We start from the raw sequence: 144,179 nt of genomic DNA, 5'->3' as shown, positions 1-144,179 counted from the left end.
AGAAAAGACTCTTCTTCCTGGGAAGGCCCCTTTCCATAACATTCATTCCGCTCCTTGGCAGTAGATTGCTACTTCTGCTACTATTACCGTATTTTTTATTGTGGGGTGTTTTTTTCCTTTAAAACTTTATTTAACAGTACATTAAAAACTCTATTTTCCTTTCTCTTCTTTCTATCTAAGTATTTATACCATGCTCATCACCTTAGGATCTGGCTTTATTTAGGCAACTAAAGTGTTTTATCAGAACACTGACAGCATTGCAAAATGCTCTTCTACGTGGCCCTCATCTCAGACAAAAATAGAGTGCGTTTTCTGGGTGCTCCTTGCTTCTTGGTGTATGTCTCTGTATTTCCCATAATAAACACCTATTTCAGTTACACTATAGATGCCCATACTTGGCTGTAGCTGGGGACACAGGCTGGAGAAGTTTGCAGGTTAAGATAATATTTTTATTACGCCAACTGGTACAGTTGGGAAAATTAATCAAGCTTTTCAACATGAAGGCACATCTTGGGGTCACTTGGTGTCTGAACTGTTAAAAATGTTAATAGATCTTAGTGTCTAAATGGCCCTTGAAGGTAGAGAAATACTATCCTCCTCTTAAATTTAGTGTTTAAGCAACTTGACTGAGTCACGAGGAAGCCTCTGTAGTAGATTCAGAACCAGAATCAAGTGATCTGTGCCTAAAATATGTGCTATTCTTGATGACACTATTAATGATATCTGTAAAGAACAAAATGGAGAAGAAACATGACCTGCTACAGAAAATGCGCTAAAGAGTATGAACGGTTACTATAAGAAAACACTCTAGAATATCTACCCACTGCTATATAGTCATCCATTACTTTAAGAAAAAATATGCAAAAAAGGGATAATGTAATCCAAAGAGCTTCCAGAACAAAAAAGAAAGAACAAAGGAACACAGATGCACACCCAGATGCCATCTCCAAACAAGACGTGTAACCACGCAGTTCCTTGTGGAAGCAGAATGGCAAACAAAGGACCCGATGAACAGCACGGGGGATACACAGGATAACAACAAGAGCAAGGCCCTGGCCTAAAGAGGTGACAGTTTAAATGTCCCTCCAGCTTTTCACATTTTGTCAAGAGGATGGTCAGTAGCTACTTTCCCACATGCAGTAAGCAGCATAGACTTTTGATCTAAGAATTAAATGACCTTGCAAGGTGATGGAAATGGGATGATGCCTCATAGCATTAAGTTCGAGATAGTGCATATAACTGATGTATATAATAGCTAATAACAAGAACTACAGTAATAACATGAACGTACAAGCTGGAAACAACTCAAAAGAAAGTCCAAGTTTATCAGAGAATGAGTAAGAAAGAGCTGACACTGTGGGAAAGGAAATGCAATCCTAGATAGACCAGGCGAATATCTCGGTAGGGACAAAGCAGCGTGAACTTCACTACCCAGAGCACTGGGAAGATCTCCCCAGCCTATCGTGTGCCCTTTCGGGGCTCTCAGGCAGGAGCAGGTGCAGATCATAAGCAGGGGACCAGAGAGTCAAGAGTTTGTCTGGTCAGCCTGAGAAAATAAAAGCTGAGAGAGGATATCATGCCTCTCCGTAAACACATCCCATAAATAAGCACCAGGGAAAGGAAGAGCTATTTAGTCTAAAAGCCAATACTGGCACAAGTACAAATTGACCCAAACTGACCATGAATACATTTACACTGGGAATTAGAAGGTTTCTAATCCCCAGGGCAGTGAGGTTCTGAAACAGCCACTCAGAAGGCTGTTGGGATGAAAACCTCCGAGTCTCTTCAAGCTGAGATTGGTCAGTTTATTAACAGTGATCTAACATCACTGTTCAAGAGAACAGAACTTGACTCAATGCCCCACAAGGTCTGTCCCAGTCCTATGTTCCTTCCAAAATAATAATACCTAGTAATTAAACAGCATTGTCTCTTCAAAAACTGACTGCTTAAGTAACCTGTCAACCAATGCTATGTTGTCTTCTTGGAAGAGGATATGCTGTGGTGGGGAGCTTGAGCAGCTCAGTCCTGTATCTTATCTCACAGAAAGCATTAAACATAAGGTGTTATGATGAAAAAAAATTGTAAGCAACATTGACTTATATTTAGAAGTATCTGTATAACAGCAAACACATGCTTGTTACCCCTTGCAACTATTCTAAGTAAAGATAAACTTAAGCATATGTTTACAAGGACTTCAGGGCGTAAACTCCTCAGGACAAAGAGTCTGCCTCTACACATTTTTTTTAAAGCAAAGTACACATCTATACACGTAACCACAATTTTAGATTACTACTGTTGGTGGCCAGTTGAGGTTACTTCATTAACCTCAGATGTGCAAGTGATTACTACCAGGTACTCAGACCTTTTTGAACAGTGAGACATCTGAAATACTGTGAACGGGTCTTATTTCTTACATCCACAGCAGGGGTGTAAATATTCACAGGCATTTGAGCATCACTTAAGCAACAGCAATAAAGACCCTGAGCATTTTGTGAGAATTAATGACTGCCTGAGAGTGTTAATAGCCTGAGGTGGAACTTTGGGCCATTAACCCCAACTGGTCATTAAACTTCAGGAGAGGTCCAAGGCTGAGGTCATTATGACAGATATGAATTCTAGGGGGGAAGGTATATTTATATATGTTGATTTAACACTATTTCATCTGTACTGTTGTAGATCAAAGCTACGATAGGCTTAAAGAAACTACAGATCTCTAGATGCTGATAACAACTGTCAACCCTTCTTCATCTCGATGGAAAAGACTGCAAATATCAACATGTCAGAAAATTCCCAGCCAGGTTGGAAACATTTTCAGCATTTGTAAAATATTCACAAAAGCAGGCAGGTAGTTCCAAAAATTTCATAAAATAAACCCCTGAGAATCAATCCAGACTGCTCCCTTAGGGCCACAGACGTATAAGCCCAGATACAGGGCAGGGGAAGGAAGGTGAGGTGGATCTAGACAGCAAAAGAGGTGAAATTCATCCAGATCCAGGGTCTGGCTCCTCTTGAAGTCCCAGATGAACCCTGGTGGTACTAAACGGTACTAATGGTACTAATGGGATTGAGAGCAGCCCTGTGGAGAAGGACGTGGGGGTACTGGTGGATGAAAAGCTGGACATGAGCCAGCAATGTGCACTCACAGCCCAGAAAGCCAATGGTATCCTGGGCTGCATAGAAAGAAGCGTGGCCAGCAGGTCGAGGGAGGCGATTCTGCCCCTTTACTCCGCTCTGGTGAGACCCCACCTGCAGTACTGTGTCCAGCTCTGGGGTTCTCAGCACAGGAAAGACATGGACCTGTTGGAGCGGGTCCAGAGGAGGGCCATGAAGATGATCAGAGGGCTGGAACACCTCTCCTATGAGGACAGGCTGAGAGAGCTGGGGTTGTTCAGCCTGGAGAAGAGAAGGCTCCAGGGAGACCTCATTGCGGCCTTTCAGTACTTAAAGGAGGCTTATAAGAAAGATGGGGACAGACTTTTTAGTAGGGCCAGTTGCGATAGGACAAGGGGTAATGGTTTTAAACTAAAAGAGGGTAGATTCAAGCTAGATATAAGGAAGAAATTTTTTACGATGAGGGTGGTGAAACACTGGAACAGGTTGCCCAGAGAGGCAGTAGATGCCCCATCCCTGGAAACATTAAAGGTCAGGCTGGATGGGGCTCTGAGCAATGTGATCTAGTTGAAGATGTCCCTGTTCATTGCAGGGGGGATGGACTAGAGGACTTTTAAATGTCCCTTCCAACCCAAACTGTTCTATGATTCTATGATAAATGCACAGGCCTCCTCTCAGTCTCTGCACAGATATCTAGTTTACACAGGCTGTGCATTTCTGGCGGTGTGCAGCTTTGCCACACAGGTCAGATAAAGGACAAGGACTTGGAGTGCTGCCAAGGGCAGTGGTGACTCCAGCTTGGGGGGTGCCCACCTCATGGGATGCCACAGATCAGAGGAGACCTGAGAGGAGCGGGGCACCCTGAACACAAAGCTCAGGGCTTGAGCACCCAGTGTGCAAAGGACACATAGCCAAGGGCATCCAGATACTCCTTACACAAATGAAGGAGTTAAGGGAGGTGAAGATGCCTTGACTTGTAGGAATCATATAATCATGTAGGTTGGAAAAGATCTTTAAGATTGTCAAGTCTAACCGCTAACCTAGCACTGCCAAGTCCACCACTAAACCACGTCCCTAAGAACCACATCTACACGTTTTTTAAATACCTCCAGGGATGGAGACTCAACCACTCCCCTGGGCAGCCTGTTCCAAAGCTTGACAACCCTTTCAGTGAAGAAGATTTTCCTAATATCCAACCTAAACCTGCCTTCGTGCAACTTGAGGCCATTTCCTCTTGTCCTGTCACTTGTTACTTGGGAGAAGAGGCTGACCTCCTCCTTGCTACAACTGCCTTTCAGGTAGTTGTAGAGAGTGATAAGGTCTCCCCTCAGCCTCCTCTTCTCCAGACTAAACAACCCCAGTTCCCTCAGCCGCTTCTCCTAAGACTTGTGCTCTAGACCCTTCACCAACTTCGTTGCCCTTCTTTGGACACGCTCCAGCACCTCAATGTCTTTCTTGTAGTGAGGGGCCCAAAACTGAACACAGTACTCGAGGTGCGGCCTCACCAATGCTGAGTACAGGGGGACAATCACTTCCTTAGTCCTGCTGGCCACCCTATTCCTGATGCAAGCCAGGATGCTACTGGCCTTCCTGGCCGCCTGGGCACACTGCCAGCTCATATTCAGATGGCTGTCGACCAACACCCCGAAGTCCTTTTCTGACATACAGCTTACCAGTCACTCTTCCCCAAGCCTGTAGCGTTGCCTGGGGTTGTTGTGATCCACGTGCAGGACGTGGCACTAAGCCTTGTTGAACCTCATACAGTTGGCCTCAGCCCATTTATCCAGTCTGTCCAGGTCCCTCTGTAGAACCTTCCTACCCTCCAGCAGATCAGCACTCCCAGCCAACTTGGTGTCGTCTGCAAACTTACTGAGGGTGCACTTGATCCAGATCATTAATAAAGATATTAAACAGAACTGGCCGCCCTAGGGGACACCACCTGTGACCGGTCACCAACTGGATTTAACTCCGTTCACCACCACTCTTTGGGCCTGGCCATCCAGCCAGTTTTTTACCCTACGAAGAGTATGCCCATCCAAGCCATGAGCAGCCAGTTTCTCTAGGAGAATACTGTGGGAAACGGTGTCAAAGGCCTCACTAAAGTCCAGGTAGACAATATCCACAGCCTTTCCCTCATCCACTAAGCGGGTCACCTTGTCATAGACGGAGATCAGGTTACTGAAGCAGGACCTGCCTTTCATAAACTGACTGGGCCTGATCCCCTGGTTGTCCTGTACGTGCCACATGATGGCACTGAAGAAGATCTGCTCCATAACCTATCCAAGGGTGCTGTTTCATGTAGTGATGGAGCTGCTGTAATGGCTAGATGCCTCTCAGGGAGCGTCCTGGCTCCCCACTTGCTTTTCCTCCACCTCCTGCCTTCGTGGCCCTGGCCCTTCTTCACACCGCAATAAGCCCATTCAGCTCACTAAACTAGCAGAAACCTGGAGGGCAGGGGGGGGTTGTCTCTTTTCTTGTCTGTTTATTTGGAAATGAGTGGGAGAGCACAGACTGCAACCAGAAAATGGGGATGAAGTGTCACCAGCCATTTAGACTGGCTCACCCTAAATGATGCACCATTTCCCACAGCCAGAAAGAAGTACTAAGCTACAATGATTTGAAAAGCTTATCAAACAGGGCAGAAAAATCCCACAGAGAAGTCTGGCCCTGTGAAAGACAATGGCAAAATTCCCACCGGTTTCACTGGAGGCAGGAGCTCACAGGCATTCTTTGTCACATCTTGCACAAGATTGCCTGTTAATTTCTAGTGGAGAACTGAAGAGTACTAAAAAGCTTTAGAAGACAAATTAAAAAAAAGAGCTAAGTAAACATATTACTTTCAGTTCTTTGGAACAATTAAAATGTAGAAACAAGTAGCATTTCAGATACACACATAGGTACTAAAAAGAAAAACTGCTCACAATATATCTAATTCCCCAACTGTTTGTGCCACAGCAGGATTAGATGCCAGGCATAAAGTAGTGTGCTGGCAAGGAGCCAGAGCATTCCTGGATCGCACATATGTTAGATGTGCCTGGCATCTATTACAATGGTGGAAGAGCACCTCTATAGTCAAGGGTCAGTGAGCATTTCCATTATAAACAAAGAAGTTAAGGCTCTAATAGCTTGCTTGTTTCAAAAGTCTCAGTAAGGAATTGCAAAAAAATGTAGAGAAAAGCCTGACAAAAAAAACTATCAGACAATTTTAGTTCAGAGATCTTCCAAACCCAATTTTTCCAGAGCCTGGAAAAAAAATAGCCTGTAATATTGTTTTTTAAAGCTTTTAGTTTGCCAGCAGTTCTGGAGGTAGTGCATGTTTTTTTCATCTGTGGATTTGACCCATGCACACTTGGGGCATCGTTACGATCTCTGCCCTTGGGGTTCTCTTCTTATACAGGAATCACAAAGCACAGCAGCACATTTAAAGCAGGAGGTTATGGCTCACACTTTCTGTAAAAGGACTGGCAAAGGTTAATGTACCTGCTAGACACATCCTGCTAGACAAACATTATTTTGCCTTCACAGGTCAGCAAGCTACCTCCCTATCAACTGCATTTTAAACTGAGATTGTACAACACCGTGGCAAGCCCACCCAGCCATGGGCAAATGAATATTAATGCCTTTGGCTGCTTCTAATAAAATCAACATGCCCTGCATGAGCCACCATGGCCTGAGGCCCACCTCAGCACATCAGACCATGCGCCGGGGTCAGCAACCCAACTGGAGCTCTGTATGGGAGTGTGGAGCAATGTTAGTTACTCGTTAGACGGCCTCTGGTGTGTACTGTGCCAACGGCTTGTTAGAAGCGGGACTTGCAAAGCACAACTATTTGTTCATGATGAAAGAATGATTTTTGGTGTGTGCTACTTGCACCAAAGGTAACAGGTACCTGAGATTATACCTGTGCCTTGCTTTCAGTGGGACTAATCTGTTATTTTCATCTAAAAACTGAACACAGAAGAGCCTCACAGCATACTTCAGCCAGACAGGACCATGGTCATGACTTTGAAAGTGCTGTGGCACCTGCCTGTTTGGAGGAACTAATCAGGATTTTATCATTTACCTTCCTAAAGTGTTGAATCAAGTTATTACTAGGAGTAGAAACAATACCATTGCTCTACTAATGGAATAGTGGTTTGTAAAGTAGGCTCTCTTGCCTTTGAAGTAAAACCAGATACACTGTTCTTGCAGATCCAGCATTGTGCCGCTCAAAAGCCATGTTTTCTGGGATATTTATGATCCCATCTAAAATACTGGCACATCCAATTAAACTATGGGAATCCATATTTTAAAGAATGAGCCAAATACTAAAGCATTCCCATTTTTCAAGAGGACAGGAGAAGGACAGTTAGTGTGCAGCCTCTTCTATCAGCAAGAGTATGCACCAGTTTCACTTGTGTTAAGGGGCGTTGCCTTCTGAAGGACAGGTTTTTAGAACATGTTAGTTAGGTGTAGTTAGCAAGAGCCATAGCGCACCTTTAAATCCTAGCTGAGACAGGGCAAGTGCGTGCTCCCTGAGGACTCGTCATGGACAGAAGAGAAGGAATAGGTTTGAAAGTCTCCATCTGCCCAGCAGAGTCTCATCATGAAGAAAAGCTATAGATAATGGCCTGTGGTTTGCAGTTATCTACTCCGAGTTCTTTACAATCAGGGGAATGCCACATATACCACAAGCTGAGTGCAAGATGAAGCAATTAAACCAGATCCTTAAAAGCAGTCTGAGTATACTTTGCTTGGAGCCATCCATTACAACAAGCAATATATCAGACACCCTTCATTATCAGGAATCTGTCCTGCAGGTACTGGAATTTCTCCCGCTTGCTTTATATTGGGCAAGAAGCTGAATTTTTCCCTATAGTCCCATACAAAGGATCTTACACCAGTTCCCACGGAGACTCATAAGCATACACCAAGAGACCAGAGTCTGAACTTTGAGTAAGATTTATTAATAGGTTCAGGCACTCTAGCTAAGTGTAACGGTGAGTGACCTCATGGGGATAACTAACTGCTGCTTACAGCTACTCTCCCATTTCTGTTAGCTAGTATCAACTTCTGGTTACCTTTTACCTTGGTTACCTTTTACCTGGACAATATTGTTAACAGCATATCTTTGGATTCACAGCAGTTTAAGAAGCCACCAGCGTGGTCAAAGTTATTTGTATCTTGTTTGCGTTACTTTGGTCTCCCGCCTTGCCTCCGATGCAGCACTCGCTCCCTCTTTCTGTGGGAGTCTCTGACCAAAATCAGGTGGCAGAGTCTGAGGCTGTGACAATCTCTCTGGAGAGTCAGTTTGATTTTCTTCTCTGTGACCTTTCTGTGTTGTAATAAATACAAAGATTCAGAATCTAAATCAGAGGAAATACTATTGTACCAGGACTAAAGCTGGGAAAGTTTAAGACATTGAGTGACTTGTAGTTTGGGGGCTTTTTCAGTAGATTCTTCAAGAAGAAAAACATCTATTTGCCATGAAAATACTACTCCTTACCTCAGCTTTTGTGTGCTTCGTGGCTGGGACTAAATTCTCTCTGATGAGATTTATATTCATGCACTAAGAAACATCTGTTCTCCTTAGCAACTGTAAATTTCATAATAACCTCCCTGCTACCAGCCAGAATTTAAAGATCCTGCTCAGTCCATTTGCTGTTGAACATGGCTTGGTGTATTGGGTTTGCATGGCAAGGTTTTGGTAGTGGGGGGGCTACAGGGGTGGCTTCTGTAAGAAGCTGCTAGAAGCTTCCCCTGTGGCTGACAGAGCCAATGCCAGCCGGCTCCAAGATGGACCTGGCACTGGCCAAGGCTGAGCCCATCAGCAACAGTGGTAGCACCTCTGTGATAACGTATTTAAGAAGGGGGCGGGGGGGGCCAGGGGGGGAACCTGTGCAACTGCAGTTGAAGAGAGGAGTGAAAATATGTGAGAGGAACAGCCCTGCAGACACCCAGGTCAGTGCAGAAGGAGGCAGAGGAGGTGCTCTGGGCACTGGAGCAGAGATTCCCCTGCAGCCCGTGGTGAAGACCATGGTGAGGCAGGCTGTCCCCTGCAGCCCATGGAGATTAATGGTGGAGCAGATATCCACCTGCAGCCTGTGGAGGACCCCACGCTGGAGCAGGTGGATGCCCAAAGGAGGCTGTGACCCCATGGGAAGCCCATGCTGGAGCAGGCTCCTGGCAGGACCTGTGGACCTGTGGAGAGAGGAGCCCACGCTGGAGCAGGTTTGCTGGCAGGACTCATGACCCCACAGGGGACCCATGCTGGAGCAGTCTGTTCCTGAAGGACTGCACCCCATGGAAGGGACCCACGCTGGAGCACTTCGTGAAGACCTGCAGCCTGTGGGAAGGACTCACGTTGGAGAAGTTTGTGGAGGACTGTCTGCCATGGGAAGGACCCCACACTGGAGCAGGGGAAGAGTGTGAGGAGTCCTCCTCCTGAGAAGGAAGGAGCAGCAGAGACAACGTGTGATGAACTCACCTCAACCCCCATTCCCCATCCACCTGTGCTGCTGGAGGGGGAGGAGGTGGAGAAAATTGGGAGCGAAGTTGAGCCCAGGAAGAAGGGAGGGGTGGGAGGAAGGTGTTTTTAAGATTATTTCTCATTATCCTACTCTGATTGGATTGGTAATAAATTAAATTAATTTCCCCAAGTCGAGTCTGTTTTGCCCATTGATGGTAATTGGTGAGTGATCTCTCCCTGTCCTTATCTCAACCCACGATCTTTTTGTTCTATTTTCTCTCCCCTGTCCAGCTGAGAAGAGGAGTGACAGAGCGGCTTTGGTGGGCACCTGGCATCCAGCCAGGGTCAACCCACCACACTTGGTGTCCCTTTCCTGTTTTAGCTGTGTGCTGCTGGAAGTACAGGAAGGTCTCATGCAAACTCCAAGCTGGTATATTTAGGAGGGCTTTGGATTGAAAGAAATGGAACAGCCTTTACTTTCCTCTCTTCTTTGGTTTTCATAATTATTCTTTCCATGACAGTTCCCATCCTCAGACCAGGATTATCTTGGTTCTTTGGATGTGACTCTAGTCCTTAATATTCCTTCCACATTGATGCATGGGTGGGAGCATGTGTGTGTGTGTGTGTCTAATTAAGGAAGGCTTCCTCATGAAAGCACCACCACAGAGCTGGAGTGCACACATGCACAAGTCTGAGTGTTGGCTCCCCACACTCCCCCACTTCAGGAGCGCATCCTTCAAGGAACAGCTTCAGCATTATGGAGTGAAAGTTGCTGTGCTTTGGAGATGAAAGTGAAAGTTTGTACCTGGTGCCCAGGCTGTGCACTGCTGATTGCTGCTTAGCAATGAAATGTGCAGCACATGATGATGGTGCAAAGAAACCAGAGCGTATTTTTTTAAAAGGAAAAAGAAAAAGGATAAGAAGGTCACACTAATAATCACTGGAGAAATGGGAACATTATCAGCTGCAATAGCTAGAGAGGTCATACTCCCCCAGCCTGTCTATGAAATCTTCTTTCCTCATTTACTTTCAACACAGAGGGACAAAAGAGAAGCCAAATTTGAAGTGTTTTGTCCCCACTCCTGCCTTACTCTTAGCAATCCCATTCCATTTTAGCACACTGTAATAGGATCTTCTTTTTTTTTCAAAGTAGGCTTGCTCCTGCTTTAAAGGGAAAAGGCAAAGAATCTGCCACATTACACCAAAATAATGGATTTAGAAAGAAAAACATGTATTAGTGCAGATGAAAACACAAATATTATTTTCAGGCTAGAGCGAGGCATCTCATTATTAATGATTTAGCAAGGATCCCAGAGGCAGCTAAATAAAACAGGAGGGCTAGGCTGAGCTAGGCAAGTGGCTTATGATTACAGTTACACTCCAGCCTCAGCGGAAAAAAAAATTAAAGAAAGAGAACTGACATCCTTCACAGAGCAGAGTACAGAAGAAATGTGACTTGTGGCCTTCTGTTAATACAGTATCAACTTTAATTGAACCTCCAGGTTTTGATTCAAGTCAATATATCTGGAGCTTCCTGGAACAATAAATCTTCACGTTAACCACAGTAGAGGTCAATCTCTGTCTAATATATGCTTTGTAATGCATTTAAAGTAGAGATATAGTATGTAGATGGTGAATTATTCATACACACAAACTATTAATGAATAAGTCAATATACGGATGAGATTTGGGACGCTTAATATTAGAAAGAGGAATTAGCTCTGCAGGAACACAGGTTCCCAATGACAGTCTAACACCATGCTCACTTGTGTACTCATTCTATTTATTTCGACCAACCTCATTTGAGCCCATTTCTAGGATGAAAATTTGCATTCAGAGACTTGGAGTTTGGGAATGTGCCTCTCCCATGTTGCACACAACCTCTGGGGATGGACCGAGATCTCTGCACGGTTTGGAGAAGCTTTGGTTCCCAGAGCTGCCCTGCCTGGGGGAACACTGCAACCCCCAGCGTGGCACCAGCTCGCCCAACCTCCCCACACCTCTCTCCCTTGTCTGTGTGGCAACGACAGCAAATGATGGCAGTCCTCGCATCTCCCCACCACCCCAAGCAGCAGACCTGAAACTGTGGATGCTTTCCTCCTGCCTGTGGGTGGGGAGAAGACAGACCCAAGGGCCACAGGCACTGTAGCTGCCAGAGGGAAGGCTCATTTCAGATCCTGCAACTTACCTGAGCCTAGTGGGCTCACAAATCATAGATACTCCACAAACCATGGTACCAATGGACATGGCCGTTTGGCTCTTCAGATCTGAGAGTGGGAGAGAGCTCACAGGCTGTCTCAGAGGAGACAGGGACAATGTGACGGTGGGCCTCCCATGAATGAGTTGTCATTTTATAATGTAGCCTGGTGCCGCAGCATAGCAAACCATTAGCAGCAAAATTAAAGTTAATATAAAAGAGCATGGCTACAATTAAACATTTTGAAAGCAAAGAAAGCCTTCCCATTTCCCCTCCAATTCCTCTGTGATGCATAGCCAATCCAGTCAGTCCCTGCTCATACGTATTGCTAGAGGACATTACACAGAAATTTCTGTCCTCCTCTCATGAAAGGAAATAGCACTGAAGCCAAATAAAAGTTGTAATGTTTAAACTATAGTGCAGGAAAAGACAAAGCAAGGAAAAACAGTAAGATACAACTTTAAGCAACATGTTACTTGAGAAACTCAGTCACAGTCGATGAGTACAGAAGACGTGGGCCAGCCTGTGGCTCTTGGCTACAAGAAGAAATATATTACAACATGTGCAACAAGAGATCTGCTTTAAATGAGATATGTCTCCTTTCATTCCTCAGTGAGCATGCATCTTTTCCAATAACATTCAAGGAAGTCAGTAAGCACATCAATAAGAGAATGTGGCAGCGTTTGCCGAGTGTCATTCAGACATGAGAGAGATTTAGCCATTTAGTACAGCTCCCCTGTCCCATTCAATCATTGGACTTGCTTGTTACAGCTGCCAGATCCTGAACAAATGTCTTGACAGAAGCATCTCCACTGGTACTGCTGTCCAGTCAATGAGAGTGCCTCATCAAAGCAGAAATAAAATTAGGAATGCAAACTTCATTTCTCAAATGACAAGAACTTGCCATGGTGAATAGCAGCTGCAAAACTCCACTTCTAGGGCCTGTGTTAGATTTAAACTATCTTTAATAATTTCACCTGAATACAAATCCTAACTATGGACTTAGGCAGCCTCGATTTTTGTAATGTAATCTGATTTTTCTGTTATGCAATCTGACCCACTACCTATGTGAAAACTCAGTGGTGGAGAAAAACTACAGAGATCATACAGAAGAGGTGTCTCTGCTTTGATTCCTTGGAAGAAGTATTTTGCCAAACCCTAGTGTTTCCCTGCTCTTTGGTGTGTTGGGCCACTGAACTGGCAGCAGAGGGCTGCTTACAGCTTCCTGCAAATGTCTGTCCATGTAATCCTTGGGTCATCCAAAGCAGCTTTCAAACAAAGGAGCTTTGCTCTTTGCCTCCTCTTCCCTCTCCAGAAAGTTTCTGTCAAAAGCTCCCACCACCTCCATCTTGAGGGAGAAAGGATTCATCTGGGTTCTGGGGCGCAGTGTGATGATCATGACAGCATCTTATTTGTTTCTGTGTGAAAACCACCTGGTCACAGTTGTCTAGAAGAGTAAAATGTATATAAAAAGTGTTGGAAAACATCAATAAGATAAAGGTCTGGGTCTGCTGTCTATTCTGCTCCCTTCAGCTGCATTTTAGGCACAGCTGTTATATTCTGAGCCTTTCTGGGTTAATTATTCTTCCTGAAATTGCCAGGGAGCAAGAACACTGCTGTGTATCAGCAACCAGACTTCTCTGGGTGTCAGCATAGATGTTCTCCGGTAACACATCTTCTTGATATATGTAGCCACAACAAAGAGAAACATAACCCTTCAAGCAATTCAACACATTCAATATTTGAACTTCTCATTTCAATAATTTGTTGTACTTATTTTTCTCTTAGAAAAAAGAACAAAGAAAGGATGAGGATCATGTAGCTATGAATTTTGACACAACACAGACCACCTTCCATCCTGATTACATGCCAGCTGCCCTACTCAGTATCCTTAAAACTAAACAATTGTCAGTGTCAGCTTCCCACTTCCTAAGTTTTCAGTATCATCTCTAACCATCCTGAAAGCTCTAAGGAGGAAAAAAACCCTCTTCCTTCACATGAGTGATTTTCTTATTCCTTAAAAATCCTTTTATCAATAATTCTTGACAAAGCAGTCATTATCAGCAGTCTAGTGTCTTTTCTCAAGGTATTTAGACCTAACAAGATTTGCCACAGCCTGTTAATGCTCTCGCTAGCCTGCCATTATCCAGACTAACCACCAGCTTCATGGTTAATATTGTTACTGAAATGTGGAACTTGAATTTTTTGCCATTTGACTTATGGGACCGGTGTGTTTGATAAACTCATAATTAATACGTTAAAATGAGAGGGACAGGAAGCACTTGCTGTTTCAGGCATGAAGCAGATGTTTAAAAGCATTGTGCATTTCTGGGAATATTGGAGCATAGGTCTGGAAGAGATCACACAGATAATTGAGTCAAGTTCCCAGCAATCAAAGACAATATGGAATAACTGTTTAGTCCATAAAAAATGTGTAGGACTATGGAAAGCTCGGGTCCTTCTAGGTCTGCTGTTCCTGGGACATCTGTCTTACAAAGCCCTGCTCACCAGTGACAACAAATTATTTCTCAGCACTCTGTATCAAATTAAAGACTAAAAGACCAGAGGTGTCTGAACACACCAAAGGTAAATATAAGGAAAGATCACTGATACAAGAAATATCCAAAGTCCCAGATGAAGGTTGCTAGTCATCCTGTGAAGTAAACTGCAGTTGATGAGTAGAAGAGTGTACAAAACATAAGCAAGACAAAATGCTTAGCTATCTCGACCAAGCTGGTAATTTTTTTCTGAATACTCTTAATGTAATGACAACTCCACCTCAAAATACTCTCTGAAAGGCTTTCAAGAGTCAAATATAAAAGGATTTTCCTTTGAAGATTAGCAACACTGTTAATCTTGAGGTATTTGGAAAGTCAATCCATATTAGAATTATGTGGAATTAGGTATCCTACCCTCTTGAAGGCTTTGAAAGGCCCACATTGAAAATCCTTAGCACCCAGTTTAATCAACGGAGAGAGGTAACTGCTATGCCCAAGCAAAGTATCTGCAGTCACAGCCTGACCTCTGTGTCTCTCCTTTGGTTGAGCTAGGGTCTGGCAGCCGCAGGCAGCAGGCTGCCTGAATTGCTCATTGCTCTTCCTAAGACACCATGCTAACTACCAAGGTCATCCTAGGTGCCACAGTCAGACATGTGAATACCACCTTTTTTCTTTTGATCCTGGCTCCAGGTTTCTCTTCAAAAATATTGTGGTTTGTCTATATTTTTTTCTGAACCCATCTTGCAGAAGAGGCAGATAGGACTCGGGCAGTAACTTTAAATGAATGTTTCTTGCCCGTCTTATACTACATCTTCTGACTGCAGTTTTTCAGAAATAACCCAGCATAATCATTCAGGCACTTTGGAAAATGCCACTGTTGTGGTTTAACCCCAGTTGGCAACTAAGTACCACACAGCTGCTTGCTCACCCTCCCCCCGACCCCCGGTGGGATGGGGGAGAGAATTGGGAAAAAAAAGTAAAACCCATGGGTTGAGATAAAGACAGTTTAATAGGTAAAGAAAAAGCCATGCACACAAGCAAAGCGAAACAAGGAATTCATTCACTATTTCCCATCGGCAGGCAGGTGTTCAGCCACCTCCAGGAAAGCAGGGCACCATCATGCGTAACAGTTACCTGGGGAGACAAACGCCATCATGCTGAACATCCCCTCCTTCCTTCTTCTTCCCCCAGTTTATATACTGAGCATGATGCCATACGGTATGGCATAGCCCTGTGGCCAGTCGGGGTCAGCTGTCCTGGCTGTGCCCCCTCCCAGCTTCTTGTGCACCGGGCACAGCATGGGAAGCTGGAAAGTCCTTGAGTAGTGTAAGCACTACTGAGCAACAACTAAACCATCAGTGTGTTCTCACCATTATTCTCATCCTAAATCCAAACCACAGCACCATACCAGCTCCTAGGAAGAAAATTAACTCTATCCCAGCTGAAACCAGGACAGTATCCACCCCTTAGGTGTAGCTGTTAGGTGCACATGCATCAAACCCATGATTTTCTAAACAATAATAATAAAAAAAGGAAAAAACATGCTTCATATTCTTTCTGCAGTTCTCCACATTTTACAGAATTTGGAGGATTTTTCATTTCCATTTCTACAATATTTCTAAACAAAAAGGGGTTTTTGGTTGGCGGAATAATCTTTTATTTGAACTCACCAAGTCCCAGAGGACAAATTTTTTTCTTTCAGTGCCAATAACAAACTCTGAGTTGCACATGTACTGGAGACATACCTCTGGCTTTCCCTGCTGCACCAGTGGGCTAACTCAGGTCATCCTACCCCTCATGGATGAAGCAGGATGCTGACCCTGTACTTTTAGCTCTTGATTTATTTGTGCATGCTTATCCATGTGAGAATACAGTTATGTATACGGTCTCCACTGGAGTAATAAGAACAAGGGTCTTCCTGAGGAGTGCTAAGGCATTTGACCTTTAGGTCACTAGTTGGAATTTAATCCAATCTGGTAGTTACTGAAAATTGTTAGTGTCCAATGGCTTTACTGTGGCCTGCTGGTATGTGATAGGAGCTGATGGTTTCGCAGGCTAGATCTGTTGGTGAGGCTTGTGGAGCCCTGGAAATAGCTTTGCCGTTGGCAGTCTGAGCAGACCTGCTAAAACAGTAGAGGTTTGAAATGACTGAACTTCTTGTCCCTCTCCAGCTCAGTCTGGAAAAAGAGATGTGCTGGCTGGCTCTTTCAGGGAAATTTAGTTTTCTTGAAAAAAACTAGCTGCAGTATCTTGTCGATGGGTTTGCAGAGCAATCTAGCAACACTTCCAAATGTAAATGATGCCTGTAAAAATCTGGTTGCATGCTAGTGACAGCTTGGGAGTTTGAAAAGAGATTGTAAACTCCCAAGCTCAGAGTTTTATTTCACTGAGAAACGAGTAGGATGGCAGGGTTCTGGCACCCCAGAAGCACGTGCCACATTAGAGCCTGCTGGTACCCTCCTCCGTGTCCCTTGCTCTTTGTTTGGCAATTTCTGTTGATCACTGCCCCCAGGTGAGCTGACAGAGCTCAGGCTGTTAGCTCTCAGCTGGATACAAGGACTGAAGAAACCAGTGAAGCTTTCTCTAGGCATTGCAGACAGGCTCTTACGTCTGCTCGTGCATTTTATTTGATTGTGTCATGCAGTCCCTCATAGCACTTCCACCTCTCCCATAGCAGAGAAGAATTAGTTTCCCGGCTGCCTGTGCGGAGCAGCCTGCTGACAGACACAGGTCAGTGGGTGAGATAACTAGCTACCCCTTGCTGAGATGTAGGGAAAGAGAAGGATCTCATGAGGAGCTATGCATATGTATCTACATGCCAGGCGTATTATGCCACTCAGTAGGTTTCCTCTTCTAGCCTCTGAGCCTCCCTTTTTGGTTTTGCTGGTATCCCCCTCTTTTGTTTCCGTACATCTTGCCTGGAGGTTTGTTGCATAAATATTTTTACAAATGGGTTGTTAGAAATGCTACATTTGCTAATCTAATCTAACACTACAACGCAGCAATGGGCATTTTCTTGAATGTATGTTTTCCACCTCTTGACCAGAAAGAAGACCCTTGGATTCCCACATTGCTGAACAATGATGCACATTCTCCTTTTGCTCCTCTCCACAGTGCTCCTTTAGCCTAATTCCTCCCAATAACTACAATTTCCACTTTTCAGAATTTGCTGTTGTCCTGAACTTTCCTTCCTTGGATTTTGGTAACTGTAACAGCACTTCTGCCCCCATCAGTCTGAAAAAACCTTGTGCCATTCACAGAAAGCAGGTGTCAGCCCAGTTCCGCTAGCCTCACAGGTCAAATTTTTTCTTGTCTCCAGAGAAGTATAAATGAAGAGTCTTCCTTTCCTATGACAATCCTCATTATTATTAGTATTACAGAAATGTTCAGCCTGTGATGTAATTGTGTTGATCTACACATAAAAACAGGATCCCATAAGTTAAATGAGCTGCATTACTAATCACAGTTAGCTCAGCCAGTGATTAGAAGACCCTCTAGGAGTCTGTGCACAGCTTCTGAGGAGTCTGCAAAAGGTGATCAAGAAAAACTAATTTCTACATGCTATAGAAGGAGCTGTATATGTGAAATGTCTACAAAGGTCCACACCTCTACTGAGTTTGCATCTCTAAAGAACTGAAAACCACTGCAGGACATGAAGGGAAAAACATGACACACAAGGGAAGAGTGATACCTGCTCACAGCCATTTTCAACATCTCCTGTGTTGAGGATTAATTTCCAATCGTATTATAGTCCATCCAGGATTTAATAATGAAAATTAACTGCTCAATGCCATCTCACAAACTCCCATCTAGGATTTAACTCCTTTTTAAATGAGACTGCAAAGATCCAAGCAGAAAATCTCCGGAGCAATCCTGCAGCCACCATCCTCAGGTCTCACTCAAGCCACCATGAAAAGGTCTTGTGCTTTGGGTGGAACATGCTTTTACCCAGGTCAGTCTTCTCTACCATGACTCAGTCAATACACACAGTTGACTCTCCTTTGAGCAAAGCCTGCAATGAATACTACTGTTTCTTTGTTACTAACAAAACCTTTCCGATGATGGTAAACTATTGTGAAGACTGTTACCTGCAAATAGTCAACCTGCAAATAGTCAACAGCTTAGTGCATTAACGATCAACAAATAGCTGCTGACCTGTCCTGTTTTTCAGGCTGAACAGAACTCTTCAAATTCTGTGGTTATTTGCCATACTGTAACTCTGGACCTTGGAAGAACCGTTACACCTTTAATATAATCAGGGTGGGTTTAATATAGAAGTAATGTTATGTATTCTTTGTGGGTTTTGTTTTTGTTGTTACTTTCCCTGTAATAAGTAATTTGGAAATACCTTCAATATCCCAAACCAAAAACTGGAAAAAGCATATCTAATTTAAAAGATAAGCAGAACCTGAGATAACCCTGACAGGACAGGTGAATGATGCAAAAAGTTTCTTCACCACCTGCTTCATCCTCAGACCAGGCTACCCAAAAAGTATTTCTGATTTTTGGTGCCTCGAGGTTCTTCAAACCTTCTGGATACTCAAAGCATTTCAGTGGTAAAATGTCCACTGCTGAACATGGGCCTCACGTTTCCATACAGCACTTCACTTGACTGAAAAGAGTTCAACCTGTTAATATCATCTGCTTAGCAGTTTACATGTTAAGCTCTTAGATATTGTATGTTATTTTCTAGACAGATTAAACACAGTTAGCAAAAGTCTTCAGAAAATTATAAGCTACAGCATTAAATGGAAAATTATTTATTAAAGAGTAAAAGATGGACATTAATATGAGATTTCTATATTGCATACTTAAGTAGCTGAAGGAGAGGTGATGCTATTTGTAATGGAAAACAAACTCCTGGGCTGGAGGGAATTTTATGCATGAACGAGGCACAGGGAAAAAAGGACACACTGCTAAAATTTGCTGAGACATCCTTTGCAGAAAAGGTCCAGAGTGCAGTGCCATACTGCAGGGACTGCGTAACCTTGAAGACTTAAGTAATAGAGGGAATTTAATAATAGACATGAAAGGTCATGCCTGTAAAGATATTCTATTACAGAAAAAGTTTCTGTTAAAAGCTGGGAGCACCCCTATTAGAAATAAGAGAAAAGAGAAAGACCTGGATATACTAGGTAAATGCATGGTAACTGTGAAGTGCCAGTATATTATCGCAATAAAAAGACACAAGAGGAATCTGAGGATATATCAATATTTCCAGCAGGGTCAAGTTCTAGGAAGGGAAATTCATCCTGGTGGGCTCAACAGTGCAAAGGTGATCAAAGGACAGAAAGCCCATCTTCTTTGTGAAGCCCAGGTTGTGAAGAAGCCTGGCCTTGGTAGTCTGAGTAAAAGTAATGGAGATAATAAACATCTCAGCTCTTTTTTAAGATCAGTTCTATGGCAGGATTATTCAGAGCTTTGTAAGTGACAACAGGGGGCTAGGCTCAACACCAAATGTTCATCTGAATCCTCTGCCCGTTGTTCTATGTATCATGGTACATGCTTATGATTGCTGTCTGCTGCTGCCTTCACTCCTGTTGCACTTGGAGCACTCTGCAGAACTAATCCTGTCCTCAAATTCGGGGCCGAGATAGTTTCATCAGCTCTGATTTCCCACAACACCTATGTTCCACCAGAGGTATGAAGCCACTGAAAGAGAAGAGTCAGAGCCACAAAAAAATTAACTTTTGTAGGACTGGATCAGGAGCATGGAACTCGCTTGGTGCATCTTCCATTAGTATTTAGCTCAGATCAGGAACACATTTATGAAGTGAATCTCCCTATTGCCCCCACTTAGCTGTGCTTGACTTTGTGCAGAGCTATCATCACACACAAACAGGAACTGGATTTATTTCAGATGAAACTAAATCAGAGGATGCACTCCAGAAGTACACGTGATGCTCTCCAACCATTAACAAGTGTTCAGTCCTCAAGACCTGGAGAGTCTGATCCAAACTAATCTTCAGTAAAGTTCCAAAATGTGAATAGTGTGGATGTTGGTTCCACAGCACCAGCTGATTTGCTTTATAGATCTATTCCTATTATGCCGCAGTACTTGCTTATGTAGATGAAGCTGCTATATTCTTATGAGACAAAAATGACCATGACACTCAGAACACATGAAATCAATGTAAAATTCATTTCTTTGGCCTTTTCTTAGCAGTTCTTTACTATGCCTGCTCCAAATTTCCTGCAAAGTATTAATCAAAGTACTTAGCATCAAGTCAATTGAAAATTGTTTTTTTTCCTTTTCTTTCCTGGGAAGAGTTTAGATAAGAAAGCCCAATGCAGCATATAAACAGGGACTCCATGGGAACAGACTTTTCTCAAATGCTTTTCAAAACCCTCCTCTGGAAACCTCAAGTTCATATGTGAATTTTAGGTCAGTTTGCAGTCTAACCTGAGTTCATGTTCACAGATCTGCTCTTTTGATCTACAAAAGCTCTTACCAGAGAATTTTGCCTGATTTCTGCTGTTTCCTATTTCTGCTTCTAACCATCCGCTTGGAACTGAAAAACCAGAGGAAAAAAAAAAAGACCATTTTGTTTTATACGCTGTTGGCTTTGGAAATTCAGAGATACTTTCCCTGGTATCAGACAGTTTCTGACTGCAGGCTCTGATCCTCCAGCTGATACAGTCTAAAATTAGGCTGACTTCTATAATGCACAAAATGGGCAAATGTATTTACCCTGGGTCATTTGTTATTTCTGCCTGATGCTGTGGAATCTCCAGCAGATGACTGCACAGTATGCATTGCTGAATTATGCAGATAACAGATGAATTTTAGGGTAGTGGCTGCCTTAAGCAAACACTATCTTGCAATTGTGAATTTAATATTACAACTATTTTGGCACTTTTCTGTGTTTCATCTGCTTATTTTAAAAACAGCAGTATTTGTTTGCAATGGCATTGTAATACCCTCATAATCTTAAACCATAATGCCAATAAACCACCACTGACATTGTAATGGCTCACATTACCATACCATTATAGATGTAAAAGCCAGTCCCATATACTTCCTACAACATCAGTATTGGTGAGGCAGCCATTAAGATGTCAGTGGTAGAGCAGAGAATCACCATTATGAGCTTAGTCAAGATAATAAAACATTGCTAAAGGTAGCTACAGGGCCATGCTCAGCAGCTGTTTCCGAATATAAACCTCTCAGCAGTTTAAAAATAAATTTTAAATTAGCCAAATGCTCGAATCCACATTAAGAACTGATGTTTATGTCAGCAAAAAAAGTCCTATTTAAGACTGTGAGAGGCTGGGGTTTTCTTTAATGTCTATTGTGAAAAGGCCCCTTTTAAAAAAATATTTCAGTATACTTTAAATCACTGAAAAATTGATGGACAAGAATTTTACTCTTGCTTTAGCTGTAAATGTCTTGTCCTTTGTTGACAGCAATGGAAATGCCCTGCTTAAAACGAGAACAGACCCAGGTTGTATATAACAAGATTTTGCCTACTATAGCTGAATCCAGTGGTGAAGTACTTTGCACATAGGAATTTATATTCTATAGCATACACAATTGGTTATATTCAGGCCTTTCATTGCCATTAGTATAATTCAAAGTCATATCAGGTTAATCTTTTGCATGATATTTTTTAAAGCAATACAATACCAAGGAGACTAATGAAAAGTAGTTAATAAAGATTCTGGCAAAAGGGAGAAGTTGCTTTAATCTAGAAAGTACAGAGGATTGAGACTGGCAAGCACAAATGGGAGTAAGGGAACATAATGCACACAGCAACCCAAGTACACTAAAATAAGAGCATTCACTGCAATAGCTGCTTACATTTATGGACATCACATTCATGAATGTGTTGAGATTATGTTATACAAACATAATCATGCTGCTGGATTTCTTTATATCTTGTACATAAAAATCAGAGATGACTCTTCTTAAGTGAATTTTAACCATCATAAAATTCAGATAATACATTTTAAAAAATATAACTGGAGACTTTGCTTCCTCTCCGTTTATTAACTAGTCTTCAGGAGCAGGCAGTGGAGCCCTCACCTTTATTGCTCACCCTTTATTGAAGCAGAATACACCTTGGTTTTACCAACACTTCTTAGATAGGTAAGTAAGTACTTGACAGGGCAAAGATGCTCTTGAAATTGAGCCTTCATCTGACAATATGCAATAAGGTAAGTGTGGAGTATCATTAATACACAACTCTCAGGGCTCCACTTTTACAAAAGATTGTTGTCAAATAGGGAGTTTGACAAAGCCAACTTTTTAACAGTCTATCAAAAACGTGCAAAAACAATGGAAACTGTGTTGGAAATACCTTATTTTTTAAATTATTTTTTGTGAAATCACTGTGAAACTGGAGTGACTAATTTTCAAATGCTTGTTTGGATTGGTCAGTTTTCCAGTGATAAGGCAAGTCTGTGATGGCAGAGCAGACAACACAAGTAATTTTGGCTCTTTCACTCAGGTGATGTAATTTTTGTGCTTCAGTAAATCATATCGTAACTATTGTTTTCAACATGATTTATATTCTATGCAAGTGAATATAGTCCTCTCTTCAGATTCATGGTAGTTATGACCTTGACTTGGGATGCAAGAATGATGGTAATCTTTGATTATGCCTATATACATACCTATGTATGTGACTATCTGTATGGTCATATATGCTGCTGAGTGCATATTTAGGAAGAAAGGCAAAACAGCGATCAGGCATAATTATTTGTCTATAAGAAGTGCAATAGTTGTATTGGTCAGACATTTAAATGCACGACTTTATTCTTATTATCTTGGAAATAAAACCAAAATTGCCATTAGCATACGGTGCTCAAAGTAACTTCCACATACACTATTCTCTCTCAACACCAAGCATCTAAAGCTTTATCACTATTGAATTAATGAGTTTCTTAATTCAAGCAGTCCCATCTTTGGAGACATTTCAGCATATGCTTTTCCTCCTTCAGTCAGAGATCTTCTTTAGGCACAGAGGGCTTTACACACTGTGTTGTGAAGGGCAGTTAACCATTGAAGGTCAAACAGACTCCAATACAGGGTCCAACTCTTCCATTTCATCCCTCTAAAAGATAAAATGTTTAGACACTTTTCACCACTAACTGTTTTGCAAATGGTGTAGGACTTAACAACACAAAGTTCAGGTTTCTGCAGATACCAGGCATAAAACCTCTATTTATAAATTGCCTTCTCTGATGGATAATCTCAGGAAAGCCAAACATTCTTTTAAGAATTCATAAAATTTGAGAAAATTCCAAAAATATGAAGAAGAGGGGTTTTTACATCTTTGACATGTGGAAGATATGTACTTTGCAAAGAAGCTGCTTTTTAAAGTATTACTAAATTTTATGTATGACTAGAATAAGCTATCTGGTATCTCTTAAAAAGTTCTGGCATAACTTTTTAGGTGTGTTTCATTAGATGGTTGAATGCTCGGTCAACATGCCCACAAAGCTCTAACGCTTGGATAGCTATGGTCATTTCCCAAAGTAGTTAAAAGCATTTAGGACCTTTCAGGAGACATTGTGATGAAATGGTGCTAAATTTTGGAGAAGGTGTTCATTAGCTCCCCCTGTCCTGCCAGCTCTGGGGCAGCACAGCATCTTCTTGTTTGTGAAGTCTGAGGTTGATGAAGGTTTCTGCAGGTCAGCAATGGGCTTAGTTGAGAGGAGATAATTGAAATGGATCTTGGAAGAAAAATCAGTATAGCCGAGTAAGGCTATAGCAACAATAGAGAGCACCAAGTTCATCTGTACTTCTGTTGCTGGCATTCATCCTGTAATGGCAAAGGGTCCCTTCCCTTCCCTCCCCTCCCCAAATGCCTTTATAGCTATTTTTTAACTAGGCAGGATTTTATCAGCTTTTCCACTCTTTAAACATTGTCAGTTTGTGCTAGCCAGACTTCACAGTTAATTGTATTCTAATCTACCCAATTAGTCCCTTATTCCCACACAGACTTACACATGTGGTTAATTTAAAATTTAACGCAAGTGTGAAACTCTACTGTGCCTGAGCCTGCCTGCTTCTAATGAGTGAAAAACCAAATGCTTTTCTTCCTCAAATCCCTCCTCGAGAGCCACAGCTTTCTCTTAGCCTTTCATCATTAATCTCAGCTCTAGTGTTATGCACTATCTCACCCATGCCTAATTATTAAACATAATAAAACAAAGTGAAAAACAAATCCAAAATAAAAGCCAAAGGGAATCAAATTACCTGATGGCCATGCTTTGTAAATAATGGCTCTTTCATGAAACAAATTCCCTTTCTTTTGCTTTCTGTTGTTTCCTTTCCTCTTTCACCCCCTCTGTGACCCTTCTTAGCCAATGTCATGATTCGTTGTGTTGTCTGTCTTGTAAGCATCCTAGGGCAGGGACCTTGTCATCTCAGTAGTCTGCACAGCACCATGCACCTCCAGAGGAGTGTATAAATATTAATAAACATACATTCACATCAATGAAATCAAAAGCTCTATTTTTCTGAATCAATAACTTGCTCTCTCTGGGTATGAAACAGTAGTAATCCATGGCCATGAGTTTTAATCCTTTTGAAAAGTGCTTTCAAATGGGACTTTCATGAGCAGTATGAAAAATACATGCAAACAAACGAAGGTACAGCACAGCTAGTAAAGCACTGGTTTTCTGCATGAGTAGTGTTTATTGACTTCCACCCACAAGGAAAAATGCTGGCACCTGCTGCCCCTCAACCCACTCCCAACAACATTAAACTATGATGTGTGGAAAAGAGTTTTCCTAACTAACTGGCCTTTCCCAGCTTTTGGATCCTCTTAGCCGATCGTTTCTCCCTTTCTCTGTCATCCCCTTGATGGTGTTAAAACATTACAAAAATTCTAATAAAATAATTGCAAAAATTGGAAAATAAGAGATTTATGGTACTTCCGTGCAACTTCAGTTTCTCCTCCCTCCTGCCTGTGTCTCATGACGCAAACTTCGATTGCAAGACTGCACTTTGATTTTTTACAAAAACCCTCTGACTTCTGCCAGCCAAGAAGAAGGGCTTTTACAGACCAATCAACCTGTGAGCATAGACGAGATGTTGAAGCTGATGGTGAGGATCATACCTGCATCACGGGATGTCTTACCTGCATCACGGGATGTCTAGCATGACCAGACTAACGAATGAACTACACCTCTGTTAGGCAAGCTGTATATTTTTCCTCGCCTTGATTCACTATTATTCTCTGCACTGCATGGACCCAGGGCCCTCTGGAAAAAAAACTGCCTCTGACTGTGTCATTGTTATCCTAAGCAGTTAGCCAATTTTCAAAGGTTTCGTGGGTTGTTTTTATTAGAAGGAGAAGAAATTAATAAAGGAAACAGATATTTGTCTGGTCTAAGTCTCTTTAGCAGGAAAAAACAAGAACATTGTCCTGTTTCTGTGAAAGCATACAGGATCAAATGTCTGTTCGAGCTCTCTTTTTCCTCTCTGCAATGTGTCCCCTAAACATCGCTGTTAATTTTATACCAGGGTCATGTAGCGTTTTACGAGCTGGCTCTAACTTGACTTTTTTTCTATGCAGCGGCATTTCTTACACTGGGTATAGTGGCGTACATCCATCCCTGCCACAGCCTTGCAACCATTAGTAAACTCTTTCTGTGCCTCACTTTCACCTGGCACTGAGCAGGGACAGGCCCTGCCACAGCCCTCGGGAGCTGGAAGTACACGGCATCTCCACAGCAGTCTTCGGCAGGACTTTTCTGCTGTTCCCAAAGTTACTTAGACAGGCATGAGGCAACTCAGGCAGGAAAAGCAGTGCATGGGAGAAAGCAAGAAAGTCTCAACGCCTTGACTGTCCTGTGCTTGTTCTGGTGAAGAGAGCACTTGGAATTTATTGTACAGTTGTGCTCTCCTACCCTCCTTCACACTAAAGCTGAATGAAGCAGATCTTTCATATCAATCAACAAGTTAAGTCAATGTGTTACAGAGCTGTTGTGCACTTGGGTGTCTAGGCAGTAGACCCCAGGGGAGGTTTCACTAGCTACCTAAGCTCACAAAGATGGCCACAGAGCACCTGCAAAGCAGCACACAACAGAAAATTAGAAGGCTTTTCACAACAGTTGTTCTGGTTTCAAACATATGACAACTAAATAGTCTCATGTTCTTAGTATTCTCTTTGCGATGAGTGATCTGTACTGTTCTGACGTTGTATTGTATTGTTCTCTCAAGTCTCCATTACACACACACATTCATGAAAGTCTGCTACAAAATTTTTCTATTGAGAAAACTGGGCACATCAACTAAAAAGCTTTGGAGTAAACAGTGTTTCTATATGTTTAGAACATAAATTTTTTCCTCATTTCTCTCATACACCCATTTCCCTGAAATAGTAAACTGTAAAACTGAAAATGCTCTTGAAAGCATGGCTAGCATATATCAGACTGACAGCTGATTATTTTCTGGAAATTTTAGCTGGGAAGAATTGGAGGGAAGAAAGAGATTGTTGCATTTTCTGGACTTCCAGATATGAGGCAACTTATGGGAACACCTACACAGTAGCTTCAACTGACTAGCTAGAAATCGGGCAACCGCAGGGTCTGCCAGAATAATGACATGTGCGGTACAGAGATGGTTCATGCACATGCAGTAAGTATGATGTGAACTGGAAGTGTCAGAGTAGCTATGCACAGATTTAGTCCATGAAATCCCACAGACATACAGCAGCCTCACCTGAGATCCCCTGGCACAATGTCTGTGCCAGGTTTGAAGGTAGCTTTGGGCTCTGGGGTACAACAATATTGTCTCCTCTATGTATTCCATAAAGAAACAAGATCAATTTTGTTATTTATTCTGAATTAACAAGGCTTCAGTGAGGCTTTGCTTACTCCCAGCATAATACAATTAAACATCATGTCATGCTGTAATAGGTCTGCCCTGAATGAAGCAGCCCGTATGGTGCTGTGTTTTGGATTTGTGGCTAAAAAAGTGTCCATAACACACCAATGTTTTGGCTATTGCTGAGCAGTGCACCCCCCTGCAGTGAGGAGGCTGGGGATGGGCAAGAAGTTGGGAGGGGACACAGCTGGGACAGCTGACCCAAACTGGCCAAAGGGATATTCCATGCCACATAACATCGTGTTCAGCGATAAAACTGGGTTAGAGGAAGAAGGAGATGGAGCAGCTTTGGCTTCCAAGGTGGCTGCTGCTCAGAGGCTGGTTGAGCATTCATCTGCTTGCTGGTGGGAGGTGATGAGTGATCGCCTTTGCATCACTTGACTTTTCCTCTTTTCTTCACTTATTAAACTCTCTTGATCTTGACCTACAAGTTTTCTTGCTTTTGCTCTTCCTAGTCTCTTCCTTGCCCTGCTGGGAGAGAGAGCGGTGAGTGAGCAGCTATGCAGGTGCTTTGCTGCTGGCCAAGGTCAAGCCACAACACACACCAGTTTGTGCACAGGCCATGTGTTGACTGGGGCAACACAGCTTGTATCAGTAACCTTATTTCTCACATTTCAGGTGGATTTGAATGTGCAACATCCAGCCCATACCTGTACTTGCTTTAACAGCTAGATTGCCTCCTTCTTCACCCACCAGCCCTTGTGTTTAATGGTGCACACATTAAACTGATGACTGTGGCATCTCTGTGTTCGTTGTCCTGTAATACTCAGAGCAGGGTCCTGGGCCCCGTCTACTGCTATCCCCTGCTTCCCCAAACTCTCATAAACGTGCCATTGCCCTGCTATCAATCATCTACGTGCCCTAGCTTATAGTTACTGTTTTCCTTGACCTTCTTCCTAATCACCCTTCAGTACCTCATGTGCATCCCCTGCTTGTCCAGGTGGCTGGCCCCAGGACCTGCTCCTCACAAGGGACCTGGTTCCCACCATCCTACCCCACAGTCCTTCTCCTTCCCAGAGCCAAGCATCAGCACTGAGTGCAGAGAGGCAATGGTCCTGCTCCCCTTCCTGCACCCAGGAGCACAACTGAAAGCACGTATTAAGTGATTTACCTGTAGGTCCGTGACCTGCCAGCCATCGTGACTTCATCACTAGTTCTAAAACCTTAGTTCTTCAAGCCACTGATCAGAAGTGAATTTCTTATTTCTGTACGATAACCAAGTTTACAGTGCTCTTGGGTGAGGGGGGCGAATCTGAACAGGTAACCAGGTGAGTCTGAATAGATCCAGTGCCAGAAGGTGACTGCTTTTAAGGCATGTATTTCTTTACTTTTATAGCTCCCAGCATTTTTAAGCCCGTCTCATTTTTTTTGTGATCTGAATCATTAAATCAGTTTTATTCAAGATGCTGTCCAGGATCAGTCAAAATGTAGTTTACTAGGAGATTCCTACTGAAACTCTTCGTTTCAGCAGCGTTAAACACACCAGCTCTTTTTAGAATGAAATTCAGCCTCTCTGAAAGCAGCAGGAGTTTTGTCATTGATTTCAACGGTATAGCTTTCTGCCTTTTCATATAAAAGAATCACTTACTGTGGAGAAGAGCTGAGATGTTGAGGCTTGGGTTTGGATCCTGATTGATCTCCAAATCCCTTGTGCAATCACCCAGGCAGCTGAGCTCTACCGCAAGTCCAGGAACAAGGATGAATTCCACTCACCCCCCAAAAGACAACAAGGATAAAGCAAATGTTTGGAGGATTTAAAGTCTTTAGGGACCAGAATGGTTCATTCCTCTCATTTCCCTTAGCTGCTATTGTAAAAGTTTCCTTCACTGTGAGGCTGATCCAATTGGCATTGAATGTCACTAGCAAAACTGCAAGTGACTTGTAAGTCAGAATACACCGGAAGGTTATTGTTGTTATTATTACACTACATAGAAGTGAATGCTGAAGCACTTTTTGAAAAAGATGTGTTCTCTCTGTACTGTCACCTAGCCTGAAGAAGTTCCAGCTTTCAGCAAAACACAGAAAGACAGCTTCAGGAATTTCTTATTAGCTCCCATTTTAAGAGACATAATTTTTGCCTTCAGTGTGCCTGTTAGTACTCCCTGACATCAATGGGCTTTGCACATATCCTTCTGGTGATAAAAGCGGTCCGACACCAATAAAACACCACGGAGACAGCTTAGTGATAGTATGTAGGAGAAGTTCATCCTTACTAATTAAACCCACAATTTCAATGTTAGGGTCTTGCTGCAGCACCAAGTACATCATAAGACTGTCTGGGGAAAAAAATCGCAAAGAAAAATATTTAATTGGAATTTGCGAAAAAATCTCCCAGCATTGAAATTTTTCATAGAATCACTCAAAGCCAACAAATTACTGAAGGTTTGAAGGTGTGTGTTCTTGGACAGTGGTGTTGGTGCATTGCACACCGGCAGTCAGTGTGTCAGGGCAACTGTTTTATAACTTTCTCTGCCCCATGTCAGTTCAGTGTACATGAAGAAAGGGATTTTTGAAGAACATTTTTTAAGTTCCTGCTGCTCGGAGGCTCCAGAGTAGGAAACTAGCATTGCAAATAGAGACCACACTGATGTTCCCACACCCTACACACTTACTGTTCGTCTTTTCTCATTTGCTAATTTGCCTGCCAGCCTGAGAGTCACAAATATTTCAGTTACACTATTTGAAACATCTGCATACTCAGATTTCTTAATTTCTTCTTGCTGGACAGTGAAGCTCTCTTGCTAAGCAAAGTACACACAAGCTGTTTCCCTCTGGTTAAGTGTCCTCATGTGTGACAGAGAGGTCAGAAATCTTATCACTCAACCTTCTAACTCTTGCACTGCATCAAAAGGACGGTCAGCAATCTTTTTGACAGCGGATTAAGAAGTAAGAAGCTTAACCAGAGAGTCTCAGAACATAACTTTCAGTGCCCTGCTAGTATGCTTTGAAACAGATCTCAGTGTACATTTTCAATTATCTGTTTTTAAAAATTCAGTACACATGGAGTGGTCTGTTTGCCCTTTCCTTACACAAACACGTTTACCTTCTGCTAATGGGAGTAGCAGAGGCATGAACAACATCTGGGTTGTAGGCACTAAGAATCTTCAGAGTCCTCAGCACTCCCAGCTGCGTTACAGTTTTAGCACACTGCCAACAAAAACTCAGAGAATATTTCCACTTCATTCTGCACTTTTGCTTTGGCGGTGTAATGAACCTTCTTTCAGTCAAAGCCAAATATTTTACTGTGGATGTAAATTTTTGCTAATGAATGAATAGCAGACATACATTTTTCATTTGATAAAGACATGCACTTAACGTTGTCATTTAAAAAATGTATATTCATATAGCCATTTAAAAATAACTGGCACCATTGTCATAATTATCTTTTCATATGTTCAGCAGTGCCAGGAATTAACTATGAATGTAAATGTAATCAAGCATGCTACCACACTTTTAATAAATAAGGCAGTTTCTATATCTCTATTGTGCTGAGAGTGATCTGTGGTTTGCTCTTAAAGAAGCTAAGGGGAGTCTTTTCCCAGCTAACAAGGGTGTTGGTTCACTCGTGTACCACGTTGTACTGAGTCTGCTGAAACTCATGGGGCAGATTAGGTCCGAAAAAAGGCATCCAGCTCCAACTATGGGAAGAAAAACCAGTACTTGTGTGTGTCCTCTCTCATAGATGTGGGAAGTGGAGGATTGTCTGGAAATGGTGTGCAAGAATAGATTTCTTTGGAGAGGTACTATGCAGGTTCTCAAACTCCCCCGTTAGCACAAATGCTCTGTATGTTCCTACATCACACAGCGTAATTGCAGGCTTTTATCTGTATATCCCTTTCCCTGGTCTCCCTGCTTCAGCCTCCTCCTGTCAGATGAGGGACACTTTTGCTAATGGTCTATGTATTTTAAGGAAAAGCCCTCAAAGTCATGTGCACAATAGGAAACAAGATATATGATCAAAACACAACTCACCATGACTTGATTATTTCGCTTTGGTCTTGCCCCAGCTCCCACCTCTCCTCATCTATCTCACGGTGCCTTTTGCTTCTCTCAGATTCCCACTTCCTTGGAGGAGCAAGTGGCTTTAGTGAACAAACATATGACCATAGGTCCTCTCACAAACCCTAAGACTGCTTATTAGCAAAAAGATATCAGAAATATAAAAGGTGAATTGAATAAAGGTAATAAGATATTATTTCCTTAGCATGTGTTGGAAAAATGCAAATATTCTCTTTCAAAATACACACAGTGCTCTCATGAAATGCCCAGTTGAGAATCCTATTGTTCTTCAGAAAAGGCATAAGGTAACCAAGATTTGGGCAAACAGGCCTGTGCCTCAAAGAAAACATGCTATGGAAGGACTTCCTTTGGGGTTGAAACGGAGTTTTACTCTCCAGAGGCATTTAGGTACTCTGTATTTCAGCTGTGAGAAGGGGATCAGTTAGTGGCCACATGAGCAGCTTTCCACTAGAAAAGGGGCTCATTAAACCCAGTCCACCAGACACCTGTCACTTACTAACAGCCTTTGGAGCAGAACAGGACTGGATGCTGTGCTGGATTTTAACCAGTGGCCTGAGGGTAGAAGCACCTCTGTGTCCTAGTATTAGGTATCATTTCTCATTGATTTGACAGGGAGACCGCTCTCTGTTCTGGCATACTGAAAAGCAAAGACCACACTAAAAGTTTAACCCTTGAATTCATCCTACAGGGGTCTAAAGACCCAAGGTGTTTGATTAGGTAGGGTTTGTTCAAGTTCAAGTAATACAAATCATTGCAAGGAGAAAGTTAGGCAAAGGAGTAAGTAAGTCAGTCCCTTATTATGAAGATACCGATCTCTGTCAGAAAGTTCCAGATCATCACTGATTAAATTGTTCTCGTTTTTTGTCAGCAGGTTTTGCTTCTTCAGGTATATTCATTACACCTCCCACAGCTCACAGGGGTCATCCACAAGGTCACTGGCAGGTGATGGGGAAGACTTCTCAGCTAGGAGAAGGGCAGCTGGAGACAGATGCTGGAATTCCTCATAAGTCTCTTCCTGCAAATTCAGGCATCAAATTTTTCATGAAGGATTTTTGTTTACACTTGAGGAAAACAGCACCATGTCAGCACAACCTGGACCAGAGGCTTCCACTCAAATTTATTTTCTTTGTGACCGCAGCACAGAGGCCACTTTCATGCACCCCTGCACCTCCCATTTTCAATCAATCAGCCCTGGAAGCAGATATGAACATAATGAACACAACTTCTCCATAGCCCCATCTCTGTATCAGGAAGATGAGGAATGTATCACATAATGACAACTGAGATAAATATGGACAGATATTCAAACTGAGTCCTGTGCTTTTATGATTAAGGCACTGGCAGTAAAGAACCTGTTCTCAGTACCACCATCCACAAATGGTACAGGAGTGATACTTGTCTCTTAAGAAAAAAAATGCAAGTAATCTAGAAATACTGACTCCACAAGAGGGTCTCTTGTTTGAAAAAAATGCCTAGGGAAATAGTGAGGAGTACAGTATCTTCTTCCCTTTAAACTTAGTGCTGGTGCAGTGACAAGATATAATATCATTAATATTATTTCCCTATAATGGTTTTGGATCATTAGTTGTCATCATAGTTGATTACAGTAACTAGCTATGCACTTAAATGTATGTGACTGGAAGCATGATCAGTAAATTTAACTTACTGATTCTCTAATGGGTTCATTTATGTCTTCAGCTTGGTGAAAGCAGTAGTAACAGGCAGGACCCGGTTCAAAGCCCGTCCAAGTCAGCTCAGGATTGGTTCCTCTGTCTCCAGGAAATTTGAGTCAGATCCATGCAGCATGTCCATTTACAGACGTAAAAACATTTTACTAGAAAATGAAAACTCATTTCTCAGAGGCGTCTTGGTGGATACGTATGTGTATGCATGCCATGGTGTATACACAAGAATTATATTTTGCATGTATCAACCATTAATTTTACTTTCTTAAAGAGGTATGAAGATAAAAAATAGTTCCAATGGCTGAGTTCATGTGTGTGCATAAAACGAATTGCTGGCAGTGTAATAGAAGTTATGATAAGGTGTGTTTCCACATGTAATGGGATATAGTGTAAATTTTATGATTATGCTCTCTGGCACATAAATAATACAAATTCGCCAAAGGGTCCTTGCAGATGTCAGCTGATACTTCTCTGTTTTTGTAGCTTGCAAACTGCTATTGGTTTTGTGCTACTGTTGTAAAAACAGAAAACACTACATGAGCTGCTTTACCTTTTTCATTGTTTTGTCTTTTGTACTAAACAGACACTAGTAACACGGAGTGTGTGCAGAAACATTCTGTGTCCTGCTCTAGAGAATGAACAACGTGCATCATATTTTGTCACTTTTTTTTCAGTGACGAGGTTCTTAGAACTGCTCTCTGTCCGGAAATATAGCATTAAAAAATGTAGCAGTTCTTTAAACAAAAAGTTTTCCACAGATTACCACTACTGAAGAAATGTAATCCTGCTTGATATTCAGTATATATTTTCTCCTGACAGTTTTATGGTACAATTAAATTTCATACTTTCTTTTCTACCACTCTGAATATGCATTAGAAAACCAAGCATCATAATTCTAAGCCAATTGGCTTGATTTGCTTGTTTAAATTCAGATATTGCTTCTTTCTGTGCATTTCAAAGAAAGGCCATGAGCTATAACAGTGTATTCAGAATTAACACAGCACATGGTCAAGAGAGGTCTAGCTTGCATCAAAATTGTATTTCTAAACTCAAGTTATGCACTTTACATGAAAAATTAAATAATATAATTCTAAAATGGTTTATTGGAGTAACAAACTGTAGAGAAACAATAGAGCTAGAGGGTTAGCGAGAGAGGCAGATTATGGAACTCATTGTGTATTAGTTGAAAATTATACTGATATTTAGATGGACTTAATAACTTAATAAGACTCATTTGAATGCAAAAGAATGAACATTGAGCTGATATTAACTTTTAATGCTTGTCATTTTATGTTAATTTATATTTTTAAATTATAGCCGATTTTTTTGTAATCAGACTGGCTAATTATACCTCAAACATGTAAATTTGACATGATGCCAACACCAAATTAAAAAAAAAAATTCAACAAAGTACTTGGTTATAAAGACCTATAATTCACTGAAACTGGATTCTGGCTGAGTTCCTCCAACCACATAAAGCATTATGTTTTGCACTAGTAAAATCATTCAATTTCTCTGAGATGATTTCTTGAGTTTGTTTTACCGAGGAGACAATGCTAATGCACTCTATTTGTGTAACCTTTTCCTGATCATTGATTTGATCACCCTTGGAGAAATCCTTCATGTAGCCTTGATATCTGCAGATGCAGTTTTCAAAGATTCCCTTATGCTAAAAGCATCATTAACAAAGAAATATTTTTCTAGCACTGAAATGGTCTCAAATGGGGATCGTGAGCTCTGTTCCTAAACAGTACACGGTATGTTGTTCTTGTAAATCCTAAAGGTCTACTAACCTTCTAAAATCAAATGTAAAACTAGTGCCTTACATTTTATATATCTGATTCCCTTCAGGGCAATTATTTCCCAACACATATTAAACAAAGTTACTGTGTCTAAGCATGCCAAATAGACAGGAGCTTATATGCTACTGGAAGATGAGTGCTTTCTTTTCTTAATTTACACATTGGAGTTAGACTTTATTTCACTTCTTTTATCAAGTTTCCAGAATTGAAATCATAAATTCCTTCTGTCAACTCTGTACAGATAGTTTTTTAAGTGCTCATAATTCAGATGTCTTTAAAAAAACAGTCTTTTAGCCTGAATGACCTTGGCCTTCATCAAATTGGGAGATACTGTGTGCAAAGCTTTATATACAGTAGAGATGTGTTGAGCTGATAACCTTGTTGCACCAGCCCTCTACCCGATTGAAGGGATTTGTTTCTTTAACAAGTACTTGTGTAATGCGACGCAACTATTTAATGAAATATTTTTTTTGTTTGCATATGGGTGAGCAGATGAGCTCATTAACATATATAACAAACTGAAAATCCTTACCCCTTCAGCAGGCCATTCTTTCTCCTCCTCGCACCTTCCCTTAGGGTTAGGGATTTACTCATGTTGTCTCTCAGGACACAGACTGTGATGAAATCAGCAAGCTAAATTTTAACATGGCAAACCTTCACTCCAGCAAAACTCCAGTTGATTCAAGAGAGAAGTTTCTCCTAAATAGGAACTGAAAGTTGAACTGTGGCTTTGGGGTAAAAAAAAAATGTACAGTTACTGCAAATAACTAGGTCAGGTGAAGTTTCTAGCTCTGCTTCCCTTACTTCTGTGGAGATGTCAAAGCCTGGGTCTGCCCTTGGGTTTATGAAGTATTTTACAATGCTATCATAATTTCTCCTCACTCAGCCGTATCTATAGCCATGCAAAGTCCCTAATGCACAAAATTGTAGGTAGTGTCTCCTGCAATGTTGAGAAAGATGAGAAGAAATTTTCCATTCCACCTTACTATCAGGGCTTTTGAGGACAGCTTTCCAGCAGCAGGTTGTTATGGTACTGCCCTCGCTAAGGCACTGCAGAGCTTAGGCAAATGTGCTACAAGGCTAGCAGCCCTGTGAGTTCGCTGACTGCGGCCACAGAGCTCCAGGGGCAGTGGTTTGGTGGTGGGTTTCCACCACTGCCCACCAGGACAGCAGCAAAACTATGGGCAGCCTGTAAGTGATTCCCCTTCCCACCAGTAGCAAAATTATCAGTCTGTGGTAGGAGCTTGGTCTGCTTTGTTTTCTCTAACCCTTTTGTGCGTGTAGGTAGCCAAGCTCACAATTACACCCACAGTTAATAATTACTGAACATCAGTCTTTATAAGTACCAGCTGAATGTGGCTCCCAATTCTTGTCTGTCCAAGCCCATATTATCAAACTGCGTCTTATTTACATTGAGACTTTCCATTTCCAGCATCATCCTTATTGTTATTTTACATCAAAAATGATCAGGTCAATTTTCTACCATATTTTGTCTTTCTTAATGCTAAAGTCACAGCAATCTTATTTTGTTTTTTTATGGTGGGAAGGGAAGGAAAGATTGGAGGGGTTTTGGTTTTACTGACTGGTGGGGGTCTCATTCAACAGAAATTGTTAAAGCACATGTATAAATGGCTCTGCTCTAGCATCTTTTATCTGCTCTCAAGTTGGACCCATGAAATGCACATAATAACAGTTACAGAGTACCAAGAAGAGGACTTAATTGCCCCCAGTGCAGAGCACTGAAAATAGAACAACTCTGAAATTTGCAGACCATCCTTATGATAACTAAGAACACATCTTTTCAGCAGCTCAAAACTGATTTTCTTTTATTAAAGCATCTTCCATAATAGCTAGTGCATACTTACAATGCTAGTTACTTTCTTGCAATTATGTTATTCAGAAATAATTGGATTTCTGGGTTTAATTGGGCTCTAAATTAGCCAGAGCTTTCATAAAAGCTGTTACAGTGATTTCTAATAGCAGCTTTTCCTGCTATTTAAGCACAGAGTATTTCAATGAGAGTGATTCACCAGTGTAAAAAGTCTTGGCTGCTGTGAACTCTAGCACAGGTTCAGATTAATTATGACAATTTAGGCACCATCCTTTTGTAATTAAACATTTGCTCAAAACATTACCCAGAGTGCACAACTGTGTCAGACAACTGGTTGCCCTTTATTTAGGAAGATATGATTTTGTTTTTCAGCTCTATGGAAGATCACGAAGCTTTATGGTAGGTGGGCTCCTGACAACCGAGTTCAGAGGCAGGGTCAGCATCTCTTTGTTCCCACCAGTCATTTCACCAGCCCAGGCAGGAGGAGGCTGCATGAGGTGTCCTCCTGACACCCCCTCCCACCCAAGGGATCCTATGCTCAATTTGCCGACCATCCCTGCACATTTGTGCTTGCGTGCAAACATCCCACTACAGGGAAAAAACAGAGAAGTAAAAATGCAGTAAGGTATTTTGGAGAATATTCCTCTGACTTTGCTGCAGATGATTGAGAGGTGATGATGAGATGATTCAGGCTTAAGAGTGACAGACCTGGCCTTTGTGCTTTTCCCGGTTTTCTGTCAGTGGCACCACTACTCCCATGAAGCAGTATCTGCAAGCCTCACAATCTTCATCGTACCCTGTAGGCTAGGCTGTATTTTAGGCACCACTTTGATTAAGGAAAGGTGTGTTGCCTTATCCTACCAAACAACGTAACTCCTGAACCATAATGATGCCATCCCTACTTATCTTCTGGCCCAGTGGGGGATAGGGGATAAGAACAGCAATTAATCAGTCAGCCACTGATTCCTGCCTACTGACCAGCCCCTGCACGCCATGTTCGCTGCACTAACGGGTTGGGAAAGACTGAAATTTTGCTCAGTCCTTCCTCTTTTATTCTGAGGTCAAAAATGATAAGAAGCTTCTCCCAAACACAAGATTCAAGACTATGTAAATTGTATAATATTGGACTTGAGGATGGAGGGTGATTTAGCATGTGAAAACTCAGGAAGGATTTGAGAAGGCAGACTGCTTGGCCTTTGTTTTTTTGGAGAACAAGTTAGCAAGTCTCTACTTGGTAGTTTCTGCTTTGGAAAATGCATAATCTAAGAAAATTTTAAATGTATGGTGTTAAATTTGCCTCCTTCTCTGAATCACCCACCCATCTGAAGAAGTCCACCCCACTCCAAAGGCTAGTGCTGAGGGAGACGAGCCCCACTGGTGACAGCTGGTCTTGTTACTGCTTCAGCACAAATGTGGTTGCTTGAAATGGCAATATTTTTCCTGGACTAAATTAAAGGCAAAACCATGAGAGATTCTGATCTCATCATTTGTGCTGTCCTTTCTTGGCTTTCAGGAAGACATTTGCTCCCAGTAATGTTCTGCTCTGTTATTAGAACCATTTTCCATGCAAAATAGATATGTGTCACATGCAGGTTTTGCTTTCCACTCTAACTCAGCACCTAAGAGAGCAGGTGGATCTGAGTACCAGCTTTTTTTGTGTTTTTTTTTTCCAGCCATTCAGGCCCTCCACAGCATTCTTCTGGGGTAGTTGTCTCTTCAGGAAAGGCAGCCTATGAACAGTTTTTCAAAAAGGCTTATGCTAAAAATTCAAATATAATTTTATAATGATCACAGGTAAACCAGAATATTCTTCCACAGATTCATACAACTCTGAAAAATGTTTGCTTAGGTAACAAAGGGTAGGATTCAGCCCTAGATTAAAACATGAGAATCTGGATGCCTACATATACATATCTACACATTAACTAGGTGGCCAAGCTGCCATCATATCCTTGCAGTTTTGGTCAATACACTCAATCACTCAAAAGGAGTGATTGAGCCCACTCTGACATAGATGCTTTAGGGCTCAGCCCTGTACCTGAATGTTGGCATTCGGTGCTATCTATCTGAGCAGTCCTGGGGGATCCCAGCTGGCTTTTGGGCGTTGATCCTGGAGGGTGCATGCCTCCCAGGCTTCAAGCATCACAACTGTAGCCCCATGTACATGTCTGTGGCACTTCAGGTAGCATGAGAACCCTGCATTTATGCAGCTGAATTGATCTCAAGAAGTAAAAGTATTGAAATAACTTCAGACATTCAGAGACTTCATAGGACATCATAAGATATTGCCATCAACTTCATTCATTATATTGCTATGAAGTCCAAACAATGTCTGATCTGAAAGTCATGACACAAATTCAAAATTTGCTAAATTTAAATATGAAGGTTGAAACAATTCAGTTAAACATTTTACTGTTGAAAATTTTGCCAGAATGTTTCCTTTTTCTACAAAATTCTAGAGACTTAAATGAGGCTGCATTTTCTGCTGGAAAAGTCTCCTACTGACAGGCAGCCCCCTTTGCAGGTATACTTCAGGGAAATGGGAACATTTCAGTATCTTGCAGCAGATGCTTTTTGGCTTTGTTTTATCCCTAATAGAATCATAGAATTGTTAAGGTGGGAAAAGACCCTTAAGATCATTGAGTCCAATCATTAACCTAACACTGCCAAGTCCACCACTAAACCATGTCCTCGAGCACCACGTTTACCTGTCCTTTAAATACCTCCAGGGATGGAGACTCAACCACTTCCCTGGGCAGCCTGTTCCAGTGCCTCACAACCCTTTCAGTGAAGAAGTTTTTCCTAATATCCAGTCTAAACTTCCCCTGGTGCAGCTTGAGGCCGTTTCCTCTCATCCTATCGCTTGTTACTTGGGAGAAGAGACCGACCCCCACCTCGCTACAACCTCCTTTCAGGTAGTTGTAGAGAGCCATAAGGTCTCCCCTCAGCCTCCTCTTCTCCAGACTAAACAACTCCAGTTACCCCAGCCGCTCCTCCTAAGACTTGTGCTCTAGACCCTTCACCAACTTCGTTGCCCTCCTCTGGACACGCTCCAGCACCTCGATGTCTTTCTTGTAGCGAGGGGCCCAAAACTGAACACAGTACTCGAGGTGCGGCCTCACCAATGCCGAGTACAGGGGCACTATCACCTCCCTGGTCCTGCTGGCCACACTACTCCTGATACAAGCCAGGATGCCATTGGCCCTCTTGGCCACCTGAGCACACTGCTGGCTCATGTTCAGGCAGCTGTCAACCAACACCCCCAGGTCCTTTTCCACCAGACAGCTCTCCAGCCACTCCTCCCCAAGCCTGTAGCATTGCGTGGGGTTGTTGTGACCGAAGTGCAGGACCCGGCACTTAGCCTTGTTGAATCTCATACAGTTGGCCCCAGCTCAATGATCCAGCCTGGCCAGGTCCCTCTGCAGGGCCTTCCTACCCTCCAGCAGATCGACACTTCCACCCAACTTGGTGTCATCTGCAAACTTACTGAGGGTGCACTCAATCCCCTCATCCAGATCATCAATGAAGATGTTGAACAGGACCGGCCCCAACGCTGAGCCCTGGGGAACACCACTCGTGACCGGCCGCCAACTGGATTTGATTCCATTCGCCACCACTCTCTGGGCTCGGCCGTCCAGCCAGTTTTTAACCCAGCGTAGAGTGCACTTATCCAAGCCATGAGCAGCCAGCTTCTCCAGGAGAATGCTGTGGGAGACAGTGTCAAAGGCTTTACTGAAGTCCAAGTAGACAACATCCACAGCCTTCCCCTCATCCACTAAGTGGGTCACCTTGTCATAGAAGGAGACCAGGTTAGTGAAACAGGACCTCCCTTTCATAAACCTATGCTGGCTGAGCCTGATCCCCCGGTTGTCCCACACGTGCTGCGTAATGGCACTCAAGATGACCTGCTCCATGACCTTTCCCAGCACCGAGGTCAGGCTGACAGGCCTGTACTTCCCCAGATCATCCTTCTGACCCTTCTTGTAGAGGGGCGTCACATTTGCTAACTTCCAGTCATCTGGGACCTCCCCGGTTGACCAGGACTGCTGATAAATGAGGGAGAGTGGCTTGGCCAGCTCCTCTGCCAGCTCCCTCAGTATCCTCAGATGGATCCTGTCTGGCCCCATGGACTTGTGCGCATCCAGGTGGAGGAGCAGGTGGGTGACTGCCACCTCTTCAACAACTGGGGCTTCATTCTGCATCCTATCTCCATCTCCCAGCTCAGGGGCCTGAAAACCCCGAGGATGACTAGCTTGACTATTAAAAGACTGAGGCAAAGAAGGCATTAAGTGCCTCAGCCTTCTCCTCATCGTTTGTGGCAATGTTTCCCTCCACATCCAACAAAGGATGGAGATTCTCCCTGGCCCTCATGTTGTCACTGACACATTTGTAAAAACTTTGTTATCTTTAATGGCGGTGGCCAGTTTAAGTTCTAGCTGGGCCTTTGCCTTTCTAATCTTCTCCCTGCATAACCTCACAACATCCCTGTAGTCCTCCTGAGTCACCTGCCCCTTCTTCCAAAGGTGGTAGGCTCTCCTTTTTTTCCTGAGTTCCAGCCAAAGCTCTCTGTTCAGCCAGGTCGGTCTTCTCCCCCACCTGCTCATCTTACGGTACATGGGGACAGCCTGCTCCCCATAGCTTGGAGGATTCTTTGAGATTTACTTCAAGGCTGAAAACTTTTGGAAATTCATTTGCTAAAGCACATTTTTTCAACTACCTGAAAAAATTCAAGGTTCTTTTGTGTAAATAGTGGAAAATAGCAGCAAGGCATTGCATAGGTCAGTTCTCAATCCTTTTCTAGTCAATAGGAGTTTTACAATCGAAGCAAACTTAAATCTTCTATATCAATATCCCAGTTTGCCCTGGACTAAGTACAAATAAAACCTTACTAAATTGTAAAAGGAATTTAGTGAATTTTGTCAATTCACTAAGTTGAACGATAAAAAATGTAATCAGAAGAGATATCTTATTAAAAAGCATTATTTAAGTTTATGAATATCTCTTGGGACCTGTTTCATACAAGCAAAGATTTATCAATATTCATCAATAATATATTCACCTATGATGACTGTGAATAATGTGATGTTTAATATTCCCTAAATTTTTTAGATAACCTTAGTGAAAAGTCATTAATTATAATATTTATCTGTTACTCAAAAAAGAACATGATATAAAATGACAACTCAATTTTCCTCTTTGACATTTCTAATACAACTAGGTCACATTAATCAATCAATAATGTGCTTATCATACACTGTGGTCAATTATACCCCAACTATCAGTGACAGTTTTCTGGCTTGCAATCTGGACACATATACTCTCATGACAACTACATTCTTTTTAGCCCTTTTGTATTTTACAACCAGCACTATTGCTTAAGGCATATCATAAATGTGCGAAGAGGGCATCAGATACTTCATAATCCCAATTCCATTTCTGTGCTATTAGTGTATTTCCAAAGAATAAACTTTCAGTGCACTGAAATCCAAGAAAAATAGGATAAGCTCCCCTTCTCTGAAGAGAAAGTTACACGTAAAACAAAACTGGCAGTACTACAAATAGAGCATTTGCATTTGCTGATTGCAAGGTTGCAATTATAGCTCACCGTTTTAATGAAGTCATAAACTAGTTGAGCTTACTTCTTTGGTTTATTGCACCATGAGAACCTTTTTTTGGAGTCATAGCCATATAAACTATAATTATTAATGATATGTCTGTGAAAGACATTATTAATACTCTTTGCCAGGACATTATTTATATTCTGGGCTATCTGTAAAGATGAGTCAGTATCTCCCAAATGAACTTTGACACAGTTTTAAATAGAACTTCTCACCTTCAGAAAAATCATATAAATCTTAACCTTTCTGTTTTTATTAAAATTATTCTGAATGAATGATACAGTCATAAATCTTATGATAAAGTACTTCTCCATTGGAAAATGCTGGTTGGTCAATAGTGAAATTGCTTATTTCAACAATACCTCACTCTAATTTCCCTTGAAAAATACTTTCTGATAAGAAACAAGAGAACATTTCAGATTTTTGAAGGGGAATATTTCATTTTTCTTTTTAAAAAGAACTTCTTTCAAAATATTGGAAGTGAATTATTAACACAACATGACGGAAAATGATGGGAGAAACAATTCCAAAATACATTATCCAGAATTTTTGTTTTAATTTTGTTTCACATTAATGAAATCTGAAAACACTTTTTGATACATTTGCTCAGAAGAAGAATTTGTTTTAAATTGCAGAGTTTCCCACGATATAGAAGAGGCAGTTTTTATGAGGCCACAGGCTCAGTCAGGCTAAGGACACAAGCACTGACTGATGAACCTTCTCCCTCCCGCAGAGCTGATGGCTTCTACAGTACTGTCCTCCATGATTTCCTGAAAACCTGAGAGAATATGACCTTCCCTATATATTTTTTTCATCTTTCTTGGGCAAAGTTCTGTTTGCTCCAACTGGCTCATAGATGGAGTGCTGAGAAGGAAGATGTGTGAGTTCTCAGCCCTTCCAAGTAAGTGATGAGATACATTTCACATCTTCCTTTGTTAGTGCCAGCAGCAGAATATGGAAACAACATGAGAGTAAATTTGAATATCAAAAGTCATTCTCCAGTTTACCCGCTCTTAAAACCTGTCACATCACATTCCCAGCACTAATTAGCTACCCTGTTCCAATTCAGAAGCAACGGCATCTCGGAGGTGGTTGAATGACCCTATCAGTTGCAAACTGTTTATTTATTCAGGATAAAAATAAGGAAAAAGGAAGAAAAAAATGTTGTACATCTAACAGCTCAATAATTGCTGTTTGCATGGTTTTATTGTTTTTACATCGTATTTTGATGCTGTTATACTCATTGGGACATTTAGAGGGTAATATAGTAATAATTTATGAAATAAGAGAGTCTGATATGCAACAGTATTCCTAGTGGTACATTTCGTATCATATTAGCAATACAAAAATCGTAAAAAGCTGATGCTGGCAGTGGGTTCCCACTGAGACATACCCTATTACAGTGGTATCCATGTCAGCTTTTTGCTTTTTAATCACAGCTTTGACAGTCAGTGACTACAGTGTTTTTCTTTTAAAAATCATATAGGTCTTCACTCAGGAGCCTGAATCATTTAGATGACATTCCTCCTCTTACATTAAAGCCAGTTAATGAAAGGAGTATCCTTAGTGCAGCTAACTTCCATTGATGAAGGCTGATGTACCAGTATTATTTGTGTGTGCAGTCTGTAAAGAACAAGTCCTTTCTTAACCCATAGCTTGAGCCCTAGTTGGTCCTGCAATGGGACAGGAGAGAGACTGGCCAAGCATTCCTATGGCAATTTGAAGGTACGTTTCTTTCACTCTCATAAACACGTTATGCTACCAGTGCACAAATATACATGAAAATTGCTAACAAAATCTGGCCTTTCGATATTTACTTGATTTAGTATACCCAAAACAAAGATAGGCAAGACTCAGAAATTCGGAGCTATTCTTACAAAGTTAAGGTGAAAATGTTGATGAGAGGGGTATGCTGATACACTGGTCAGCTCCAATAATTGGACTTGGTGAAAAATGGTCTTCCAGTCCCCGGAAGAAAATCTTAAGAGTTCAATATTTTTCTCATCAATTGTAAAACTCCCTCCAGTTAAGTCTCTGAAAACTTTGCTGTTGCCTGAAGTGTGGTCGGACCGCCAGCCACAGCTCTTGCTCCGGCGGGCAGAAAGCTTCCCGTATAAAGCCCTGTTTCGATTTTAGCCATGCTTTGAAAGAGAGACATCATATGCCCATAGGATCAAAGCATAGGACTGGAGCTTTGACAGATAGGCGGTGCACAGTGGTATCAACTCTGCCTTAGAATTGCCTTTTTTCCCCCAACGTCTTTAAAATTTCATCATCCTGGATCTACAAAATTATTGACTGTACTGTTGAATCTTCAGTTTCATTTTTTTATGCCATTCCCAGATATTTATTATACTATCATCTCCCATCAGAGACATCATCTTTGTTAGAATAAACTGAAAATCACTGGTTATGACAAAAAAGAATTCCCATTAACAAGTCATCATCTAATCATATTAGGATCTTTGTATCCTATTATCAGCTTTCTTATGAAATACCATTTCTTAATGACAGAGATTTGACTAATACTGCGTGAACTCTGCTAACATGATTTGAAAGTTACTACCAAGTGTGTATTTATAGAATAAGGTGTCATCTTCTTCGTGCTTGCACATAATTCTAGCTTGTGATTTGATCAGATGTGAATGCTGAAAGTTAATTTTCATCAAATCAACTGAGGAAGGAAAAATAGAGTTACCAGCACTTTGCACTGGATTAAAACATATCGGCACTGAATTCGGTGGGGCCTCAAAGGGAGTCAGATTTCTGGTGTGTCCACAAAATTTCTTTTGTGGGTGACAGGGGCAATCCATCCATTTAGCATTTTCATTCTTTGAGGGTGATGGTACAGCTTGCATATGTGATATGTAACAGTTACTGGATTTCAGCCAGTTTCACTGAAGGCCAAGCAGTGGGGAGAGCCTGGGCCCCTTCAGTCCCAGTTTCAAAGCCCATGGAGTGAACCCAATGCCCAATTCATTTCTGCCACCTCCCTCACTCTGAAATGCCACGGTTCTTTCCCCATGTTCCCTCTGTTACTAATCCAGATTGATCTTACCTTAACCTGAGTTGCCTAAGTCAGCCATCCAGGCTCCCCAGAGCCTGGACACAGATGTAGCATGTCACCTCATCATTCTAAGTCTACGCATGAAACCATGTGAAAATGAGGAAGAAATTTATCTATCATCTCCCCCCCCCCCCCCCCTTTTTTTTTTGTCCCATATGTTTTGCTCCTTGTAGCTCTAATTCAGGGATAAAACGTATATACGTATATATTTAATAGTTCACTTTCCAACAATCCAAAGACATATTTCTTAGGTAATAGGTTGGGAAAAATGCTTTCCAAGCCAGAAGAACAGATTTATTAATTTTTTTCATAGTCTTGAAAAGACAAAAATGATTGTGATCCCTTTCTCGTTGATGATCTTCATACCACCCTTCCCCCCACCTTAAAAGAAGAAAAAGCATCCATTTGTTTTTAGAAAAGAAAATCTTCTATGGGAAATAGTCACTTTGGATCTATTTAAAAGATATATATACTCTGCTAAGAGTAGATATCAATTCACAAAAGTAGAATTTTGCTTTACTTTTTCATAGGTAGACTCACTCCATGATCCTAAATGAAGAAAACCATTAATTGATTCAGTAGGGTGTTTTTCGGTTTGAATTACAAATGTGGAGATACCCATCTGAAATACTATACACAGACTCACAGAGCTTCAGAGAAAAATTTACTATTGGCAGACTGTTCATAAGTCAGCCTCACCCTGGCAAAATGCTGAGCACTAAGGTCAGGGACTGTCCTTTCGGTTTGTGTTTGTACAGCATCTACCATGGGCTCAGATCAATGGCTGATGGTCTTAGATCTACTATCACATAAATAGCAATACATTTTTATCAAGTACAATGCCACAAACTGAAATAGGTAGTATCATAAATGACAGCAAATAGACCAAAATTGTCAAAATAAATAAGTTACGTATTGTGCTTCAGTATCCTTGGTATCTTTGTTATGGAAATCCATGCAATGGGATAATGCAAGCATAATACCGTCAATGGAAGTCTTTACTTTGATTTCCATGAGCTTTGCATCACGCTTTTACTTCCTAATTTGCAACATCCAATAATCCACAATACAGCCCACAGAGTTATTAGTTTGAATTAGTGAAGTTCTCCTACCTGATTGGTTTTAAACCAATTTATATAGGCTTGTCTGTTTAAGCTGTTAATACTGTTGAAGATTACTATGGTATTACTGCAGCCTGCAATATTTCAAAGCTTACAGCACTGTTTCTCACCAAATCCTTGAAGTGGATTTGACTTTTTCAACACCACTTCTAGTTGTCTAAGAGCTATCACTTGTGAAACAAGCCCTGAAAGCCTGGGCTAACTGTGCTAAGTGTCAGAAAATAGCATTTAGTCTGCCGAAAGAGCTAAAGTGGGAATACAACTATTCAGCATAAAACCAGAGAATACATTTTTATTTCATCTGACTTGAGGTAGCTGGATAAACAATTCAGTTAATTAAGCTGTGAAACTGCTTCCTTGATTTAGAGGTTCTGATAGTTTCACTGAGTTCACTGCTTAAACTCCACCTGTGTTTTCTTTTGCAATTCATTCATTTTAGTAAAGAATTACCCATTTGAAACAAATGCTGGTTTTTGCACACATGAAAAGTATCCCTTAATAAATGTAAGCCAGTGTTCTGCTCTAACTGCACAGGGAAGATAGATTAGTGTTGTAAATTAACACACAAACAGAGTTTATGCTTTCTTGCTCCTTAAAACAAAATCAGCGCATGGCTAAGTAAACCATCTCTGAAAATATGTAGCTCCAGTTGCTCAGCCAGTGCAGAAAAGATTATTAATAATCCCCAGTCTTGTTTTGAAAAGTTTAGCTACTGACAGTAGTCTGTTCGAGAAGAAAGGGAAGCAGAGCACCATCTGCTGTACAGCCGTGCAAACGTTTCAGAACAAAAACTGCAAAAGCACCAACCTTACCTTAAGCTTTCCAGATAGTGAAGACATATGGAAGGCCATCGTCATCCAATATTGCATGACTGTGAGCTTGAGATGGACACAGACTAAAATTAGAGAGAGACATGAAGAGCCAGGGTTCAGAGTAAGCTGTCAAAAACTACAGGGAGGAAACAAAGTAAGAAGCATTGTTTCTTCAGAAGGATAGGCATGGTTGCAATTTTTAAAAGTACGGAATTTGACTGACTATATCTATATATATGCTACTATACTGACATCCCCTTTGGCAGCCTTGCTTGCTTGGGCTAAAGCACTGCTGGAAAAAAATGCCCAGTTGTGTTAGTACAGCTACACCTCAGGAAAAAAGGAAAATTATTATGCTCAGGGGCAACTGTCAGCATCTCTGTGCAATTCCTCCTAATTTATAAGGGGCTGGCAGCCATTTGAAGATGACCCTTTTGAGGGGCTTTTATTTGGGAAAGTTTAAGTTCTCTGCGGGGATCTCAAAAAGCAGATCAGGCTTGGGCATGCCTGTCACATTCTGTAGAGGACACAAGAGTTAGGAAAATGGATGCCAGTGACTCCAGAAGCACCCAGCAAGCCTGAAGGTAACCTGCCATCCAGCACATCCAACATGAGCCATTGATGAGTACAGGAGTGATGGAAAGTGATTGATTTCTGTCCTATGAGTAGAAAAGAAAAATCACTTTTCAGATTACCAGCTTCCCAAATCAAATCAAGACCATCACCCCTAGTGGGTAAGGAAAAGCTACTTATTCTAAGGACTATAGAGTTCAAAGCCACCAACCCAAAGAGCAAATAAGGAGTGGAGTGGCCCCTTCTCAGTCCTGAAGAGGATGAAGGCCTGTCCATAAGCCTGACATCCCAAGACATGCACCATCTGCCTTTATCTGTCCCTCAGAAGAGCCACTGAGGCTCATCCACTAAATATTGGGAAATCCAAATGAGCGCTAATGATGCTATACATAATAGCTCTAAGACCAAGAATTGGTAGTGGATATAAGGCACAAGCTTAGCAGGTGTTGCAGCCCTCCCATTTGCAAGAAAAGGCCCTAATGGGAACAGGAGCATCCTGGGGATTAGCACATGATTGTGCACACCGTATTACCAAAGAAGCTCTGGTTCTTTCTTGTGGAAGAAGACTGTTACAAAAATGAGGCATCTATGAATAAAGACTTGCTTAGGGAACAGGATTGCGATTATCCAGGGCTGTTGCAAAGACCTGCACAAAAAAAACCCCAACCTGACAGTGTGATACAAATAAAGAGGGGCTAATTATTCATTATAGCATCACAAGAGGAGGGAGCATGAAGAGGACAATCTGAGGAGCCTCTCAGGTGGACAGCTACCAATGAATTAAATAAGCAGCAGAAGCTGGAAGCAGAGAGATCACGCATCCCGATTTCCTCCCACACACTCTCCCTTCTGCCCTGGACACTCTCTCCATACAGCAAAAGGGGAAATGGACTTTTGTCTCCACAGTTCTGTGTCAGGCAGCCCACAATAAAATGAGTGAATTTTGAGAAGGCACAGAAAAACCTCAGTAACTGATCACGAAGATCCCTTGGGAAATAAATTGCAGAAGAAAGTCAGGATATTACACACAAATAAATACAAAATAACCTAATGTAAAGCAAAGACATGAAGCATAATAAGAGTCTGTTTGGTCAAATCATGCCTTCCTCAATGATCTCAAACACAAATAAGTGTACAAACAGTGGAAACCAGGTCAAATTATTAGGGATAACAGAACATAAAAGAAAACAACAAAAATGTAACAACTAAATCAGAAAAGGATGAAGTCACAAAACAAGAAGGATTATAAAAAACAAGAAAGCTGTCTACGGAAATAGCCAGAAGGGGAGAAGAAAGCCTAATGAGTGGTGCTGAAAAAGATTAAATATCTAACACTTCTTTTTGTTTCAGTCTTCACTTAAAAGGTCACCCAGGTGACACAACTACCACTAGTGCCAAAGAGCTTGCAGGTTGGGTTCAGCTGCCAAACTCACAGCCAACTTATCCACACACAATTAAGGCTCAAAACTGTACCAAGGTAGCTGAACAGGATCTCTCTGGTTTTAAACAAAAGAAAGAAACCCCTTTCCTCTCTCGCTATGGCAAGGGTTATTGGTGATGTGCATAGGGCGTGATAACTGGTGTCTGCACAGCTGTCCCTCGGTCCGCGTTAGTGAACTGACTCTCCCGGTGCTCTAACAGATACAAGAGACCAGATTCTTTTGTTTTATCCCAGCATAAGCCAAGAACAACTCTACTTGTAGAGTAGAGCTTCAGATGACTCTTATTGCTGGCAGCAGCTCAGGACCTTCAGGCTGGAAGAGCAGCACTGCAGTAATGGTACTCACAGCTTGTCACTGGCCCAGGCAGGTCATGCTTTCAAAAAATGAGCCAGAAGAGTGTTACACTTTTAGAGAGATAAAGAAACAGTAAGACCAAAAGTTACAGGTCCTGCTAATAGCAGATGAATCCAGAGATAAATCGTAAATGCACAGGCTACTCAGACATGCATCCAGAGCTCTGAGCAATCAGTAATCCATCAATTTGAGTGAGGAAAGCTCCAGAACCAGAACTACAGACCTGATCATGAAACGACATTTGTTCACCCACCCTGCACAAGAAGCTGATGTACAATACACCTGGACTGATGTCCAGCATCCCTGGTGTCATCCAGCTCTACACTTGCCTGACTTCATCATCTGGCAGAGCAGAAAGTATGACTCCAAGGGCAGACACAGAACCTCCTGAAAAGACAGCCTACACCAAGCCAATTTGCTTAACTATTACTTTTTTGCTGTTAGGATTAAGAAAATGAAATTGCCTCTGAAAAACTGAAGAAACCCATTGCAAACATCCTGCCTTGTACTTAATTTCACGGCGGGTGGAATTTCCAGCACTCTGCTTCTCAGAGCTGCAACAAACCCACAGCCGTGCTGCTGGCAGCGGGCAGCCAGATGTGCTGCCTGTTTTCACCTCACAGGTCACCTGTGTTGCAGAACCAGCGAACACGGGAGGTTTTATATACAAGCTCATATACAAGTCTCATAGCAACATCTCTCTGCTTCTTTCACATCTCCGTGACCTGGTAGTAAAGGCAGGCAATGTTCTGCTCACTTCAGCCCTGCAGCTCACTTAGTGTGGTTTCAATGATCCTATGAGAAAGGCTGATTCAACCTTTCCCTACTCTTAAGAGCAGTAGAAATGTTTTGATTGTTTTCACTGAGCACTAAATCAAGTCCTTGATGGGTAAGGGTAGTTTATTGCATTGACCAGCCAGAAGAAATACAAGGCATTTCAGACTCCTGCTCTCAGAGGAAAAAGCTGTACTTTGTCACTGTCTGTGTCCTTCTACCAGCCTTTGTAAATAAGAAATTAGAGTTCCTCACATAATTTATTTCATATCAATCATTACTAAGCCTGGCAGCTCTAATAATAGCCCAAAGAGATCTACAACCCACAGTTTAGTCCAGTTTACAAAAAGCAACTGAGTAAGACCCCAGAATGAAAAGGTAGTCACAGCCTGGTCCACAGGGAACCCTTCACAGGATGGAGCTGCATCACCATCCTAGTTTGGATGGAGCTGCTTTTGTGTCATTACCATTTCATTTGGACCGTGTGGGCTGCTGCTGTGTCAAGATACTATTTACATGATGGTCGGTTTTACTTAGAATTCATGCCCAGCAGCTAAAATTGTATAAAGCAGTAAAGAGCTGTCTTTTGCCATGAAGATCTGGCAAGCTAGGTTGACAGCAAGGCACGAGGAGAGGCTGAAACAAATGAAGAGCGGGGGGATGGCAGCAGCCAGGAGGGTTTGCAGCCTCCATCCCAGCCTCCCACCCTCTGAGCAAGCAGGTTGGGAAGCAGCCAAAACGTTCCCGTCGGAGCGACCCAAGGGACAGGCCAGTGGGCCTGGGGGTCATGTTGGGGCTGCAGTCACGCACAGACCACGCTGGGGAAGCCGCCGGCGTAGGGTGAAGGGGTACTCTGCTGGGACAGCCCCTGTCACGGGCTGACAGAGGAGGGACCCCCTCCAAAAGTCCCGAGAGGAGCAGCCTGCCGTGGAAGTGGCTCAGCCAGCAGCACCCCACCGCAGTCGGCGGGGACAAGGGAATACACAGTTAAATCCAGCAAGTAGATTAAAAAGAATAGCAGCCTAAGATACACAGTCAAGGTGAGACTAACAGCTGGATTTTACTTTAACAGTTAAGCTGTCAGTGATTGTAGCAAAGATAACAAGAAAAAGAGAAAACCACCAAAAGCAGGCAGATTTCACCCTAAAACTGAGACTCCAACATATGAAGGAAGCCGAACATCTCGGCACCTTTCTGTCTCTCCCCCTTCATAGGGCACCTGCACAGGCTTCATTAAGTCCAAGAGGGAATACAGGAAAAGCCAGTCTCCTTCCCTGGAGAAATGCAGCACTGTGACCTTTCACACCAGTCTGGGATGAAAACACTTGGATGAAAACTTTTTTTTCTTTTATTCAGGTAACCAAATCACAGTATTATCATTCAGTTCATTTGGCAGCTATAGAGGCTAGAGACAGCTTAGAAACTTCTTATTTCTCATAGCTGTTGAATTGCTGTTGTTTTCTTTTTAGTTTCACTTCAGTGGAGTGACTGACCAGTTGAAACTCTACACCATTTTACCAAATGTTTTCAGAAAAAAAAAAAAAAAACAACACTGTGAAAACCTTCTTTAACAAAATGAAGACTTTGGGCATCAAAAACATGCCCGTGCTCCTTCTGTTTTACTCCAGACCACAGGAATGTGTTAATTTCATGAAATAACAGAAACTGATGTTATGTAAAATTAATGTGTGTTTTCTTAGAAAACTCAGTTTGGAACCAAGTAACCTCTCTTAAAAATATAGATGAAAAAGGAGTTCAAACAGCTTGTAGTAGTACTCTTAACACAACAAATTTAGAAAGCAAAACAAAAAGCCTGAGATAAACACACATCTGATGCTATTAAAGTTGCACTGTTGCGCTCTCTTTCCCCCGAGATTCTGCTGAATCTAGGGCTCCTACATGACTGTAAGCAGTAATGGTCTCTTAAAATTAAGACCAAATGTGAAAGAAATGCAAAGCAGTTCGTGAACTCTTCCTGTCCATGGAACCAATTACATTATTAAAGACTGCCAAAACATTCTATATTTTAATTGCTGTTCAAGATCTCACTGCATCCTGAAAAATAAAATTCTGTTTCCTTTTCAATTAGTGCCCAAGAGATATTTAAGAACAAAACTGCACGAAAAGAGCAATAGTTACTAGAGGTTTTATTGAGAAGAGTGCCACTTAATTTCTTTAATTTTGTGCGTTTCCCAAAAGAGCATAACATTTAATTCTTTGCCTATCCCACGTTCTGTACAATTCACAAACGTACCCCATTGATTTTCAGTCCACAGAGCACAGGGTGAAGATAAACAATAACTTTATGTAGAAAATATTGATTTAAAACCATTGATTCAAAGCCCTAGGGTATCAAAAGATTAGTTACTTTTAAGGAAAGTACTAAAGGTGACTTTCGGCTACTTCGTTATTGAAAAACGCAAAGCAAATAAACCCTGCTACTCAAAGCAGCAAGATACCAATGCAGAAGCTGTTACAAAGAAGTCAGTTTGACACACAACAGACGAATAGAAAGAGGCCCAAACAGGCATTGCTGGCAACTGTTTTAGTGATACAATATAAATGCTACATCTTCCAATGTAAAAAATCCCAACAGTGTTTTATTGTAATCTCAGATGAAAAAGGAACGGCACAGAATAAAACTTTGTTGTTATCTGAGATCCCACAAGGATGTCTTCAAGCGTATGATGACTCCGATAAATAGGACCATGGGGCTGCAATCGGGTGGGTGCCACTGCCTCCTCCCAAAGTCTCTGGGAGCCAGGGACCCTCAGTACCCACAGCCGTGATTTGCCGGGGTTCCACACCAACCCTCTAAATCCAGGGCTGGTGCTGGTACTCTGCCTCACAGCAGCACAGCTGGGTGGCCCACACCGGGCGCTGCCGACAGAGCCGGGCTGGCTGGGTGATGCCGCAGGCTCGTCCCGCACGTGACGGGGAGAGGAGCAGGGGCACGAGGCGCGTTGGGTGTGCAGAGCTGCACAGGGACACGTGGCCACGCAGCGGGGGACTGCAGCAGGCGACTGCAGCAGGCAGCGGCTCTGCTGGGGCAGGCGCCGGGTGCCGGCACAGGGCTCTGCGCTCACTAGAGCCAGCCCTGGGGAAAAGAAAACGCCTGATTGTACCAAAGGGAAAACAACATTTAATCCACCCATAAACTAATTCTACAATCTCCTTATAAAACTTAGGATTGGAAATAATAAGGGAGGGCTACTGTAACTAGACCTTGTGTTATCCTTTAACATGGGCATCTGCTTGCTCAGTATAAATGAGTCTTGCTTTTGTCAACATTTTCCTTTTTTATGCACATTCTGATGTCAGAAAGAAGTTCCAGATTTCAGTTGCAAAGGGAATCTATGACGAGAAGAGAAATGACCAGAAGAAAAGCAGCCTGTGGTAGAGTGGTAATCTCTTGGCAAAAAGCGCCTTTCATTCAAGTACAGCAACTTCACAGGCATTTCCACCTATTTCAGTAGAGTCCTTTAAATGATGGAAAACAAAGATAGTTTATCCCTAAATGGATGTTCTTCACAGTCTATTTGCTGTTTATATTCACATTCACACTGTGCCAAGAGTACAGCCATGCTTAAACTCAGAGACCTTTAAACATCTCATTCTCCCTGTACCTGGCGTAATTCTCTCCCACGTGGATTAAACTGTTGGGAGAACTTGTCAACATTGGCCCAAACATAAACAATGCTGAAAGCAAGGTCAGAGAGGGGAGTGGGCAGATGTTGAAGGTAATTACGCAGAGTGCACCAATAAGATTATATAGTTACTGCTAAGAAACCTTCCTCTCACCCTCCATTGACTGTCCACACGCTGAGAACAGTGGTCCCATGGTCTTCAGAGCCCTCACCCATAAAACTGGGGAAAGCCAGATTGGACCAACCTCCTGTCTAAAAAATTTCAGGTGAAAGACCGTGCCCAAACAGCACTCCATCTAGCAGCTTTACAAACCTGGAAGTAATTTTACATACAGAACCTGTGCCAGGTTACAAACACGTAACTACACAAGCAGGTTCCACCTTTGCTGTATCATCAGAAGTCTTCATGCCATGAGTGATTCAGGAGTATGGTTTTAGACACAACCTGCTCATATTAAAGCTCTTTCTGCAGCAGAAGCAATGACAACCCACTTTACAGGAGGGAGGAGTCCTTATCAAGGGATTTTTAATATTTAGTGCATGTAATGTCCTCTGTTGGGGATGAATAGAGTTTGGGAAGAAACACAGCAGGACCATCCTTTAGGATAAATACAACCATAGCTGGAGACTTTATCCTGAAACCTTATCCTAGAAAAATCCAGCATACTAAAGATTAGCCACAAGAGTTCCTTTAAGCTTTTTAACTCAACCAGAGTTCAGATTTATGGTGGTACAGGATTTCTAGATGCAAGAGCAGATGCCTTTAAGGAAATGTACTACAGAAGCACAGAAGAAAACCAAACTGTTTCTACAACCAGGCATAAAGACAAAAAGGACTGCCAAAATCACTTTTACTAAATTAATGGAGAGGTTCCAATCTTTTAGATTTTCCATATATCCTAAATTGACATAGTGAAGGTTTCCCTGGGGACAACAGATCCCTGCCCACACACTATCCCCAAAACTTATACCACTTTTTTTGTGTGTGCCAAACAATGTCTTCCTTGCTATTGACACAGATATTTCTCACTGTGAGTGAACAAACCCACTCTAGTTGCCTGGACCATCCTGTTAACTTTCCACAATATGGAGATGCTTGAGTTTCAGGGACAAGACCTTAGAGATTGCTATCAAAAGCTAGAAATTGTGGTGACTGCATACAGGAATGAAGGAAGTAGAGGAAAGACAATTTTGTGGGCACACGGGGTCATTAGGATGCTTAATTCCTCACCTTCTGTAGCGCCCTCAAGCTGGGAGGGACAGGGTGGAGGCTCCTGCCAGATAGCTTCACCCTGGTATCAGGAAAGCATCTGAGAGGTCTCAAAGACAAGTGCAGGCAAAAAGACCTTAACCTCCTAGCTTGCAGAGAAACGGCTATGAGGCTATCCCCACGTGGAAAATGATCTTTAGGGTACTGAGTCATTACCCATTGATGATCTGATGGTGTAAAACATAAGGCTGCCCACAAGGTGATGACTGACAGGAGGGTTTGGCTCCAGCCACGTGGTGTCCAGAGATTCACTGTCTCAAAGAAAATAGCCCACAGTCACTGCTGAGTTGCATTTGCCATAAGCATAAGGGAGAGTCTTCCACTCTGCCTGTATTTTGAGGACAATTATATGCAAACATTGATGTATGAGCAATCAAACATGCTGGGCTTTTACATGACCAAAGAGGGCTAATTTTATCCAGCTCAGTTGACCAGAACAGCATGACTAATGATGGCACTATTTTTACTGATCTTTGCATCAAGAATTTTTCAGGATAAAGATGACTTCAAGTCATTAACTTCATTTTTGTCATCTTGTTTTTCATTTAAAGTTCTTTCAACTACTTACTCAATAAATCCCTTATATGGCCTTGACATTTACTCTCTTTCAACAAGCTGAAAAAGAGAGACAACATTTATTTCCACAGCTTATTTGATACAAGCTTCTATTCAGCCCTGGATCACAAGACAGGAGGTGGCAAGTAGTGAATACTGTTTCCACAATGCTGAAAATGAATGCAGATCTTGAATAAATATGACAATTTGGCAGAGAGTTGTTCAAGCTGCTGTCTGCCAGTACTTAGGAACACACACAGAGCACAAATGAAAAGAAAGTAACTTTTGGAAACTTCCTAATCAATTTTGTTAGGCTAGATGGATTCCTTCCCAGAAATGAAGGACAGAAGGGCCTTATACCAGTCTCTGAAGTTCAAACCTTTTATTTTAATCATGCAATACCTACATAAAGGCCTTCTTTTCCGAGCAAAACAATATCAGCAAACTGAAACTGGCAGCCAGAATTAGAAATGCTGACTAAGGAGCAGAAGTAGAGGTAACTCACATATCAGCCAAAACTTTCAAATTAACAATACCTACACATGCAATGTGCAGATTCTGTAACAGTCAGTTGACTGAAGTTAATTTGCTTTAGAATCATAGAATATCTCAAGTTGGAAGGGACCCATAAGGATCATCGAGTCTAACTCCCTGCTCCTTGCAGGACTACCCAAAACTAAGCCATATGACTAGGAGCATCGCCCAGATGCTCCTTGAACTCTGACAGGCTTGGTGCTCTGACCACTTCCCCAGGGAGCTGACCATCCTCCCAGTGAAGAACCTTTTCCTAATGTCCAATCTGAACTACTTTGATCATTGCTAGATCACCTTAGAGGTTACTAACAAGAGCAACTAACACAGAGTGGATTTTTAAGATATATTAGCTAGGAAAAAAAAAATTTAGAATTACATTTGTATTTGCATCAGAAACCCTATTACAGGATGTTTTCCTGCTCAGTCAGGAAACAGAACATGTATCACTTACTATCTAGTGATTTCTCTTAGACTAACCACAGATCAACACTTCACGATTAAATTATTGAAGCAATAATTTCAAAGAAATATGTTTCAGGAAAACCAACATTCTTTCCTGGCCATATTCACAAGTAGTTGGAATGGCAAGGAATAAAGCTTAAATGGATCCAGCTTTGGCTGGGATTCACCTTACCTCACATTAGGAGTCCGCATTGTGGCACTTGCTTCTGAGCTAACTTCCTAGTCTCTATCAGCAGGGAAGAACAACTACTTTTAGAGTACAATTTGATTTATGTTATATGTCTGCCTTAGCATGAGATGAATCATGTTGCAGAATTCTGGAAATCCCTATTTTCCTCCTTTCATTTAAATAGTGGTCTACCATCATTAGTTCAGAGAAGTTTGATACTATGAATCCAACATATGTCTTCAGTAAAAGAACTACAGCATTTCCTCCTGCATGGACTCCTTCATTATGTAGCACCAAAGAATATTTGAAAAGCAGTACCTGGCATATTGTAGAAATAACAGCCAAAAAAACCTTCTTTTCCATTACAAAGTTATGGGTGTCAATATTATTGAAGTGAGAAAAAAGAATTGAGTGGTAGCTAAATTTTACATTAAAAGAACAGAAATAACCATACGCTACTTCAGAACAGATTATCCAATATAACTATACATAAACCATTAGGAATAATTACGTATTTCTATATCAACACAAGGTTGCAACTTAAAGGACTGACACGTAAAAACTAATCTTCTACAGGCCAGTTCAAGGACACTGCAGACAAATGCTAGGGTGCTCTGATGGAAGTAACTCTGACTGTACCATTACTAGGATTTTTCTTCTTCACTGCAGCAGAAACATTTGCATAGAAAGAACATCTTCATTTCTCCAAAGTTCATAATCTGTTTATTTCCTAATAATTTGCTGAGATATCATAATTAGACGGTTAACATTAAGGAGAAAATAAACTGCAAGACACAAACTCTGTTCTGAAGCAAGGTTTCTCCTTGTTGCAGTCTGAAGGGAATGGGCATCACGCACACTCTCTGAAGGGTTTGGCTTTCAACAATTTTAACAAGACACAACGGGCACAAACTGAAAAACAGGAGGTTCCCTCTGGACATCAGGAAACACTTTTTTTACTGTAAGGGTGACTGAGCACTGGCACGGGTTGGCCATGGAGGTTGTGGAGTCTCCATCCTCGGAGATATTAAAAAGCCGTCTGGACATGGTGGCAACGAGCTCTAGGTGGCCCTGCCTGAGCAGGGCGGTTGGACCAGATGACCTTCAGGGGTCCCTTCCAACCTCAACCTTTCTGTGATTCTGTGAATTTTTAGAAGTTCTAGGAGCTACTTTGCTTGTTACTATTCCCAACCTGCATTTGGTCTCTGCTGCTTAGGCTCCAAGATATATTTATTCTTATTCAGTTTATCAGCTATTTTACATCCACGAAAAGTGGGTGCAGCATTTGCCAACATCAGCCATTCAAGTCTCAGGAGTTACTTTTTCCTCTGTCATGCCTATGTTCAATCAGGATATTAAAAGAAGCTAGGGGAGGGAATGGTGTTCTTCCTTGTGTCTTTGTATTGATCATCCTACACATGTACAGGCAACTTTTTGCAAAAAACAAAGACGATACGAGTAGGGGGCATTCAGTTTTTGTTTGATTTAATACCAGATCACAGCGTGACCCCAAAGGGAATAAAGGACTGGTGTATCTCCTCTTTTTGACAAGATGTCAGACTCCAACACATCTCCAAGACATTAGGTCTAAAATGATATTATGGCATCTGCACTTACCAATGTGAGCTGACTTGAAAGGACCACCTACCAGGCAATGCCTCTTTTCAGCCCCCCATTCACACCTCCCTTCCTCCTGCCCACTGACTACAGCAAGCTTGAAATCTGTTGATTCTCCTGAGGGAAATCTCCTGTACCAAGCTGGTTAGCCTGCTTCATATTCTCTGTGTGAACACACAAGGTCAAAGACTGGAAGCAAAGGCAGCATCTTCTGGAACAGTTCATGAAAGTTTCACCAAACCTGGAGGTGAAAAGGCGCAGAGAGTAACTGCAGATACACCAGCTTTGTTCCAGTACTCCATCTGGCACACAAGCATCTTGCAGAGTGACACAAAGAGGATGGTGCCAAGTGTAGCTTCAGCAAGATAAAAATAACAAAAGATAAAAATTAGAAATTACTAAACTATGTAGGAATTACCATAATGTTCATATTGCAAAACTGAAGTATTACATCTGGGGGAAAAAAAAAATCCCTGCAGCTGACAGAATGAAGGACTAAGAATACAATGGTTTAATTTTTGGAATAAATTAAGAACAAAAGAAATAAAACTGGTTTCACTACTAACGATAATGTTGTTGATAATGCAAAAACATTCAATTAAGTCTTCTGCATTCAGCAATAAAATATGTTTGCATCACAGGAAGATGTTGAAATACTTTCTTGTCCATGAGCAAACCAGAAGAAAGTTAAACAAACATTGACCAGGTATAAATATTTCAAAATCAGCAGATCTAGACAATTTACAGTAGGAAACCATGAAAGAATTTCCTGAAGAATGCTGCTGTTACTAGTGTGAATAAATCTTAGCGTTCCCAGAAAATTCCAGAAGATAACCTAAATAATTTCAATATTATTCAAAACACTAAGTTACTTGTAATCAGACTACCACGAGACTATTTCCACATAAAAATAATTACAAAAGTTGCAACACAATTAACTGGAAGAGAATTAAAAGAAAATCCTACAATCACAAGTAATCAATGTGGTTTCCAGGAAAATAAAGCTTGTCAAACAAATCTGATATTTCTTCATTAATATATTTTTTTGTTCATGAAGTTGAAATTATGTTATGCAGAGAAAAAAAAGAAACATCAAAATCTTGCAAGATTAACTAGCCACTCTCAACAAATAAGCTTTTATAGAAAAGTGTTATCAATGAGCTGTTTCCAGTGATCTTATAAAGGACATAACATTATTAAAAGCTTTCATCAGTGATCTGGAAGTAAATATAAAATCATGGTTGATGAAGTTTGCAGACGACAATACCTGGCAAGATGATAAACAGTGATAATGACAGCAGTTGCACAGATGTATCTGCATTACTGTGGTGAAATGGCACCAGGCTGAGCTCATTTTAACAAAGACAAATGCCACCACATTGAGGAATGTAGATCTTATCCCAGGAATGGAAAGTAAGCTAACACAAGCATTCAATGTATAAATTCAGAAAGGACTAGGAAAATTTTACCTATGTATTACAATTACCAGGTCCTTAACTACACTGAAATGCTATATATCGTTCTGGTGCCCATATTTTAAGGAAGACTCTGGAAAATTGATGAAGGTAGAAGAAAAAAAGAGCCACAAAACTTGAATGACACATATGTTTTAGTGAGAGAGAGTTCATGAGCTCTATTTGTTTGGCTTACCAGGAAACTGAGAAGTGATTTGATTACAACATCTAAGTACCTCCACGAGGAGAAACTGCAGGATATTAAGGAGCTCTTTACCCTAGTGGAGAGAGGCATAAAAAGAATCAATGGCTGGCAGCTAATGCCGGAGAAATTCAAATGAGACATGAGGCACACACTCATCACCATGAGAACGATGAACCATTGCAACAAACTGGCAAAGTGAAGTATTTTCCCTCTTCATGCCTTCAAACCAGGACTGGACATTTCTCTGAAAGGTATGATTTAGCTGGACACAAGTTATGCTTTAGTCAAACAAATTATTGGGTTCAGTACAGAGGTAACAGGGAGAAATTTAATGGCTTGTGATATATGACAGATGAGACTAGATGAACTAACACACACCCCAAGGCTAAACTCTATTAATCGATTTATCAGTGCTTTATGCTGCCATCCATTGCTACAGTATCTGAGCACTTTCATATGAAATCAATAGCAATAGCGAAATCCCTCGTGGACTTCAAGGAGCTTCTGGAACTTTTGCTTTTAGGAGTAAAACTAATTAGGGAAGGATTTTTGCTGTTTTCTAGAGGAGGTCAGAATAATAATTATATAGTCAGTAAGTGGATATTGTTAAACCTGCTTGATAGTTGAAAATCTTTTAATTTGAAACAGAAACTAGACAATGAAAAAGAACTTAAGACTTTAAGAAATGGAAATTCCAGATATGTCTGCGTTTGGAGACACCATTATAAACCAGAAGTCTAGTGTTTTTCCTACAGATAAGCTAAAAAAGTAGATGACTGATTTTACCCTTCAGTTTCACCCCGTTTAATCCACCACAAATATCATCACATCCATAAACGTGAGTAAATAAACAGCGGTGCTTCATTCCTATTTTCACTCAGAGAGCCCAATAATGCATATATAGATAATTCATTACACCTTCAGGTTTGCCTCTTACATGTTCTGCTTCTAAACACTCCAAGCAGACCCAGACCCTTCCCTCCTCCCACCACCACACTACAGTTATTTCCTTTTCCATGCTGTCCAGATGGGAAGTATAATCTGGGAGGAGGGAAAGAAAGAAGACTGGCTTCTCAGTCATCTTGTTATGGAAAGTGCCTAGACAGAAGTGTGGAAAGCCTGCATGGTTGGAGTATGTCTACTATGGCCAAAAACCTGGTACAAATAACAAAAACGTTGGCAGTTCAGTTTTCTAAACAACGTTTTGCCAGGAGTTTATGGCTTGACCAAATTTAGGTCAAAACTAGCAAAGGGCAACCCCATATTGCTTTAAAATCTGTTTAAAATCAGAATAAGGAAAAAGAAAATTTTTTTTCTTCTAAACTTCTTTTCTTAATCTTTCTAAATTTAAATCAAAAGCTTACCAAAACCAATTCAACTGGCATTCAGGTCACCTTCAGTCTAAATTTTGGCAAAACTACAAATAACTGGAAAGACATTTTCATAAGGCTTATACAGCCTTATTAACAGGCAGAGGTACAAGTGCCATACATAAGGATGTTTCGGTCTCATTAACGGATAGTTGGCCTTTCATACTACCTACAAAGAGAGAGAGAATTTCATACAAATGAGATAACACCTCTTCAAATAGATCTCTCCTACCATGAAACTGTGATCCCTTTAAACAGAGACAGAATAATGGTACTGTGATATAGAGACAAATCAAGCATGATAAAAACATATTTATTTTAATTTAACCTGAATGTGCATTTTCTGATGTTTACATTTTTCTATGAAACATTACACTTCCATTAGCCTTAACAATTTTGTAATAAATATATCAGTAAAAATGGTATTTCTGAAGTTCTATAATTTGTCAGGTCCTATTTTGTTGGTTACTTACTATGTCTGCAGAAAAAGCAATGTTTCTAAAACTAGACAGCAATAAAGATTCACAGGCTAGGTTTAAGTTTCTACACTTACATGCATACAACCTCACAAATCAGGTATTGAAATGTTTGCGAGTATAACTGGTTTCTATCACAGTACTTGGTTTTCCAAGTCTTCTTACTGTATCTAAATGTTTTCTAGGTCAGATTTGCTTTTAAAGGTAGGTCATCTTTCTAAATTTAAGACAGAGGGATTACAGAACTAAAAATTTATCCGAAACAGACAAATACTCTGGAGAGTTACTTAATGGAAGCTACTGAGCACTTGCTGTTTTTTGAGTTTTCTAAAGTGTTCATGAGTGTTACTTGAAACTGGATAGTTGAGGTGAGCAGTTTAAGTTTATATTAATACAAATTAAACAAAAACTATGGCATAAGGCAGTATAATCTGCTCTTTGTGATACGCTAAGTAAACATCTCTTGAAATAAGCACAAAGTAAGAACTTTCATCCTACAATAAGCTTCAATATTAACCCTTTTTGTTCTAAGCCCCCCACAAAACCTGAAATTTAAGTGGAAAGGTTGCTGCTAATGTTCACGCTCCACTTCTTTTCTAAAATAGCTCATTGGGTTTTAAGCAGTATCTTCACACGCATACAACATACCAAAAATCAACTCAAACCTGAAAGTTCCTGCAAAGACAAACACAAAAAAACAGGCCGAAAGAAAGAATTTTTAAATACAAACGCACAGTACAAGTAAAAAAAGATGAAGACAAATGGATATAAAAATCAGTATTTATGTAAAAAAATAATGCATTGCATATTGTAAAATCAGTCAATAACAGTATTCACCTTCACACAGATTTCTAGATTTTAAGACTTCAAAAGGTTACATAGCAAGGAAAAGAGACCGTAACTACATGCGAGGCAGATTGCTTCCTAGTTTCTATTCCAGAAATTTGCACCCTGAGCCAGCAGGGATATTAGGAGCAGAATATAAACTCTGCTTACAGTGGAGTGTGTTTTTGTACTGCGAAAGCATTCATCCAGTTCACGTGGATCTGGGAGTCAGAGCCAGCCTGCCTTTGACAAAGAAACAGCCACAAAAATTAAGCTTCTAAAATAGGGTTGGGATGAAGGTGCAAGTCAGTGAGTGGATCCTCCATGTTCAACACACAGGAACTTTTCTGGAATCCAAAAACTCACTTTATGAAGACTTCATCTCAGTTAAACAAGTTATCCAAGTTCAAATACACTTTAAAAATACATTTCATACCATGCAAGTTTAAATAATATTTTACTGTAACACTAGAACTCAGCCTTTTTCTTCATGTTTTTCTCTAAAAAAAAGTTTGTATTACATAAACAGAACTTTTTTTTCCCCACTAACTAAAGAAAGCCTAATCCTTACCTGTTGTAAATCACTATCACCCTATTGACAGTAATGCATTCATATAGTTGAGGATGTGCCCCAGAACTATTTTAAAGCCATGTTATTAAAAAAAATATAGTAACAGGATATATTCTCTAAGAAACCCATCTAATACACAGTCTGATGAAGCATCAGAACTCTTATTACAGCTCTTCACTTTCAGGTACTAAATACTCTATAATAATCATCAGGTAATAATTCTTAGTAAGGAAATACAACAGCAACAGCTTTCCACTGTTGTTTTTTTTTGTTTCCTACTTCCCAAATGCCCTATATAGCTGCAAAACCATGTAATTTTTAAAAAGTATTGTAAGACAGATAACTTCAAACTGTTTTTTTTGCTAAAAAAATCCTCAGTTTGCTCTATCTTTTGGCCATGATGGCTCAACGATGTTGAAACAAATGCAGTATATTAAAAAGTCTCCGTATCTACTGACAGAAAACTAGTGTCACATACTAGCTATTAATTTCTCAGAAAATTGTATTTATAGTGTATAGTATAGCTTACATCTAAGATAAGCAAAACAAGATTGTCAAAACAGTACTTCAACATGTAAGAGATGAACATATAAAGGCACATACAGATTGTCAATGATTATATCACTTTTCTTTGAAAAGAGTATTTTCTGCACTTGTAAACAACTTTGTTTACATAAAGGCTCACACCTTTAAAGTGAGGTTAGTGCTGCTGACTCAATTATTGCTACATTCACAGTTTAACAGAATTTTAGACAATATATGAGGTACACTCCCAAATAGAGCCATCTTCATTTCTTCCTTGTTCATTTGATCATTAGATAACTGAATTATGCAGACTAAAACTACTGACCATAGAAGCCAGTAACACCCAAATCATCGGATCCAAGAGAAGCATTAGCAGTGATTAAACTTCAAAAGAGCAAAAAGTCACCTTTGCAGAAAAAAGTTCCTGTTCTTCATTACACGAATATTTTCTTCATTTTTATGTATACTAGTAAACTTTTATCTGGGCACATTAAGAGCTGATTCAAGCCATATTAGAATTTTTGCACCTTTTGACCAATATGTTAATTCAGTCTCTTGATTTAACAACTTGGAGTAAAAATCACCTTCCCTTTGATCTTCTGGCATACAAGTCTCTTATGCTTTTTGTTAGCTGCTTTATGAACACTTTGTATACTTTTCCACAGTATGTATGCATGGTTTTCCTCAATTCCAGTTCTAGGGGCTGCAACAGGGAATGAACCAGATCATCTCCAAATGAATACTGCAAAGAGGTTAAGAAAAGAAGATTTAAGGTCAATATGGAGTTACTAAAGAGTTACTAAAGAGTTCAAAGTTACTAAAGAGTTTTATATAAAAATGCTTTTGAACATTGTATTTGCTCTCTATAGGTTTATTAAATGTTTTCAAGAACTTGGAGAGCTTCTGAATACAACATTTGAAAATCACCTCTAAATTACAGAGGTATTCTCTAATGCTTTCAATAAGCCTAACAAGCAAGATTTAAAAACAAACAAACAAAAAACCCAAACAAAAAAAACCACATAAGCAAATGAACATATCCAGACAGGCAAGGAGGAAATTTAAAGTTACCTTATTAAATTAAAAATTTACAGACCTAAAATGATTTCTGGTTATTTGTTTGTTGAACAGTAACTTCCTTGAATGACACATAACTTTTAAGGAATACAATTCTTATCAAACTGTAATGAAACAACGGTATGAAAAGTGGTACTACTGAAGTTTCATTAAACTGAATGATGGTCAAGCACATGCTATGTTTAACATGGACATGAAATAAAGAAGTCATTAATTCAACAGTGCAATATTTTTATAAACAAATTATAACCTAAAACAGCATTTCAAAGTAACATGATTTTGTTCATCTTATTACCACTGAATCAACAGTGTTTTACATACTTTCTCTGACATATTCACAAACCAAATGGGATCATAAATAAAAAGAAATAATTTTTTCTTCTGTTTTTGACAATGCTCAAAGGAAACAAAGAAATAGTATTTTTATGGAAACACATTCACTTTCCCTGCAATGTATTCTCAGACCCCCAAAAGTACTTTTCTTCATTTTTATATCCATATGACAACATGTAATAAAGCACCATTAAAATATACTATTGATTTTTGAAGGTTATACACACACAATAGCCTGCTACATTAAAATGTGCATCAGTGCTAAATTTTACAGCTCTTCAGTGAGTATACTGATGTAGTGATAAATAGTTTATTAGATGACTTATTTGCAGAATGAAAAGAAGTCACTGTGCTTAGTATTTAAAGGAACAGCAACATATTAATACACTGAACCTGTAGAAAAGGTCAAAACACAGTATAAAAAAAAATATTTTCTACAATCCAAATCTAGCTACAATTAAATGTTAAAATGTTGCACTAAATACACACAAACTTTGGGAAGAAGGGTTTTTTTTCATTTTAAAATCTCCAGAAAAATGAAGCTTCTGTTGATCTCCAAATGCTCATGCAAACCATTTACTAGATGTATTTATTAAAGGAATGGGAATAAAGCCTCTTAAATAGGTATTGACAACTACGGGCAATGTTTTAAAATCCTAACCTAGACATAGTCTACATCGTGTTTCAAGAGATGCTCATCACAAAAGGAATACACTGGAATTCTATCCAAGCAGTAAATGGAAAATTGATGAAACACTTAACATCACTTAAAAGAGAAAAAAAATACTTTGTCGCAATCAAGGTAATTATCAACAAAACCGACAAAACACATGCAGCACTGTAGATAAAAATACATTAAAAAAAACCCCGAACTTTGCACAAGTACCATGCTGAAAACACTTACATTTTTTATTGCTTCATAGACAGCCCTAAAAGTCGGTTGTTTATCGTCATGGTAAACACCTCTGTTTCCATGAAGAATAAATATACCTTCTTCTTCAGCTTCCTTACAATTGCTTCCATAGATGCAGTGGTCAGGCCGATAATTCCATTGGCAAGGAAAGACATAAAGACTTTCTGTGCAGAAAAAATGAGAAGTCTGGATTAAGTAACAAAATTGTTTCAGGAAATACATTAATCTTCTCTTTTTTTCCTTAAGGCAGCTTCATAAATTTCTGTACAGTTGTTTTGAAACCTAATAGCTAATTACACTCTAGCAACCTCCAACACTGTTTGTCAAAGTAAACACTTTCAGAAAACAAAAGAAGTGAAAAGTGTCTTGAGTACTTTCACTGAAAACTCTGCTAAAAATATGTTCCTGGATTTTTGAACATAATAGAAAAAAATCAACTTTGTCATGTTAGACTTCGAATCAATGTGGATTTACCTGGATTGTGAAAAAACATGATGTTCAATAGATCCTGATCACCCCATGTTATGTTCAACTTGTACTTCTTCAGCAATGGCATAAGAATTTCTCCCCACTGTAGCCGGACTGGTGTCATATCATTCTATCAAACAAAACAAAGCAAAACAACACAAATTCAGGACAATTATACCTATAAAAAAGGAAATGCTGTATAGAATTGCAGTAATTTGCTTTTCAAAGTTACAAACCTCAAATGTATAGATGATTTCTTCCTTTTAAACAATTGAGCACATCTAAGGAAAACAGTTATGGACATTTCCAATATGTTTTATTTCTCAATTATTATCTTATAAGGAAAATCATCATATGCATCTCCTATTTAACTGCCACATTAAATTTTCGTCTTCAAGATTTCCCTCAAACATCTTAAAGAGTTCTAAGAAATGGCAAGGTTTTTTATACAGCAGTAGTATCTAACACAAAAACTGCATTTAAGTGATGTGTGCAAGTAGATGGGCACTATTTCAGCCAGCATGGCTTCACCAAGGGCAAGTCCTGCCTGACCAACCTAGTGGCCTTCTATGATGGAGTGACTACATCAGTGGATGAGGGAAGAGCTACAGATGTCATCTATCTGGACTTCTGTAAGGCCTTTGACACAGTCCCCCACAATATCCTCCTCTCTAAATTGGAAGGATATGGATTTGATGGGTGGACTGTTCAGTGGATAAGGAATTGGCTGGATGGTCACATCCAGAGGGTAGTGGTCAATGGCTCAATGTCCAGATGGAGATCAGAGACGAGTGGTGTCCCTCAGGGATCCGTACTGGGGCCAGTGCTGTTCAATATCTTCATCAATGACACAGCGGGATCGAGTGCACCCTCAGCAAGTTTGCAGATGACACCAAGCTGAGTGGTGCAGTTGACACGCCTGAGGGACGGGATGCCATCCAGAGGGACCTGGACAAGCTGGAGAAATGGGCCTGTGTGAAACTCATGAGGTTCAACAAGGACAAGCGCAAGGTCCTGCACGTGGGTCGGGGCAATCCCCAGTATCAGTACAGGCTGGGGGATGAAGGGATTGAGAGCAGCCCTGAGGAGAAGGACGTGGGGGTACCGATAGGCGAAAAGCTGGACATAAGCCGGCAATGCGCGCTCACAGACCAGAAAGCCAACCGTATCCTGGGCTGCATCAAAAGAAGCATGGCCAGCAGGTCGAGGGAGGTGATTCTGCCCCTCTACTCTGCTCTGGTGAGACCCCACCTGCAGTACTGCATCCAGCTCTGGAGTCCTCAGCATAGGAAGGACATGGACCTGTTGGAGCGGGTCCAGAGGAGGGCCACAAAAATGATCAGAGGGAGGATCAATGGTAACACCTCTGCTACGAGGAAAGGCTGAGAGTTGGGGTTGTTCAGCCTGGAGAAAGCTCCAGGGAGACCTTATTGCGGCCTTTCAGTACTTACAGGGGGCTTATAAGAAAGATGGGGACAGACTTTTTAGCTGGGCCTGTTGCAATAGGACAAGGGGTAATGGTTTTAAACTAAAAGAGGGTAGATTCAGCCTAGATGTAAGGAAGAAATTTTTTACAATGAGGGTAGTGAAACACTGGAACAGTTTGCCCAGAGAGGTGGCAGATGCCCCATCCCTGGAAGGCCAGGCTGGATGGGGCTCTGAGCAACCTGATCTAGTTGTAGATGTCCCTGCCAATTGCTGGGGGGATGGACTAGATGACCTTTAGAGGTCCCTTCCATCCCAAAGCATTCTATGATCCTATAAACATTCACACTTCATGCAATTTTTCTGTCTTTATAATATACACAGGTTTTAAAGTTAACTTCAAAAATTCAAAATGGATCAATATAAAATTGATTATCAAATAGTTCCAAATACATACAGCTAAAAAATATTGGCTACAAAGCAGTGTACAAAAATACAGAAATCCTTCAAAGGTTTTCAAAGGAATTTTCGTTAGTTGAACTATGTTTTTTAGTTACTGAACTTGAACTTCCACAGCAAAGGCACAACTTTTCACTAGCAAAAGGCAGCAAGACTCTAAACCAACAGCTGTTACTTAACTCCCAAATTCTTGACATAGCAAAATCACTTCAAAGGAAAAGGAGAAGTTCTAAAGGTTTGGCTGAGGAGGTGCTACTTGGAGTAAGCTGGCCTACGTTGAACTCCACGTTACCAAATGGGCTACCATCTGCAGTGTAACAGGTTACATATTCTAAAGCTAATTTCTTATCTTTACACCATATTTAAGCTCAATTAGAACAGAAAAGGAACCAGGCTGCTCACTCTGTACCTTCTACTTCAGTTGGGAGAGTGAGGACAGAATAACAGTAAGTCCCAAAGAGAGAAAATTCCTCAACAAGTACAAGATTATACCCTTGGTTCTTTTTAACCAAGTTGAAAAAAAAAAAAAAAAAAATAAAATGTAAATTAGAACTCCAGTATGGTTTGGGATCTGTATACAGAAACAGCATATTAAGAAACAGAAAAGACTACCAGCAGCAAAATATTCAGTTTTAGAATTATAGTATCAAAGACTTTCTTCTCTGAGCTTTCCACTGACAAGCTAAAAAGTGCAAAAATTAGCAGTTCAGTTTTTAGTCTTTCCTCAAATTATTTCAGCCATCAAATATGAAGGGCTCTCAGAATTGAAGACTAAAAAAAGAAATACTATCAGATTTCAGACAAGAATTAATACAAAAAAGATCTATAGCTTATATTATGTAAGAAGCCAAACGGAATATTACAGTCCCTTCTGTCCTAAAAAATTTATGACTATGATTGCTTGCAAGTATTCGATGAGAGCAGGCATAAGAAATGCACGAGAGAATTCTTCTCTAGCAAAAATTATCATTAGGCTCAGTGCAATGTGATTAAACAAAAGAAAACACAGGCTTAACACCAAGCTAAAACCTTCCAAAAAGCAGATCAATCGGACTGAATCATGGTGGGTAAAGATTACTCCCTCACCTGAACTTTGCCATCCATAGAATATTGACCTAAATTTTAAATTTAGACTCAGTGCTAAGAATTAAAAACAGAATTGACTTAGCTCACAGATGTCAAGACAATCATGATAAGAGAATATACAGTGGGAAATAAAGTTTTAGAGCAACCCATAGAAATATTACTTGAAATTCTTAAAGTCATTATTTCATATAATTTAACTTCTATAGTTTTAATAGCAGTGAAATCCAGAGTATATCCCAAGGAGATGCAAAGCAGGTAACAGCATACATCACATTGCCAGATGTCTAGAAGCAATACTACTTGACAAATAGTGCTATCAGATTTAAGAATTGGAAATCGTAGTATTTCAATAACCTTTGCATAAATAGAAAAGAGTTATATATTAATTTATTAACACCGATGTCTAATGAAACCAGTGTAGGAATCACAGAGCAAGAGAAACTATTTGAATAGTTATATAACCTTCTTTAAAATTCTACTCTAACTTGTAGTGAGGTCAAACAGCACAAGAGGTAGAATGCTCAAGTTCAATCAAAATTGATGATAGAATTGCTTTTCAAAAGTTACTCAAGTAATTATGAGAAAAATAACTCTATGATAACTTAAGGATTTCCAGAACATAAGCCTCCTCTCCAATATTCAACAAGGTTAAAGAGGTTTAACAAAAAAAAGCCACAATGGCTTCTGTGATGCCATCAAACTGATACAGACAGGCTCTTATGAACCCTCAAAATTCCAGGTTTTTTTGAGTGGAAGAAAATGTGTAAGAACAAAATATACATAAGGACATTAAGATATTCTCCTAGGATGTTTTTATTTGTTTGTTTAGACACTGTGTTTTAATTACTGTGGTCATTACTGATTTCTGTCCCAGAAGACTTCTGCCTGGCCAAGGCTGAAGTCAGACTTAAAAGAGCTGTCACATTTAGCCTGTACCAACCTAGTGTTACCTCTCTCTTAATTCTAGTAGGAAAATGTAAAGTTGAGGAAAAATACTCAAATCATACAGCAATACCTAAAGAAACTGCAGCTGTGTCCCACAAACAGTTGACCAATTTAAATTCCCTTAATGCCAAATGAGAGCAAGCCCTCTTCCTTCTGGTTACATGACTCTCTCCTGTCCTTGCACTAACAGTGTACTGCTAAGATGTTTTTGTGAGCTGATTTACTTCACTAACTCAGTAGAAGGATTTCTTTTTTCTACTGTTACCAAATTTAATTGAATCATAGAAGGGACCAACAAACACCAGAGGCTAGGACAAAGTAAACAAGAAAAGCAGGGAAAAGCAGATGGTAAGACATGGGAACCTTCCTTTTAGAAGCAATTAGCTTTTGCACAGGCTCACCGTATTTCTTGGAACTATAGCCTTAAGCAATACTGAATGATAAAAAAGAAAAGTGTACAACGGCTTAGGTCATAGAAACTCTCTGAACTTTGATCTTTTTTTTGTCTAAAGCATGCCCATGAACCTCTCCTTTGCATATGCTATCTGGAGTTATTTTGTTTGGGGCTCGTTTGATTTTCTAAGCGCTCATTCCTTTCCATGACTGTCCATGTCTCAGGCATCACAGCAACTAAGTTTCTTAATAAATTTGATAAAAGTCATTGTTCTCTATTCACAAAGCCTCACTGATCTAAGACTTTTTGTTCAAACACCCTATCCGCGGTATTTGCTACATCTCTTCAAGTTTAAAAGTATCTATACCTATATGTATACGAATATAAAAAAAAAGTCACCTACCATTACTTCTTCCATGTTTTGTGTTCCTATTTTCTAATTGCTGCTTAGCAAAGACAACAGGCAGGCATTACCGATTCTAGTCTTACGTACAGTTATGCACTGTTTAATGACCACACTATATTCAATAACATATACGTGCATGCATATGTATCTTTATATATGTATACACGTGTGCATATGTATGTATACATACAGTGCATATATCTGTATCGTATATATACACAAAGTCTCAAAACACACAGGACTATCTATCTTATTTAGATAGGTAGGACCAGGAGTGACAGCTTCCATTAGGCACCATAGATAGCCAAGTAGCTAGGATGCTTGTCCGAAATTAATAGACCTGACAGTCCTGAGAAGATTGAGACTTGAATAAATAAGTGGATAAAAGCAGACTTAATCCTGGAGCAATACACGGAACTACAGGTTTTCTGCTACCCAGATGAGCACTATAAGCATTTGCTGAAGTCTCTGGTTCTCCTTTTTATTTATTCATCTTCTGGTTCCTCCTGACTCTTACAAATCAATGTGACAACAGAAGAAAGATGCTTAAAGGCCTCGAGCAGCTCACTCTGTAATTTCAGGCTGAAGAAGCTACAACAGACAAAGAACTCACAGTTTTAAATCCATTGCATTAGAGGAATATCCTGATTCAAAACTTCCACTGTTTACACAAGTGCTCTAGCCACTAAATAGTCACACAAAAAGGTCCACAGGCAGCTTTTTAAAGATATAAAAATTCCCAGAATTTATATACTCCTTGATGAATTTGTTGAGTCTCCTGAAGGAATATAAACAAATTCAGACCTTCCTATAATACAACGAAGCATTTTCTAGTTCTACTGTATTTGACTGGAATAGTTAATGGGACACAACATGGGACAGTACCTGTAAGGTTCAAAAGCATCTGCAGTGCTGCTGGCAAGGGGTATTAGGACAGTCTCTACCCCTGAATTTGGTTTACCTCTCTTCTGAAGGCTTCAGACTAGTAGCTCCTTTGCCATCAGTAACAAGGGAAGCTATACACTCTCTCAGGCCTACTGTGTATAGTCTCAACTACACTAAACCCTTTTCAAAGCTTTGCTGCAAGACTTGCCATTTTTCATACTGACCCATCATCCTTTTAAGACATTCAAGGAACCTGAAGAAGAAAACAGTCTCTGCAAGTCTCCACGAACAGCAGAGTCTCTGTAACGGAGCTTGTGCATCTTAGGACCCTGGAATGCTCCGCAAGCTTGTGGGACCACACTCTAGGTACTGAGGGAGCATAAACTAAATGGTTCCCTTGCTGAGTGCTCTCTAAGCCAAGATCTCAATAATCAATATTGTGTAAGAGAAACTCATTTCCTGCTTAGTCATTACCCAGGCTGCACTATCTAGTTATGATATGAGAGGAGAACGATCAAGCACTATCATTCCTAAGTTTCAGGTAACCTAGTAGCTCTCTGATTAGACGTCCTCAAACTGTTCTGACTGGGCTGAGCATGCTACCACAAGCCTGATACTGTAGGACACTTCTCCAGTGTGTCCAATAGGTGAAAGGACTAAGTCAGCAGCATGGGTTAGAAATCATGAGGTAGTCTCCCGTCAGAAACAATTCTGAGCCTTCCAATACCAAAAAGTCTGCAGTGATAAATATGTTGGGCACTGGCAATAAGGTCTAATGCAAAGTCTTAGCAAGCCAGTCACACTGAAGAAAGTATCTGTCCCTCCAAATTCAAAGCTTGAACAAACAACAAATATTACACTTGCCAGAAACATACAAGGACAGAGGCAAAACACCTGGATGCTCAGCTAGATACTCAGCATTTGTTACACAAGGGCCTGAAAGATACTGGGGCAAGGTTTTAAATCAAGAAGGGTATCCAAAGAGGGTATTTCAAAATGCTTCAGCTGAACCAGAAGATCCATATGTCAAAACACCATGCACCCAAACATTTTATCTGTGTTTCTTGCTCAAGGCCATCAGACTAAGACTCCAGGAAAGATGTATAGGATGATGAAAGCAGGGGGGAAAAAGGTGTAGGAACGGAAGGAAAAAGATGACATTCATGCAAGAAATAAGTTCTCAGCAACCACATTAAAAGCTGCACACAAACACACACACAAAAACCCCACCGCAACAACAAAAAAACCAAAACCCCCAGGTATACAAAACACACCATCTTTTTTTCTTTCTTTTTTACTTTGTACTATCAAGCAAGAGTGAAAGAATATTTCTTTATGTGCACCAGTAGTCTCAAATGTTTAAGGAATAGCCACAGTGCACACACAAGCATTCCTGGACAAGTATGATGTTCAAAAGACATGCGAAAGCAAGGGCCAGAAGTACATATGCATCAGACATGGAAAGGGAAGTCTAAGTTTGAAGTGACAGTAAAGCCCTGGGAAGGATGCCAAAGAAGGATGACTAACGATTAAAGGCAGCAAATGCTGTATTTCTAACATTTAAAACAACTGAAGTGGAACAGGAGTATGGGTTAATTGCTTTTATTTATTTTTGTTAACTAAAGCCATCAAAAAGGGTTTTGAATCATGTGCTTTGCTATTGGGAAGCTTTGCTCGGTTTCTGCCTCCCTTTCTCAAATGCCCTTTCATAATTCTGAATATTTAGTATACTTGCACAGCACTGGGTAGCTCACTCCAATCTCAGTTCCTTTCCCTTAATTGTATGAATGCTAAGCCTGCAACTCATCAAGCAGACTTGCTTAGTACAGTACATACTGAACAATTTGAGAAAAAGCATTAAGATGAATGTTTTCAGGACAAGTGAAGATTTTTTTTTTTTTTGTTCTGATTCCCCATACCAGTTATGACACACAATGTTCCTCACTACAGAAAGAAGTTCAGTGGCCCACTTAGCCACAAACTGTACATCGTGTTAGGTATACTGAACTTTGCCAGGAGGATCATGAGAAAAGCATATGGATTTGTGCCTCACCTTACAGCTGAGGTCTTATAAATCACAGATATTTACCCCCATAATAAAGAGCACTTCCTCCAAGGCTGGTTTTGGTTTAGCAATCTGACATGTTTCATTGCTTAATAAATATACAACATGGCAACAACAGGAATACGTAGCAGATATTTTCAGGACCTTGAAAATACTCCAGCCCTCTAGTACCAAGGGAAACCAACAATATTCCATTGTGAATTTCAAAATATTCATGAATGATTTCACTTACTTAAATCTGTATATATACATTTAAATTTTAAGAAACCACCGGTTTTAGGTGTTAAGGAGAAAGGACTTTATATACTACATAAAACTCTAGAAAACTGCAGTTAATATGGAAGAAAATTTTAGTATCCTACAAAATTTGTATAAGTCTGAAAATTTTAACTCCAATTTTAGTAAAAATGCAAAAAGTTTCAAATAGATTGATAACCTAAATTGTACTGAGAAGCCTAACCAGAATTCTGGCACAGTATGAATAAAAGACCAACCTTATCTCAGCATTTACTACGCTAAAAATAATTCACTACACAGAAATGCACTGTCAGAGCTTAACATACACTCAGGTTTCAGTCCCATATTTTTCTTGTTATACTTTTCAATATTTTCATTTCTCCAGATGCTATAATCAGGAAAACAAACAAATAACAAAATAGACAATGCAAGATTCCACTGATATATACAGAGAAGGTTTTTTATTGGGGAAACTACAGCTATATACTATAGCTACTGTAACTTCCTACTTTAGGCATTGGAACAGGCTGCCCAGGGAAGTGGTACAATCACAGTCCCCAGAAGTATTCAAAAAACGTGTGAATGTGGTGCTTAGGGACATGGTTTAGAGATGGACCAGGCAGTTAGGTTAACAGGTTAGGCTCAATGATCTCAGAGGTCCTTTCCAACCTTAGCGATTCTATGATTCTACTTTAACTACAACCAAGATAATCCATTCTCCTTTTTTCTTAAATTCTCTGTATTTCCATAACAAATATACACAGCAAGAATGCTAAGATGAAAGCTAAATCTTTCTTAAATTGGAAATGGGGGAGAAGTAACATCTACTGCAAGTTTATGTTGCCCCTTTTATGGGCGCACCTTCCAATAGTTTTTGACTGCATGATTATTTTTCTCTAATCAAACTTCTCTTACACAGACAAGTACTTTTTCGCCTAGCATAATCACATAGCACTGCTGTTGCACTTGTGTTTCAAGTACATATGAAAAAACTTCCCATCTGTGAAGCAATGACCGTTCCTGCTGCTGCATGCACTACTTTAGTAAGTACTTTCATGATGAACTTATTTCTCTACAAAAACTGTGACTTCAAAGTAAATCAAAAGATACTTAAGGTGATAATCACCTGATTACAATGTAAAAGACTAAAATTTGAAAACCGTACAGCTAAAATAACTTACTAAATGTTTTAGCACCACCTCCTGGTCATACTACTACACACATTCTTAAAGTTAGTTTACAGTATACATTAACTATTTTCTGAGATCTCTACAGTGAAGAAAAAATATCAGAATATCTACTAACAAATGTAATTTACAGCAGACCATATCAAATCACAGGATCTCTCAGAACTAAGAAAAATTAAAACAATCAAGCACACTTGAAATTCAGGAATTCCAAGACTTACAGTGAATGGCATTTAAAATACACAAGTTAGATACCATTTTAAACACAGCATATTTTTAGAGCGTTATTCTAATTACAAGAAAAATATTTTCAGAAATACTGTCCCACATGAATTTGAAACAGGATTAGAATTAAAAGATGTAAAATCACAGAAAATGCAATAAAGGCAACACACATACCTTGAAATACTTTCTTCTGATACGTGTCATATTCATTAACATGACTCCAGAATTTATTCCAGTTACTCCATAATAGGGATGTCTAGCAAAGCGATTATACCACCCGATACGAGGCTCTTCATGTTCCGGTGCCATTGCAGCAATTTGTGTGGAGTTGAACTTTCCCAGGAAGGACCAAATATCATCAACAGGTCTCAAAAACAGAATGTCAGTATCAACATACAGTAGTGAATCCACATTTTTGAGGATTAACTGTGGGGGAAAGAAATCGAAAACCAGACTTTTAAGTTTTATGGAGTTTCTCTTCATAAAACAGAAGTTGCTGCCATTACACAATGAAGTTTAATACATTTTTGTCATATGCAAATAAATTCACTTCAGACTGACAGTTTGCAGGCCATAAATTTGTCATCATTCCCTCTTCTCTCATTTTGGAGAATTTTTGTAGAGTGAAACAGAGGTTTTATATAGAATAGTAATGCAAAGGCACTCAGTCTACATTTTATATCCCAGGGCTCCTCAGGAGTAGGCTGCAGGCCAGGTGAAACATTACCGTAACAGGAGCTCCTACCTTCCTCCTGCTCCCTTGCTTTCCTATGCATCTAATCAAACAAGGGAGAGGGGTAAGGGAGCCCCAGAAGAGACAGTATTTGGGAGATAGCTGCCACTGCTATAATTCACCTAGCCTGAAGTATGATTTCTGAAGTGTCTCAGATGAGCAAAGAAAAGGTTGCACTCTGGCAACTATAGCCCATTTCTTGCTTCATTTTCTCTAACACTTCTGTCCTGGTTTCAGCTGGGATAGAGTTAATTTTCGTCTTGGTAGCTGGTATGGGGCTGTGTTTTGGGTTTAGGATGAGAACAATGTTGATGATACACTGATGCTTTGGTTCTTGCTAAGTAGTGCTAAGCTGTCTCTGAATAGGTGCTAAGTGGCGCTCACACTGGTCAAGGACTTTTTCAGCTTCCCCTGCTCTGCCGGGGGCACAAGAAGCTGGGAGGGGGCACAGCCGGGGGGAGGGATGACCCAGACTGGCCCAAGGGCTATTCCATACCATATGGCGTCATGCTCAGTATATAAGCTGGGGGAAGAAGAAGGAAGGGGGGACATTGGGTATGATGGTGTTTGTCCTCCCAAGTAACCATTACGCGTGATGGAGCCCTGCTTTCCTGGGGATGGCTGAACACCTGCCTGCCCATGGGAAGTAGTGAATGAATTCCTTGTTCTGTTTTGTTTGCGTGCACGGTTTTTGCTTTGCCTATTTAACTGCTCTATTTCATTTTACTTCAATTATTAAACTGTTCTTATCTCAACCCACGAGTTTCCTCCCTTTTACCCTTCTGATTCTCTCCCCCATCCCACTGGTGGGGAGTGAGCGAGCAGCTGCGTGGTGCTTAGTTGCTGGCTGGAGTTAAACCACGACAACTTCTCAGACCCATGCATGCAGGAAACTTTCCAACTAAATGAGGAGATGAGGTGTGATAAATCCTTCTTACCTCTGAGAGGATGACATGACCTGTACCCCTCACTGAGGATACTGTGCCATAATACAGCAAGTGAGACTTTTATTCTATAGTCTATTAGTGCCACAGAAGAAAGTTAAATTCGGAGCGTTTTTTAGGATGTCATAAAAGTAACTTTTAGGAGTAGTAGTAGTTCTTAATTTAAAACTGAGCAGAAATTAGATTAACAAGGACAGCTTGATGCTTCATAAACAGAATTCCGTATTGTCCTATTACAGAATAACTCACTGGCAAGAACAGCCTTTGTGAAGCACATGGTTTAAACAATTTCTTCCATTCTGCTGCACTCTCAGTTGGAAATGTTATTGGATATAATGTGTAATTAACTTTTCCTTCATTGGGGAAGTCATCAAGCTGTGTGAAAAGAAGAGATCATAAAAATTGGTTCAGTTCGATTCTATTACAAAAAAAGAAATCAATCCCTCATTCAAATTGATACTTGAACACAACTGCAACACCTCTCTTCCGTAACAGAAATGCTTCCTGAACTACAATAATCTGTCAACTATTCAAAATACTTGAACAAAAAGTGGCACCTGCAGGCCACTATGAAGAAAACACATCATATCGGATCATATACAAAAGTAAGGGCAAGTAAAATAAATTAGTGTTTACAAAACATAAATAAATAAAACTTTTTCCCCTCTTAACTAGTTCCCACAGGAGAAATACCAACGAAGTCTTTCTCAATTTAAAATAACCTTACCCAATTTTTGCCACAGTTACTGTTCGCGTGACATTAGTGTATGTATATTAGTATCTGTAACATACTAATGTCATAGTACGACATTTTAAGCACAAAAATAGTAAAACTCTCCACAGCTATATACTAGTTAGCTTCTAATACTGCTACTCCAGTCATAATGTTATATTTATTAACTGGAATTTACTAAAATTAGACATAACCATAGCTACCATTTTCAAAGACTGACGCTTCACTTTGTTTAGACAATGTAAGGCTGACTCATACCATAAGCACAGGAACAAAAAAGGACAGATCTCTGTTTTCTCTTATAAAACCAACTTTAAATAAGCTCACACAAGACAACTGGTTTGTGTTCAGAACATCAGGTTTGTCTTTAACAGATTCAAGGTGACAAATCAGGAAGTTTTGGTCTGTCTCTATGAAAAGCTTTGATATCAGCAACTGGCATTTTTCCGCAGGGAAAAAAAAAATTCACAAATCCCCATCCAATATTACGAAAGGCTTGCGTATTACCTTATTTTTAGATCCCCGCATTTCTGCCACTACAGCCAACAACTACCACCCAAGAAGCAGAGAAATTGCTATATATGACTCAAATTGTACTACAAATTGATTAAATAAATTATTTGGGTACTTACTATGTCTTTGAAACTCTCATGCAATTGGTCCTCAGCAAAAATATGAAACTGAAGGGGTTTGATGCTGAAAATAATGGCTGATCTCAACATAGTAACAGTCTCCTCCAGTCTTTCACCACAGGCAACCACTGCTAGATGCATTTTCTCAGAAGGATGTGTTTTCATATAATCGTATCTGATACAAAAATATTTTTTCATTTGACATTATTTCTAGCACAGGCTTAAAGAAAAGCTCTACTATTTACTGCAGCATGTAATTTAACAAAATATCCTTTATCATATTTAAACCAGCAAAGGATAACTCAGAACATACAAACTACAGCATTACACCTCATATGTAGGCTTACATTTAACCTGAACTATTCTCATATTCACTCCCACCATCCCAGCCTATGAGGGAAAAACAAGGTATAGAAGAGCTATACAGAAACTAAACAAACAAATATTCATTTTCTTAGTAATCTTACTATCCATTACTAGCAAGAAATTCCATCAAAATAGCTACATTAAGAGAAAGATCACATGAAGTTACATTGAAATGTGAAAGGCTGACAGCACATTAAGTCTATGCATGAGTTCATTTTCTCCTCTTTCCCTGGACTCAGAACAGAGATAGGGAAACATAATAAATATTGCAGAGTTAAACTCAACAACAAAAGTGATATAACCCCCTACTTTTAAGAAGTTCTTCTAAGAACATTTTTGAGTGATCTAGGCGTTTTGTTCATTTTCTGCTCCAGTAAATCCTTTTGTCAAACCCATGCTTCAGGGCTTCTCCTAAGCACTGGCAAAATGCTAAAAGCTTTCTCCCCTCCTTCCATCCTGCAGGAGTACAACTTGGGTTGGAAGCAGGGGAAACTAACAGCTCAAATGGCCTTGTGGGATGTCCTGGTGCTCCCAGTGGTTCTGGAAAATCCGTCAGGTACACCGACCACATGCACTACTCATGTCCTTGGGACTAAACCACTGCAAGGTGTGGGGACTGGGAAGTCCTTTCTTCCTGAAGACAGCTGCACAACAGTTATGATGCGAAGTGCCTGGTATGTATTATACAGGGTACATTTAAAAGTTATTTCTTTATTTTAACACAATAGGCTAAAATTATCATCAGGTAAATACCCTTAGTTTGGTGGCAAACACAGTGGGTATACTAAACCTAAAACCACATTCTCCTGGATTTCATATATTTAATTAGTCAGAAAAGCTTTCAGAGGTTTTAAACATGTCAACTGAAAGCCAATCTTCAAAACAATATTCTGCACTTGAGTTATTTGCATGGACTATGGGAGGAGGGGGGGCTAAAAGAACTAAGAGGATCTGAAGGTCTAAATTACAAGTTTAATTCAAAGTTACGCAGACAAAAAAAAAAAAAATCAGAAGCTGGAAAAGACTTTCCCAAACTAGTAACAGTGGAGAAATGCTTGGCAAACATACCATCCATTCTTAGAAACTTGCCAAAGAGAGAGACACTTCAAAACAGAAATTAACAGATGTGATTCTTAGCACATAACCTCCACCCAATTTATGTAACTAAAACTTTAGATGCATACAAGTTTTCCTTTAAATTGACAAAAGATACTATGCAAATATGCCTTTTTTTCTTTAAGGCATGGAAGAGCAACACACATTATTTTGAGTTCCATGAGGCAAAATATAAGCAAAGATATCGATGTAAAACTGCTGAAGTTTAACGCCATAAATAATAGCTGCATTTAAAAAAACATTCCAAGTTTTGGAAGACTTCAATGCCCTGGAACTAAAAATCTCCAGCATCCCAGGGATTTAAGAGTAACAAAATTTTAATTAGAACATGCAGTCAGTCTTAAGTCAAGGTCTGGAGCATAATAATGCCCCAAAAATCACATGGGTGAACGACCTCACAGGTAGGATTCAGATCCAAAACAGGATACGTAAATGAAGACGCTGACATACAAGATTGTGTCCAAATGTCATTAAAGCCAATGGAGATCTGGTGAGCCAGATATGGAGTGCAGACAGCAATTCATCTTATTTACTTTGAAATACCTAGGGCTTGATTCAATTTTTTAACATAGGTATAGTGCCGTTTAATAAGCTCTAGAATATCCCACCTGACCTCCAGGTGCCAGTCCAAAAGAACTGGGTGTCTCAAAGATCATGTTGTATCTACTAGTCCTAAGGAGACATCTAGGATACCCAAGTGCTTCTCCATTAACACCAGCCATTTACTTCTCAGCAACTTAATGGCTAGTCACCTGGATCATTCACTACACTCTTTCAATTTTAATGACTGCTTAAGACCTACTTGACATAGACACCTATATGCAGATGTCTATATTCAGATGATTTAATCCACAGACTGAAACCTTTTACAAGTCTTGCAGCAAAACCTGAAAAATTAGTTCAGGCTAACAGGAAAAAATATCATAAAACATAATCTTTAAATGTAACTGAGCCATGCCCATTCAGACATTTATACATAAAGCTAATTTAAACATTACACCACATAGTAAGAAGCTAATGTAAAAAACACAAAGCTGAATGTGATGAGGGTAGCTGAAACCCACAAATAAGTACATTGCTGCAGTCTGAACAAGCTGCAAGCAGCAGATTAGCCTCATCCCTAATCCAGTGAAAAGGGAATTACAATAATTAAGCCCTGAAGTCACGAGAGCCTACAGTGATACTGCAAGGTCATGTGATAAATAAGGGCACAACCTACACAAACTGCATAGCTGAAAGCCAAGTTCCTGGACTACATGTAACACATGGCTTTCCATGAATAAGGTATGATGAAAATTATGCCCAAGCAACTCTAAAATGCATTGAGATTTAAAGACTGCATTTTTATTATTTCTACATCTAGTGACATCTGCGAATAAAAGAACATCTCAAGCCACATGACAAAAAACAGACTGATCATATGCTTTTACAGTCGCTTTGTTCGCACAATCTCTGTTCTATGAGTTTCTGACTTCATGGGTTCAATTTTTCAAATCTGCGTCTAAAAATAATTTTTTGAAAAGGCAAAAAAAAATATTTAGAAAAAAACTAGTAACAACTGAATTTCAGCTTGCACAATATGGGGAACAACTGGACTCAGATCCATAAGTCCACAACACAAAGCTTTATCCCTGAAGCAGATGGAGCAAGAAGCCCTTGGAAAGAACAGGCCACCATTCCCTCTGGGGACTATGAGGATGAGACCTATTAGGTCTCAGAGACATATTACAGCAGGAGAAGTTATGAGTCACAGCCTCCTTTTTAATAATCAGGCCTCAGTGCTGCTCCTCTCCCTACATACACATCTCTCTCCACTCCCAGAGGGCAATCATTGCCTCATCTTCATCCACGGACACTACTTGCCTCTTCCGCTAATCCTCTGCTGCCAGCATCTTTCATCACTTTCTCCTCCTCCTCCCACTAGCAGCAGCATGAAGTTTAAGTTGTCCAGCAGAGTTTGCCAGTGTGAGCTCTGCAGTCTTGCCTTCAATATGAAATGCCCCACCCACAGAGCCAGTTATCTATGCCACGACTTGCCTCACTCCCTTCTTCAATATTATCTCTACATGACTGTGGTCTTTCCCCCAATTCCTTTCAAAATTATCTGCCCTCAACTGCTCTCTATTTCTTCCTGAATTTTCCAGCCTCTGTAACCCTGTTCCCCATCTTTCCTCCACTGCTCTCCACTGCAGTTAGTCATGCAACTACCTCACCAGAAGACAGGGAAAGGAAAACCTTGTTCATTTAGACAGGCCTGGATCCGGTATGACCTAATGACACAAGATTTTTTCAGCAATACAGATTTATTTTTTTTTTTTTATTAGCAGTTCAGTAGCCTTGTTGACCATGAGCAAAATAAAATGTATTTTACAAGAACTGTAACTTGTCTGAACCTGAGCAAGCTCTGGTATCAGAGCAATACCCTTATTGAACCTCAAATCCATGTTCTGAAAGCGTTAAAGACATTTTCAAAAGTGAGGAGATGTTTTCAAAAAAAAGTTCAGAGGCAATGTGGAAAAAAACAAGAATACAAACACAGATTTTTACAGGCACATTTTAATTACTAGTAGCCTGATGTTTTGGTATGGGAGAACTTAGTGGAGAAGCTGGAAAAAGCAACAATAGAGTGAAATACAAACTGTATTTTAGTAAGGCTTTTGGATAGACTAACAAGTAAAACTTGACAGTGCTAATTTCTAAACTAAAAAAAAAAAAATCTCCAATAATGTGCGAGTCCTATCTCCTGTTGGGAAATAAAAACCACTGGTAAGTAAAACAGAAGAGCAAAGAATGCACCTGCAATCCAACAGAAGATACTGAGCAGGAAGCCATGACAGGATTTGAGTGTTTAGGGACAAATAAGAGAACTTCGCTTGTCTGAGGATACTAATTACATGAGTGGTAGGGACAGTAAAAATAAATGAAATAAAACACTTGAGAGAGAGCACCACATGCACTCCCATGAGTTTAGAAAACACATTTAATGCTTTGACACTGTGAGAGCAAAAACATATACTTTAAAACATGCTGCTCAGGTACAAGCCTTGCCCTGAAGTATTTCTGTGTAGACCTTCCTTCTGTACTGATTAATTCTGCTGTGGGGTTAATAACCTCTGACAGAGGAACATAGCTGGATACGCTCAATGAATCTGCTGCAACAAGATTCTCCAGAGCCTGTCTGTCAAGACACTGCCTTATGTTTAAAGATGTATACCATGATACACTGTATATTAAATTAGCATTTCTAAGTCAATTAAAATTATGAAGTAATAATTTGGCAGTAAGCTACAGAGGTATGTTTTGACGGGTTGTACTCTTCTAGAACCTTCACTGCATCCCAGTTGAACTTCTTGGAAAAAAAACAAACCCCAAATTATATCACCGCTAAAATACTAATCAGCTCCACGAAAATCTTAGCTCTGCCCTCTAGACTTGGCACAAGGTACTGCAGCGGGGGGATCTCCTGCATACCTTTAAGATAAGGTTCTCCTATTCTTATTCTTACATACCACATTAAGAGCACAGGTGAGAGGGTACCAAACCCTCAGGAACGCCGAGACAGACAGAAGGAATTCTGTATCCAACTCCATCTAATTTGTGATCATTAAGCCTGTCCCAATCCTAGCCTGCTTTACTGAGGTCACCGTGCAACAGCTGCTTCTGCTGCACGCACGCGCTGCCGCCGTCCCAGCTCCAAGCCTTCCAGAGCAGCCGCAGCGTTACAGCACCTAGCGCGACCTGGGTACCATTCAAAGAGTTGTAGTGTGACTGAGGGCAATTTTATTTTTCTCCTCTTTTAAAGCCACATTCAAGTATAGTGGCACTGTTATTACGGAAAGCCACGAAGGAACCATGGTCAGCCTTAATTCGATCTCACAAACTTTGTGCAGTAGAGTCCCTTTTCCCCATCCGTTGATGTACTACTAAGAACACGCCTAGGGATCAACAGGAAGCTCCCTGCCCAGCTTCACTTGCGATCAAGCTGTCCTCTCTTATAACTGAAGCAATAAATTGACCTCAGTTGTCCTTTCAAATTTTACTCTGGCCCATTCAGGAGTTCCCATTTTTAATATAATTGCATGAGTTTTGAACAATGTAAAACTATTTGTCATTTTCTGAGAAAACTGCCATCATCCTAACTTGCACCACTAGTTTTTATGTACAACCACCACCGTATTACATAATGGCAATATAAGGATGTAAAAATTATTTTGTAGGTTACAAAAACCATTTCAAAAATTATTCTACATCAAAACAAGTTTTCTTACGCTGGTTCTGACAGAGCTACAGCTCAGTAGCACACGAGGCATGCAATATTCAGCTTCCTAAACAAGGTTGCTTAATAAAGTCTCTCAGTCCTTCCACAACATCATTAAACTAACTTTCCTTGATATTATAACCAAATGGTCTAGGTTGCCAGGCTCAGCTGTGCTAAAGTTGTTTACACTTACAAAAAGAACAAACAGAAGCCTACTGCAAATGTATCTTCCTCTTCAGTACAAAAAGCTAACCACATTATCAGTGCAAATATTTTACCCATACAAGTTTTTTGACAATTAGCATGGAAAATGCAAATTATATTTGTTACAATATCCAGGGAAAATATTTTCATATAATCAACCTGTATTATTTCAAACCTGGCACCACAATGTGCCTCAGAAAAACAAATGGTAGATACATAAATAAAATACAGATGGCTTACTTATTGCATCCTTTTTTCTTTTAATGCTTTGTGTTTGATCTAAATCAATTGATCATTAAGGAGCCTAACCCAGCAGCCTTTAGTCACCAGAAAAAGAAAAGCAAATAGGCAGAGCGAGAAGGGAACAAAGCCTACACTGATTAAAATGCAACTGTTAAATCATTCCCACACTTATTAGAAGTAGGATCAAGCTAACCACAGAAATTATCTGGATTTGAAAGTGATGAAAATCTGAGTTTTTACTCAGCTTCTTAACTTTCTACTACTGCGCTGAATCAAAAATAGGTCATAATCAGAGCTTATTTTGCAAAAGTGTGCTAATGATACCAGTGCATATGATGTCCAAATGTCATCTATTCAATTACAAACTCAATTAGTAGATTAGGTTTGAAGTTACAATATATTAGTCATTTAAAAATTGACTATAAAAGTCCAAAGCCCCATCCTCCAATAAGCTACCTACTTCAGAGAAGAAGTCCTGTTTTTCAGGTCTCTCACCATTCACCTCAATATATCCACACAACCAGGACCTCAATATACTCAAAAAAAGGTGAAACTTACTTTTTTCATAGGCAACACAAGTTAAAACCCACCTAGAAGCAACATCCAACAACTGAAATCAGGCAGGTTAGGTAGCCATAGTAATGACCCCTAAGAATTTCTTCTTCATCAGTCTCAGTAGGAAATAAGCAGCCATACCAGCTAGATGACACTGAGCACCTTGAAAGGTGTACTAGAAAAGATACGCATCATCTAGATCATGCGAAACCTGAGCCTCATGTTATCTTAATCAGCATTTTTAAAATTTTTGATAAAATCTATACCACTCTATGCAAAAGTGATCTCATGCTTCCTCTATCAATGCAAAAGCTAACAAATGTTCTGTACCAAAAGCACAACACAAGATATTTTGTCTCAATAGTGTTGATAATCAGAATGGTGATAAAATAACGTGGGGGCAGAATAGCTCCCAAATCCTTCCCACATACGGCATAGGCAATAGATCTTACACTGATTAACTTAAAGAGATAAGAGCCTTATCCATTATTAGAATCAGAAACTGCTCAGAGCTCATCGATTTCAAATGATGTTGAATTAGCTATAGTATGAGTCATACTGAAGTCTATATATACACACCTCTCTCCTAAAAAAATTTCCAGATTCCTCTACAGGTCTCCAACACTTCTATTGTACTAACTTGAGTCTTACAAGTCCACAGAACACTAGTTGTCACTTCACGCATTATACACTTACAGCTACTCAGAGGAAATGACGTAGCAAGCTGCATTTCAAAAATATCTACGCCAAGTTCTTTCTCTCATGGATAAACAAATCCCTGTGGTTCTGATATCAAGGAAAAAAAGCCAACTGGAATTTCAAGTTAGAAACAGAGAGAAAACAAGCTAAGCTTTTTCAAAGAAAAGACTTAAAAATCCAAAAGCTAAAGGACTACCTTCTGATGTTTGAGAAACTTCACTGATAAAGGGAAAGGAGACATTCTAACATTGAGACAAATTTTATGAATCTACTATTGGCAAAGAAATTCTGGTTATATGATCTGCTCCTCAGAACAAACTCATTTGGTTTGATTATTGAAACAGCAAGAACAGAACACCAGAATCTCCATTCACAAACTGATTTATGAACTGGATAAATAGTGTTGTTCTCTTTTTATGGATTAAATCAGGCCAAATAGAAGATTCAAGACAAGTGTTATTGCAGCTCAATGACCAGACTCTGCCATTTCTATTAAAAGCAATCTCATTGGAATTCCCATTATTTTGTTGGCCCGTCTATAGGCAGTGGAGTTAGCTATCCTAAGATTTCGATCAGATATGTAACTCTTAGGTTTTTCTCATATCCCTCTCCCTATCCCAGTCTCTTCAGAGTCCAGCTTTATTCTGCACCTCACTACAACAACTACACTTAACAAGAATGCAAAGGCTTAGTCAACCCAGGATCAAATTATTTGGAATAAGATACTATGGTAGAACTCTCACTCCTTTCTATTTCAAAAAATACCCAATTTAGAACCACAACATTGCCTCTTTACAGAAAAAGTCTTCAGCAGGTTTTATCTTCATAAAGATTCTTGAAGTGGCCCTACACATACAATCTCAGAAAACAAGAATGCTAGGCTTCATTTGCTGTGGTTAATAAACTTGCATGGAATTAAGTTCATTGCTCTTCCTCCAGAAATCTGACTGCAAACTTAAGAACAACTACCAAGTATCACGTTCAAAGCATAAAATGATAACAAAGTCTAAGCCCTTCAGCTTCTCAGTGCACCTAGTACAACGCACATATTTTGTTTAAGAGTTAAACAAAATTATAACTCATATCCAAAGCTGAAACCAAACTGCAACTATCTTCTGCGTCATTCCAGCACATACAAGGAAACAGGGCTTAGGCAGCAGGTTCAGGTGCTGAGCCACTGTAATTGCTTGCTGCTATCCAAAGAGGAAGCACTTTCTCCTCCTTCTCTGCCATCTTCCCCACCTCTTCTCTTACACAAACTCTCTGCACCTCTCTGAAACCAACTGAACGTATTAAACAGAGCAAGAAATAAATAAAGTTTGGGGGACGCAAGGGGGGCCCCCTCTGAAGTGAGAGCATCTCACTGAGGAATTCAACAAGCACCAGAGTCAGCACAACATATGGGGATTAATTTAATAATAATATATTGATAAAACAATCAAACTCAATCTGAAATGGTTAATCTCAACACCACATCCCCTTCACACATTTAAGCAGCTTTTTATCTTTCAGTTTCAAAATGTAGAAACGTGAAATTTTGCAAATATTGGGGGGTCACCATGACAATTGTTTCACCATGAAAGAAACTGCACTCCCCCAGTTATGTCATAATCAATGCATACTTCAACAGCCTTGTCTTCACAGCCACATACGGCATTCTTAATAGAATAATACAAGTTACAGCTTAAGCTATATGCAAAGTAACTGCATGGGGTTTTTCCGCTTCTAGTTCCGAGGTCCCACGTGCCTTAAGCCTGGCAGAAAATCCAGAAAGGAAGTTTTCTGCTATTTTAGTGCATTACATTGTATTGTGGAGAGTTCACGGATATCATCACGGTCAATGGGATCAGAAGACAGCGAGACCCTCTCCTCTCTCAGCACTACACAACTGTTAAACTGGCTCAGATGTCCATGGATGAATGAAGCTTACAATCACATCCTGTCCCTCCGCTAAGCGTAGGTTAAGCCCCTACGCCCTCCACCACAACAGCACTGACATTTGGTTTACCCCCCTGTGCTAAACTTCATAAAGCTAAACTCCCAAAAGCTAACCTCTAAGGAGGAAAAAAGAAAAAAAAAAGTGAATTGAGTCCATTCAGACAGCTAAATCTGCCAAAGGGAAAGTCAGATGAATCCCTGTGGACTGACACACTGGCTACCAAGGGCAGCGAGAAAGACTCAGCAGTCCCAAATTACAGGTGCAGTTCACTAACAGACTAAAAATCAATCTAAGCCATCTCTTTAAGTAACTTCTTGGCAACTGATGAGCTTAAAAAGCACTGACAGCACACAAGGAGAGAGGAAGAGGGGACAGATCTAACATCGTTCCCACAATCATAATTTTCAAAAATAGATTAAGTCTTGTGAAGCAAAACTTTTTTTTTCCTTTGCTTCCCTAGAAATATTCAAGCTTCAGACTAAGAGGAAGAGATAACCATATTAAAGGATGATCAGTAAAATGTTAAATATAAGAAAAATTGACTTACAACATTAGTTAAATACTGAAGAGAACTATGCAGGTTAGAGAACGTCTGTCAAGTAGCTTAAGGCTTCTTCCATTTCTTTTCAAGCTACTTCTGTAATCTGATAGCCTAAAGCATCTGAACAACCACAGCAAAACATTTAAACTTATTGTTAAAGATGCAACTTTAAGGACACAGTCTATGCTTTAACATACTGTATCTTAAAGCACATTCCAAAATGGTTGTTTCAGTGCTTTTGGATGCAGTACCCTCCCCAAATTCTATAAAACATGTAACTTGAATAAAAAAACTCCAAACTTAACTACTAAGCATATCTGCGAGTTTTTATTGCAAGTTACATCATGGGTATTACTCTGCAGCAAGTTTTATTTATCAAAAATAATTAATTCATCAGTAACTTTTCCGACTATATTCAAATAGACTTTTTACCAATGTTAGCAAGTTTGTATTTAATGAAGCAACATAACTGAAAAAATCTACTCTTTGTAATAACACTTGAGTCTACGATTTTAAAAACATAACAGAACAGGAGAAAGCCCAGCTAAAGACAACCATAATATAAGCAGGTGAAATGCATGTGAAGCAATCAAAATATTTTGCTTTGCCACCTTGCTAAATAGCCAAAAATACTTATCAGCTACACCTATCTGCAATCAAATAATAAAGTACTATTTAATAATAGATCCTACCGAAAAGCAGCTTCCCAAAAGCAGTTCATTCCACAAACATCAGAGGGCAGCATCCAATAGGAATTCCAGAAAGATACAGACAAATTCTTACACCTAACAGGATAAGACAAAAATAACCTATATAAATGTTACTGATTTTATGGCAAAGTTAAATGGATTATTTTCTAGCTCAAACATAACTTGAATAGTTAATTACCTGGCAGAAGACTGGCTATGTAATGGAACTTGGATAATACAAAAGAGGAGGTATTAGGTGCCAACCAGGAGGATTCTTTTAAGGAAGAATGGTCCCCTTCCCTTAGCCTTTCCTCTCCATATATTTTCAGAGGGAAAAAAACAGAGGGATTTTTGATGGTCCCTCTCTGTTCCTGGCTTAGTATAAGTCCATAGGTAATAGAGTGAATGGCAACGCTTACTGCTGGAAAGAACTCCTTCACCTTTGCCATACCTTTGTCTACTTCAAGCAGAGGAGCAAGCAGAATATTCCATTTTCAAAGTTACATTGTCCATTTAAACACAATCCCTATTCGTCCATGACTCTATTCAGTACAAACCTGCAAAGCTGATTTTTAACAAAAAACAGGGCTTTGCAGCACCAATGAATTCCATTGTTTTATAACAAAAGGTTCATGCAATACAGAAATAATCACCACATCTGGCAAGTTTTCCTTCTCCATACTAACGACAAGATTAATAATTTATTGACTTGTGCTACACCAACAACTAAAAAAGCATGTTTTACTAGTCCACCACTACATTTTATGCAACAGTAATATAGGAAATATTTTAAAAGAGTAATAGAAGTGTATTTTCAAAGGTTCTGGTGAGGAAATCAACATCAAGATTTAAAATCTTAAATGAGCAAGTAGAATAGTGCAAAGCAAGGGGTATGCTCTTGAGCGGCCTCCTCTGCTCCCTCTTCCTGCCCTGGCGACACAATGCCAACAGCGTTTTTCCTCCTTTGAAAGCTGGTATCTGTGAATGAAAGACATGTGCAAGAAAACCCACACAAAAGCTTGATGATGAAAAGGTATTTAAGGACTACAGCTCAGAACTCTACTGCAAGTTGGCTTTGCAAGTTTGAAATTAATCAGCATCATCTTAGTAGGGTTACCTGGCATCTGTAAAGGCCAATGTTTTGTGAATACCAGATTTAATAGATTAATGTAGTATCCAAAATGGCAAGCTGTATAATTTCTTCTTTATTCAACACTCGAGAAAAATGACCTGATAAACACAGTTTCACAAAGCCTCATTAAGCATTGGGGGGGGTGGAGCAGTTCTTTGGTAGAGATCACAGGAAATCCTTGTATCCTGTAGATACATGTGTTTGCAAGAATTAGTCAAGTAATTCTATCTCATGACTTAAGAATGGTCTCCACAAATAAATATCCAGGTACAAAAAAGGATAATGTAGATTGTGACTGGGATATCTGCACTCCTCTGGGGAAGGCAAATGGTATAAAACCACACGTTTTCTCTGCCAGATTCTTTCTTACATTAATCTGTGGCTTTTGAAGTTCCTTAAAAACTTCAAGGCACATTAAGACCTTGTGCTTATCTGAAGAACAATCTTTACGATCTCCACTGTGTACCTTTTTGAAGTAACTGTCTTTCATTACTTTTAGGATAAATTAATAGACTGTCTTTCAAAAACAGTTTTCTGGTTTGGAAGATTATTATCTTATTATTACAGGAGATTCCTCTTCCAGCTGTCAAGAGCTGTGTTTTCTTAGCTGCCTTGAGCTACTATCCTATCCAGACTACCAAGGCAAGAGGCAAACTTGAATTAATGCCTAAGTCATTTCTCTGACACATTGGGCCTTTCCAATATCCCACTTAGCATGATGACAAGGTTGTCAGCCTTGGATTTGATTCATAAATTTAATGTTTGAAGCAAAAATGTTACTAGGATACATATGTTTATAATTTACCTAATGTTAGACTAAGACTTTTTTCCTGCCAACAGAAGTCTCTCTCAACTGACCATATGCTACCATATTCCATAAAGCTTTTGCATACAAAGCATTAAGAGACTGGAATCATTGGACAGCATTTTCTTCTTGTTATTCACAATAAGATCATTCAAAATGCCACTCATGAAGATTTTTTTTTTTTTTTTACTTGAAATAAAACTTGAGGAAAGCTTAGACTACAAATAAGTGCCCCAAGTGCTTTACAAAGCTAGGGAGATGCATTGTATCTGTTCATCAAACAGGCACAGTCATTGTTACCTGAGTGAGGTTACTAGTCAGACAGGAATAGTCACCTTCAGCATTAGGGAGGGATATTTTGCTCACATCTATTATAGGTTACGTGATTAAAGGCCAGTCTCCGCAAACAGAAAGCGGAAAATAATGTCAGGTGAAGGAAACCCAGCAATCTAACCCAGGGACATGGAGCACCCTGACCCAGTCCCACTGCAGGACAGCAGTCAGCCCATGGGCCAAGCAGAAGATCCACCAGATGAGACAACAGGAGAGGCTCTCCAGACCACCTTACCGACTGCCTACAGGGGTTACTGCCTGCAGCGGTGTGGGGCTCACCGTGGGATCAAGGTGGACTGGGGAGGAATGAGAATGCAAAACCAGAGAGAAGAGGGTCCAGTCACATGTAAACAGATTGACAGTCAGTATGACTGGCCATGTCGCATGCCCGATCACCAGACTCAAACTCAATTTCTGTTTTCCTGGGTGATGGGAGGCTCCATTCTGTGTGCATGTGTGTGCACTGAAGTCAAAGTGCCAGCAAATGAAAAGGTGGCCGCAGATCACAGGGGTCCATGAGCCTGCAGTGCCAGAAACTGGAGAGACGTGTCTGCAGTTAGCATGTGGGTGTGCATGCTGGTGCACATAATCACTAACAAGTATCAAGCCAGGCTAGCCCGCAAGTAGAGCAAGAGGCTTGGGAGCCAGGTATCAGACCGGCCGTAAGGCTGGGCGAGACTCTGCAGAGATCAGAGGGTCTGAGCTACTGAAAGAACCTCTCTCTCAACCTGGCCACAAGAGACTAGGGTCTGAGGGATGGCTACTGGAAGGACCAGAAGGTCTAAGCCAGCCATCAGAGAAACCCTGGGGTTTGAGGGTTGGCTAATGTTAAAGCCATAGGTCTGTACCGGCTATTCGAAAGATCCATTTGCATGAGGCAATCCCCTGGTCAGCTGCCACAAGGCTAAGGCCAATAACTGGAAGGATCCATAGTGTATCATCTGTGCACGTGTGTGCATGTCCAAGAGGGTCCGAGTACCAGCAACTGAAGTGGGGCTGCAAGCCTTGTGGGTTTGCATGCCCAGGCCGGCAACAGGGGAAACCAGAGGATCAGGAGCCAGTTCCTGGATAGGCTGAGTGCCTAAGGCCAGTTACTGGAGGGATCCACACTGTATACATTAATATATTTTTCACTAAAAGCCTTTCACCCTGATCAGCCAGAGAAGGGAACAGAATCAGGCCACTTGTGTTGTCTGTGGTTGTGCAAGCACTGTTTTCTCTGCATTGATCTCTGCAGCCAGCCATGTATGTAGGCACTGTGGGCATGTGCACCCACTGGGAATAAATGCTCAGCTTTGCTACTGGCTGGACCCGGGTACATGGACCTGCAGCGGCCTTGCCTCCATTCCACTATTGGGTTGCACAACTCCTAACAGCAACCACTGTCAAAAATATAAAAACAAAGAAGTAATAAAGTTTTAAAAATCATTAGTATCACAGACAAACATTCTCAAAGATGTTTGCCAGTTCAAGGTATCTCTCCCTTAGGCAACCAGCCTTTTCATAATTACCTTTATCAGGTAATTTAGCTTCAACACCACTGGATAGTAAAAATTTTAGTCTTGCAGACATAGCAAAGGTGTCTACATTGCGACCTGAAAAGAAGAATACTTTTCAGAAATAAAGGACAATTTTAAATTTGCATGCAAAATACACACCAATGCACAAGTCATATTAATGAAGACTGAGGCCCTGTGCTCAGGCAAGTCAAGTTTTAACCATAACGAATCCCCCAAAAATCAGTGATTAAAAAAAAAAGGCCTTTTGTTAAGTGCACTGGTGGGCTTACTATTAATGCAGTTCACAGTTTTCAAGTGTACTTTTCAGTCCATGCGGCATCTTTTATACTACTGTAACTTCACAGCAAATTTAGCAGTATGTCCAAATGGCGAGGGTTGCAGTCATGACTATTGCCTTCCTGTCAGTATTGCATTAACAACCCAAGTCTGCAAGAATCAACTACCAGAGACAGAGTGGTGTCTCTCCTACAGCATAACCCACAACGTGCAGCAAAACAGGAAGACCGCATTTTTTAGTTCCTTCCTGCTCATAATCACAGGAATAAAAATTTGGGAAGATGAGAGATGCTCAATTCCACTCCCAAATGCACTAAGAATTTCTGATTCTTCTGAATAGATTTTCCTGAACATTTGCAGCAATGTCACAAATTTGTTATGACGTATTTTGTCAGAGAAGCAATGGCTGTATTAGATGAGAGACAGCAGATGTAATGTTAAATGTTTGACACAGGACAAACTTTTAAACTGGAAAGATCTTGACACTGTTTCATTAATTTACAACATTCCTATGTAAAATAACATTTGCTAGTCAACTTACTGCTTGACAAATTCAGCAGATTTTTTTTTAGATGAAGTTTCAACTTCAAATTGTTCAATGTTTCATCCTTTCAAATGTTTTACTCAGATTTTGAAATGCTTAGACAATTTCTAGACCAATTTCTTAAGGCACAAGAGTAGCTGAGAGGCATACTGGTGAAACTGCTGGTTAAGTTCTGACACAGATGAAAACAGCTGCGCACAGTGCAAGGAAAGAACAAACTACCTATTACAACCACCCTCCTCTCCTGTCTGAGCTTGTGGGTATGCTTCCTACACTTTTCCATGCACTATAATCCACTTAACTCTCCCTTTGCCAGGATAGTTAGAGAGCAAGAGACAGATACAGTCGGGTATCGGCATTACACATAACAAAACAGTATGGCTGGCTGCATGAAAATGCTGAACTCCAGCACAATGGAAAAATGTTTCATTTTAACAGGGTCAAATTCATTGACCTCACTGAATTCACGGAACTGACGACAGACTGATTCCTGCTCTGCTCCTCAAACTTGCCATTAGGATAGCACTTTTTTTGGAACGGAATAGAAAGATGACCATTATCTGCCTAATTGAAGTGGCAATATTGATAATATTAACTGAAGATTCACTTCTCACATAAGCACAGTCTGCTAATTAACTGATCTGAAAGCATGTGGAGAAAGACTGACTTGAAAAGATACTCCACAGACAGCAGATTATCGCACTATTAAATGGCATACATGTAGCAAATGTGCGTTTATTCACTCTACTTTTTTTTTTTTTACATTTTTTTTCACAGCCTTCTTCATCCATAAATCATACTAGCAAAGGAAAAAAGGCTGACTACATATACTGGCTTTTGACTGACTTTGTATCTTCTGGAAGTAGACACTTCAACATTTTCTTTTTTCAAGTTCAGATCTATTGTTCATTTAGCTCTTATATATGACAGTACTGACTATTCATTACCAGCTCTCTCACTGGAATGAATAACCAGGAGGACAATTTACCTTCAACATTAATCTTTCTTCACAGCTAAAACCCAACCTTAAGATTTAGCTAATAAAGTCTTGAAGTGTTTTTCAGCTATTTATATCAAGTTTCAAGATACAAGCCTTTAGTTTCTAGTCATCTTGTTCCTCAGGCTACTGTAGCCTTTGAAACAAACAACTCCTTACCAAAGTGATTACCCAACAAGCTCCCCTGAATTATTATGTTTATTGGAGGATCTTGCCTCAACCTGTAATTCTAGTTTCAATATGGTACTTCCTTTTTAATTAAAGATTTTCTACTTAAAAGCATCATCACTATTGCAAAATTCTTCCAGGTGTGGTATGCCTAAGCTTTATTCACAGCTTGCAGTTTTCATGTTTGCATGCTTCTGAAGACTACCAGAAATGTCGACTTCCCCCCTCCATCATAAAGTATGACTGAGCTCTTTCTGCCCTTATGTCATATACTAAACTAGATTATTCAGGCAAAGGAAACCCATCTTGGCTAAAGAGAAGAGGAAATCACTGCTGAGTGCGCAAACGCCTTCAGACAGCAGTAACACTTGCTTTGCCAAACTGTATTTTAAAGCTATCAGTAAAAACAGCTGAAGCAACTCATTCCTGAAAGTTACTATTAACACATACGAAACGTTAAACTTCAGGAAGGATTAGAAGGTTATCTAATTTAGGATAGGAATAATAAAGGAACACAATTTATAAGGTTATGAACCCTTTAGGACATGACACGATCACAAGATAGTCAGAAGTGGGCATAAAACAGCCATGTGGCTGTCATGCTCAGTCTCCACTAAAGAAACAGCGGCAGTATAAAAACTGAAAAACACCAATACATTCACCAAGATGTGTGTATCAGTTACACAGGTGAATGTAACACTATTTAATACTTGAGAATAATTGCAACATGCATCTAAAGGAACATTCAGTAGGGCTTTTCTTGATTGCCACAGGACAGATTTTTTCCTTACACAGAAGCCTTTTAGGGACTGTACTAAGGGACTGACGCGCACCTGAGTTTTGCACACAGAGCATATAAAACTTCAATAATTTACAACAGGATGATGTTCATCCTGAGTCTTCAGTTTGACAGCAGTTTACAGGTAAAGAATTCCCACACAGGTGTCAAACAGACACTGATTTTGCAAGGAGATATGCCCCCATGAAACTGTATGCACAAGGAATTATTTAAGCACTTAAGACCTTTGGAAAATAACTTTCTCAGTGTGTAAAGCTTTTCCACATTGCAACACAGGGCAGATTTATATGTCATTCCACCTCACTCCAGCAAGCAAGAAGCTTCTTGCACTTCATTGGGGTTCTCCCCCACCAGTAAAACTACACTTTAGTACAAATACTAAAAAAGAAAAAAGTACAGCTTTTAAAATAAGCTTGGTGGTTCTTTTGTTAACCAGGAGCATGATGCACCTGAAAGTAATTTCAATGTGTTATTACTAATACAAATTATTTAGATATCATCTTTTACCAAAAAAAAAAGTTTTCATGTAAATTGCATATTTTCTTTAGTAAAAGTTTAGTTTTTTCCCTCACATTTCTATTTAAAACCGATTTATTAAATCAATGAAATCTTACATAAAACTGTTAAAGTTAACTTTTTTATTCCAGTTACCATGTTCTTTAGAACTAGTAGATTTCAACTTCTCACAATGAATTTTTAATCATGAACTAGAAGTGAAGAACAAGCATCCCCACATTTTTTCAAGTCATAATCTGTATTAATGTGAACTAAAACAAAAGCATGGGGAAAGAGGAAAAAAAAACATTCTCTGAAGTAGTTACACCAGTCAAAAGCTGGGTTTCACATTTCAGCTGACTCCACCCCTAGCAACTCAGAATGCTGTTTCATGGTATTTTAAGATGATTAAGTCAGAGCTTCTGTCATCTTGCCATCCTCCATAACTCCTTTGCACCGACACCAACACTTTCGCAATTACAGGACGAGCCGATACAGAGCGCTGAGCTGGCCAAACGCTAGGCAGTTTTCGGGCAGGTGAGCACGCCAGATCAACTCATTTGCTGACCAGAAGAGCACAAGCAGTGTAAGGAGCTGAGAGTGCCAGAGCGCGTGCAGCATTGGGAAAGAGGAACAGTCAGCAAACCATCAAACTTACATTGGTTTAAACTGCTGTGGAATCTAAGCAGAGCTAGAGGTAGGCTGGCCCAGAAAGGCCCGGTCCTCATTTCTCCTCCAACTTTAGCAACAGATTTCTTGTCGCCCCTCTTTTCCTGGCATTCTGGTAGCCACAGGTGAACAGGATCATGGAACTAATCTAATGGAAAACTAGTATTTTTTTCATTCTGTAATCTCACTCACCACTTGACCACATAAAAATTTCTGCTGACAGGAGGCAGGCAACAGAAATATACAGCTATGCAGAGCATGAGCTGCTCGGATTTACACTACTTTAACTGCGGAACTGAACTCGCAGAAGACTGGCCTTATTAAAGTATCCCATAATAAATATTTTTGCTGAAATAAAGTTATATTTGGTAACCATAAGGTTATCGAGTTTCAGAACTGAGTAACACCCTAAAAGTATCCTAGCTTGGAAGAAGAAAACGCACCCTCCTCGCTTCACCTACCCCGCTGCAGGAGGAAGCAGCCTGGTTCTAGGGCCGGCTCCCGCGGCAGGCAGCGCGCCCCTGCCCCCGCTTTGAGGCGGCCCTGCCCCGCAGCGCGCAGGCGGAGCGCGGCCAGCACAGCCGCTCCCGCGGCGACTCCCGCCGGCTGGCCCGCGACGCCGCTTCTTAAAGTTTTCTTTCCGTGTTTTTAAGGCTTTTTCAACCCCTGTTCCCCGGTAACCGGCCCGCGGGATGGCGGAGCCGCTCGGGAGGGAGCACGCAGCGACGCCACCCCCCCGCTCCCTCCCGAGGCGCTCTGCCGGCCCCGCGCCGCGGCGGCAGCCTCGCCCCGGCCCCGCCGCCGGCCGGCACCGAGCGGCCGGGGGCGCCCGCGGCCGCCGCGGGGGGCGAGGGCGGGCGCCGAGCCCCGCTCCGCCCGCGGGAGGGCGGCCAGCGCGCTCCCGCGCCTCCCCGGCCCTCCCCGCAGGAATGCGGGGGGAACCACCGCCCGCCCGCTCCCCCGCCCGGCCCCCGCGCCCCGTACCTGCCGGCCCCCGCCTCGCCGCGGCCCGCGCTCCCCGCCGCCGCCCGGCCGCCGCCTGCCTGCCGCCGGGCGCCGGGCGCGGCGGGGTCTGGGGCCTGCCGCTGCCGGCCGCCGCCGGGCTCCTGCTCCAGGGAGAGGGCCAGCTGGCTGAAGCCGTAGAGCAGCGAGCAGAGGCCGCAGCCCAGGCAGAGCAGCGCCACCCGCGCCAACCGCCGCATCCTCCCGCGCCGGCCCCGGCAGCGGCGCCAGGCGGCGGCCGGGGCCCAGCCGGCAGCGCGAGCCCAACGGACGCGGCGGCGGCGGCGCCAGCCCCGGCGTGCGAGGGGCGGGGCCGGGGCCGGGGGCGGGGCGAGCCTGAGGCGCCCGGGGGGAGCCAGGTGCCGCCGGCGGGGCGGGGCGCGGCGGGCGGGCGGGCGGGCCGGGCCTCCGGGGGCGGGGCGGTATCGCCCTGGCGGCTACAAATCGCCGTTTAATTGCCCCAAACGTGGAAAAAAAAAAAAAGTTGAAAATTCCTTTTCAGTGCTGTAAACAGCCCGGGGGCGGGCAGGGAGCCCGGGGGGCTCTGCCTCCCTCAGGGGTGCCGGCCGGGCCCGGTCCGCCGGGGAGGGCCCGGGCGAAGCTGCCAGTCTCCACCGGGGCTCCTGTGGTCAGCCGGGTCTTGCCGCCCGCTCAGGCCTCCGGAAAATGCGTCCCTGGGAAGAAAAAGTCGAGAGAAGAGACGTCCCAGGCAGACGCAGCGACCCGTCTTGACAAAGCAGAAGTCCGCAGGCTCAGCACGCAGGCCCGTGTCGCGCCTTGCCTTCCTTCCTTAAGGGCAAAAGAGGGGCTGAAGTCCCCTGAAAACGACACTTTTTTCCCCACACTCAAGGTTTCTGTTGTGGTGCCTTCAACTTCCCTGTGTGAAAGCCTCACAACTGCCTCTTCACCAGGATATTCCCTCACGTTCGTTAGGCAGCTGCGTTACACAGGCCTCCTTTCTCCTTGTACAGACGCAATCTGAGCGTGCAAATCATTTTGGACTCCAGCCCCCTTCCCTCCTCCGGCCTTGGCACGCAGGCGATGGTCCAGCACCCTGGCCCAGGCAGCAGGTCCCAGCTGGGCGTTGGGCGGGAGAAGCTTGGTGAACCGGGCCTGGAGGATTCGTCTGTGGTCACTACCAAGCAAGGAGAGGGTTATCTTGGCTCACCAAGCCATGCTTCTGGAGAACAAGAAGTAGGTCTGGGAAGCAGCGCACTGGGGAGAAGAAATAATAGGTGTGCGTCCTGCTAGACAGGGGGAATGCTGGTTGGGTTTCAGCTGAGTCAGGTAGGGTATCACATCCCCTCTCTCTGGCCCAGTCTGCTGAGCAAAGGCAGCCTAACCCACCATTGCCAGGATAAGTGTTTTAAGTCAGTGCTTCTCCCTCAGCTCCTGACAGTGGTTTAAAAAAAAAAAGACAAATTTGAAATAATTCTACTTGCTTTTTCATCCTTACGGTGCATTTGGCTCACATTTTCTCTATAGACTGGGCTTTTTTCTCTATGGACTTTTTTTTCTCTACAGACTTTTTTAAAACAAGCGATGACATCCCCACTTAATTGCATGAATTCAGGACCCCGTATTTTAAGAAAAATGCCAATATGATTTACAATAAAGCTTAAAAAAATGGTTCTATTGTAGATTCTGGGGCCTGAGGGTATGTGTCATATGTGAATGCCCACAAAACCTGAGCCGTAGCTTACTGTTGCTCTTGGCTGTGTTTAAAAGAAGGGGGAAAGCAGAATGCCAGCTGGCAACACTAATAGCTGGAAGAGAAATAATGACAAAATCGTCCTGCCAAAATTGTTCATCACCTCTTCCTCAAAACAAAACTAGAAGTGAGGAAAAAAGGTGGCTCTCAGAAATACTGGATACTCAGCTATGTTTGCAGTGCAGATACCAGGATGATTCCTAAGCGGTACAAGCAAGGAAATTGGGACTGCGAAAAGAAGTAGAATCCAAGAGCAGCAAGGAACGAGGGAGGATGAGGAGCAATGATGAGAATTCAGAGCCAATGATGGCAGGGTGGTGATGGGAGAGTCATAGATGAAAAGGGGGAGGATTTGTAAAGAGGACTCTCTAGAAAGAATTTGCTTAATGAAGTAAGGGAAGTTTATGTTTGTGAGATCCATGTGCTGGCATGCACCACAGAAAGAACCAGCTCCGAAAGTGCCACTCAAAGTCTTAGCTGGGCTTTCTGCCCCTCTGATTTCTGTTCCTCCGTGCTTTCTGCCGCAACGGATGAACCCACCGTTGTGCCAGCTTTCCTAAATTTGTGTTTGCGTTCAAAACCTGACTTATTGCTCTCATTGCAGATCTGCCTGTAGACCTGTGTCATGAACTCACTCACTGTCCCACTTCACAACCCCTTACATACACTATCAAGTCCAGGTGGCAGGGAATAAGTAACACAGCAATACGAGAGTCAGAGTGGAGAGGTACAATGGGGTATTTACTGACAGTGAGCATTAAAGCAAAGACCAGTTAGGCCCTACTGAGGTGGGACACTTGCCTTTTGTATTGAAGAGCGTTCCAGTCAGGGAAAATGAGGTCTGAAGGGTGTTATAGCGGGACCAAGAATGAAAGTGGCAGCTGGGCAGCAGTAATGCTTTCATGCTTCAGAAGAAGGAAGTATATTCTTAGATGAGAAAAGAAGAAATCAGGAGTGCTAAAAAGAGATGACATAGGGAGAAAAAAATTTTTTTTGTATTATCAATCATCCCATTTCCCAAATAGGAATTTACAGGAGTCTCTTCATTCAGTGATGTCCAATAATGCCTGAGTAATTAATGAGTGAGAAAGCACCTGCAGTGCTCTAAAAATATAACTGTGGCAAGGCCAGAGAGAAAGTAGTATCTTTTGTTAAAGTATCCGATGCGACTGGGGAGAAAAAAACAGGTAAATGTATACAGACACAAGCCTTTTTCCACACTGCAAAATCTGTCAATTTAATCTAATTATCAGTTGGTCTGATAAAAGATAAAATGCTTCTCACTAGAAACCTGGCCTTGTGAATAACAAAGATAAGCAAAAGTGACTGAAATATCATACCTAGGTTGTAGCACTGAGGAAAAAACACTATTGGACAGTGTCCAATTAGCTAATTCAGCTTTTAAAATTCTTTAAAGAGAAATAATTATGTATCTTTATTACCCACCATAAGCAGTTAATGAACAATAGATAACATTTTATGCCATAACATTTGCTAGTCTTTAATAAACTTAAAACATGAAGAGGTACAATTCTCTCCATTTATTACCAATTTTAAATCTTGAAATCCTTTTCTTAACTGGAATTTAGTTGCTCTAGCCATGGTAACTTTTCTATCTTTAGAATTCAGTTCTATTTACTACGTCCAGAAAATAGCTGAAATCCAGAAAACTGTAATCTTAGTGAACTATGGATGTTAAATAAGCAGTTAGGACAATTGATTTTTTAAAATAATCAGCATCTTATACTTCTGCAAGTGTGTTCAAGGGTCATAAGAGCAGTTACTGTATGCCAGAAAACGAAACCAAAATTCTAACAACTGATTAGATCAAGAGAAAAATCAGATCAACTGAAAAAAAAAAAAAGGATTATTCACAATTATGGAAGGGGATTATCTGATGCAACAGAGAGAGCAAAGAGAGAAATCAATTTCCACTCCAACTTTCTGCTAATTAAAAAACCCAGTCCTAATCTGATGCATTTGTATCATTCCTTCTGGTTTTGTTCTTTCAGGGAGTTAAACCATTGGTTAAGCTGGCAAAGCAATAAGATTTTGCGCTGACAGATTTGTGTCAATGCTGCCTCGTGTGCAGACCAGTTAAGGGTTTTTCAAAGGCAAAGACACTTGCTTTGATGTTCACCTGCCCTTTCGTACAACCTGCCGTGTCAACACTTTGCTGTGATAGATTGCAAGGCTGGGTAAGCAAGGGGAAACTGCTTTACTACCATGTGTTGTGCATGTGGTATCATCAGACTTCTCGGTGCAATGTCCCTTTGCTGCTGCTACCAGACATCATTTTTCTTTCCTTCCCACTCATTTTTAAGACAAAGATTTAGTTTTTTACAACTGCCTTCTACTCTTATTGTATCTACTCATCAAATCAGCCCTACATCAGCCCCCAATGTTAAAAATGTTAATAAAAATACTCAAAATAAATTTTTATTGATGATCAACATGTTACTGCCTTCCCCCATTTCTTCCCTTTTTAGCTCTCATTGTTTTGCATTGTAGTGTGCATTTAACCTACTTAGACTATAAGCATGAGCTTACGATATTTTGCAATTACTCTTGGTATCAGCAATATACACACCCGAGGACAATAGTACACAAAATTAAATAAGCTGCATTGTAAGCAGTCTGGGAAGTGGTATGATACTTTGCAAAATTCCTAGTTTCTTCTAATTTGAATCAATTATTTCTTCATCAATAGTACAATTTACTTCAAAATTTATTTAATGTATCCTCTGGGAACAATTATAAGTTATTAAACAGTAGAAAGTCAAAATATTTGTATTGTTCCTCTTAAGAAAGTTCAACTTCCATGTCCTAAGTGAATAAATATGCATTTATATATGTAGACTTGCACAATTTTTAGTGCTTTACTACATTAAAAAAGCAGACAGAATACTTTCTAGGAGCATAGAGAGAATTGTCTTTTTATCTCCTTTTCTACATTTGTGTGTCAAAACCTTTTTTTTTTTTCCTGTAGAGATTTCTAAATATGAAGCTCCAAAACATCAGTCCAAGGGAGATTCTCAGTGTTGGGCTTTTGTTTCTTTGCCTCATCTAAAATTCTCCAAGGACCATGCCTGGCACAGGTATTTGTGTTTAAAGTACTCCTGGAAGGAGTGAAAGCAAACTTATCTTCTTATGCAAATATGTACCACGTACAAAACCATGGAAATAAGGCAAGCAGGCCTGGCTTTCTGTTTGTTTGTTTATATATAACTATATTCAAGTTTAAAAGTCCTTATCTTGTCCTGCTGTTGTTTGCTACAGCATCAAGTGCTCCGAGTCCTCTGACACCCAGATCAGGGTCTTTAAGTTTCTACAATACAATATCATTTTTTCTTGTAATAGAATAAATATTTACTAACAGTTATCATACACAATAGCAACTTTGCATTGTGGCTTGAAAGTTCGATATTTAAGATTAAGGACATCAACTAATCTGAAATTAATCCTGGAAGGTATTTTCTACCTTTTCCACTTTACAGTAACAGTGCAGACTCTATGCAGTGAATTTAATGCTACTTGTAGTAAGTATGCTCATCCTAGTTACTTTTCTGAGGACTCTTAGAAGGAATGCATTAGCTCATGAGATCCTCAGACCACAGACTGAAAACTACTGCTTTTTTTAGTTTAGTTTTTTCATATTTGATGTAAAAATTTTGTACATTTTATGTATTGTTATATATATGTTATTATTTCCAAGTGCAATATTTATGTATTGTTATGTATATGTTATTATGTACTGTTATGTATATGTTATTATTTCCAAGCGCAAAAAAGCCTGCACGGCTAGGAGAGTGAAACTGCATCTAGCAAACAGCTAAAATGAAAAAAAAAAAAAAAAAGGTTAGATGCCAACTGCCACCTGCCCTTACAAGAGGAAACAGAGGTTTAGGAGAGTTGTCAGGGTCTCTGAGAGCCATTCAGCAATGCAAGCCAGAAGATACACCGCAGGCAGTGAGCCAGGCAGCCGCTTGCCCCTATTTCGAAGCAGCAGCATAGCCTGGAATGGAAAAGATGAGAGATGGTCATTCTGTAAGGAGAGGTTTTGGAAAGCAGTCAGTCAGTCAAACCAGGTGAAGAGTTGATTTACTTTGTCAATTTCTAGCAAGCCCACTTGCTATTTTCCTTTTTATTTTGTTTATCTGTACACTGCTTTTGCTCCTTGGTCCTCTTCAAGTAGGGTTTAACAGTGTAAACCAATGTAGAGACATGTCAAGGATAGAGAAAGAAGTCCTAAGGTTCATCTCTCCACATCCTTTTCCCTAGGGGTTGCTTTATTTCCATAATTACTAGTTAAAAAAACAGATTAGAGCAGTCAAAAGTGCAAGCTGTTTAAACAATTTGGTGCTTGAATTATCAGGAAGAAGAGGTAAGACATTAATACTTTCTTTTGTACTGACAGACCCTTTTAAAACTGAATAGAACAACCAAATAACAAATGCCTTAGGTACATAACAGGCTTAGGTACCAAGTGTCCTTATACTTGGTCAATAGTCTTAGTCATATCTGAAGTTCACAGAAGTAATTATGGTGAGCAGTCAGCTTAGTGCTGCACCCTGGAGTGTCCAGACATTATACTGATTTATCTGATTTGTCATTAGAGTTGTGTCCTCAAACCATTTCACTGCCCAAGTGGCAGCAGAGTCAGTGAGTAGCTGGGATATTGTGTTGCACAGAACTTAGAGCCTGAAACATCTAAGATACCTTCAAGCACTCCTGGCTCGTGATTGCATTAATACATTACTCAGCCTTCCTTCACCCATCCTTTATCTGTAACTTCAGAAAGATATATTTTTTTACTCTTTTATTTTCTTTCAGATCAAGAAAGGGTAAAATAAAATTGGACACTGTCCTAAGCTATCTCCAGGCACCAGGCACATAGTGGAATGCTGTGATCTCCCATGGCTGCCAAAACATTTGTATGGAATTTAAGAAATTTGTTTTGATCTTCAGACTCGTAATTGTGTAGCAGACTTACCAAACAGTCAACAGAGGAAAGAAATGAATAGGAGGGTGATAGAAGGGCTTTACAGCTTGCTCTCCTCTTTTGAATTCCTTCTATTCTCCTAAAATAAATGAGTAAGTAGACTAAACTAGACTCCCTTAATTAGTGGCAATAGCCCCATTCTGGTATTTGATGCCAATTTAGTCTTGTACAAGTCAGTGTTTCTGCTAGTACCAAGCTTGGTAGTTATGTCAACAGTTTGCTATCACTTGCTGGCTGCACTTCGGGATCTACGCCCAGCACTTACAGGGTGGCATTAAGAGCATCCTGAACCTGAGGATGCATCACGCTTTGCCTCCTTGGAGCGAGGATGAGTTTGGGTACTCATGGCCAACGCTTCAGTCACCTGCTACACAACTGGGAAACTCCGTCTGTCTTTACAAAGGAACCAGCTTCTTTCAAGAATGCCTTGTAGGATTTCAGCCTCACACTGCAAAGCAACACAAACGACAATTCAGAAGAGAACTGAACACTGGACCCGTACGTAACTTGCAGATAACTTGAGACAACCCACACAGACCATTTTTTTAGAACTTGCTTTAGTAACAAAAAGAGTAGTTGCACATACAATGAGATGAAGCCTTAGACTAAGTCGTCTTCTCAAGATTCTTACCTCAGTTGTTACTTTAATTTGCAAGCGTGGAAACTTGCATGCATGCAAGTTTCTCGCCTGGGAAGCAGTACTCTCAGGAGTATGTCAGCTTCCATCATAGCCAAAAGGGGTAATGAATCACTCGTGCCAGTAAATTAGCAGAGGCCTCTTGACTTTTTGAGATCAAATTCCCTAACTCTGCTGTTTATCCCCAAATTGCCCACTTGTATTTCCTGCACTTTTTCCTAACCAGTACAAATAACACATTCAGAGAATAGTTCTGAGCAATTTAATCATTTTATTTACCATTTTATTTATCATAATGCACCCTAAGCATCACCACTGCCAGTCAAGATTGAACATAGTGCACCAACAACAGCTTTCACCAAAAATACTTTCTTGTCAGATTCTTCACAGGCAAGAACTATTAATTTATTCCTGGAGAAGGCATTTCAATACCTGTCACTATTCTGGGCTTCAAACACATCTATTTACGCTCATCTAAAATCAACTGTATGTTTACTAAACAATGTGAAATAACTATAGAGTTGTTAATTTTAAAACAACTCCATTATCATTAATGGTGTGGAATTTATTCTGGAAAAAAAAAAAAAACAAACTTTGCACTCTGATTCCTACAGTTTCTTTCTTTCCAGCCCCTTCCCCTCAGCTTTTCCGCCAAGCTTTCAGAATTTTAAATTGTTTAATAATGTCTTTGACTTGAGGTCAGGAAGAGGTCAGTTTAAGGCAGTGTCCTAATGGGTTACTATATGCTTCGTAAATGCAATGTAGGGTCATCTTTATTTAAAGGAGTGCTTAACTGGAATTGAACATAGTTTATCAGACAGAAACTTTGTAGCATCTCATGATACAAACTGTATTTTCTGACTGCTACAAAGAGACCTCGTAAATGTAGGCCAATATATTGGTTATGTTTTTCTTAGAGTACCTTTAGAATTTTTATAACAAAATTGTATATGTTAAAAAATTACAACCACACACAATCTTTTGTTCACGGAGATGTTTATTTTTGTCTGCAATGTTTGTAGGGAATACGATTTCACTACAAAAGTGTCTCAGAGAAACTCCATTCAAAGTCTAGGCTTAAGAATGAAGGGAAAATATACTTTCAGCTGTACCAGTCCTGAGCAAAGTTTAAAAATAAAATTTAAAAAAAAAAAAAATCCTCTACAGATAGGAAGCAGCACCAATAAAACCAGAGGGCCTCTTACTGATATCTGCTCATGCTTTCTTTTCTGCTTGAGAATTGGTAAAAACTTAGGTAGGAAGAATTCGTTTATTAGAATGTGGACCTAAGATTCACAGTCCCAACCTCTCACCAAATACCATGCATTCTTTTACAGCCAGAGTTCAGGGCCTCAGTTTTACTTTCCATTAAATAGTCAGGACTGCTAACAGCAAGACTGTTGCCCCCACGGTGTAACATTTTCTCTTACTTAAATTGGTAAATAAATATTTATTTAATATACTTCTTTTAATAAATATTTATTTCCTATCAATATCAAGTTCCTGAAAAGTTACATTGTTCTTAGAAGTATACTACTCATAGCAGTTATAAAACTTCTGATAACATCAGACCTTAAAATAATTCAAGTGGCTTACATTATGTCTCTTGTTCTTTCAGTGAAAGGATTTCAAGCCATTGGTAATACTCAGTACTTAATAGTTCGTTTATCCAGGACATTCAGATTCAATCTGACAAAGTAAATACTTCTAAGAGTCAGAACAGAAAAGGCACTTACTCATTTTGGGGAAGACACCTGGCAGGTAAGATTTTTATTTTCAAAATAACAAGCCCTTTTTCTGACAATAAAATCCTTAAAAACTACTGTTGGATAAACATAAACCCTATGAATAAAACCAACTTATGTACCCCTTCCCAAGAAAGGTAATACTGTCCTTGATTTGAGAAACCGAGAAGTGTGAAAGCACCCAGAAATACTCAGAAGTTTTATTCACTTCTGTGATATTCCAGTAGGCTATCACAGCTGACTAGAAGAAAAGAATGTATGTTTTACAAGCAGAAAGCCTCAGAAATTTCTGGACTGTTTCTTATTAGGTACTTGTATCAGCAATAAAAATTAAGATTCTAGTGTGTTATAACCAGGAACATCGCCTTGGTCACAACTGATAACCTGTGACTCCATCCAGAGCAGTAAATCTTTTATCAAACTTCCTTTCAATTGAACCATTGCCTCAGTGATGCTCTGTATAAGGCACTTAGTAAATTTTAAGAGCATCTGACAGTGTTGGTAGTTTTGATTTGTCTGTGAGGATGCTCTACCAACGCTTCAAGATTCACGGGCTAAGCTGTGGAATAATCACTGAAAACAGCCATACGAACTACTGGCCACAAAACTCTCTTCAGAAGCCACATCTGTTCTAGTCTGGGTTCTTATTACCCTTTCCACATCAAATTATCCTTTTTCTAGTAGTCCAGGAATCAGACCCCTTAAAACTGGGTAGTGTCTACATGTACAAGAGGAATCTATTTTGTTCCTGACTAGCTCTTTAATCAAAACTACTGCCCTTTCAATAAATGACCTGTACCCAAGAGAGAAACATTCATGGTATTTACTATGAAATTCACATATCTTTAGGCCAAAAGTCACTGAACCAACAGGTATCAAGAATTATAAAGCAAAACACACCTATAAGAAGTGTGAGATGCTGCCTACTTCCAATACAGCACATAGAGAAAGGAATACTGAACACAAGAAGAAGCCATTATATAGTGGCTTTTCTAGGTATTATTCTGAAAATATGTTTTCTTTGTTCTTTTCCCCCTTTATCCTCTGTCTTTTTGTAGGACTGAGGGGTTTTGAAGGTATTTGACATTTTAGAAACAGAAGCTACTCAGAATTTCTGTAGGTAAGCTGAGAAAGCTCTCAGTATCTGTGCATGCTCCTCAGATCTCTTTCTCCAGCTGGCACCGAGAGCTCTTTCTTGCACCTTTCAAAAAGCCTCCAGGTACTGCAAGTTACTTGGCAACATTACACCTCTATCAGTTGGAAAGCATTTTGCTTATTTTTCCATGTTTGGAAGCCTCCCAGCAATAGAATCAGACCATTTGCAGAAATGCAGATATGAAGACCAGTAATTGGCATCCCAGAATGCCAGCTACCTCAGCCAGAATGCTTGAATGGTACAGGATTGGTCTAAGTTTGCTGAGCAAGAATCTGTTCAGTAAGTCAATTATATAGAAACAAGGACAACGGTGACAAAATTGATAGATGTCCTCTAAGCTCCACATGCCACTGTTGGTCTTACAGAAACCAGGATACAGTTGAAGAAATGGGAACAGCAGTCAAATTCCCCACTTACAAAAGCAGGCGTAATAAATTATTTCAAACTCACTGCATCCACTTACACTACAGATGTACTTTAAACAAAAGAGAAAAGAGAGAAGAAGGAATCAGAATGTGTTCCCTTCAGAGGTAGCAGTAGTGATACTCAACAAATACATGTAATCTTAAGCAACTTCCCTTGCTGAGATTAATTCATAGCTGAAGGCTGTTAAGAGTAAGAGAGGATCAGTCAGATGGCAGATTTTCTTGCTCAGAGATCTGTGCCATCAGGAGCTGGGCTTGGCATCAAAGCATTTTGATTTATTCTGTGCAAAGAAGGATCAGCTTGAAACAGATTATTCATGGATGGTAGTTATATATTAGATGCATATAAATAGCAAATTAGATCTCTGTATTCCCAAACTGGGTATTTAGAAAGTAGAATCAGGCTGACCACTCACTTGTTGTAACTAACAGATGCTAAGTGACCGAACAACTCCATCCTTTTCTAGTGACAAAGTACCCGTGACTGCCTTTGAACCAAACAGAACTTGTAGTTTGTAAAATCTAGTGAGCTTGGGAAGGGGGTAAAGAGCCAACTTTCATTAGCCATGGTTACACATATTTCCTTCTTCTGTATACTTTTGCTTCTTCATACAGAAGAGGAAAATTATGAGCACATGGTGAGCAGGTTATCAAAAAATAGATTAATACTCTCTTTTCCTCAGTTGTCTTCTCAATAACTCCATTGTAAGTTAGAGCTCCATTGGTCTATAGCCACATTTCTTAAAATCTTAAAGTTTAAGGGAGCTTGTTCACTTTGCAAGCACTTCAACTAAGATCAATATTTATACACAGAGAACAGTGTAATTGAAGATTACACTTTCCCAGGCGGCCTAGATCTTGAAAATGTAGTCGTGAAGGACTTCTTGCTCAGATATTCCTTCCTCTGTCAAGATATGCCATACTTTCCACAAAATAATTAACATTTTGGAACTATTCTTTAAATTACTGTTACTGGAACAGTATTTTTTCTGGTGGCAGTTTTCTTTTTAAACATACGGGACAAGGAGTGATTAGATAGTGTTACCATTTTGTCTTTTACAAACCCCAGGTGGTACAGCAGTCTCTTGTGATCATGCTTCGTAATACTCATCTGAGCTACGGAATATGCTTTTGCCCTTCATCTTCCATGTTTAACTCTTTAAAAGTACAGCTAAAACTTCCTGTGCACATTACACTGTCTCCTCTTAAAATCCCGTGAGTCAATGGACAGAGCAAATTCTTTCAGATGACTTTTATCCGCTTCCTATAATAAAAGGGGCAACATTAGGATCGAAAACATCTCCCGAAGGATTAATTATTATACAGTGGTGATTCATTTTAATTCATTTTCACAGATACAGTTAAACAGAAGCTGTAAACAGCCCCTGCATTACTAAGATTCTAGGATCTGAAACTAATTTATTTGTTCACTGCATTTTCTTTCACTGTTTGAATTCAACGGTATAGTTTAGGCGGGGGGGATGACACCTGGACTCCTAGGCCTTGTTCATAGACATATCACAATCTTCTTGTGTAATGTCTTAAGAAAGTCACTTAAACATCACTTGCTGTTGGATAATACCATTTACTAGCAAGCGTGCAGCCCATTTACTAGCAAGTGTGCAGCTATCCATTGCTGTTGCACCACTTACTCCATTCGTATCCATCTAGGCAGGAAGGTAAAATAATTTCTGTAAAGCATTGATTTGTAATTAACTTGTGAAGTACTTTTCCAATTTTAATTTAGTAGTTAAATCTTGTTAATTCTTATTAAAACATGGGTTCTTCTTTAGATGTCAAACTAAGCTCGGTATCTGATCATTATCTCAGACAAATCTCTTAAGTCTCTTTTGACAAGAAGAGAAAGTTTCTCCTCTTTTTAAAACTTCAACAGTACAAAAGAAAACCAACTGCGCTTCCTCGGTTTGACTGATTTTACTGTATAGCTTTTGCTAGTTTGTGAAGTTACACCCTTTCAAATTGAGACTGCTTTGATGTAAGTCGGGGCATAATTTCAGGTAAGAAAAACATTTGAAACCTCAAACAGTATTTCCAGCACACCCAAATCTTAACATTGACAGAAGTACGCATTTGCAAAATAATCATAGCCAAAACCAGCATTGACTTTTTATCTTACCTATCTTATTCCTGAGTAAGCACAGGTCAAATTTACTACAAGTATAGCACTTGCTGCTGCCTTTGGAGAAATGAAATTAAATTGCATTTCTATTTCCATATAGTTTCTGATATTTGAAAGGAAGCATACCTAGACTCCCCAGTAGGGAGCAGAGGCAAATAAAGGCATGTGACAGAAAAAAACAAGCAGATACAGTTAAAGAACCCTGGATGTCCATAAGAAGTACACAATAGACAGTTCCATGCCAAATCCATCCTGTATAACAAAGTATAATCAATTAGAATAATGTGGGAAACTGTCAGGTTTTTGAGACAAGAAAGAGAAAAATGAAAGAATCTGAGCCATACACTTGTGTCAAGTTTAGAAGACCTGCCTGAACACTATAGTGAACTGGTGGAAACAAATTATAAAAAGTATTCTATCTTACATGGTTACCTAAAAATGTGCTATCCATAACATTAGAAAAAGTGCACAAATTATAAAATTAAAAAAAAAAAAATAATTGAGATTTTACAATCTATGCCACAGAACATCAACTATCTAGAGAAACATGTAGTAGGTTAAAACTTTAGTCATAGTCTTAATTTCAAGACTTTTGATATCAAGAAATTTTAAGTTTTTTAATGTTTCTTTTGTTTGGGCTTTTTTTACTATCACTTCTGTTAGAATCAAGATTTTATACAGCATAATTTAACCTGCTACTAAGTAGAACAACTTTTGTTTATCTCCAATATACATACCTAATTTCAGGGAAAAAAAGGATCATAATCTACAACTGTGTATTTGTTCTTTTCCGTATACCACCTATAATTAGTGGCAAATTTAGGAAGATAAGAGACTGAATTATTGTACACTTTATCAATGAACTAATTATACTTCATTTTTCCCCATTTCTCCCCGCTTTTCCTTTCTGAAACCAGACAATCAATCAGCACATAAAGGAACTCATTTACATGGAACACTATCACAGTTGCCTTTGTTGGGTCACCATTTCATGAACGACCCAGGATGTATGGCTGTTGAAGACTGGTGCATATATAGAATTTAACAAATAACAGTTCTTATGCAGAAAGCAGTCACAGAGAAAAATAGCTAATCAAAACACATTACAACATTAAATTTTCACTTTTTATAAATGGAGTAAAGATGCTTTTAAATATATTTACAGTTAGAAAAAGGACTTAGGATTACTACAAGTCAAAATTATTTAGAAATTATGAAAGTGAAGTTCATTTAAATTATAACATTATGAACAGAGTCAAATGCCATATTTACTTAGAATCTGTCTACTCTGCTGTCAGTATTGTCACATCTCTTTAATCACAAACAGGCAAAAATTATCTTAACTTTGTTTAATGCCAAAACAGGCATCATTGCAATGTAAACACTGGCAACGTAATAGTTCAGTTAAAACCACCACAGCTCAGTTTTCAGATCCTAGCTGACTTGTGTTGCACCTGTGGTTAGAAATTGCTTTTCTATGTCTTATTCCATAAAGAACAGCGAGACTTTTCTGCATTCTTTTTGATTATAGCCATACTTGTACCACATTTTTGAGATTATTCTCTAGAGACAGTTGAATCATAGCAAGATCCACTCCATCCTCCCTTCCTTCCAAACCAAATGGCTACTTATTTCCGAAGATACAAAGAGACCTCTTGTTGGCAGTGCCAGGTGGTTTATTCACATAAAGTGAAATGAAAATACGTTTCCCATTTAGTGAACTACTGGTAATAGATTATTATTTGTTTGCAAGGAATTCTGAAATGTGTTAGCATTCATTACATTTTAAATTAGAAACACATTTCAGAAAACATCTTGCGATAAGATTTGCTATCATTAAACTGCTTACTTTAAACAGTTTCATCTCTCTCGTAATCCATTACATCGGTATATTCTGCAAATAGTCCCACTTAAAAATAAAATATAAAAAAATAACGTTGAGAAGCATGTATTTTTCTTTTAAAAACTAGTGTATGTTATTCTGAACACCAGCCGAGCCCCAAAAACATTTAAGAACCTTAAAATGCATTGTTTTACAGATACTAAGATTTGGCCAGGTAACGGCAATGAACAGACATCCTATTTAGTAAGATAAAGCAGAATACATAATAAACAGGTCAGTAGTTATCCATCTGAAATAGCCTATAATTAACATTTGATGTCTAAAAAGTTTAAACAGCAACACCAAGGAATGAGGTATGTATGTTCTCAGATATCACATCAGACTTTCATTTTATGCAACTAACTGTATTTCACAACTAGCATCTTACAAAATAGAACAGTACCATTGTGCCTGTAGAAGTACTGCATTAAAAACAGAAAAATACATTACTACAAGAAACCACCAAACATCACAATCGTCAGGGGCTACAAAAATCCATTGTTTTAGCTGTTAAGATGACTTATCATACGTTGGTAATAATTTGGGGCTGGATTCACTACCAAGAAGGTCCATCCAACTTTTACATGGGCTTAAAAATATATTTACTTTGAATGAAAAGAAAAGAATCACAGGAGTGTAAGTGGACTACCTCACTAAAAGGAGCTAAATGGACTTTTGTACTGAACCTGAATCTATAATTTGAAATCTATACATGGATTGTATGTGTGTATCAAAACACTTATTGGTTGTAAACAAAAATGCAAAATCTGTATTCACAAAAATATTTTATTGGTAATTTTACATAATACCAGATGGGATTGTAAATAGTTCTGGTCTGTATCAGTATATTGCTAAGTGCGTAAATGTTGACAGTTTATGCCATAAAGTAGGGTACTGATTTTTTTCATATGATTTATGACATATTATATTCTAATAGGCCAAATCAAAATTAAAGAAACTGATTCAGGAACAAAAAATTAATAGTATTGTTATTTCCTTATTCTTGTGCAACATCGGATATTCCTGTAATGAAATAAGAAGTGACTATATGACACTAGATAAATTTGGGGCAAGGAAACAGCACTAAGCAGAAATGAGAACTGCACTTCTGTTATTTTTAAAGCTTTTCCGAATTTTCCTATTTCCAAATGTTAGTTTTTGCCAAATGCATAGTCATCTGAGGTTCCATATTTGTTACACAACATAGAATACCAGTGTACAGTGACAATGTAGTACTTTACCTGAATTGTAAGGTTAACCAATCAATGCTTAGAACGTGTTTTCTATTTTGCTTGTAAACATTACAATAAGTGTTTTAAGTGTGAAAAAATATTGGTAAAACCATCAACATAATTCAGTAACAGTAATCTAGTAAAATGTGTCAAACATTGGCAAAAATTCATACAAATGTTTTATTTAATAACATTTTTCCTATTTAACCACACCAAGTACCAGCAGGTGTTTTTAAGAAGATAATTATTATGAAAATTCTGTTGCAGCAATAGTTGATTAAGTTGATCTCTGACTTGCATACATATAGCTATGTTTCACAATTCTCAAATAATACATATTTAGGCAGCTTGAACTATGTTATAAAAATTTAAATTCAGTACATGCCAATAGTAGAGACTCCAAGAGTTGTGTTAGAATTCACTAAACTAAAAGTGAAAATGGACTTACCAATAACACTGCATAATGAACATTCAAACCACATTTTCATGGCACCTTTACACATGAAGATTAAAAAGTTCATCTGAAAATGCTTTGTAAGCATTTGTAGATTGCATTTAAATTATTGTTTCTACCACCGCACTTTTTTCTCTTTTTAAAACTGCATAAATTATGTTCCAGTCAACATACCAATTGTGCATGGATAATCTGTCATGAAAATGTGGTAACAGGTGACAGAAGTTATGTATTTGCATGTTTTGAAGAGAAGAAACTAAAGAAACTGGAGGAAAGAAACTTTAATGAGATTCCCCATTCAGTGATGACGCTTCTCCTCTGGGTGAAGATGACCTGGACATTCCCCTCTCTGCGTTGTCAGAGCTAGAACCACTCTGACTGTGTTGATCTGCAGAAGCAGCACTGGAAGCAGGCGGTGACTTAGTTTTCTCCTTAAAGTCTGTAATTATGACTGTCAGATCTCCAACGGTAACTTCCAAGTGCTGAGCGCTACTTCGATCCACATTTTTCAATCTTGGCCTAAATAAAGCAAAGAATCATATTAAAAGCACACACACCATCTTATTATCTTGTCTTCCTCCTACTTTTTAGGAGCTCTGCAGAACATACGTGTGTACATAAGACTGCTATGTGCAACATGTAATACACAGGAAAACAACGTACCACAAGTATTTATAGTAGAGTGTTTCCTAGCATATTTTACATTGAAATAGCTGAACATAACATGTTACCTGCTCCTAAGATTATTTAAAAGTTGACCTTATGAATAATGTAACTGTGCAGCAATATGGATGTGTTGCACATGTGAAGGTTTTTACTTTTAAAAATTAAGTCTTTCTTTATTGTGGCCACAGAAAGTTATAAATTTGATCCAGAGAAGCATCCGTCTCTGCAGCAGCCTTAAGCAGCAATTCTAAGTAGAGAATGATGTTCAATAATGAAGATGTTGGTGTCTTGTCTTTTGAATTCAACAGTACAGATAGTGTTAACTTGCAGCAGGTTATTACTTCATTTCAAAACCTCACTAGGACTGCTAGTATACTATTTGAACTGGACTTTTTGTTCACAGTATAACTCTGGTATTCCTGGCATATGCTGTGATTTAAATTACGCACAGAGCTGAGCATTACACAGTGTTGATAGGGTAAGTCTCTTCATCTAATCTTTCAATTGCTCGATTTTGACAACATAAAGACCAGAGAAGAAAACTTTGACTTATATTCTGCCGTCATATTTTTGCTAGTGACAAGCATAAAGTACTTTCAATTTACTATTATCCTTTGACTACCATGAAAAACTGTCAACAGACAGCTGAATTTATACAATCGGTTATGAACTTAACTGACTCCACAGCTTTCACTAGCTCAAGCTGCAATACAATAAATTAATATGACATCACATGTTAGCAGGTGTGCTAACAGCAAAGCCCTAACCTTTACCCTATCATCTGACTTTGTTTGAAGCAGAATTGGTTCCCAGTCACTTCAGCTGAAACACCTCATGCCTTTCCTCCACTAGAATAGAGGCTTTGACATCTTGTTCCCCTGAGGCTGAAGTAGCATGACTGAAGAATTTAAAAGAAAACTGAAAATCCGCTGCTCTGTAACATGGGAATGGAGAGAAAAATTCAGCATTATCAACCCGCATACGTGACATGCCTGGAGCTTTTTAATCATATTGAGTGTGCATGCAGATTTTTATGATCGTTTCCAGCAATAATATACAGGTTTTCAGGCAAAGAGAAAAGGATATCCTTTTCCCAAAGGATACTGAAGAAATCTGCTTAAACTAATAAAGCATTCTTAACTTGCTATCCTACCTAGTGACTGAATTCTGTGAAAAACTGCAATGTTTGAAGCATTTAAAAAAAAAAAAAAAGTAGCCTAGTTATTTCAAACAGCAATTCTTAATGCAAATCTCAATACTGGTATTTCAGTCCAAGATTTTTATTTTAGTTATTTTTTTAAATGCTCTCCCTTTTTCCCTACCTCACTTTTGCATTTTTAATGTACTATTGCAATTCAACCATCACTATTTCAATTTATATTTAATTAGCTTAACTGAAACTCACTGTGTTAACTTCAAATACTTCATAACTGAAGTACTTCGGCTGCATAAGGTAAGCTAGTAAATTTGAGTATTAAAAAAAAAAAAAAAAAGAAAAAAAGAAGAAGGAACATCTCATCTTAATCCTAACTATGACTTTCTTAACAACTGTTCTCTCTTGACTCTCCGTCTCTCCCTGGTTCTGATCCTGATGGTCCTACTTCAGGCACAAGAGAAGCATCTGCTACTTCTCTGCATAACTAATCCCAAAGGATCTTCTTTGGCTGGACTACTTTGGAGCACTTCCAAATCAAAAATAAAAAAATAAGTAAATCAATAGTTCCTCCCACGTTTGATTAGACTACATGTATACTTCTGAGCTTTCTCGCATAGCATTCTTGCCACAATAACTTTACGCTTCGACTGTGATGATTTAGGGATTAAACTTGCTACTTTTGTTTTGCAGTTTGCACCTTCCTTCTACCTGGTGTTACAGCAAGATCAAGGCTTTTACAACTGCTTGTCAGTGCTGTAATATTTCATGTTCTCAGTTCTAAGAGTCCAAGGTTTCCTTTAGCATCCCAGATATAGCATGGACATTTTTATCACTAGGTAATATACATGCCTTATCCTGTCACATTAATTTATACCCTAGTTCAGCCCTTCAGAATTTATTCCAGTTCTGCAAGGACAGCAATAACCAAGCTACTTTCCCACTCTTCTGCAGTCTGGTACTGGTTCTCTCTCTCCTGTTATTTTGCATGAAAACTAGTCACGCCTGTCCCCTCTCTTCTCCAGAGATGAGAATCATCCGTTTGCCTATCTACAGTCTTGTATGGTGTGAGAAATACATCTGTAACCCTTTCTCTCTATATTTATCTGGTCTCCATCTTCTGGTCAAAACTACAAACTGCAGGTTTTCTTCACATTTAATAGGCATCCTAAACCAGTGAAAGTTCACACACAAATATTTAGCCTTATTGTTGAAACAGTTTGCCACAGCACTTACAAAGCAGTAAAATCACAGAGCATTTTCTTATTTTCTTTTTTAAATTATGTTTTACCAATGCCACAAAAGCTTCTAAAATCTTTACCTGGTTTTCTTATGACTGTTCTTTTTGCTTGTTGTTTCCTTTTCACTTTTTTCCTTTTCTACTTTGTCTTTTTTCTCTTTCTTTGATTGTGTAGGGGGCACGAATTGCTGAGGAACCTGCTGTGCAACCAGCTGAGAGACAGGTCGAGGTTTCCTGTGTGCACATATATATAGACACACATAATGCTTAGACTTTACAAGTCTCAAACTCTCTACACTTCAGTTATTAACATTAACAATCACTGTAAAAAGAAATACTGCTGAAACTTATCTTGCTGCTAACACTTCATTAAAATAGCATATCAAATTTAAACCCATTACAGTCTTTTGTTTCACTTACTTGCATGATCAACAAATGAGATTTTTTTTTTTTTTTAAAGGATTTAGGGACAAGACTTTGCAATGTCCCCTCTTCTCCCAGTTGTCATATCCAGACAGAGACTTACACGGAGTGAACTCCAAAAGATGAAGCTTCCAGAGGGAATACTTTACCACCCAGTCCCAGCCCCTCAAATGATGAAGGGGTCTGTTTTGAGTCTACTGCAGTACTGAAGTATACAATCCATATCACAAAAAGGAAAAAGCTGACCTTTCAGGTATCAGAGCTAAAGCCACTGTTGGCCTTATAGAGTAAAACTTAAGTGTTTTCAGCTCAAACAAATTCATTGAAAGCAATGACAAATCCTGTTATGTATCATTTTTATCAAGTTGTTCACTGGAAAAAATATACTGCACTAATAATAGTAGGATATAGCTGTCAGAACATATATATCTTAAAAGCTGGCAACAGAAACTTCTGACCACATTCCATCAGTACACACAGCGCAGGTTTCACTTCCAAGTTTCGATCCAAACTAGAAACCAGGGTGAGAAGAGGAACAGCAGGCAAAAGAATTTCAACAGTTTATTATTTTTACATTTTCTGAAATATTATTTTGAAATTGCTTAATTTTTATTTTATTTGGTATTAGGATACAAGGATTCTAAAGTGAAATGAAACATTTTACTCTTTCCAATGCAAGGGTATTTCTTTATTTTGAGATTTTGGAATTAAGAAATTTCAAGTCATGACATATAAAAAGGAAGGTTCTGTGATTCTATTAAGACTTTGAAGATGCAATTTCTTCTCCAAAAGAATGTTTACCCTGCCAAGCTCTTTGTTTTTTTTAGTTGGGTTGTGCTGTTGTTTTTTTTTTTTTTTTTTTTAAATAGAAAAAGCACAAATTATATGCACTGTGATACTCTGAAAATACAAAGCAGTTATTAAAGCAACAGAAGCTATCAGCTCTTACGCATATTTATTTATCACAACCCACAGGATCATGCTACCAGCACTTCTTCCTTAGGTGAAGTGACAAGTAAAATAACAAAAGCAGAAAATCAAGGCAGCTCCCATTAGCACCTTATAGTTTCAGTAATGATTACAATAGTTCATGTTACAGAGTGAAAGCCGAGTTACAAGAATCCATAAAGTGTGGGAAAGGCAGTTAATATAGAACAGCTGATATTTCATGAGTCTTCATAGCAAGTTCTTAATGAATTAAAGTAAAAATAAAGACTATTAAAAATGTCAACACAATAGAACTTTGGGGTAAAAACTAGACTACTGCATACCCACTTATGAACTAAGCCCACGCTAACTCATGGAGAGATGAAGATCAGCAACAGATCTACCCAGCCTGTAACAACTGGCAAATATATGACTACGCGCTTTTCAGGAGAGCATTGCAACTAGGACCTTGGAAAAGTAGAGTCCAAAATCACTGAAATGACTCAATGGACTACAATTGTTTACATTAACACGCTACATAGGACATTTTTAAGAAAACTTGCCTCAGAACTGTTTCAACCATTTGTCACAGTAGTTCATAACAAAGCAAGAAGAGCCAAGGTGTAATTGATGCACAAGCTTATCATTTCAGGTGAAAAACACTTGCGATATATATAAAAAAAAAGATCATCTGCCTTGAAGATTGCTCCAGGAGGCAGGGATACAGGGAGTTAATATTCCTAGTGATGGCCAAGTGACAATCCCATCATTACTACATAGTGACCTGAGAGAATAACCTGACATGTTATGAAGTAAGACAGTAGTGAACTTCTTGACACAGAATTAATTATTGCCCAGGGCTGTGGACAACACCATGATCATGGAAACTTGTTAAGAAGGGGTAGAGAAGGAAAAAAAATTCTGAGCCAACTATTTTAGGAATTGTCAATTTGCAATAATTTTAATTCCTGAGGGCAAACTAGATAAGTTCTAGTAGAGTACAGCTGGGAAATTAAGCTTAGTTCTAAGTCCTAGGTTTAGAACTTCTTTTTCTAGTAACATAAAACAAACGAGACTGACAAAAGAGATCTTTGCCACAAGGAACAGAAGTCAGTTAAGACAAAAAAACCACCAAGCAATCATGTTTGGGAAGATGCAGTAAAAATGAATCAAGAGGTTCTATGTGGTTTTGCTGCGACAAGGAATTCCACTCAGTTATTTTATTCCTCCCAATTAAACATCCATCTTTTTGTTGTCAATTATTTCTATAGCTGTCTATCAGTTATATCTATGTTCCAAAATTTATTATCTGCTTTGTCACTTCCGGATTTCTTAAATGATGCGCTCAGTGTTTTTATATTAAAAAATTGAGGAAAAAACCCATAAATTGACATCTCTCAACACCAGAGAGTGTCTTTCAAACGTTCAATTTTTTTTTTTTTCCAGGTACTCAAAAGGAGCTACTGAACTGCAATCAAGCACTTTGCAAGCCATGCAGGCTTCAGGAGATAACTTTACCACTCATGGAGCTTTAACCTGATAGAATCATTCATGATTTAATGGTAGCTGAACCATGTCATTCAAGCATGAAGGAATTCATACAGAGAAGGCTTTCTCAAAGAGAAGATAAACATAAGAAAAACTATTCCTGTAACAGGAAATCGATTTTGACGATTTGCCAAAATATGACATTTTAAATCACTGGTTTTCAAAACCAGTTAGCTAAAGACGCCTTGTAATAGGCTGCTACAGATTAAGTAGATGCAGAAAATGTTAACACCGCCTTTTATTTCATCAATATATTTATAGTAATTTGCTTTTTGAGCATATTCAAAAGCACCTGAGCTAACTGGTGTTTAGAAAGAAGCTCTACAAACTTCTGCATTATGATTACAAGCATTTTTGCCTCTACCACTGGGAGTGACTTTACAACTGAACAATCCAGAACTACAGAGAGAGATGCTAATAAATACAATACATATTGCTTAGTCAGCCCCTCAAAACTTTGCATTTTTATCTAATAATTTCATGTCAATCATTTTAAGTGGAACACTAGTCAAGAGAGGCATACACTATTACAAAAGATAAGAGCTATCAATTCTTTCCAACAGAGGTGAACTTTATGGTTTAGGCCCTAAGCACTGCAGCTACCAGATTTACTGAGCTTCTGAGAGATCACTAAACATCACAGCTCCGAATATTATGCCCCTCCTTCTCTGTCACTTAGTTTTCCTTTTCAGCCAGTGTTATCTTTCTTCTAAGTTAACATCAGCCATACTTCTACCTACATTTCTATTCTAACCCCATCCATTATGGTTTTATCAGTTATCTAATTCCAATGTTGCTTTCAAGGTCCTGCATACAAATAGTCACACACTGTGTAATCTCTTTCAAAAAAATAAGGAAAACTAACATTTTTGTTTTTTTAAAAAGCCAACAGACAGTAATACAAACATTCAAAGATATACCTTTTGTCTTCCCTAAAATTCCCATTAATGTTAAACAACAAGGATGTCATCATTTTAACTCTATTCTTCTCGTGGTAGGATGCAACTACATTTTACCTTACAGGATTTGATCTAGCTGCTGGTTTAGAGGGTTTATTTACAGAGGCTGCAGAGAATTGTCTATTTAGGTTTTGCGTGCATAAACTCATTCAACACTGATGTTCTCAAAAGGAACAAATATTTAATACTGAGAAGGATGGACTAGTTTTCATTGCTGGCATTCTTTAAAAAAAAAAAAAAAAAGCTTTATAGCATAGCAATTTACATGCCTAGTAATGAAAATACTCATTCAAGAATACACGCAGTGCACTAGACCAAATGATATCTGGAACTTTTGCCCCGAGTCGTTTCCCTCTCCTAGAGCTCAACACAACACCTTCCTGCTCATAAGCCATTTTGGACGCCTCACAGCAGTACGTGCTTCCTTAATTTCCCTCACCTGCTATTCACCAATCATCTATGCAAAAAGAATTTTGACCAATTGGTGATATGGTGAATAACTTGGTCTCATTATAACAAAGCTGGTCCATTTTGAAAACAGAAATAAACAAAAATAAAATCTATGTACAATATTAATAATCAACATATGCCGCAGAAGTACAGTAAACTCTCAATCGCCCGAGTTGTGCATCAAACATGCAGACAACCAAACTGACTTAATGCTGAAGCATCTTGGGGTCTGGCTGAATTTAATTTATACAGAGCACAACTATATTTGTACAGTGCTGCTTCGACAGCCATCACAAGTCCATAATGCAGTCTAATGTCTCCTGCACTACTCAGAATATAAGCTCAAATTCTGACAGATCTGAGCTACTTATCTGTCAAACCAGCTCTAGGGTCCATCCACTACATTCTGGGGACAAAGAGCATGGTGTGGACAACTGTGACAGTTTTCTCATGAGCCAACCCCAAACCTACCTACATCTCAAATGAGTCCTGTGTCAGCATGATGCACCCCTGCGTGCAAGGTTTGGAGGAGATTTATCCGTTTGGTGCTGCATATCCTAACACGCAGGGCCAGCCAAGTAAGACTGCCAAGCAGCACAGTGCGGCCAAGCAAATAACATTGCTGAGAAGCACAGTGCAGAGGCATCAACACTCTAACAGAGCAACCAACACCTTAGATTTGATTCAGTGTGAGCCACGCTGGACTTGGACTGGTCCACACAGAACCAGCACCCATATCCTCCCAGTATCCACAGATCTCAGAACACATCCTATGCTTTTCTATATGGAAAGCTAGATGCTGTAATTAAATCTCAGTGCTGAATACATACACCTTTTCAACCTGTTGTCGGAAAAGTGTACTGTCATCTATAATGTGCAGTTTACACAGTTCAGATATTCTGAAGAATAGGAGACACGCTCAAAGGCATGCTCTTTCTTGAAGCTAAGTCTCCTCTGCTTTATATATTTTACTACTGCAAAAGTATTAAAATTATGTTTTCCCAATCTTAACAGAACAGGTCTAAATTAAGGAAATGCTGTCACCTCAATCAAGCTGAAAGATGCTCTTCAACAGGTGACCTGGATCCAGAATAATACCTGCCAAGCAGAGCTTCCATTCTAATATGATCCTTTCCTTCCCTTTCCTCTTCTCAAGTCCATCCACCCCCTGGCTTCAATTCAGACAAAAAGCCCTTGCTGGATGCTTATCCTGTCTGGAGTGGCAAATTATTGATTTGGTAAAGCAAGTGCCACATGCAATGTACCTAAAAACTTTTAGAATGCCACATGTTAAGCCAGATATTTAAGTCTGCTATTGAGCTCTGGTCACTTTACTTGCCACACTTTTCCTCCAATAACTAGAGCAATATTCTAGTCCAGTTTTACTTACCCATCAATGAGCTGATACAATACTGTTTTCAAATTCATCTCGCTCCCTGGTTTCCTATGAAATTATACACATCTTGCCCAATCCTAGAAATCAGGAAGAAATTACCTGTGAAACACTATTCCTACAGAAGGTTGTTATGTCGTAGCTGCCCAATATGGTATTGATCGATTTTCAGTTCATGGACTCAAGTTTCTCTTCCAGATACTAAGAAGCTACCTTTTGAATGACAGAAGGATTCAATGAAACAGGCAAGATGTTCATGCTATCAAAAAGAAGAGGTAACTGTTATATACCAGGAATCATTTATTCATCAGAACAGTTCGAGCTTTCAGGCTGATCAGCATTATGTTATCTCCTGTCATATTTTCTTTCCCAGAAAAGACCAGCTCCTGAGCAAAACAAAGCCTGTGGTATTTCTTCGAAATTCTTCACCTGCTTTTATGTAGAATCTCTACACAGTATCCCATACATTCCACAATGGCAACTTTGCACACAAATTTTTTCCTTTACTCCACTGTAAAAGATCAGCACTTCTTAAAAAAAATAGGTTTCAAGAGACTTAAAGAGGTTTTATTCAAAGGCACCCCTAATCCTTAAGCAGTACCATTTATCTAAACTTCTCTTCCCTACAGGGAGACATTGACCTTTTGTTCAAGACAGCAGCTTCATCCCTCAAGAAAGAAAGGTTAGAAGTATATGGAACAGAAACCTCACTGATTTTGTCTTGCCCTTGGTTACAGAATGCTTTCCTCAAAAATGAAAAATCCACGTTATTCTCTAAATACAAAGTATTGTTTGCTTTCATGTGATTCAGGAGGACTGAATAAATGCTTCCGAGTTAGTGGAAGTTCCCAAATCTTCTACTCTACTTCATGTTGCTTTAAGGCCCTCACCATACAGGACTCAAGTAATGAGCCCAGCATGGTTTTTTTGAACATCAGCTTCATTCACACTTCTGCAATCTGTTCTGTCCCACCAGCAAGGCATGACAGAATCCATTCTTTGGAAATCAGCAATCTAGTCAATCAGTGCCCTGAATTTCACTCTCCAGGGTTTTTCAAGAATTATCAAAATCGCTATTGCCAAAAGGCGTTAGAAGCAGTAACTAATCCATTCATACAAGTCGTCTTTGGTCAAACTTGCGAAGTTGATTGCTAAAGAATAAGGTCAGTACAAAAAAAAGAAATGCTTTGGCCTTTACAAACTCCACACACAGGGTTTTTTATGATGTCTCCTTGGGAAAATCTTGGAGTTTATTCCAAAAGCTGCATTACAAACACAGTGTATGCTGATGCACTATGGATTAAACCCAGAACACTTGTCACAGTTCTGACTAAGGTAGTAGAAACTCTAAAAATCAATGTCAGGCATTCCCAATTAACTATCTTCAGGCAAGGCATAAGAGAACAAGATCGGTCAGCTTCCAGGAAAAAGTACCTAGAAGTAACCACTAGGCATCAGAGAAAGTCAGCTCCTCAAATCACTGCAAGTTTTCCTATATCCTACCTTGTTCTTTGTTTACTACTTATGAAGGACAACTGCTTAAAAAGCAACCTTCCCAAAATCATGCATTTCTGACAGTCACAAAGAAATATGACTACTACAATATCGTCATGACAATGCCTCCACTTTCTATCTGATTAATACCCCTTTGATTTTTCCTTCCATCTTATTCTACCTTATCTTATATACAAACTTATGCAACTTCTACTTTAAGTTTCACTTTCACTTTAAGTTATGCTGAAATTCAGCTGGTTTCTATTTGGATAGCTAGAAATTTTTGTTCAAGCACTCATCCAAACTTTAATTACAGAAGCTTTTCTTTCATTTACCTATAATTACACTGCTTGCTTCTTCCTTTGACTTCCATATAAAATGCGTCCCATGGATCTATAGAAATATAAATAAAGTACCACAGATAAGCTGATATGCAGTAACCAACTGTGCACTCTTAAGCCACTGTAAATGCTCAGTAACTTTGGACAGAAAATGACTTTACTGCAGGCAGTTCTGACAACGAGGTGATGTGCAGGAACGTATTATAGTACTGTAACAATTGAAACAGCATTAAAATCTTCAGACACTTTTCAGAATTACTGCCAAATGCAAGGAAAGCATTTAACCTATTCTTCTCAAATTCAAAACCAGCACCTTTCCCACAGGTTGACCTGCCAGTCAAGTAATTATATGATACTTCAGAGATTAATCACTCTTCCAATGTTTTTCACAAACCCACCATGTCCACTAGTATTCATACTTAAAATCTTCTTGATTTTGCCCAAAATGATACACTCTTGTATACTATATAGTGTGTATATATATTTAGCGGTAGTATTTTAAACATCTGGGTTTTTTAAGGTATTCAGCCATGCTAGAAGATTCAGACACATCAAATATAGGTTTACACTGCCTAGACTGATAAAATTCTTGGCTACCTGAAAACAGCATACAACTTACAGTAATATATACCATGCTATAAAAACACTGTTACCATGACACAACTAATTTCTACTTTAATTGTACCTTGTCATCTTCCCTCCAACCCACCTCTTCTCAGGGGGCGTGGGGGGTGGTGGTGTCTATCTCCTTTTCGAAATGCAAGCTTTTAGAAGCCTCTATCAAACTCTTCTAACTTTGGTTACTCTGCACCAAATGTAAAATTACTCACTTCATAACAAACCTACAATAGTTGTGTGTATTTTGTTCATCTAGAAGTTACCATAGATTTACATCGTTATAAAAAAAAAAAAAAAAAAAAAAAGGTATTCCTCTCTCTCTCTAGTGCCTCTCTAGGGGCAGGCCACTCAGGAGGACTACAAGGATGTTGTGAGGTTATGCAGGGAGAAGATTAGAAGGGCCAAAGCCCAGCTGCAACTTAATCTGGCCACTGCTATAAAAGATAACAAAAAACGCTTTTACAAATACATGAGCAACAAAAGGAGAGCTAAGGAGAATTGCCATCCCCTATTGGATGTGGGGGGAAACATACTGACAGAGGACAACGAAAAGGCTGAGGTACTTAATGCCTTCTTTGCCTCAGTCTTTAATAGTCAGATTGTTTTTTCTCTGGCTACCCAGCCCCCTGAGCTGGAAGACAGGGACAGGGAGCAGAATGAATCCCCCATAAGCCAAGGGGAAATGGTTAACAACCTGCTACACCACATAGACACACAGAAGGCTATAGGGCCGGATGGGATCCACCCAAGGGTACTGAGGGAGCTGGAAGAAGTGCTCACCAAGCCACTTTCCACCATTTATCAGCAGTCCTGGCTAACCCGGGAGGTCCCAGTTGACTGGAGGTTAGCAAATGTGACACCCATCTACAAGAAGGGCCAGAAGGAGGATCTGGGGAACTACAGGCCTGTCAGCCTGACCTCAGCACCAGGGGAGGTCATGGAGCAGATCATCCTGAGTGCCATCACGCAACACATACGGGACAACTAGAGGATCAGGCCCAGTCAGCATGGGTTTATGAAAGGGAGGTCCTGCTTCACTAACCTGATCTCCTTCTATGACAAGGTGACCCACTTAGTGGCTTAGTGGCTGTGGCTATTGTCTACCTGGACTTTAGTAAAGCCTTTGACACCATTTCCCACAGTATTCTCCTGGAGAAACTGGCTGCTCATGGCTTGGATGGGCGTACTCTTTGCTAGGTAAAAAACTGGCTGGATGGCCAAAGAGCGGTGGTGAATGGAGTTAAATCCAGTTGGCGACCGGTCACAAGTGGTGTTCACCAGGGCTCAGTATTGGGGCCAGTTCTGTTTAGTATCTTTACCAATGACCTGGATGAGGGGATTGAGTGCACCCTCAGTAAGTTTGCAGATGACACCAAGTCGGGTGGGAGTGTCGATCTCCTGGAGGATAGGAAGGCCCTGCAGAGGGACCTGGACAAGCTGGATCGTTGGGCCAGGGCCAATTGTATGAGGTTCAACAAGGCTCAGTGCCACGTCCTGCACTTGGGTCACAACAACCCCATGCAATGCTACAGGCTTGGGGAGGAGTGGCTGGAGAGCTGCCTGGTGGAAAAGGACCTGGGGGTGTTGGTCGACAGCCATCTGAATATGAGCTGGCAGTGTGCCCAGGTGGCCAGGAAGGCCAATAGCATCCTGGCTTGTATGAGGAATAGTGTGACCAGCAGGACTAAGGAAGTGATCATCCCACCTGTACTCAGCACTGGTGAGGCTGCACCTCAAATACTGTGTTCAGTTTTGGGCCCCTCGCTACAAGAAGGACATCGAGGTGCTAGAGTGCATCCAAAGAAGGGCAACGAAGTTGGTGAAGGGTCTAGAGCACAAGTCTTATGAGGAGCGGCTGAGGGAACTGGGGTTGTTTAGCCTGGAGAAAAGAAGGCTGAGGAGAGACCTTATTGCTCTCTACGACTACCTGAAAGGAGGTTGTAGCGAGGTGGGGGTCAGTCTCTTCTCCCAAGTACCAAGCAATAGGATGAGAGGAAATGGCCTCAAGCTGAGCAAGGGGAGGTTTAGGTTGGATATTAGGAAAAAATTCTTCACCGAAAGGGTAGTCAGGCATTGGAACAGGCTGCCCAGGGAAGTGGTTGAGTCTCCATCCCTGGAGATATATAAAAGAAGGGTAGACGTGGTGCTTGAGGACATGGTTTAGTGGTGGACTTGGCAGTGATGGGTTAACAGTTGGACTTGATGATCTTAAAGATCTTTTCCAACCTAAATGATTCTATGATTCTATAAATACCACTTGACTGGATAATTTCACAAAGCTGTTAAAAGTAAAGACTCTCATACATTGGCTAGTCTAAAATGCTGCAAAAATACATTAAAAACAATTGAAACAGTTTATAAAACACTTCCACGAGTGTTTTCAGAATGCATTTGCAAGACAGCATGAGACTTGATGTATCAGCCCACTGAGAAAAACCACGCATGCTCATTGCACAGAGCGTGCACCTAATAAGCCTGAAGACCACCCTGCTCAACATTTCTCAGAACTGCCAGCAAAACCAAAAAGACAATCTCCTGTAAAGCTAATATTAGAGTAAGTACTTGTTTGTTTCTTCTTAAATAATTCATCTCCTTGAGCAAGCGAGAAAACTCTAACATTGTATTGTTTATTCCACTTCAAGTAACTCAATTAACAATATACCATTGTGAACTAAACAAAACTATTGGAAGAAATACCTTTAGGTTTAACCAAACCCTAATAAAAATCTTGTTTTGCTGATGTTTGTATCACACACGTCTTTTAAAAGCCTAAACAGAATAGAGCTAAGTGCATTAAAATCTTGTTGAGAACAAAGTCAAATCATTAAAATCCTACTCTGTTCTTTCATTACTAGACTGGGTCATTTCCCAATACAAATGTACAGGCTTTAAATATCTTATAATTTATTTGAAGATCATTTTCCACTCACGTCTATCCTAAATATTAATGTCTCAAGAAGCTAATAGAAATCTGATATCCACAGTAATACTCTAATCTCCATTTTTCTAGTTCACAGTCATTACTGAAATCTCAAGAAAAGCTTATCTTTGCATACTTTCTACTTAATCATCATATTCTTGCTAGTCCCTACTCAAATCTCCTTCACCACATGTCCTCATTTCTCTAACTACTAAGGTCCACATTCTCAAATATATCTTAACACAGTAATTAAAGCAATTAATTTAAAAATAAAAAGTTTTTCCTAATCTCCAAAGCAAGTAGATGCATACAGGGAGTCAGCTGGAAAGAGCCATGATTTTACAGTAAACAGCTTTTTAAACAAATAGACAAAAAGAATACAAAAAAGTAGTTTTAGATAGAAGATTTTCTAAGTGAAAGACTACTCCTGTAACATATTATTAGGAAAATATCTTCACTTAGGTATGAATATTTTGGGCAATTCTGATGGCATTTATTTCAGTAACTTTTACAGGGTACAGCTATAGTTAAATACTGTAGCAATATTATAGTATGATACGCTTCCTTCGCATTTTCAAAAAGACATTAATTATGCAAAGTCCTAACTGTAACTTTGTAATAAAGCTTAGACAGCTTTTTACTCTGAAGATCACAGGATAGGTTACAACCAGCAGCTTTGGAATGTGACTTTTTCATGATGGACTGATGATGTAGATTTAGACGCCAGAAGGTCTAAACGGCTCCAGAATGAAATACATATATATAGAGATAGATAGATATTTCAGAATCCAGTTTCTGTAACAATCCAGTACTTTGAAGTCAAAGCTACTAGGAAGTAAATAAACTTTCCTCCCATCAATTCTTTTTAATACAATTACATCCCTCATACACCGATAACAAGTTACTTTACAAATACCAAGTAATTAACATTTCTACTTCCTCGGGCACACTTTCTCTCTTTTTCAGAACTCTTTCTGCAAAACAGGTTACAGTAACGCCAGTGATTCTTGCACCTATGCCCCTTCCAGAGTCTCTTTACCCTCCCACTGTAACTGGCTTTAATAACAGCTAATGTAAGCAACTTCACCTAAACAGAGGGAAAAATTAGACATATACACAGCTACCCCAGTCTTCCTTGTTTTGAGCGGATCTCTGCCTGCAAAGAGCTTAACTTCAAAGAGATTTCTTTTTTTTTTTTTTTTAAAGACTAGAAATCCATGAAAAATGTTGGAAGGCCAAGGCCCATATTTATACAGACACTGCAGTAGTGTTGACAGCTTTAAATAAAATAAATGGAACCAAATTTAATTTAGCATCATCATCTTGTTATTATGGCTTACAAATGCACAGGTGAAGAACTTCCTAACAGTCAAGAAATTACTTAAGTTCCTTATAATATAGAAAGAAATCAATAGAACCAAGACACACATACATGCATTAAGTCATTGCAGTAATTGTCCTCATGTAATAATGCAGACAGTCAACAGTCAATTTGACACATAGTGAATGGCAGAATCTTATTAAACTTCAAGTGAGAAGGCAAAAGTTTAAGTCTTACATTTTACGCCATTCATTCCAGTTTATGCACAAATCCGTATTGTTAGAGTGTAAGTATGTGCAATCTGGCTGTACAGAAGCAATGAAAAAAATTCCCTATCTTTCCCCTATCAATTTCCCTATCTTTTTTACTGATCTTTCTTCGTGCCTCAAGATGACAATGAATTTTTCAAGTGCTAGTTTGACAGTAAACATTTAAAGCATGAAATATTTTTCAAACTTTGACAGTGGAGGACTATTTTTGTCAAAATCCAAACAGTCATTCCCAAATAATTAGAGAGAACTGTCATGCATTTCTACACACAAAACACACACCAGCTTTTAATATATCCTTCCACATATTTGCAGATTAGTAGCTACAATATTTTAAGATTTTATTTTCTTCCATCAGGCAATTTTTCAACTAACTTAACATTCTATTTTTTTCTAGGTTTGATACATAAGCAAAATTTACTTTTTTAATCACATTTACTTTTTAATGGACTATCACATCTACTCCACAAGCTCTTTGTGCAGCACCTTGTGCAACAAGAGCTTCTAGGTTCTGCCAAAATACCAAGGAAACGATATTCCAGAACAAAGGAAACTGCTTTTTCAACTTCACTGAAAACCCAGCATAAACATTTATTCTATTGCCATTGCTGATTTTTGTGATCAAGCACGAACAGACCACAACTCACCTCCTAATACGAAAGAAGAATAGAGAAGAGGAGAGGGAAGAGGAGAGAGAGAAAAAGAAGGAAAGAAAGAAAAAGGAAGGAAAAAAGAAAGAAAAAGGAAGGAAAAAAGAAAGAAAAAAAAGAAAGGATTCGTTTCTGCATAGGCACATCAGCGATATTATTTAAAGCAAGCAGGAAATCATCAGGAACACTGTGTATACTATGCAGTATTGCAAACACTGTGTTCAATTAGATCTTGCTAACTGTGGTCTACACAGAAGCTAGCAGTTCACGTAATGACACTACTCCTGATTTTTAGCAGTTGAAGTCACATTATGAAAAGCAAAAAAAATTTCCTATTACCAGTTCTTGTAAAGCAAGTACAATAGTTGCTAGCAACTAAATTAAATCACTAGCAGGAGAAGCAGTCTTTGGATTCTGACACAGATCAGCTCACCCTCCCTCAGTCATCAGTACTCTATTAAGCTATTCATAGAATAAAAACTATCAGATTAAACTACGTTTAGCTTGCCGTGTCACATGAATATGCTCATGCTAATCACCACACAAAGCCATCTTGTGAGTAACTAGTCTTTATTTCTACATTGAAGCAGTTCATGATTAAATGCATCTTCAACATTGATAATTTATGTTGTTATCCAAAATTATTTTTTCTCATTATCATCACTTCTGTCATATCCTAGAGTGTTAACAGTACATTACACTGCCTCTGCAAATAATACAACTGAATAATTATGCCAGTGCAAACAATGGAGCTAGTGGTCTGTATGGGAAAACATAATATAGATCCATATGCATATTGCAGAGTAACAATGCAATTTCTACACATCCCATCTATATTTGAATTCTAACTTTCAGCCAGCTCTGATTTCCAGTGCTTTCATATTCCTAGCTGTTTTACAGCATGAATCATTTACTTGGAATTCATCCATTCAGTGCATTTCTAGCAATTCTGTCTTTCAATAAAAGCTGATTCAATTAGAATAGACTTACAAGACCCATATGGTTTTATCAGTCACTGTATAAATGTGCAGAAAACTACCCCTTGAGGCAGTGTCCCTATTTAATCATTCCCTTAAAGGGAATGCCCTATTTTCCAGATGACATTTAACAGATGAGGCCAGCAAGTCTCCTGAAGACAACTGGTACACTGCACAATAGCCTGCCCTAAGAAGAAATATCCATATCAGGACCTTTAGAAAGCCCAAATTCATCTTCACGGATAGTTTTTAAAGCAGCCATCAAATACTACTTTTCCAACAACCAGTTTTAAGGTTTCAACCTCTCGCACACTGTTGTTAGAAATTCTTCCCCATATGCCACAAACTGTGGTTCACCGAATCTTGGCATAAGTGACAGCTATATTGAAAATATCCTGTTTGAGAAACAGAGGGGTATCAACCAATTTGTGTTTCCTAGATGTCAATGTGCTACCCATGAGCAGGGGCCAGGAAGCTCGATTTCCTTAACAACATTCCCTGGGGAGGCAGTATGTGGGAGTCTGCAGAGAAGGCAGCAGTTACAGTCTTTTAGACCCCTAGATCCTTGGGATTCATGGGGAAGTGACCTCTCCCAACTTCCAATCCCACAAAGGATTGGATCCTCCAGGCTGCTCCTCTGTCCCCTTCCTGCAGAAACTGTGATGCTTCTTGCACCTATGCAAAAAAACACACGCAAAACATGAGGTTCATACTGATGCAGCAGCACAGTTATTGTTGCACAAAACAAGGTGAGTACTTGGCACAGCCAGTTTTGTGACCAAACAGGAAGGAGCTTGCTTCTGCATTGCGAGTGTGATCTTCCCAGAAGGTTGCAGCATTCTAGAAATTTCCTCCATTCAGAGCCAGCCCCACAAAGATGTCCACCTTAAGTAGGGGAAAAGACTACACACTTGCCCTGAAAAAAATCAAGTCTCCATAATGCTCTTCAGGAAAGATGTATATTAATAGAAAAAGACGCCACATAATCATCAGTCCTCATCTTTTCTTTTTCCCTTCTTATTCAATTACAGAACTTCTAGTTCATGACCTTAATCACAGAATTCAATGATATCTGTAAGAAACAACTTTCCTTTCCCTGAATGTGTCAAACCAACATTTTTCAGCTTTTAGAGTTAGGAACTCTATTTTTAAAATAAATTTTAACCCCCCACTCATTCACACATTTTTTTCTACTAAGCACTGTCATTTGAACTGTGCAGTTCAGATAAAGTATTATGGAAAGCATTATGGAAAAGTTTAAAGATAAGTCCCAAACTTCCAGTAAGTTAGAATGGGAAAATTTTCAGTTTTCATTTCCTCTCCCCCCTCAACTCCTAAGAAAACAAGAAAAAACTTGTAGCAGACCTCAAGGTTATATCTTGTAGTCTTCAATCTGACTTCTGATGGAAAGTTTGCCAGCCGAAAGCCTACCAACAACATTCTGCAGCTGAACTCTCCAAGTTCAAGCCTGCTCTACATCAACGTACCACATACCAGTGGAATGCACTTCAGAGAGAACAGACAATCCTCAGGATCTCTCTGTCCTACTTAAACCAGGATAAACTACTGCATGAAAGCATAGCAAATGAACGCTTAATATTTTGTTCCACTAGCCTACTTTGAAAGTATTTTGTAGCTGACTGTATCAGGCAACAAGACAAGACATCATTTGATACTATGAGAAAACTTTCTGCAAAGCATACTGTCCTAACCTGACTTTCAAGATGAAAAGTACAGACACTTGTATCAAGTTTTAAACAGGAAGAGGCATAGCGGGCTGTCACAACAGTGAAGGAAAAAACGTTATAAAAAGTCATGGGCCAGAAAATGCAACTTCTCATGACTCTACAGGCGATAGAAGAGCTTTCTTCTTACCAGCTAGACTTCTCTTTTAACATACTCAATCTTACTGCAGGTGTTTATTCAAATCCCAGTAGCTTTTAGACTAGGACAGCCAATTCTTTTCCCTACAAAAGACACAGTGAGCAAGAATACCACTGGTGGCACTAAAAACAAAGATGCCATTTCCACTTAAAAAAAAAAAAAAAAAAAAAAAAGGCTACACACATTGAAACACGTACTACTTATGCCCCAAAGGAAAAGTACTTAATCATGGAAATAGAAAGAAAGAAGTATATCCATTATCAAACATGGAAAGAAAGCAAATACCAGATGGCATAAAGGCTTCTTTGCTTCAGTCTCCACACAGAAGTTTAATTCCATATAACCAAATTAAACAAGGGGATATGAGTACAAGCTAGAATAAGAAACAGACCAGGCTACTGAATGTTATATATGGCAGTCAACAGCATCTAATGACATTCACCCTTGGAAACATATTGTTTAGAGAACTACAGGAAGATGGAAGAAGTCATCAAGTACTGCAGAAAAGAAAAAGAAAAAAAAAAAAGAAAAGAGAAGAGAAATCACAAGATGGGTAAATAAAAACGCAGGAAGTAGTAGATGACTCAGCCTAACTCAAATTTCAGAAAGATACTAGAACAAAATTATTTAACAATTGGGAGCATTACAGGATAATGCCAATAGGCTTGACACAGTCTAGTTTCTCTCTTTAATGGACTAATTGTCCTAGTGACTAGGAGAAAAGCAATACACATCCCAAGTCTTGGGACACAATCAAAAATAGATTCTCCCACTCAAGCTAGACTATGATTGGGACAAAGTTGTGCAGACTGAAGTTCAAAATTAGGGTCTGTTTGTTTGTTTTTAATAGTTCTCAACCACCAGCTGTAGATGTAGGATAGCATTTACAGTGAGGTTCTACAGGTATAATATTTAATATTCTTAATCATGCTTTGGACAAAGGAATAAGGAATAGAACAAGCAAACAGCACCAAGCTGAAAGGTGGTGAGAACTATCTGCCAAGTCCATGCTGAGTTAAGATGACCCAAAAATCAAAACGATGAAATTCAAGACAGACAGCATAAAGCACCACAGCCGCCACAACTGCATAAAAAAAGACCTACTTAAGTAACAATGGGACACAAAAGGACACCAGACTGTACTGGATCAAGTAGATCGCAAAGCACAGAGAAGCCTACATCACAACACTACTGCACAAAAGGAAAATCCTCATTCAGGGAAGTACCAACATCAGACATCATAATTTAGCAGGATTTTGGAAAGGCACAGTCCCACTAAACCTTACACTAGAAATGACTCAGCTGAAGGTACGTCCTCATTCTAGGCTACTACTGTAAGAAACAGGTGGTTCAACTGAAGAGTGAAGAATAAAGAATCATTATATAAACTGAAGAAAACTGTCACATATAAGAAACAGCTGCTGAAATTTTGTTTCTGTAAGAAAGACTTAGAGAAAACGGTTGAACATGGAAATCATAACCCAATAACCAAAGAACTACAAATGTAGTGGGTAATCCACTGGGGATAGGGGGAGTATAAATCAACTCACCTTACTGAACAGAAAGGTTAGATATCTGGAAAAACATCAAGGGTAAAAAGCACTATAAATAACCTGTCTAAAGGGGTGACAGTATCCTTCACTGGAGAGTTGTTAGAACAAAGATTATGTTAGAAGTTGCCCAGATTTACTGATCCTCTTTCAATATGGGAGAGGGTCTAACTCGCTGAAGACCTTTTCCATTCTGAGTTCCTAGGGCAACATGGATAAGCCAAAAGAGACATGTTAGCCTTCTTAGAACCATCCTTATAATGAACCCAGATGTATTCAAAGCTTTTACTACTTTGGTAACTGTGGAAAACAAATGCTAATCTATTTTGCTTGGCTTTGGTACAATTCAGCTGAACAAGCCATTAACAAAGTTGACCTTCTAGAGAGCATACTCCTAAATCCACGATCAGATGTGAGATCTTGGAAACAGAGGGCTACAAAGTTTTTCTTCCTTTTCAACGGCTCTGACATCATTAGTTATCATAGGAAGGGACGAGAGAAAGTTTATAGAAAGTGATAGGTTTCTTTCTGTTCCATGTTTGTTTCTTTAATTACATAAGGCATATACACATAGAAGGCCAAGTCACAATGACAGCTACCTAAATTTCTGGCCAAAGATGACTGCTGATATAACTACTATTTTCAATATGATGCAAAAAGAAACAACTAAACTAGGTTTAAATCAACTATCAAAGTTGGATCAAACAGGCCCTACCAGGTCTTAGCCCGGTATCAAATGAAACAGTTTTTGTTTTGTTCTGAGCAGATTGCATTAAAAAAGGTAAGGGGAAAAAAAAAAAAAGCCCAAGCTATAACAGACATCAGTGAAGAGTTACAGGAAAAAAAAAAAAAAACCAACCAAACATCAAACCAAAAATATCAATCTCATGCTTAAAAAAAAAAAAGCACATTTTTTCAGGAGCTGCTTAGCGTAATGGATTAAAATATCTGTCAGGTTCAAAACTACAAAGATTTAGCAACAGAATTAACCTTAAAACAAAACAAAAAGAAAACAAGAAATCCCCAAAACCAACTACTTATATAGTCTTTCTAAAAATATAAGCTTTATCTTCTTTTGATTGGCTGCCCATTGCATTCGCTATTGCCCATACAAGCTACGCCTATCAACAGCATCCAACAGAGCCATCCCAATCAATAAAAATGACTTCATTGTTTTATATGGAAAACCAAAACCTCATTGAAGTTGATGTGTGCAAAATCCTTAAGTTTCACAACATTTTTGAGGGAAAATAATTCCTAAATAAATTCATAAATAATTCCAAAGGTTACTTTTAAAAATTCTTTTTAAAAATAAGACTGGAAGTCCAGAATGACTAGATTACCTGATGGCTATGTACAGAGCAAAAGAGAGCTATTTATTCATGCTCCTCTTCATAATTTAATATTTAAGCTAAAACATAATATTTGTAATACAGAGCTTGGTAGAGTACGGATTATATATGACTTTTTCACTCACTTCATTCCTGTAAATATTTCCTTCCCCAAACTACCACAAGTAACGAACAGCTCTTCAGTCTGTTAAGCTTGTGTCATGTATTTGTAAAATCAGCATGACAGGCGGTTCTTCCTCTTTTTCTCCCTCACAACCTTCTCCCTGACATGCACGCATGCGCATGTGTGCACACAGAGCCTGCACACTGGAAGGCAGAAGAGAGAGTCCTTAACAAGCTGTTGTAAACCAGACATGTTAAACCAGACATACAAGAGAAGTACCAACTCTCTGTCCTGAGCAGTACTGCATTTCAACAGAAATACAAATACCAGATTTGGTTAAATGTAACTGATTTGTGCTTATAAACATCCAGATGGTACATGACTAAACAAATTGCACATATTTTCTGAAGAAAAATGACCTTGATATCCAAGTTAAAAAATGAAACATTTTATTTATGCTTTTCAAAGCATAAAACAAACTCATGACAGCTTCAAGTAGAGACCTGTATCTCATATTTAGGAGATTGTCAGACATGCTTATAAAATACATGCATATATTGAATGGCCACACTCTCAGGCACAATCAAGGAACACAGACCAAATATCAAGCAAACATACAAAGATGGCATCCCAGTTCCTTATACCTCAGACTCTTCTGTCTGGTATGATTTAAAGTTGGCTTTTCATACCTTAGGCTGGGAGAAAAGGAACGATTCAGTAATGGAGATCAATAGAGCACAGGACACAGAAGCCATGCCCCTGTTCAGCTGGTTATATATGTCTCTACTGCAGCAGTACAAGATGTTAAGAGGCATACATCCCAAATCTACAGAAATTCATCCTGACTTGAGATAACTTTCTCATTCTGGCTACAAAATTCGGGGGATATTTTATGTAAATTATACTGCATATGGCAGCTTGCCTAACATGTATATCAGTGAGGAATACCTAAAAAAAAAACACAACCTACCCCCCCCCCCCCCAAACTTCACACTTGTACTTATCTCCTTATTCTCTCTCTTTCTTTCCCCCTGCCAAAAGAAAAATACTTTGTGCTTGAATAGTGTGCGCTAAGGCTCATAGATTCATAGGTAAGATTAAGTTTTTACTGAATTCAAAGCAAGCAATAAAAGTGGTTCTAAAAAATAAAATGAAATACAACCATAAGAAGCATAAAGTAGTTAAATCTTTGTACAACAATCCTTCTCCTATTATTAGCTAAGAGGATACTATTAGTGAAAATACCTTTGGAATGCTGCCCTTTTTCCTAATTTAAAAATCACAGAATGCTATCGGCTCTGGAAAGGGGAAACTGATCACATACCCCTGCCTCCCTTTTTTCCTTTATTTACACAGCAGAGTATCACACCAAGCATTTTGAAGTTCAAAAAGCCAGATTTGCAATTCCTCCTGTAGCTCTCAGTACACTCCCCTGGATGCTCATCCTTCATACTGAATGGGGAAGCTGTTTGTCATAGCATGGAAAAAAGAACGGGACCCTGCAACTACAGACCAGACCACAATACTCATGCATAAAAACCACATTAAGAAAAGCAAAGTGACAGGTAATTTTAAATCTGGATGCTGTCACTAACTGAATAACAAGAGCGTTAATATGATCTGAGGAAGATGGAGCAGAGAGATGATGGAGCAGTAACACAGGCTCCTAGAAGACAGAAGAAAGTAGCAAACGTACATCCCGTTAGAGAGAATGCTAGTCCTCTTGTGTATTTCTTCCCAGCAACACTGGAACTCTGACTCTTCAGCTTTACAACGTGTCTACATTACAATGACTAACCATATTAGCTAGCAAGAAAAAAAAAAACAACAAAACAAACACCTATTGAAGGACAGACAAACTGGGAGCAAATACTTGCTGCAGCAAGGTCTGTCCAAGGATCCAGCCCAGTTCTTGAAGGTCAACCAGTATTGGTGTACACCTGATTCAGATAGTGCCATGTGGGCAAAAGGAAAGAAAAAAAAGAAATGGTAGTGTGCCCATGGAGGCAAATTCCTTTTGGCAAAGCAGTGAGACTCAGACCAAGCTCAGCAACCCCACTATAACCGCCCCAGGAGCTAAATAATTCCCTTCCAGGTTTTCAGCATAATATCATTGCCACTGTTGCTTTTACAGTGATGCCGGTCCGGGCTTTTTCAGTGTTCTAGCCATTACTTTACTTTTCTGTACAACACCAGCGACAGAGGGGGAATGATGGTTTTCAAGTGTTTACGTCTCAGCAAAACTTAAACAATTTAATGGGGCAAGGAAATCAAACCACTTATTTAGCCTAAGGACTCTTCCTCTTGCCAAACTTCAATGGCTTTTGCAAACAATAGAGCTTCTCAAAGAGATCACACAAATTCTTTATAATGGAAACTATTAGGCAACCTAAATATAGAATTCGTTACCAGTTCCCTCTATAACGCAGTACGTTAGGGTTCTATTCAGCATTCCTTACTCATGCTTCTAATGAACTTCAGCAGGAGATTTGTCCAAGTAAGGAATGATTATTACAGCCCTAGGTTCCTTACATTTATACAACATCTTTCATCTAGAAAGATTTCAAAATGTTTTAAAGGTCACATATAGAAAATTACTATATTCAGTACAGTCTCCTATCAAGAGGAACATAGTAATTTCTCAGTACCCAAGCAACAATACAGAATAATTTAGGTTAGAAAGTAAATAAGAAAGCCATGTCTACAGGGAGAATTTAGATCCTCAGTGAGGTTACCAAATTAAAGTCTGGCAACGGTTCTGCAGTAAAAGGTACAGGGATTTCCAACTGGCAGATAAGATCTTAGTTTTACATCTGACTCATGGCACATCTAACTGGCACCACGCTGGGGCACTCCTTTCGTACTAACCCAAAGAAACAACTGCCACCTTGGGAATCAGTGACACCACTTCCTGCAGCATCCAGGATTTCTCTTGGACATTTCCCATCCAAGCACAGCCCAGTTTAACCATTCAGGGTGATACTGCCATGGACAAAGTTAATTTAACTCCATGATCCAATCTGCTTTGAAAATTCACTCCAGAAGTATATTAAAATATAATCAAGAAGACATAAGAATTATTTCCACTAATTGTAACATCCACCAGTTGTTAAAGATCACAATCCATGTCTAGCCTCTGGCATAAAAGATAATTCTTTCAGGGAGAGAAGAAATTATTCAACAGTGAAAACACCCACAAACCTTACCCCACACCTGAAAATATTTCTGTAAAGTTAATTGTACATGATTAGTATAAAGAATACAACTGTTTTAGTCAACTTTGCACCTAATTTCCAGTGGTCTTCAAAACCACTGAACTTGACTATGATTGCCTGTTTTTCCATCTGCAAATCTGGTCACATTTAGTGAATTTTAACATGCCAGAGCAGACATCAAACCATCCACCACAAAGAAACAGATTTCTCTGAACTAAAAAAACAGTGTTTTACAGTGTCTTATAGACAAAGCTCTCATCAGTAAAAAAAAAGACAGTAGAAATTTTGAAGAACCACTGCACACTAAGAACCATGCTGAGGCATCAACTTAACCTAACACTAAGCTTCAAAATGGAAGACATTTAAAAAAAAAAAGCATTCACAGTGTCATCAAAACACCATAGTATTGTTATTCTGACCAACATTGATGAAAAATATTTTGTTGCAATTTTTGTATAGGCAGTACTAGCAAATGTTTTAACAAGGCCCCAATTTGGTCTCTTGGACTCCAGCTCCCTAAAAAAAAAAAAAAGAAAAAAAAAATCCACCCAAATGGCCTTTTGTGTCTCTCTGGCATCCTAATGATTCTCTCCATAGACACAAAGGTCTACTTACTAGCTCAACTCTAATTTCAGAATTGGGGCCTAACACTGGCTGGCCTAAAACCTCAACCTGTATTTATCTCATGCCATGTGTAAATCCTGGACTTTGCAAACATGTGAAAATGCAACCCATTTAAACCTTATGGGAAAAAGAAACCCATAAACCTATTCAGCTACACATTGTTTCAGAGTCTAAGTAGAGAAACAAAAATCAATGTATCAACTAAAGCTCTGCATACCAGATCGCTGTGGGAAGGGGAAACAAAAAAAAAAAACCCAAAAAAGACATTTGGTTGCTAAAGTATTAAAAAACTATGAAATATTCAAGTGGGGAAAAAAAAGGCAATGATAATATTGGTTTCTCAGGACTGTTTATTTTTTTTCCACACTCTGTTTGTTTGGTTTTTTTTTGTTGTGGGTTTTGGGTTGTTTTTTTTAAGTTTTAGTGCTTATATGAAACTGAATTTCCAATGCAACAAAACATAATTTTAAACCGACTTTGCCTGTCAAACTGACTGGAGGTTAAAGAGGCTTTATTAATGCTGTTTTAAAGATTTTGCATTATTCCAGCAGTATTATTTTGCTGAACATTACCAATCTGTACACATCTATCTGTGATATAAACACAATACCATTGTTATAACTGGAAAGCACACGATATGTGACAGATGCAATTCCTCTCGGTGCATTTACCTCACTGATTTCCTTGGTTAAAAAAAAAAAAAAAAAATTAAAGAAATCAACTAGCATTCAAAACTGAAGTTATGAGGAGTCCTTTCAACATTCATTCCGGTTTTCAGAAGTCTAGGAAATCAACTCCAGAAATAAAGGTGAATCTTTTTTGTCAAGTAATTGGAGCCAACCTCACACTCACAATTTCAAACATGTAACATTTGTTGCAAGTCATATTCAGCACTGCTTTGAACGACATCTAGAATGTAATTGCTGCTTTTGATGGCATTGCAACTTTTATTGCCACTTAAACTTCTCTTGCTGACGGAATTAAACCATAGGTATGATAACCATAACAAAGGATTCTTTAGCAATATTCTCTTCTGTTAGCATGCAACGGCTACAAGTGCACTCCTGTTGGTTTTATAAAAAACTTCCATTCCCTAAGCATGCAGGTTTAGGCCACGATACTGGAAAACACTAGCAGACACAGGAACCAGGTAATCCACTGCACGCTTTGACGGGTTCACAGAGACAAGGTCCTCCTGGGAAGTCAGGGATACACAGGGCGGCACTTCCATACGGCGCAGTTCAGCTAATCAACAATTCCTCCCTAAACAGCGAAGGGTTATTATCCACCCCTACAGCCCTGGAAACCTGCATGGCAATGCTCTGTGGTGAAAAGCGAATTAAAAAAATAATAATTAAAAAAAAAAAGGGGGGGGGGGAGGAGTATTTAGGAGGCAAAGTTAAACTCGTAGAAAAAAAAGTGTTTTAAAAAAATAAAATTAAATTAAAGGGTGAGTGTCTTAGCAGGCACGCCCCAGGGGATGGCTCTTCGTCGTGCGAGGGGCACGGCCTCTCCGGGGTTAGGCTGTGCAGGCAATTATGCCCTTCCTGGTATTTATTATTTCTGTTTCCACACACGCCGCTCCTCGGCTTGGGTCACGTTCACCGGGGAGCCCCGGCCTGGGGGGGGGATCTCCCCGGCCCGGGGCTCCCCGGTGAACGTGACCCGGTTCCTGTCACAGCCGCCCTCCCTCACACCCCGGGGCGGCGGGAGGCCGCCCAACGGCGCCCCCGCCGCCGCCTCCCGCCCCCGCTTCCCCCTCAGCCGCCGCCGGCGACCCACCGTGTGGAGGTGCCCTTCCTCACGTCGCACATCATGCACTTGAAGGCCTCGGCGCTGTTGCGGAAGGTGCAGACGCTGCAGTCCCAGTAGCCCTCGTCCGAGGAGGGTTTCGGCTGCCGCTTCGGCCTGCGGAGACACACGCGCGCCAGGGGCAACACCGGGCGCGACGCCCTCACGCCGCCGCCTCCCCCCCGGGGGCGCCCCGCCGGCCGCCATCGCCGCCGGCTCCGCGCACCCGGCCGCCGCGGAGAGGGCCCGGGGAAAGGAGGCGCCGCCGCCGCCGCTGCCCCTACCTGGTCGGGCTCTTCTTGTCTCCCATGCCGGCTCCAGACGCGTCCCCGGCCCGGCCCCGGCGCGGCCCTTTGTGTGTTTGTCAATAAGGAGGAGCGCGGGGGGTCTCCGGGCTCTAACGGGGACCCGGGGAGGAGGAGGAGCCGCCGCCGCAACCTCCAGCTGTCGGGGAAACTCCTGCCGCTGCCCCCTCCTCCCTCACGTGTCCCCCCGCCGCCAACCAGCGGCCGCCCGCAGGCCGCGGCGCCCGGCGGGCCGCGCACGGCGGCAGGTTCGCAACCGCCGGCGGCTCGGGCGCTGCGAGCCGGGCGGCGGCGGAGCCGGGGCGCCGCGGGGGCTGCTGGGGGCGGCGGGAGGGGCGGGGCGGGGCGGGGCGGCGGGAGCCGCGGCGGGCCCGCCGCTGAGGGGGGGCGGCGCGGCGGCGGCGGCGGGAGGGGGGCGGCGCCGAGGGGCGGCCCCGGCGGCGGTCGGCGTGCGGGCGCCCCGCGGCCATTGTCCCGCCGGGGAGCGGGGCCGGGGCGGCCCGGCCCGGCGGGCATGGCGGCCTCCCGCCCGCCGCCGCGGCGCCGGGGTAGGCCGGGCGGGCCAAGGGGCCGGGGGTGGGAGTTGCGCGGGGCCCGGCGGGGAGGAGCTGCCCCGCGGCTCCCCGCCCGGGCGGAGCCGGCGGCCGGGGCCCTCTCGGAGGCCGCGGCCGAAGCAGGCCGCGGGGAGCCGGCGGCCCCGCTGCCCAGCCCTCGGCCGGAGCGGCCCGGGCGGTGGGGGCCGGGGAGCCGCGGAGCCGGCGGAGGGGCTGTCCCCGGCGGGGAGGCGTGAGGCGGCGCCGGGCAGGACGGGCTGACCGGGGGTACGGGTGCTTCAAACTGGCCTGCAGGGCTCTGCCCTGGACAACTGCTTTTCTGTTATCGCCCGGTATTGCTTGCAGTAGCGTCTCGATTGCCTTGTTCTCCTTCCCAAAGAAATTGCTCCGGGCCGTGCTTTACAGTAAGAAACAGGGAAAGAACCAGGAAGAAAAAAAAGCTGAAAAAAATAAACACGAGGTTCTGCTTGGAAACCTTGGTCTAAACCAGCCCGTTAGCCTGAGGCAGCTGGCCGACGTGATGGGTACCGGTACAAACCCAGGAGAGAGTGGCGTGACCTGGTACCCCTGCGCAGCGCAGCGCTTTTGCGCTTAAAAGCTTGCAAGTACAACGTGGTTCGTGTGCAGCGTAGCGACGTTAAACAAAACACCGGTGACTATAACCTCTATTATCTTAGTTGCACAGGAGCCCCAGTCA

At 40.2% G+C, this 144,179-nt stretch overlaps 2 protein-coding genes across 4 annotated transcripts; both read right to left on the bottom strand.

Annotated features, from left to right (window-relative positions):
- Positions 1-61,818: 61,818 nt before the first annotated feature.
- On the bottom strand, positions 61,819-98,571 carry GXYLT1 (glucoside xylosyltransferase 1; the record flags this gene model as incomplete). 2 transcript variants are annotated; one of them, XM_082309241.1, is made up of 7 exons in its annotated part: positions 61,819-64,616; positions 66,189-66,361; positions 66,672-66,795; positions 76,154-76,405; positions 77,906-78,031; positions 79,022-79,196; positions 98,354-98,571. In XM_082309241.1, the coding sequence occupies 7 exons, from the start codon at positions 98,569-98,571 to the stop codon at positions 64,455-64,457; spliced, it is 1,230 nt and encodes a 409-aa protein (XP_082165367.1). In that variant the 3' UTR covers positions 61,819-64,454. The 2 variants fall into 2 exon arrangements, with proteins under 2 accessions (XP_082165367.1, XP_082165368.1); XM_082309242.1 differs by lacking the exon at positions 98,354-98,571 and adding an exon at positions 89,635-89,721.
- Positions 98,572-106,712: 8,141 nt separating this feature from the next.
- On the bottom strand, positions 106,713-143,205 carry YAF2 (YY1 associated factor 2). 2 transcript variants are annotated; one of them, XM_082310515.1, is made up of 4 exons: positions 142,908-143,205; positions 142,615-142,740; positions 117,896-118,048; positions 106,713-115,274 (listed from the first exon to the last, which is right to left on the bottom strand). In XM_082310515.1, the coding sequence occupies exons 1-4, from the start codon at positions 142,931-142,933 to the stop codon at positions 115,037-115,039; spliced, it is 543 nt and encodes a 180-aa protein (XP_082166641.1). In that variant the 5' UTR covers positions 142,934-143,205; the 3' UTR covers positions 106,713-115,036. The 2 variants fall into 2 exon arrangements, with proteins under 2 accessions (XP_082166641.1, XP_082166642.1); XM_082310516.1 differs by lacking the exon at positions 142,908-143,205 and adding an exon at positions 123,512-123,594 and having other exon boundaries at positions 142,615-142,738.
- Positions 143,206-144,179: the final 974 nt, after the last annotated feature.

The sequence above is a fragment of the Platalea leucorodia genome (assembly GCF_965183815.1).
Source record: "Platalea leucorodia genome assembly, chromosome: 4".
Classification (NCBI taxonomy): Eukaryota; Metazoa; Chordata; class Aves; order Pelecaniformes; family Threskiornithidae; genus Platalea; species Platalea leucorodia.
The sequence above is the reverse complement of the archived record's forward strand: the minus strand, read 5'-3'. Positions and strand labels throughout refer to the sequence as shown.

Coding starts and splice junctions, on each gene's coding strand:
- YAF2 (XM_082310515.1), bottom strand. CDS start 142,933: ATGGGAGACAAGAAGAGCCCGACCAG. Junction 118,049..142,614: donor AGGAAGGGCACCTCCACACG/GTGGGTCGCCGG, acceptor ATGTGCACACAG/GAAACCTCGACCTGTCTCTC. Junction 115,275..117,895: donor AACAGTCATAAGAAAACCAG/GTAAAGATTTTA, acceptor TGCTTTATTTAG/GCCAAGATTGAAAAATGTGG.